Source organism: Coturnix japonica, chromosome 3 (assembly GCF_001577835.2).
Source record: "Coturnix japonica isolate 7356 chromosome 3, Coturnix japonica 2.1, whole genome shotgun sequence".
NCBI classification, from domain to species: Eukaryota; Metazoa; Chordata; class Aves; order Galliformes; family Phasianidae; genus Coturnix; species Coturnix japonica.
Genome location: NC_029518.1, coordinates 86,711,577 through 86,855,755, shown reverse-complemented (window position 1 = coordinate 86,855,755; position 144,179 = coordinate 86,711,577). Strand labels below are relative to the sequence as shown.

General features: G+C 39.2%; 3 protein-coding genes across 6 annotated transcripts; 1 reads left to right on the top strand and 2 right to left on the bottom strand.

Annotated features, from left to right (window-relative positions):
• Window positions 1-57,889: 57,889 nt before the first annotated feature.
• On the bottom strand, window positions 57,890-119,912 carry RNF144A (ring finger protein 144A). Of its 4 annotated transcripts, none has more exons than XM_015859385.2 (9): window positions 119,620-119,908; window positions 104,205-104,294; window positions 84,407-84,552; window positions 69,617-69,721; window positions 69,359-69,419; window positions 68,151-68,358; window positions 66,928-67,075; window positions 65,508-65,597; window positions 57,890-62,535 (listed from the first exon to the last, which is right to left on the bottom strand). In XM_015859385.2, exons 3-9 carry the CDS (start codon window positions 84,539-84,541, stop codon window positions 62,404-62,406), a joined length of 879 nt encoding a protein of 292 aa, XP_015714871.1. In that variant the 5' UTR covers window positions 84,542-84,552; window positions 104,205-104,294; window positions 119,620-119,908; the 3' UTR covers window positions 57,890-62,403. The 4 variants fall into 4 exon arrangements, with proteins under 4 accessions (XP_015714871.1, XP_015714872.1, XP_015714874.1 ...); XM_015859386.2 differs by lacking the exon at window positions 119,620-119,908 and adding an exon at window positions 119,282-119,409; XM_015859388.2 differs by lacking the exon at window positions 104,205-104,294 and having other exon boundaries at window positions 119,620-119,912.
• A 627-nt stretch (window positions 119,913-120,539) lies between these two features.
• RSAD2 (radical S-adenosyl methionine domain containing 2) lies at window positions 120,540-128,233 on the bottom strand. The gene is made up of 6 exons (XM_015859384.2): window positions 127,685-128,233; window positions 127,048-127,209; window positions 126,165-126,394; window positions 125,348-125,497; window positions 124,296-124,328; window positions 120,540-123,761 (listed from the first exon to the last, which is right to left on the bottom strand). The coding sequence occupies exons 1-6, from the start codon at window positions 128,013-128,015 to the stop codon at window positions 123,597-123,599; spliced, it is 1,071 nt and encodes a 356-aa protein (XP_015714870.1). The 5' UTR covers window positions 128,016-128,233; the 3' UTR covers window positions 120,540-123,596.
• A 4,951-nt stretch (window positions 128,234-133,184) lies between these two features.
• On the top strand, window positions 133,185-139,187 carry CMPK2 (cytidine/uridine monophosphate kinase 2). Its single transcript, XM_015859389.2, has 5 exons — window positions 133,185-133,384; window positions 133,464-133,578; window positions 134,404-134,605; window positions 135,636-135,869; window positions 137,822-139,187. Exons 1-5 carry the CDS (start codon window positions 133,295-133,297, stop codon window positions 137,940-137,942), a joined length of 762 nt encoding a protein of 253 aa, XP_015714875.1. The 5' UTR covers window positions 133,185-133,294; the 3' UTR covers window positions 137,943-139,187.
• The last annotated feature ends 4,992 nt before the right edge of the window (window positions 139,188-144,179 follow it).

Sequence of the window (144,179 nt, the reverse complement as noted above, 5' to 3'; positions counted from 1 at the left end):
TGGATATTTGGAAAAAAATCTTCTCTGAAAGAGTGGTCAGGTGCTGGAACAGACTGCTCAGGGATGTAGTTGAGTCACTCTCCTTGGAGGTGTTCAAAAAAAGTGTAGATGTTGTACTAAGGGTCATGGTTTAATGGGGAAATATTGATGATAGGTGGACACCTGGATTGGATGGTCTTGGAGATCTTTTCCAGCCTTGATGATTCTATGGTTCTACAATTGTATTACTAGCATTCATTTTCATTTTATTCAGATGTGTTCCACTGGTAAATCTTATTCATTATCAAAGACTTGTGAGTCTCTGGAAATCATAGCCTAATTTTTATCCTGATTTACACATCGCACAGCTTCTTTAATCTACTGAGGAGGGTAGCTTATGGATTAAATCCTTTTTTAAGTAAGTCCCCTGATACTTCAATTTTTACCTTGTAATAAATATGAAATACCTACTTGTCATGTTAGAGAGCCATATCATAATAAAATATAGCCTGTGAACATCTGACTCTGCTACTTATTGTCTTTTTTTTTTTTTTTTTAACCAGCATTTAGAAGTTCCCTATGTGAACAAATACACCCAAACTAAAGAAAAGCTGTCTGTGTCTTTAAGTTTACAGAACAATGACAATACAACTCTTTCCAGTAAGAGAGGATTTTGACATCAAATGTGCTGTCATACAATCACAAGGAGCAAACAGGAGTCCAAGCCATCTCACAAAGTTTCTTAGTTATGGTCAGGTCCCAAGTTGAATTTCAATTCAAAGCCTGCCCAATTATTAAACCATATTATTTCATTTTATATAATACAAACTTTGCCATCACTGTCAAAAACTCATCATGAAAAATGCATGCATCAGGCTCTTATTAAGTTAAATTATCAAATTTATCTGCTACTCCGTTTATATGTGAAACCTCATTGTTGTTTTTTGTTGTTGTTGTTGTTTTGTGTGTGTGTGTGTGAGAGAGAGAGAGAGAGAGTCACTTTCTATTTACCAAAATCAATCACGTACATAAAAGTAATTTTGTAAGAAGCAACAGAAATCTTTCAATTGAAAAGCCATGGTAAAGAGGGCTCAGTACACATAGAACTTGAAAATCCCCCGGTGAGGATTTTTGCTGACACTGGAGCCTGAGAAGGACACAGCTTGAGCAAATACTTCATTAGCCATGAATAACTGAATGAAGGGACTGGATAAAAGTGAGCATACTGTTAAAAAAAAAAAAAAGAAGAATCATCATAGAATTGTAGAATGTATTGGGTTGGAAAGGACCTTTAAGATCAGTTAGTTTAAAACCCCCTGCTATAGGCAGGGACACCTTCTACTAGACCAGGTTGCTCAAAGCCCCATTGAGCATGGAAAAAGCTGAACTGTCACTACTTTGTGGTGTTTACAAAGAGAAAAACAGTTAAACTTTTTGTGGAACAGCAGTAGGTACCTAGCACTAACCACATCGCCTGGAAGTCAGATACCGTTCTTGACCAACCTTATACGGAATCAAATTTTGCCTCTAAGGACCACTAAGATAGTATGGAATCAATGACAGGAGGATTTGTATTCCTATAGATACTAGATTTTAAAAATAATAACTCAAAAGGGTAAGTCTACGACTTTCACTACGATAAGTCTATAGCAAAATTCTCAGTGATTTAGAAGTACGAAACAGGCAAATCATTGTGCAGTTTTTTTACCACTGGCCATAGTGAGTTATCTCTCATTAGTTCTGCTTGAACGTTTTACAGAGACTTTGTCAGAAAGCTGCTCACAAGCTTACAGGATTACTGATGCATTCCAAGTATCAAAGAGGCACAGAAATTATTCTAAGAGTAATTAGTGGGAAAAATCAACAAAATATTTTATTTTTACTTTCTTAGTTCATTGCCTTGCCTATAAAATATTTTTTTCTCAACTGATGTGATTTATTAGAATGCATTTTTTTAATCATTATTGGGGTTACAATTTAGATTATATGGTTCAGTTGTAATGTAAACTCAAGTCTTTGCAAGATTATAGAAAGCAATATTTGTCTCGCTGACATTTCTTGTGGGACATAGGACATGACAGGAACTTATAGTGCATAATAAGAGATGTAATAAAATGAAACTCAGACCATTCTTTGAAATACTGTAGAGCAATCTTAATGCTACACCATTAGCCCTTTATCTTATGGTGATGCCTCAGCCATTACAGTAATATCATCTGAGTATCTTATATGCTCCATAAATAAAGGAAAAATAACTTCATCCATTGAAAATAAAAAGGCCATGGAGGTCAAATAATGCTTTGAAAGCCCTAATTCTTGTAAGTACATTTACTGTGGTATATACAGAAGCAGTGTGAATTATGTGCTGATGATGCAGGATGGCATGTCATTTCACACACCATCAGGCACAGAAAACACCACTAATTTAAAATAAAAATAAAAATAAAACAAAACAAAACAGGACTTTAATATGAAACAAGCAACAGACAATATGAAAGGTCCGAACTGAAATCTGCAAAGCACATTCAACCCAAAGGCTGGAAATCCACTTCTTTCACATGGCCTGTTATAAAGTATAAGGTAAAAATACATATGAATGGAGCTATGGAAATAGCAAACTGATGGTGAGGAATGTAGGACAGGGATCTGGGGACAGGATATTCATAAAGGCCTGCTTTAACCTAAGCAGGTGAGTCTTATTTGGTAGAGAGAGGTATGTTTCTCCTGGGGCAATTCAGAGCACCTGAAGTTGGTTGCCAGCTGCAAACCCGAGATCATCATCTGTAGGAACAAACTTTGCTTTCTCCCAAGAAGTGAGAGAACCTCATGTAACGTGCCTAGGCTTCGTAAATACCTGCAAGATGACCTAGTCGAGCCTGCAATAACTGTCTTACTCTGAAACCACGTTTGCATGACCTTAGTGAGCTAATTTAAAACCAAAGAATTTTAAACAAGGTCAGTAGACTGCATGCAGCTTATAGTGCAAAGAATGCAGTTGCACCAGACCCATATTCTCTCTTCTTCTTTTTTTTTTTTTTAACTTTCCCAGTAGACTGTTGTATTTCTTACATACTTGATAGCAATACCTTTTACCAGTATTTTCTCACATGCTTTACATCAAGAGCTCATTTCAAGTTAACTACTGAGGATAAGTTTTTCTATATTAGAAGTGTTCTGTTTTCTTTCAGAAAGAATTTTGGAGAGGAATTAAAGGAAAATCAGTTGAGTTTTGGTGAACTTTTGTAAAATATCTTACTTTTGGAAATTCTCACCTTGTTGACAGTGGTGTTTGGGCAACTTTGAGGGAAGCTTTTATAACATGCCAGAGAAAAACTGCTTCACTGGGCCACATCCTGGTACTGATGCTTTCAAAACTGCAGTTTACTCACTCTGGTGTGGAGAATGTTGATTGAGCATATGAATTCATGTTAGATTTCCCTGAACAATGTAAGTTACGTTACCCCTGATGTTACATTTCTGGACTGCTTCAGGTTGGGATTCATTAGGTCCATAGGTGACCTTCTGTTTATGAACAGAGAAGGATTGTGGGAGATGTGGTGGCTGGAAGTGATCTTGAACACAGAAACAAATAAACCAAAAAAAAAATGATGAGTTCTCTATTCTTGGTGAAGTCAGGGGGGGTGTCAACAAAACTGCTGGGTCTGTATAAGCTGAACTGATAGGCTGAAGAAAATTGTATAACGTTCAAAAAAATGACAAAGCGCTAGGTCTTTGATCACAACAACCCCATGCAACACTGCAAGCTTGGGGCAGAGTGGCTGGCAAGCTGCATGGAGGAAAAGGATCTGGAGGTGTTAGTTGACAGCTGTCTGAATATGAGCCAGCAGTGTGTCCAGATGGCCAAGAAGGCCAATGGCATCCTGGCTTGTATCAGAAAGACACTGAGTTAGTAGAGTGTGTACAGAGAAGGGCAATGAAGCTGGTGCACAAGCTGGTGCAGGTCTGGAGCACAAGTCTTAGGAAAAGTAGGTGAGTGAACTGGGATTGTTGGGAGCAGAGGGGGCTCAGGAGAGACCTTCTCTCTCTCTACAATTCCCTGAAAGATTAATGTTTCCAAAGTGATCTAATAACTTCACTAATTATGAAGTGATTTTTGTACTTTGTGGTTGTGTCTGAATACTTTATATGGAAATAGTTGTACCAATGTCACTAAGAATGTACATTTCCTCCTCATACAAAGATGCACTAACAGGAATTATTGGTCTGATTCTTGAATGAAACAGCATGACAGTCTGAAGATGTTGACTACATTTTTCTTGTCAGCTTGTCAGCGCAAGCACTTTTTAATGATGCTTTCTTCTCCTGGTGAGGAATTGCTCAGTGATGTGTTGCAATTTGGCAGTTCACATGATGTGATTTTTATTTATGCATCTTTTAAACAGTTGCTGTTTAAGTAAATACATGTGGGGAGGGGGACATCTATGTCTCCAAGTCTCAGAACTGTAGCACTAAGCAGGACACAAGGAACCTCTGGAGGTCTCTAATTTAATCACATGCTGAAGTCAGTTCCAACAGCTCAGAGTCTTATGCATTCAGGTTTTTAGCGTCTCCAACAACAATGATTCCTCATCCATTCCTAAAATCCAGTATTTGACTACCTTCAGACTTAAAAAAATATTTCCATGCAAATATGCTGCAACTTGTGTCTGTCAATTCTTGTTTTTCAGTAGCATTTAACATCTTTTACACAGATATATCTGCTCTCCCCACTCAGATTGTTTCCCAAGAAGAATTAAAATCTACAGTTTTTGGAAGAAAAAACAAACATCTTTTTAGGAACTTCCTGAGGATCCTTCCAACCAGAATTATCCTAAGATCCTGGGCTATATAAATTTCAGTGCTGCCATTCATAGATTCATACTTATTCTAGCTAGCAGGAATCATGATCTGGCAGAAGCAGTCCTCCCAGAATGAATGTTTGTGTCTCTTATGAAGTAAATCTCCTATGAGGCAGCAGATTGGATCCCAAACCAGACCTCAACTTGTAGCCAAATTTCTTTAGACATTTAGTCATGTTGTGATCTTTTCTGAACCATTCACAAGTTTTCAGACCTTTAGTGTTTTTTGATAATGAAATTTTACTTTCTTTACTTCAAATATCCTTTATTAAAACAGTCATTTGGTCAAAAAGCAGTTTGTTCACACACTGAAAGAGTCATATGTATTAGCTGGCTTTTAGAGGAATAAGTTATTCTTGGTGTTAACTTCCAAACACTGTGGTTATGAAAGGAAATACTTTTTAAAAGTGTCTTTAAAATTTTATTTTATAATCTCTGAGTGGGGAAAAAAAAAAACAAAAAAACAGCAAAGCAGATGAGTGGTCACATCTCTGGGCAGGAGGGTACCCGCTGAAGTAATCATGAGGCTTTGGCATTTTGAAGTTCCAAGTAAGTAATTAAACACATGCACTTACAGGACAGAACCCAGAGAGAAGACATAAAGAATCACGGAAACAAAAACATAGGGGCCAGATTATGCACCATATCAGTGTGGGTGGACAAACAATCACAGGCATGCCAGAAAGAATATGCTGACATTTCCTATTCTGTGAACTTAATACACAAATGATTTTTTCAAAAGCCTTTTGAGGCTGAGTTTCTCTGTCCTTGCCCTTACCAAGTAGTATGGTTGAAAGGGTATACTTTGTGGTTTCCCATTCCTGTAAAAAGAAAAGAGGAACGTAGTCCAGATACAGCTCACTGAACTCACAGCAGATGTTTCCCTTCAACATCAGCAGAATAAGTGGAAAAAGAAAATGCCAAGATGCAAGGTCCTGCTGAGTATTGGTAGTCTGGATTTTAAGGAGTAGTAGTATTCTTTCTTTTAAGTGACTAAGAATCCTAACATCTCCATGGTCAGCTCTCCTACTCTTATACATTAGCAACATCTTCTCAGTCTTTTTTGTCTATGTTGTCCCATCCCTCCTCCCCAGCTACCTCAATTGAAGCATGCACTTGACTGTATCTTTTCTGGTTTTTCCTCTACAGCTGGTTCATTTGCACAAGTGCACACATACATTCATAGATGCTTTTGACACCTGGCACAGCCCCTGTCCACACAGCACATCAGATCCTGGACTTCCTTACTCTCTTCAATCACACTACACCCCACACAAGTCTGGAAACACAGACACCTGTTTTTCCTTCCTGGAAATGACACCTGTAGCTCATTAGCCCATCAATTAGTGTGCCTGGGAGGTTTGTTTCTTGTGTTGTTTCCCAGTTTATCCCTTGTTGCCTTGGAAAAAGTCTTTGACCAGATACCCTTAAAGAAGCAGACACTCTCCTTCTACATACCTTTAGATCCTTGGGGTTCGAATAACAACTTGTGCCTTCAAGGTAAGGGAATAAGTGTTAATGAAGTTAACGTACTAGTTACAGGATGGTATTCTAACACAGTTGTTATAATTGGGATAAACACTGACAAACGTAACATTTATAATTCAAAACCCATATAAAACTTATCTAGTTAAGGTTTTTGGTTACAAAGTTATAAATCATCTAGTTTGAGACATATTTGAACATTTTAAAGCAACAACTGGTTAATTCATAAGTGAGTCTAGTAACCTACAGTGTTGCATGAGATCAATCTGACACTCACAGTCCTACTTCAAAAAAGCTGTTGCTTCCAGCAAACCTCACTTTTAGCTGTTGGACAGAAGATATACCAGGCAGGATGGTAAGCCAAGGCATGTCACTGAGCTGAACACATTTGTTAAAAGGCTTACCACGGGCTAAGAGCAGAATAGTCCAAGAAGGGCAACCATAGCAATCAAACCATGCATCAGGGATTTCACTGCCTCCAGCATTGCTCCACCCCTTGTAGGGGACCCAAAGGGTCTGCAGCTGCTCAGGGCTTTGTGCAGGGTCAGAAGTTGCTTGGCTGATTGAGCAGCATCAGCTGTCTCAACACCCGCTCCCCCTCCACTCCAGGGACTGCTGATTGGGCCAGATGGAAGTAATTTCTCTGCCAGATCTGACCCATGGGCCATGTTTTGATCTGTGCTGATTTAGTTTTACAATGTTAAGAGCCCAGTCCTTGGTAAAGACTAATGGAGATTTGACCAGAAATCTTAAATTTCTTGCCCCTTTGAAGTGTTTATGACATGTTTATTAACAGTAGTGTTTGGAAAGGAGAAGTCTTTATTTTTTTACATAATCTATATTGGAAATTTTCTGAATTTCATGTTTATGGAGGTTCTGAATATCCCATCACTAATTCTGGTATCTTTAGGGAATTCCTCAGCTTGGATGAATACAGACTCATCTCTGGAGCACATTCAGACTCATCTCTAATGGGGGACCCTGAATTTTTCCAGTAACCTTAGCCACAACACAAACCTGTTGGGGACTCCTGCCTTCAGGCTGGCTGCATCATATCTTAATGGGTTCCCAGGCCTTGGGTGGGCTTGCCAGAGATACAGTTTCTCTTGGTATCTCGTCTTGGATTTGGCAAAACCTTATCCAACCCAAGCTGTTTTGAATGAAATATTTCACAGACAACCAACTGGAATTTTTCAGCATAATGCTTTTGGCAGAAAATTTCTGACCAAATCTATGTACTAACAAACAAAACATCAGGTCCTTATTAAGTGCTGAATAGTACCATCTGAGTTATGGAATTGATAATTCCTGTGAAACATCAAGTACAAAAAATATAAGCGCCTATTTGGAATCTGTTTTTATTCAGTGCTTGCTGTATATATTGCTAGTGGATAGCCTCCTAAAGAAATTGCTATTCAGATCCATGGGCTATTGCTCCTCCTGGTTTTTCAAAATGAAATTCTTTTGTCCTGGTGGGTGGCAGCTGCATTTGAAGCCAAGGGAAAGAATGCACCTATGAGATACCAAGAAATGTGCATGATATGTAGGATGGGGATGCCAGAAAAGATGAATCCGGAGACCGAGCAACTCCCTCAGCCACTGCCTGAAGGCACTGAGCTCCCAGGTGCTTGCAAGCTCATCTGCCTGAACTTTCAAGACCATCTAGGAGCAGTTTTCAACACTTCTAGTGAAATGGACTGAAACCATGTGCTCAATATCTGTAAATTTTGATGACTGAAACCAACTGGTATGCAGATAACAAAAGGAATTACAGGAAGAATGAAGCAGTAGGGAGAGAACATATTATCCCCAGTTTTATGTACTTTTTAATCTCTGTTTTGTCAGTATTAGGAGTGACCTTGCAGTGTAAGTAATGGTAAAAGATGGTCTGTAGCTGAGCTTAAATGTATAATTCTTGCTAACATGATAGAGATTTGAAGAATATGAAACAAAAAGAAAAATAAACTGCAGACTCTATTCTACTTGCACTAAAATCAGGCTCTATTGTATGCTAAATAAATATTTTAAACAAGAAGCTTCTTTTATGGATGGTGTAATGTCTCTTGATATTTACAGCACTTATAAAAGGCTAAACAATATACATTAACCAGATCATTTGCCTCATCTTTCACCATTCCATTTGCTTTATTGCTCCTATAAAACATGATTCTCTGGGCAGTTTAGATGAGCGTGCAGTGTGAAATACTGCTGGCCACATATCACTTCCTTCCATATATGAGATATTTCTCTCTGGAATGGTAGGTCTCAATACTACCATACAGTATGTAAGCATTTATTATTATTATTTTGTGACCTGTTTATCTGTGCATTCTTGTGGTAATTCACACAACAACAAAAAAAGTTAAGAACATTTATCTGAACAAATCGAACAGAGCTCTAATATGTGTCATATTTGTTTGTTTCAGAGTAGAAAGAAAGCAATGTAATTAAGAAAAAAAAAAAAAATCTGCCTGAAGGATAAGTGGGTATATGGCCACTGCAGTGGCAAATAGAGATCATAGAGTCGTTCTATTCTGTGATTCCATGCAAAGGAAAAATAAAGAATACATAAGAAATGAGAAGGAGAATTAATTCAGAAATTCCTAGGATAGTTGGCAGAGGTTGTTGTGTGAAGTGATGCAACTTTTGGAGATATTGCTGACCCAGTTTTCCAGGACTGCACCCCAAGCTAAACAAGAATCAAGGTCTGAGTAGTTCATAGATTTCTGTCCTACATTACTGCCTACTTTTCTTAATGTTAAAATCAGGTAAGATGAGGAACAAAACCACTCGTATGTAAAAGAATGCTGACAAATGAACACATCAATATCACAGAAAAGTAGCACTATGATATAAAAAAATAGCTGTGGCAGTTCAGAGTGGATTAAAGAGTAGTATTGCGTTGCTTTAAATGCATCCTAAAAGGACTACATGTTACATACTTCTTTAAGCCACACATTGTGATTTCCAGAGATAACCCCTGTTCATTTTATCTTTGTAGGCTGGTGAACCTGAAATAGTGTGGAGTGGATAATAACAAGTGTGTTTTGGTTACTGTTGTTGTTTTTTCTTAAGCCAAATAATTTTTTCACAGTGCCAAGTAAAATGAATGGTTCATCCCTGGCAGAAACAGAACTGCAACTGAAAGGCTCTCATTACATGAAGAACTAAGGGTTTGCTCAAGAGGGCAAAATTCTGCATTACTGCACGTGCCCAGCTGAAGGACATAGGGCTTTATGGCTTCACCTATCCAGACTGGAGCCATCTCACCAGTCGCTGTGATACTGTTAAATTGCTAGAGTCCTCAAGGGCACAACTTCAATTTGAGCCAAATTACATTTGCTGAAGTGTAGATGGCAGGGGTCAGGCAATGGGAAGATTGTTCAGGGTTGTTTTGTTTTCAAAGGATAACAGAACTGAGCTTATATAAATGTAGGTAGTGCTTCAACTCGCAGTGCTAGGAGGTAGTATCTGGCCCTGTCTTTCCATCTATATAAACATCACTGTTCTCTGTCAGAGAACTGATCCAAAGGATTTATCTTGGTGACTCATGCCAGAGATCATTCTGCTTAAAAAAAGAAGAAGAAGAAGAAGAAGAAGAAGAAAGAGAAGGAGAACCCTGTATATCTATGTGCAGGTGCTTTTGCACCTTTGCATGGCAGCCATCAAGAGGCAAAAATTTAAGGCAAGTGTTTCAAAAATTGAAATTCATATTTTAGGGAGAAATGGATTTTGCTGCAAATATATGCATATATACCTGATCACCGTATCATTCACATTGCTAAGACTGTAGCTATATGCAGTGATTTTTGAAGTGGATATGCTTAAAATACCTTACAAATAATGTACTTCAAAAATACAACAGTCTAGTGCTTCTCTAGAAGTTCAGAAAGTCTGAAGCAATACTGCCCTATGAATGCAAAGGCTGTTACTACAGATAGTACCGGTGGCTCTTGTTATGATATCAAGCCAACTGATTCTGATAACTTCTAACTGAATTGTATTGCTTGTTTCTTATTTTCTTCTTTTCTGTACTACTTCCCTCAGAGATTAGATAATACTATACAACAGTCCCAGTCTTTGAAACAAGAAGACTTTCAGATTATTTCAAAACTGCATCTTATCATTGAGGTTTATTCCCAATTTCTGCCAGTATTCACAGACATCTCTCTTTTGCTCAAATTCTCCTCCAAGCCCATCATCTAGACAACCATGACTGCTTAATATTCAGGTATAAAGGCAAACTCTAAACAGCTTTAAACAAGAATGCTGACTTTACATTAAATGCCTTGATAAAATTACTTATCTGTCATGAAATCTTTACACGTGTTCTGTTACAGAAAAGCTTTTCTTCAGTGTATGTGGGTGTATGGTTGAGAATCAAATGTTTGTTGACCCATGCTCAAAGCCTTGATAGCTCTTGGTCTTTCAAATAGTTGTCAAGCTCCTTTCCCAGCAGAAACATTTGCCTGGAATGCAGCCTAATGGATCCTCCGTGTGTTCAAATTAATGCATCCACAAAGCCAATATTCCAACTGGGGTACACAACAATTTTCACAATTTGATTTGCTCTTAGCCTACTGCAGAGTTTAGCTTGGACTAGGAATTCAGTCAGACATTTCCCTGGCCATATTGCAGTAAATTGGGTCTAGACGTTGATGTAGAGTCCAGGTCTGCAAAACAAATTCTGGCTTGCCACAGCTAGTTAAGTATTGTGACAAAGCATGATTGTCATAACTGTGGCAATACAAACTGCTAGTGTAGACATGATTTTCTAGAAAAACTTCACATGTGCCCAAATAATGTCTTCAGTGTACCAAAAAGGACACAAACTAAGCCAGCAAAATCACTGTTTCCCCAGTCTAAAATATATGGACTCACATCCATTCTGAGCAGATGTGTCAGTTGGGGTACTAGGAAGAAGTCCAAAGTCAGACCTTTGCTTAGTTTGTAAACATTTTCATTAAAAAAATGTGAATGTCTCCAAGACTTGAGTAGTTTTTCCAAAGTCAGGAAAATTCATTAAGTCGATATTTCTATGAAAAGTTAACTTTCCACCTCCTTTCACCTTCATATATATTCTGTGAAGTGTGGATTATAGGATTTTCCTAGTTGACGGGAGCATTGCATATATATATATATATATATATATATATATATATATATACACACAAATGTTTCTTTAAATGTTGAACTTCTTGGGTACCTTAAGCTCACAGAGCTTTTTCTATGACTAGAAAGACTTATTTGTTTTCAAGTTCTATGGGAATATACACATTTTTTACAAGATTTTGTGTTGCTGTTTTTTTCCTCAGGAGTTTCCAAATGTCCAAATTTTTTCAAGTCATGGAAGGAAGTTGGCTTCAGGAATCTGAAATGTCAAGATGACATATTGATATATTGATATATTGATATATTGATCTTCACTTATTACATACAATGTAGAAAAATAAATATTAAATAAGAACACAATGTTAGCCACTATCTCTTCAAAATTCAGAAAATCCATTCCTTTCAATAACTTTATTGCACATAGAAGAGTTAGAAAAATGTCTGACTTTATAACAAAAAAACAAAAACAAAAACAAACAACAACAACAACAACAAAAACTTATTTTAAAATTAGAATCATTTGTAAGAAGCATACCATATTAAAAAATATTATATTTGGACCCTAAAATATTATCCCAGATACTGAGTCTTCTCCCTTAAGACCATATGAGTTTTTGATATCCCAGACCTGTTTCTCATTTGCTAGCCCTCTGGCAGGTCATGGCCTTCAGGTGACTGCCCAGAGAGCAGCATTCTTATGTTCTTGTCGTACTTGAGCTGTACAACAAGGAGATTAGGCATTCAGCATAAACCTCTGAGGATAGTTGTAGCACAGATCACTTACGTACTTCTCTGGTAATGCCCAAATTTTGCCATTATTTTGTTTTAACACAAAAACACCAAATAGATTAGGTCTTGATAGAGGTGTTCTACATCATCTAAACACCTTGCCAGCTATAGTACAGGTACTTTGTCATTCATGCTCAGCTTTAGACAGCTATGGCAGTTATTGCCCTTTAGCTAAACTGTTAAACTCTAGCAATGTGTATTCTTACAATGACCAATTTGTAAGACATAATGGGATTTTTAGGTTAAATAATCTGTGTGACCAACTTATGCAAATCATAACCAGTAAGATTTACAATGAACAGAAACTCAGTAAAGCACATTTGATCTTGGACTCACACTTTATTTCTGCCCCTATGATATCCACTTTCACAAAGTTTCCACCAGGCATCCTGTAGAGATGATATGAAGGAATGCTTCTGTTAACTGTGGATCAAGAGTTGATGACAGTAGAATATAAAGTAGTTTTGTTCCCATCAGGAGATGTTCATGGACATCTAGAGAGAATAAGACATAAAGTCATGAACTGAATTATGTTTTCTTTTGCATAATTTTCACAATACAAACTCCCAGATTAAGAACTTATGTTATAGACCATGACAAGATTTCTCCTCCATTAATTTACCTCGTTTCTTTAGGAATCCACCATACTTTTGGCCTCTTAACAGTCCATATCAGTTCCTTCATTACATATTCTGCAAAATAGTATTTATTTCTGTTCACAGTTTTTGCTGCACAGTAGCACTGGGCATCCTTTTTTCATGCAGAGAGATATTCAGCAATCACTGCGGTTATGAATGAAGAGTCAAGGAGGAATTCTACTTCACATTCTTTTTGTGAAAGTGTAAGAATGAAGATGGTGATTGAAGAGAATAGATATATTTAAGATCCTGGTATAAATTGTCACATTATATTTCCTGAACTATATCTTATTGGATGACTTTCAGGACAATTAGAAGAGCAACTCCAAAACTTTTCAGTCTGCTTAATGGATATGCCATTCAACTAAAGTTAACATTTTAATCTATTGTATTTATTTTGATGCAGATGCCCTAGACTGTTCCTCCCATGAGAAAACAGAGAACAGCTAATCAAGTTATGCCAGCATAATGCCAGACGCTTTCAGTGCCACAACCATCTTATGCTAACACGAGTACATGAAGGCAGGTCCTTTTACTGAAGACAGGTTTCTGGCTATAAATACAATTAAAAGTGTACTGAGGAAGGAAAGAACAAAGTGTTCTAACACTTCAGCAAAGGCAACAGAAGGAAATAGACTAGTAATCATAATACACCTTCAGACATTCAGTGGGTTAACCTTAGCAAGCCAAATGTCCACACAGCTGCTACTTTGCTTCTAGTCCTCAGTGGGATGGGAGATGAAAATGGGATGGAAAAGCTCATGAGCTGAGATAAAGGTAGAGATATAATGTACCAGCTACTGTAGCAACTGAAAAACTCTTCTGGGGAAAAATTACTTTTATTTATTGCCAGTTACAGTGGTTTTGGATAGCAAGAAAACAAAAGATAAAACCAGTATCTTTCTCCAGTCTTTCCCAGCCTCACCTTCCCACCTTCATTCTCTGCTCTGCTTCCTCTCTCCTTACTTGGAGTGACACAAAATGGAAGGAAATGGATGTTGTCTCAGTCCATAACAGTTCTGTGGTGCTCCTTACTCCTCACGCTTTTCAAAGCCCAAGTCCTTCCCATGGGCTGCACTTCCTTCAGGACAAACCTGCTGAACCATGGCAATTTCCACAGACTGCAGGGAAGTGCCTGCTCCACCATGGCCTACTTGACAGAGAGCATCTGACCATCATGTCTTTAGGGCTGTTTCTCACATATTTTCTCTTATTTGTCACTGACTGTGCAGCATTTTCTGAAGTATTTCTGAAGTATTTCTTGAATACTTCTTGCAGAGGCACCGCCTTCCTGGCTGCTGGGCCCAGCCATGCCATCCATTTAGTGCCATTGGAGCTGGCTGGACCTGGCTCAATCCAACACAGAGTCTCTTGTTACAGAGGCCATCTTTGCAGGCTTCTGATAACTTTAGCACTCAGTACAACAAAGGAAATTCTTCCTCAAGTGTTATGCACCTTACACATCAGCTACTAGTGAGGGAATAAATTAAGGAAAAGCATTAAGAGATGTGAAAAAATATTTTACCAATGTACTTCTAGGGTTTTATTTCCCTCCAATTGTTGTTTTTCTTAACTTTCATCTTTTACTTCAATTTTAATATTAAATTCATCTTTTTATTTCTTTCTTGCTACCTTGAAACACTATATATTGTTAAAGTTAGACAGCAGTGTCTGTTTACTTCAGCAAGAATTTTAGACAAAATGATATGATAACATCCTTATTTCACTGCAGCCACTAGAATTACCAGAATTGAGAAAACAGACAAGTGCTTCTTCTGTGACATTTTTGTTGTTATTTATAGAACTCATCTAAAAATAGACTTTTCCATGAGAAATATTGATAAGTATGATTTATGTCTTTAAAGATCCTAAACTATTTTCAAAATGTCTTGAAAATTATATAAATAGTAAATAAATGCAAAATATGGTAGATTAGTGTTGTTTAAATTCACCAAAATCTCTCTGACATGACAAAGTAATCTCTATAAACACTGCTGTGCAATATTGCCTCCAAAGCTATTCAGAATGAAGTTGGTATCTGCTGCTGATTTTTGTGTGTGTGTGTGTGTGTGCCCTGGAAAACAATACCAGGTTCAGTGGCACAGTTTTTATTTCACAACAAGTTCCTGTAGATTTAAATACTGACATTTTTAGTTTGATGAACTTATAAGCTTGCATCGCTTGGCAACTGATATTCTTTAAAAGTAGCTAGGTAATGCTCTGTACCAAACAGAGAAAGCATACCTGTCAATTTCATTTCAGAGTACTGTGGCAAAGATATATTACAGTCAAAACAATATTCTCTCCATCTTGCTTTCAACATTATATGCTTATGCTGGCTAACCAGTTTTATGGACTTCTACAAACTTCTTTTTGTTGTCATCTTAGTCCAGAATTATTTTGTTATATTTTGTTATATTTTGTTATATTTTGTCTTATTAGGAAAACTTGCTTTGTTGACGAATTTTACAAAATATTTTGAGATTTTCTGTCACTGTGGTGACACCTGCTGTTAAAAGCAAAGTGGTCGATAACTCAGAGATATACTAGAATTTTTTTCATAGCATGGAGTGCCTTAAGACCACCAGCATCTGGGACTGTTCGCCACTTCATAGTTTGGAGAGTAAAAAAGAGAAAGGATAGGAAAATTGAAAAAGGAAGAAAAGAACAAACAAACAAACAAAAAAAAAAATGTGAAAGTAAAAAAGGAAAAAAGAAAAAAAAAAGAAAGCTAGGGAAAAGGCTCGGGGGGGGGGGTTGGAGGGGGGGAATGCAAAGAAAGATAAAAAGGAGAAAATAAGAAAAAGAAAGAAAAGAGAGGAAGGGAGAGGGAGTGGAAGAGGACGAACAAGAAAGGGAGACAGAAGACAATGGAAGAAAAAGAGAAAGAAATAGAAGGAAAGAAAAATAAAGGAAAATTGTCACAAGTATTAACTGAATGAAAGCATTCCTTTGTATGCGTGTGTATGTCTGTAGGCAGAGATGTGTATGTTTCAGTTAAAGCTAAAAAAATCAACCCTGTAGCCGTGTGATTGTATTAAATAAATAAATAAATAAGAAAAGAAAAGAAAAGAAAAAGAAGCTTCAATAAAGCCCTTGTAAGTGGGATATACAGTCAGTGGATTTAAATCTATATATACAGCTTTGTCTGTAACAGAATTCCTGTGTGCTAGCATACGTAAAATATGAGCATCACTAATAAACAGCAGCTGGAGTATATAGCAAGCTGGATCTTTGTGTGGAATATCTTTAAGGTGTTTTTGGCACAACTTCCAGGACTGTCTTGACCAACACTTTCCCAGATGTGTAGGATTATGGGATATATCTGTTGGAATCTCTCAGGAAAGCACTTTAATTCACAGCCACACCTGGGCTGGATATTGCAATCAGCTCCCATTTTACATTTACAATTTTCCTACCTCGTTCATTTTAATTTCTCTGTTTTCTCCCTTATCACTTAATATATTTTCCTCATTATTGGCATCTGGGCCGTGTGTTCTAACACAAACACCAAAAGACCAAATCAAGATTTAAAAAAAAAGAGCAAAAATATTCCCATTTCAGATGGAAGACCAGATGGAGCTCTTGGCACTTCAGAGGATTCAAATTGACCCTCTGCACCAAGCTCAGGGAAGACAGACTGTCACTGCTGACTGGAAAACACTAAAGAGACCTGTTTTCCCATCGAATATACAGTAGCATTTTCTAATTCTTTAGCTCTGAGCTGTGTATGGCCATGAAAGAGCAGCTGATTTTATCAGATTAGACTCTTCCATTTCTCATGAATGCTCTTCTTTGGCTTTTATGTGGAAATGGCTAATTATTTGTCTTAATTTTAGGATATAATCTTGATACTACTATTTTCTTATCAGTGCCTGAGAGGGGCTGTGATTAAGGGGTGAATACATCCCATTTCTCCCCCACCCATACCATACCCCCCCCCCCCCCCACCCCCCCATCTTCCCGGTAATATCAGCAGCCTCAGTGCTGATATTAATTAGAGATTAAAATTTTAGAGATTAAAATGGAAAAAGTTAGAATTTCAGCTGGTGCAAAAAGATTCAGCTCTGCCACAATCTGGCCTGAATTCTCAAAGCCAACCTATGAAAATTCCCAGAATATCTCCCTGGATTGATGCACCTTATTGGTTGCCTGTATTTGTTATTAATGCCATGTGTCTTCAGTGAGATTTTCTGTATATCTTATGCTATTTAATCTGAAAGTCTAAGATAAAATAGAACCATGGTTGAGGCAAGTCAGATTCTGACCTCTGCAGAGAGTTCCAGAGACTTGTGCAAGTCTTCCTCTACTTTGGTACCTCCTTCTGATCTCTATTTGGTATCAACCTCTGCATCCATTACCTGCATACAATCATATGAGGAAAAATTCTGTCCATTATGTCAATAGTAGATTTTAATTTATTCACATATGAATGACATGTCATCTACCAGCCGTCCCAACGTGTCTTTGAGTCTCTAAGCCCAAGCAGAGGAGTGAGTGAGGGAATAAACACATTTACTTGGGGGGTTCAGAAATGTTGGTACACTATCAGTATTTTAGAAAGAATGAAGTGACATGTACTAAATCCAGTGTGGTAGGAGCACACTGCGACAATGTGCAGATTGTCAGAGCTGTGGGAATATGAATTCTCCATCAACAGAATACATAGTCAAGAAAGGACAGATCAGGGTTTGGCAATTATGTGACTATTGTTCATGTGCAAAGGATTATTCCTTTCTGAAAGACAAGCTGAACATAGAATGCTATGTATACAATATACCAAAGAACACCATGGACTGAAGAAATGTTTTTTTCCAGGTATTATTTTCTTGACAAATATAGCTTGAGAAGTGGGTGCAAGCTGCTGTATCCAAAATGCTTTTTAAAAATAAATAAATAAATAACATCATAAATAAATGAATAAATAAATTTTAAAATTTATTTTCCTAAGGAACTCTTTAGCATTTCTAAAGAGAGGGCAGACTCTGAAAGACAGAAAAATGCTCCTCCCCTTCTTCCATGTGAGAGAACTCTACCCAGGAAGTGAGAGAATCCTGTTCCCAGCCATCACTTGTAGGAGCACCAGCCCTAGATGCTTTCACTCCTTTGTCCACTCTCAGACTTCCACAAAAATATGTTTAAGTAATCACTGAACTGATTTTAAAAAGATCTCTGACCCCAAAAATAAAACAAAATAAAACAAAACAAAATAACACGTTGTCACCTTCCTGTCTTTCTCTGTCATGACTTAATAAGTATGAATGGAGGCATTACAAGGGAGACTTAAATATGAGGGCAATACTTCCCCTGCGAGGAGTTGCGGAGCCACAACATGCAGCTCCAGATACCACCTGAAGTGTGCTGAGATCCCTGATGATTATTTAAATCCACAGCTAAAAGCCAGGGCTGTGTAGAGACATTTATCCCTTAATTATGTTGAAACTAGGATAATAAAGAAAAAAAACCATTCTATTAAATGTATAGTCTGCCGAATTTCTCTCTTCAACTGGACTCCACATGATCTGAAGGTATAAATTCAGGATTCTATAAGGAGCCCTGCTCTATCTGGATTTTAAAAATAACTCTATTTGCTCATTTACCTTCAGAAGAGTGAGGAAAACAAACTAGTTTCAAGTTCCATTTCCTTTTCAAAGTTATTTTTCAATTTTAAGAGGACATAAAAGCATCTGAAATTACGAACATCATTTGCCACTCAAATATATTTTTGTGCCAAGTTTTTGTATAAAGCAAAATTTCAGCTGAGTGACAAACCAGTAAATATGTAAGCTCACTGCAGCTCTTCTGAGAAACTGAACTTCAAAGAGTAAGACAGAAATGTGCTAATTTTTATGCTTATTTTTCTTTCTTAGTTTGTTCCTGGTGGTTAGGACGTTGATCGTTCATTTTTCTACTGCCATTCACACCAGCTGCTATAAAACAGCTATAAAAATACTCCCAGTGCAGATCTTGACCGTAGATCACTGTACCTAGACCCAGCTGCAGATGGATGGAGCAGCTGGTCCAGAGAGGTGCTGTTCCTGACTCCCACACACACTTGGTCATGATGCATGAAGCAGCACAGTTGCTCCCCAGCCACAATTCCCATTCAGTCACAGATTTATGAAGTAATGAGCCACCTACCAGAAAAAAACAAAACCAGCAGCTCTCCAATACACTTTAAACAAGCACCCAAGAATATTCCATAATTATAAATAACTGCAGCTCAACCATTAGATGAATTGCTAAAACTTTTTTTATGTAACTTTTTAAATAGGAAGCAAATACAGTAGGGGAAAAAAAAAAAAGAAAAAAAAAAAAGGAAGAAAGAAAAAAGGAAGTAAGCCTATGTACAGAGATAGCAACATAAGAATCAGTAATTATTTTTGAAGACTTTTTAAAATCAATGTGATGGTCGATATGGATGTTCTGCAGTGCTTTATGAATATTTCATGTGACCTGGGTATTCAATAATTATTGTGTGTACTTGCAAGCTTATCCCAACTATAGCTGGAAAAGTAAAAAAACAGGAAGAATGAAGAATGGCATGAGATAAGATATGGAACCAGTACTAAATGTTAACGTGCTGTGTAGGGACAATAGATGGCCTCTGTTACCTGTTGAGATGCACACTCCTGACTCCAAGGCAATTAACATTATTTTTGCATAGCCTGACTATAGGAGACTACAAAGGATTCATGTCCAAATAGAAATACTTTGTCCAAATTGGAGGAATTTCTTGTGAGCTGTTCAAACATAGTCAGTTTTTGTGATGTGTCTGTAACAGACCACTGCAATCCACCATTCTGAGATGATAGGATTGTTGGCAGGGTATGCATGAAGGGGGCTTACTGTTCTAAAATCATTTTCATCTAAGAATTTTGCTTCTATATTTAAGCTATTTGTTTAAGCTAGTTACTGTGGCTACCAAAACACTGCAGTTTGCAAGTTCCTGTATAGTGTATCTCCCAGCTGTATTCTAATACTGTGTGAAGGTATCACGATAGTACAAACTTCTCCTTCTTTCAGCAAGGGTTTCTTTGTAAAAACAGTCCAAGGCAGAAAAAGAACAATGCTTAATTTGAGTGGTGGCTTGACCTGGACTCCACTTCCTATTTTCCTGCATCCAGAGATGCATCTTGTCTTTATCAACCACAGCCGAAGGGCAAGAAATACTGTTGTCTATCTGGTGGTTCAGTGCAAGAAATCTGTAGGAAACAGCTCATTACACTTTGGACAAAGACTACAAATAGGATCCCTGAATTAAAAAATGTAAAGCATGTCACTGCAAAAAGATGTATATAATATTTATCTGCCCTGCTGCATCTTTCAGAAACTTAATGCTATTTGACTTTTCTTAGTATTATTTAGTGCTGGTAAGATGCTCACATTTCTAAAGGGCTCAACCTCATTTATGTTGTTGCATATTTTTACTATAGGTGCAAAATTATTATTTATGCTCTTTATTACCAATTTCTATTGGAAAATTACCCACTCACTGATCTCCAATCTTCAATAAATTACAAGAATGGTGGCTGATTTTATTTGAGGTGAATTATCTTTGAAAGGACAAGTTCAATCCTTTAGGTCTCTCTTCTTCAATGAGCATAAGTAATTCAATGAATTCTTCTGCCTCAGCAGAATGGCTGCATTATCTAATAAGCTTCTTCCATATCTACCTTGTAATATCCTATTAATGCCAATAGGAGTTTGAACTTTGTAACAAGGCTAATGTATTTATAGAAAACCAAGATAATGGAAATAAAATCTGAGATGTCTCAGATTTTAATAAGATAATCTATTGATTATTTTTTTTCCCCAGACATTTTCTCTTCTTTACTCAGCAGCTTTCTCATCGACTTTGTCCTCTTTTCTTATGGAGAGTTCTTATATGAATATGGTCCCACAAGAAATTAAGCATGGCCATATATAAACTAATTAGTTAAACAAAGCTTGACAGCAGGGACTTTTGTGCACAAAGTTTGAAGGGCATCTGGGACAGAAGTCCAAACTGCGACCTTCCTAGGCACTAACACAGGAAGCACACACTCTACCCTAGAGGAGTCTGGAGTGAAGTACTTGCTTGATCTTTGCTTACTCCCACATAACTCATTGGCCCTTCTCATTCCATTAACACTTTACCACAGTGAGATCTTGTACAGTAACATGGGAAATATAAATTACTTAAATCTCTCCTTGCTTGGGCTACCCATGGTGCGGGTAGCTAGGCAGAGGACAACTACTTTTGTAAGGTCATTACATTCTCTAACCCATTCCCTTCACAAAACACTACAGCACAAGCAAGAAGAAAGTGTAGTAGGTTTTAGGTGAACTAAGAGTTCGAGGAATTTCTTTCAGGAAACTTTTAGTTATCATGTTGAACAGACAGGAGAAATTCATACTGAAGCCATTTTCAGTGTCTGTCCCCTGCCATGTAATTTTTCAAATCTGATGGAAATGCACTCCTGTAAAAGTGCTCTTTGATGTCAGTCAAGTACCACTGATCACTCAGTGTAGCCATATAGGTTTGTAAAATACACACAGTTGCATATAGCTTTCCCCCTGCTAGTTTGGACATTTAGTTTTATTTCCAACAAGAACAGTTGCTGGGCAAAAGTATATTTCTAACAGCTGCTTCTAACACTCTCAAGATATGAATGAAATATAAAACATAGGATAAATCTTCAGAATTTGCTCCTGAACATTTGGCATCTCCCTTTTCAAGCAGAGAGACACGCATCTGTCCACAAACACATCTTTTTTTGCTGTTCTTTTTCTTAAGTGCTATCAAAATCAGTGACTTTTGCCCTGAAACTTTGTTTGCTGCCAGATGGGATGCTCTGAGTGCCAAAATGTTGACTGTGAGCACCCCAGCATCACTTTCTGTAAAGCACTTTTGGACGTCAGTTTATTTTAGAGACAAGTGAACAGTGACTGCCTCCAGAGGAAAGCTTATTAAGATTGTAGCATTTCTGAACCTGCCCTCCAGCAGCTCCCAAGCACTGTGTGCACTGCAGTTTCTGTGGTACACAATCATTTTCCACTGGCTCCAAAGAACACCTTTCTGCACTGTAGAGGCTCACCTGCTTAATCACGGTAAATTGCTGTATAATCATTAACTGGCCAATATCTGTTAAAGCAAAACTGAAATAAGGAAAAACAGATGTTGTTTTCTGTGTTTAATGAAAAAGGCTTATGCATCCTCATACTGCATTGTCTGACCTTTCCCAGATTTAGACCTTTTGTACCAGATAAAGGCATTTTCCATATAATCTGTGTATTCGAATGCAGTTTACGGAATTACCCAGAATACATTTGCAAAAGCAAAACAACAGCCCTTGGCAAATGTGCCAGTGCACATAACCTCTGTGCAAAGGAAAGCAAGACACCTGAAAGCTGCAGATCCCAGAATGCAACTGCTTACATGCTTGGTTGTCCCCTGGAGGCATATAAAAAGTTTTACACTTAACAAGGAGCCTGAGCATTTCACAGCAAGGTGAGGAGGAATAAATATCACCCCAACAGCAGTGCATTTTAATTATTTCAGTCTACTGTCAGGGAAAAAAAAAAAAAAAAAAAGCCACCATTAAAACAGTTTTCCAGATAGAAATCGGTTGTGACACTTCCAGAGAAAATGTCAGCTCCTGGTACCTGTACGGAGCAAGTGCTCAACACATAAGGGCAGTAATGTATGTGAAACTGGTGTGACAGTCACTGCACAAATGGGGAGCAGAAACTAACAACTCTTCTGCACAAGATATTTTCTGGGGAGTAAGTCATGTTAGAGACAGCACTGACATTGCAGTGAAGTGAGCTGCAAGTCTTTCCCTGAAGGAATAGAGCTTGTTCTACTGGAAGAATTGGTGGTTAATTCAGAGAGGTTTCGTTGCTTGAGAGAAATGATTTCCTTATGCTAATCAAGTCTTCAGGAGGTCATCATTCTCTTTGACCCCATCACCACTTGAGAGGGGGCAAGAAGAGCAGTAAGACCAGCTGCCATAATCTTCCTCCAGCACTGAAGATGATAGGTTACACTAATGCAGAAGCACAGTATCTCATGAGAGACTCAATTCACAGCTGTCATTTTTAGTATGAAGTAGTGAAGTCATATAGAAATGCTAAAGTTAGTGCTGTAGCTCTCAAAACTGTAAATATATATATAAAACAACACACTTCCACCATTTCCTTTCTTGTCCCATAGGAAGCCAACACCTTTCCTCTCAAGGGACCTCTATCTCCATGATTTTGGCCCTCTTCATACTGAATCAGATGAAAGGTTCATCCAGTATGGTAACTTGTGTCTTACAGTGAGCAACAAAAGGCAGTCTGAACGAATAAAAGAGTAGGCCAACCTTAGTGCTCTTTCCATGTTATCTACTCCCAGTTTCTGATTATCTAGATGTTCTGTATTTTGTTTAATGAAATAAACTTCTTTCTCTTTTGATGCCATTGTTTATTTTCAAGTTTTTGTTTGCTTACCTGTTTTTAATCAGTTGCCAGCTAATTTTACTGATATGTGTAGTTCTATACTATCTTTATCACAGACAATAGATACAAACACAACAGTTTTTCCAACTATCCCAATTGTTTTGATCAAAGATACAGTTTCTCTTCCTGAAAAATTTGGTCTGCCATTGGCTGCTTTCTAATTCTTGCTTTCTGAAATATAATGATCAGTCTACCCTACAAGCTATATTCAGATAACCCATGGTTTCATACATCTTATCATACTTCCTTCCAATTCCCCTTTTTTTTTAGATGAAGTGAGACCTAGTCTTACTTGTAGCAGAGGTAAGAAAGGATTACCAGTATAGCATCTCAGAATCTTAGTAAAAATGGTCATGAATACTTCAACAAAGTATTTATTCTCGGAAATGTCCATTTGTCAAAATGGACTGTTTTTACAAGAAATTCCAGTCTTGATCTATCCTTAGTGATATATTTCTAATGTCAGGGTGGCTTTTCTTACCAAAATAAAAAAAAAGTACAAACAAGGGCACAACTGTGCATCCTTTACCTACTGGGATTAATGAACACAGACATGAAAACTTAATTAACAACCTATATTTGGAACTAAAACTTTTATATAAGTTAAAGAAATGCTGAATGGATATGAAGTTTGTAACTTAGCCAAGTCAGAGAATGAAGCCGTAAAAAGTAATATATTGAACTCACATATTTTCATGCCTGTGGTGTTGTCGTAATCTCCCTGGCATAATACACACAATTCTCCTGCACTCTAGAGCTCTTGTTCCAATTCTAGGAATATAAAGAGACTTCAAATTATGAATTAAGAATAAATTACTATCAGTTTCAAGAACCTCATATACTACCTGAGTGCAATTGTCTGAAAATCAAACAAATTGCTTTGAAGTTATAACATAAAGAAACATTTTGCATTTGCAGTTTGAGATTAACCAGAACTGAAAATCTGCCTTTGTTACCGAATCATATCTTCAGCTATATCAGGACACAACCCTTCACCTTTAGAGAGTTTGGCTTTATTGTTTACTTTTAGAGGAAAAGGAGGAGGGAACACTTATCATTCAGGATGGTGAAGACTGAGATACCTAAGAGACATTTTTGGTGAAAGGTAGATTTCATGCTGTATGCCACGGTACTTAGTTACTCAGCACATTGCTCCTTATTCCATAGAAAGTCAGCTGTAGTGCTAGCTAGCAGTGAGAATGTCATATTTAACATTTCATTTCTGCTACTTAGCTTAGTTAATCATTTCAGAGAAGTGCTGCTGACTGTGAAAAGTGGAAGATGGAGTACTTGTATGTGGAACTCTGCCCCAGGTGGATCTTTTGCTGAGCATAAAAAATTTTTAAGATTTTCCTGTTTTGCTAAGTTTAATTGTGCTATTATTTAAACAGAAACAACCAAGGATGAACCTTTCAAGAGCTCAATTTCCAGCTGCAGTCCGTGTTAAAAGTAGCTCTGGGTAGCTGGTGTACATAGTGCAAATACCAGGGTGATACTACCTATAGCCTTACAGTGGTATTAGTGGTACAACAAGACTGACTGCTGCTCCACTTACATCCCTGGATGTCCTGTGGGTCAAGTAAATGTTGTAGTGGGTAAGTCCTCTAACCTACCAATCCAAAGAGATAATTAAAAAGAAATACACTTCAAAAGAGCAGTTCATTTTTTTTTCCCTGACAGCATCCACCTTCATGGAGAGTTCCAGACACAGCATTGCTAGCTCACTGCTATGGAAGTATGTGAGCTTTCAGTGAAGCAAAACCAAAGTGGAAAAATTGGTGAAGAATCAATGTCCTTTACTCTTTAAGCACCAAGTATGAATATAGCTTGGAACAAGTTAACCTCTGCTGACAGGTGGAAGAGATAGTCTTCCTTGTGTTGATACAGCTATATGAGAAAAGAGCTAAATTGTCCCTTTTCTCTACCATACAGTATCCATCCTGGGCTGAGAGCTTATTATCACTATGACAATTACTCTCCTGTGCATTGCAATATGGAGAGTAGCTCAGCTAACACATGCTGGCTCTGCTGAACTAAAAATGACAAATATCACAAAATCATTTTCAATGTCAGTTTCTCCTTTGTTCTTGGATTTTTGTAATCCACAAGATTAATCTCTTGGTTAAACTAATAGCTACAACACATACAGCTTTATTGTTTTCCCATTATCTAGCACATCAAAGCCCAAGCCAAAGCATAGACACACAGGCCAGATTTTTGTCAGGGCGTGGTTAGGAATAAGTTTTTCTTTGTGAATAAGGAAGCATTTATAAAGGATTAGATTAGGACTAAATACTACAAAGCCAACAACAAGCACATAAGTTTCCTAGTGACAGTTACAGCAAAAAGTCTCCTGTTCTTTACAGTTAAAGCAAGGAATACAACTTGTACCCTTATTTTATTTATACCATATGTTGGTGTCTGTAGTTATCCATACTGCAGTGAGCTTACAAAAATGCAAGGTCAGGTAAGGAAAGCCCCGGGATGATGGATGTTACTTTCTATCATAGATTTACCTTGAAGAATTAGCAAAGATGAAGAAGAAATTATACACAGACATACGGAGTAAAAAATGAAAATGAACTTAAAGAAATATTTTTGTATCACTGAAAACTTTTTATTACTCTTAACCTGCTAAAAAGCACAAGGTCTTCTAGAGCCTTAGATTTCAGATCTTTCTAGGGAGGCAAAACAACTGATTTTCACTATTACATTTGTCATTTCTATGTAATTCCCATCTTCATCTTTTCAGTCTAAAGAAAAAAAAATAATGTCTATTATGGAATCAGGTGCTTCCATTGATTCAGGATGCTAGAAGGATTATATCTCACTAATTGTCTCAAAATTAGATATACTAAAAAACAAAAGTGATCAACATAATTCACCTTAAACTCATCCATCTTTTCTTACCTTTCTGTGCTCAACCTTTTCCAGGATGTTTTGGAGGTGAAAGCAGCAAGTCTTCATCAGGGAAGACTTGGCCCATGTCCCTTCCCTACCCCATACTTCTGCAGAGATTTTGCATTACCCTATCTGTCTGTGACTGCAGTGGTTATCTATGAAATGGACCTACCCTTCCTATTGACAAGGTAGGTAAGCAATTTACAGTGATCTATGATGCATAAATAGCTGCATACAGATATTTTATGCATACACACAGTTTTTGCAGTGACATCTTTACAGCTTTTGCAAAAACTTTGGAAAGCATGAGAGTGCTTGGCAGTGCTTCTTCTCAAGCAACATGCCTTTCCATGAGAGTGCATAAGGCCAATAGGTGTCCAGCTGAGCACCAGCCATTCTGGTAAAGGTTCTGGGTGCTGAATAGGGAAAGGAAACCTAACTTGCAAAACACTTCAGGAGATCACTCTTTTGCCTCTTGATGTACATGCTACCAGATATTGCCTTTACAAATAAGGAAAAACATGAAATTTATGTCACTTCATTAGAAGAAACACAAAAAGAAGCAGTGGAATAAAAGTTGCAAATGTAGCTGTAGGGGGTAGAGCTTTTTCTACTAAACATGTCTGCAGGAAAACACTTGAGATAAGCTTCATTATCTTTCTGTAGACACATTTCTTACACAGGTGGGAGTCACTTAGGTACCCAGCAGATGAGAAGTTTGCTAAAGGTCAAGCAGAGTCTGTGAAAGTCACTGCTAAACCTGGTGAAAAAGATCATACAGAAAGCCTCTCATGAAATGAGAGAAAAATGAAAAGATTCTTTTTCCCTTTTGAAAATATTGCATTTCCTCGGAGAGGGGTTTCATTTATTTCATTTAGTTTTTCAGTAAGAAGCATGAAGAAATGTTGATTTAAATTGTGATTCTTTTTAAGGCTCTGCATTTTTCAAGCCCTTCCAGTGTTTTGTGGGGACAATACTGCTTCCCTCTTAGCTGTAGTCAGTGCCAGGAGTGTAATCTGGAAGTACTGATTCCCAGACCCTTGCACTTAAGTATTACATTTTATGCTATAATATTCCAGAAACCATTTAAGAAAGAAAGAAAGAAAAAAAAAAAGAAAGAATGAGAAAGAAAAAAAAATCCCAGTACACAGCTCCAAATTATCTACATAAAGCAAACAGAAATGTAGATACTGGAGGCTTTCCAGGACTCCTGGTTTCCTGCGACACTTAGAAGACAAAAGTTGGGGCAGCATGCTGCAAACAGATACCGAGCCTTCCCAGCATTGATAGACTTTCCACGTCTGCAATGCCACAAGAATAGAATTAGCTGTCCGATCCAAATTATCTCCACTGCAGACTGTGCTGCCTGGGTTTGCAAGGCCATAAATCAAGGCTATTCCCTGGAGACAGGAAGGGGAAAGCTGGGAGCTTCTGGCTTTAGCCCCACATTTACTTCCATCCCAGCCTCTTCCTCCATGGTGACTTATATGGAGGGCTCCTCTGCACTTGTACTTCACCCACTTACTAACCGTCAGCTTGCTGAAGTCATTGGTGGGTATAAGGGGAAAGAGACCAAATCTAGAGCTTTAAAAATTGTTATTCCAATCAACTTTTTAATCTTTCTGCTGTTGACCTTTATTCCTCTTTTGCTTGCTGTCTGCATTAGGCAAACTTGAGTAAGCAATAGGCTGATTTCATGGGAACTGCTAGAACAGGTGCTTGTAGGAGAATAGCTTGCCTTCAGAGCTGACTCTTAATTTATAATTGAAGATGCCCTAGAAACATAGAAAAGTTAGAATTTATTTCAGATTTCTGCATTTAAATAGTGCTGAACTGTGACCAGCTCAGTCAAAACCATCATCTGCAGATGTGTACCTTCAGAAGGTAACTGTTATGAGCCATGTTCAAAATAAGCAGCTTGATCCTGTATCCCATTACTTGATACTTGTCTTTGTTGAACCTTACATTAACAGAGAGGCAGTAGCTGTGCTACTTTTTGATTCTGAATTTTTCTGACATTCAGAAGTTTCATGGAAGTGGAGAGAAATGTGTGAGGGAAGGAGTTACCCCGGCACTTCTGAAGAATAATAATGAAAAAGAGAAGTTCTGTCTGAGTTGGAAACCTGGACTGGCTAGAAGGCAGCAGGCAGCTGAAGTGCTACAGCACCATCTCCTGGAAGTTGGACAGTTGTGAATTTCCAAAGCCAATGTAATTCTCGGTCACACAATCAGATGAAACGTAATGGTAAAAAAATGCAGTGAATTAATTTTTTGTTAAAAAAATGAATTTAGAAAATAAAGACCTAGTAAAACCATTTCCATGACTTATAACATTTCCAAATAGATTTCGTTTTCAAATAAGGGATTATCACTGTTGAACAGTACTTACTTCTCAACATGAAGACTTCGATGTTAATTCACAGGAAAATGGAAAGACATAAAATTAAATGGTAAAGTTGGTCAGAAAGTGCCCTTAAATATAATAATTTGGTTATTTTTTCATTGTCTATGGTGAGATAAACAGTAATTTAAAAGTCTGAATAACTCTACAAAGAAAGCATTAAAAGCAACTTTTGAGGATATTTAAATTATTAATTTCCTTGCCCTGGAATCTTTCTTCTAACCTGAAAATATAGACCAGCTTTTAAAATAAAATAACTATCTTCTATCTTGTAAATAAAACTTTTACATATGAACTACAATGAATATATATTTATATATTTTTTTCATGATATTTCTTAGTGATTTCTTCCCAAACCCCTACTGAAATTCTTTCATAGTATCAGTCTGTGCAATTATTTTTGCCAAAAACAAAGGTTATTTTTGAATTAAGAGAGTAATTTCCCACCCTTGCTGTCACGACTCAGTGACTATATGCACCATATTCATCTCTCATTCTGGTTTAGACTGCTCCAATACAAATTGCTCATGGCTTTTCCCAGACTCTACCATTAGAATATGTCACTGCACAGGGCACCATAGAAAGGATGGTGCACAACATAAGCAATGGTCTAAAGAATTCCAAGTGATGCAATTTACTAGCAGGTATAGTACCTTAGCTCTGTTTCTGGTTCAGATATCTTGTGCAGGGACAACGAGATCATCTCTTGCTCTATTTCTTTTCATATTCTTTTTTTTTCTGCAAGTGGGTGGACTCTACTCTGAAAAAATAGTGGAAAATATTTGGTTCAGGAAGTAGAATGTAGGTACTGCCCTACCTGAAGTAATTCAAAGAGCCCTGCAAAGAGGTTTCTATTTCTAAACTTCATTCAGCTATATGAGAGTGCAGAAGAGTCTCTCAACAGATCTTGATAGGTTTTACAACAGCTTGTCCTTGTACTCCACTGATGTGGCATACTTGTTATTTTCGACTAAATCTTCCCTTTTTTCCGCCCTCTCTCCAATAAGCCATGTCCTGTTGAGATACATCCAGAAACAGCTTATGTCTTTGCTTTATTCAGATCTCTGTTTTAAATTTACAGTCTGCAAAGTGCCATCCAAGTTTCACAGTTGCAGGCAGATCACTCCATCCCGTGGCAGCACTGCTGCTTGCAGGCTCCCTCTGGCAGGCTGCAGAGAGAGGCAGACGCACTGCTGCAAAAACCCACCACGTCTGCAAAATCTGCGAATAATGCTGTGTATTCTTTAATGCCATTGGCACCCTCTCTATAAGCTTTCTACGCTTCCTTTGCACTTGTCTTTCTATTACAGCTCACTTCATTTTGCCAGCTTGGGATATTTTCCAGCTGCATCCAGTGGACAGTATCCTGAATTATGTAAGAGAGATACTGCAAGGGAGATAAAAGCCTCAAATTTTACTCCTCTGAGTATTTCTGATCCCAGATATTTTCACTAAGAGAGGAACTTAAACTCGGCATGCAGAAGCTTAATATAATAGAACATTCAACGTGGGGTACTGGTGAATGGGAAGCTGGACATGAGCCAGCAGTGAGCAGTCATAGCCCAGAAAGCCAACCATATTCTGGGCTGCATCAAAAGAAGTGTGGCCAGCAGGTTGAGGGAGGTAATCCTGCCCCTCTACTCTGCACTGGTGTGGCCTCACCTGAAGTACTGTATCCAGATGTGGAGTCCTCAGTACAGGAGAGACATAGATCTGTTGGAGCACATCCAGAAGAGGGCCACAAAAATGATCCAAGGGATGGAACATCTCTCCTACAAGGACAAGCTGAGAGATCTGGGGTCATACAACCTGGACTAGAGAATGCTCGAGGTAGCACTGTTAGTGGCCTTTCAATATCTAAAGAGAGACTGTGAGAAAGAAAGGGACAGATTCTTTATCAGGGTCTGCTGTGATGAGACAAGAGGAAATGGTTTGAAACTAAAAGAGAGGAGATTTAGATTGGAAAAGAATAAGAAAAGAATAATTTTAGAATAAGGATAGTGAAGCACTGGAGCATTGGTGGGTGACCAGTTCTGGGAGGTATTCAAGGTCAGGCTGGATGGGGATCTGAGAGCATGATCAAGCTGTAGGTGTCTCTGTTCATTGCAGGGGAGTTGGACTAGATGGCCCTCAATGGTCTCTTCCAACTCAAACAGTTCTAGTATTCTGAGATTCTAGGAAAGTAAATTCCTGTTTAGATTGAACATGAAAAAATACACACACACACACACACACAAAACACACACAAAAAAAACCCAAAAAAAAAAACAAAAAAAACCCCTGCATTTAACACAAGGCTTTTCCAAAAAGATTTAAATAATGAGTGATTAAGAACCAAATGTTGATGTTTAAATGAGGTTTCATTTAAAAAAATAATAAAACCATAGAAAAGGAAGGTTAAAAAGAACCTCAGAACTCATACTGCTGTTGGAGGAGATCAGTTATATTTCCTCATTATACATCCTAACTATAGATATATGCTATATGTCTACCTCCTAACTCGTGTTAGAAAAGATTCACAACATCTGAACTTAACGTTCCCTGATTTTCTTCAATATCATTGCTTTTCTGTATATTCCTATGGGATGTGAAGAAGTTTATTCCTTTCCTTTCACTGTACCATTTCTCTACATATTTGAAGCTCATTGTTTTATTGTCCTTCTTTAGGCTGCCATTCTGTCTTATGCTTTTATACCTATTACTCAGCTTCCAGATCCTCCAGCTGGCCCATTATTTTCTTGTTGTGTGATACTCTGAAATCAAGTACTCAAAACCAACTGAAGTGGTCCAGCCAAGCCCTTATAAGTAAATCAGAGTTTGTTATTGAGTCTTCCTTGTTTCAATTTATTGCATATATCTATATGTCTGCTTCTCTATTTGCTTTTCTAGTATTCTGTCATCAGAAGCACTATATATATCATTATTATTCCAAAATAAACAAAACCATACCCACCAGCCAGAAATCCATCATCCTCAGTCGTTCATGGAAGATTTTGAAAGTCAAACCATTCTTGTTTTAGAAACAGAGATCATCATAGTGTAAGAGATGATGATTTTGTCAGAAATGCTGAAATCAAAAGGGCTGAAAACTAGACTTCCTTCATGACAGTGGCAAAATACAGTTGGTGTGGGTTTCTACCCATCATATCAACTCAAAGGATTTCTAAGCTAAAGAATCATGCCTGCATCAGATTGCAGTTTTAATGATCTGGGAAATTCCAGGATAAATAATTTTGAAACACTGAAGATTTTACATATTAGGTCCACTTGAACAGGTGTTGGTTTGACTACTGACATTACATAAAGACAACTAAAATAACATTGCATAAATCTCTCTAATACTCTTCATGATGGTCATCAACTATTTTTAAAAATGAGTAACATTGAAGTGTAGATTCAGAAAGTACCTAGAGGAATCCTTCAGATTTATGGATGTATGGCACTGAGCCACAGCATTTCTAATAAATTTTTAGTAAAGAGCAAGTACTTAGTGGTATGGTGATGTCTCTGATACATAACTCTGTTAAATCTGACAATTTTGGTATTTTTTCTAAGCAAATTTGCTTGCTGTTTTTCTCACTCTCTGCTTCCTAATAGCTCTAAAATGAACTTAATATATGCACTGAAATCTCTTCCTGGTCAGAGATATATAGGAGACCTAAGGCCATTAGTTCGTGTTTTCACATCATGACAATTGGGATAACCCTGAATAAAAATTAAAGATTTTCCCTAAATAAATTGATTTATGAATTTATAGATAAAAGATACAGATATCTACTATTATGTTTAATTTCTTTTAGAGTCCACTTTTTACCTCACTGAGGAACAGAGAGGACTGCATACTATACTTGTTATGAGGAACTTAAAACATAAAACAGGTTGGTAAATAACTGAGATACGGGCTACTTAACAAATGGTACTAGAAAAAATGTCACCCTCTGGTTTGTTAAAAATACCAGCCATTAGTGTGCCAAGAAGCAGAAACACTCTGCCTTATGGAGCTGAGGAATAAGTAGGTGGGAAGAAATGAAAGGTATATGGATTCTGGGAAAGGGAAACTGTAGTTAATGAAGGAAAGGATTATAACAGTCAGTGCTGTCAAAACCAAAGTGAAGAGTTACACAAGATAAAACAGCAAACGTTGGGAAGGACCTGAAAATTTCAGCATCCAGCCAGGTAGTACAAAGGGACAAGAGATGTTAGGATACCCTACAAAACATACAGTCATGGAGGTGCCCCAGGCTGGTTTGTCTGTCCTTACTCACTCTTGATCAGGCAACTCACACCTCAACATCCTTCTGTGAGATGGGAAATGTATTAGATCTATCCCTGGGAAAATGGAATAGAAGATTTTGGTGGAGGAGGAAAATAAAGAGTACACGATGAGGACAGTGGTAAAGAGGGGAACTTACCATTTATATAAAAACTAAAGCCAGGATGAGTAAACAGGAAGGTTAGTTTTGAGTCATTGGCTCTGTAGATGTAGGCAAACAGATCTGACCTCTTGGGGAAATAAAGTAAAGCAAGGAAAAGTACAAGTGAGAAATCTTTATAAACAAATGACAGGAAAAAAAATGGAGAAGAAAAAGATTTGCTAAAGGAAATCAAAAATTAAGGGTCAAAGTGCCTGAAGGGAATCCAGGGAAGAAAAAAAAATGTGAAATTCAGAATATGGACAGTACATTCATACTAAAAAAAAAAAACAAAAAACCTGCCTTATTTTAGGACTGGTGAAAGATTCAGAAAGATTCAGCTTCTTGAAATCTTTTCTTGAAAAGAAAAAAAAGATACTGAAGCAAGATAAATGTCAGGTACGGGAACAGCTGCTTTTAAAACCTGAAATAATGCTGCATTTTACCAGATCCAAGACAACCTAAAAAAAAAACCAAAAAAACAACCCTCTTGTTCTCCTTCTCCTCTCAATTAGAAAACCAGGAATTGGATAGATCAGGAACAAGAAAAGTGAGGTTGCATATTTTATTTAGAGTACAAACAAACCCATTTGGAGAAGCAGCAATGGGGATGCAGCACCTCTGGGGATGCAGCAATGCTAAAGTTATAATTAACAAAACAAAATAGTAACTATTTTTCGGGAATTAAAGTATAATATATTTTCTTTTCTCTCTGTCTGCTACCTACGGACAATATTTAGAAACAGCTATTCTGGCCCTTCGCCTACCTGTATATTAGGATCACTGATAGCTCTGCAATAACAAAAGCATTTAAAAAACTCTGTAGGGCTGAAGTAGATGAAAATGTACTAATGTATATCAGAAGGAAGAATATGACAGCAGAAAAAAATACAAATAGGAGAACATGTGTTGCACCTTGTTCTGGAAAATCTATCATACTACTACAAAGAAAAAAATAAAACATGCTCAGTTTTCTCAGTTTTTATAATAGAAAAATAACTGCACAGCGAGATGGAAAAATAAGCTTTGCCACTCTCCTACTATTTTTTGCAATATCTCCAATTTCTCTTCAGTTCCGCTGTCATCACGTTTCCAGCATTTAAATGATAGATGAAAGACCCATGTGGATTTTTTAGAATTTGAGATTTTAGGAATCTCTCAAACTACTTTGCTGAGTTTTTTGACAGGAACAATAACCACTCTAGTTTTACACCATGTATTTCAGAGTAACTTTCAATTGAATCCCCATACCATTGACCTCAATGATTTCTTTTTGACCCAGATGAAGCTTTCCTTCAAACTTCTCTCCCTGTTCCCTGCTAAAAACTGTTCCTCTGGTTTTTCTCCGTTTGCCTCATAAAAGGTACCTGCTTAAGAGCTACCAGGGAACAGACATGAAGATAAGCTCAGATCTGAAGGCATTCAGAAAAGCTGCTGCTGAACTCAGTGGACAAAGGTGTCCTAGAAATGAATGAGGCCTTAAGCACAGTGGTTTAGCCCAGACTGTTCATCTGATTCTGACTCTGGTGGTTCAGAGACAGCTCCTCAAGAGGATTAGCCACCACCTGAGAAATGTGTGAATAAAAATCTTTTCAGGTCATCAGCTGAGGATGTATTATATTTTGATTTAAGACTCAGTTTCAGCTTTGAAGTATAAACTCAGGAACTTTGAAAACCCCTTTTCTATAGAAGGTTTGGGATCAGTTAACCAGCAACATATGGCAACAAAAGAGAATTTCATAAGGAAACTGGAATAAACCAGGCTTCAGAAAGTTTACGGGGCTGTGGAAAATAGGATATAAAGATTGAGAAATTTCTCCTTGGTAGAGCTGACTCAGCAATCAGCTTTTCCTCTACCTGCCCTCAGGGGAGCTATGTCCAGACCAAGATCACAACTGTAAATGCTTTTATTTGGATCAGTCTGGATTTTCAATGAACATGGTTTGTAGCAGAATCCAGAGAGCCAGGAAGTGTAATTTCCTAGAAATCAAATGGAAAAATTACAGGAAGGGAGGGTGTTCTGAGAAGCATAAGGGAACATAAAGACTTCATAAATGTAATGGACATGGAGTCTCCAAGAGCAAAGAAGCTGAGGTCTGCAGAAGCTTCAGTGAATGAAAAGGAACATATTTCTCCACAGAGAGAAAGCTGGCTGTGATCTACTGTTGCTGGCAGATGGAACTTCAGCCTCAGCTGGCAATCTATCAAGCCTAAAAAAAATTAAAAAAAATTGTAAACTCTTGGCAATGAGTGGGAAACCAACTGCAGTGCTGAGGGAAGAAAAACCACATGGTCTGACGGCTGAGTGGTTTGTGACCTCTGCTCACAAGAGAAAATGAAGGGTGATAGTGGCTGATGACTCACTTCTCTCAGTAACAGAAACATCCATTTGTTGGTATGACCCAACACTTATGGAGAGGTTCTGCACAGCTCAGAGCTATTGCAAGAGTTTACCAAGGCTCATTCAGTCATAAGAAACCTCCTTCAAGTGGCTCATTGACTTGGGAAATAGTGCAACCATTCTAAGAACTAGCTGGAGAAAGCCATAAGAAACAGCACACCTCCTGGATTGGTGATGAGAGAATAGAAGCCTCAGCTGGTGTTCTTATCAGTCCCATCAGAGAAGGGTAAAACTCAGAGCAGGGACAGACACATCCTGGGGATAAATATATGTCTATACAGATGGTGCAGTTTTAGAGGACAAGGGTTTCCTGAAGGGGAGAGGAGGTATTCATAATAGGGTCATAAGAGGGACACGAAGGAAATGACTGAATAGGTTGTAGATATGTGTAAAGTATTTTGCCTTATATGATGCAGGATGCACATGTTCACTCTGAGATCTGGAATCTGGTGGGAGACAGACCTGTTGAAATTCTCCAGGGTAATAACAGAAGGAGGAAAGGGCATCTTTGAGAAAGAAATACAACAGGGCACAGAGAATGCAAAGCTTTGTGTATTTTATTTAAATTTAGCCACTGCATACTTGGACATCTAATTTAAACTAGCCAGGTAAGCACATTACTATCAGTCCCTTCCACCTGTCTTTGACTGCTATTTCAGGGTAGGAAGAATTGCCTCTGAAAGTGTCTTTCTCCCTATACTGGCTGAAGAGGAAGCCTGTTTATAAACTGAGATGAGTCAGATCTCTTCTGGGTTTGATTCTGACCAGGAAGGAGAAAATGACTGAAAGTGGGAAAGGGGAGACAACTTCAGTAAGAATAATCTGTGAAGTGACGGAACTGATAAACCTTTGCAACGTTGATGGGTGCAGCAGTGGAAAAAAGGGAAAGTGGATTTCAGGAAAGGGGATTTCATAACTCAAAAGGACTGAAAAGTAAGAACTAAATAGGAAACACAACTACAAGAAAGAAGTTCCAAGGGTGTTAACAGTTTCTTAAATAAAGGGACAAGAAAGCTGAACAAGTTATAAGGAACAGCATCCATCTCTTAGACTGATGTAACATTCTAGTTTAAAAGGTTCTCTACTGTCTTACAAACCAGAACAGAAGGGACTTCTTTTAGTCCCTCAGAAGTTTTTTCCTCCATTATATCTTTATTTTTCCTGTTAGGCATAAAACTTAGTTATAATTTCTATTTCATATATTCTTTAATAACTAACATGCAATCTTGATAGTGAGAGGCTAAATTTAGGTTAGTTCTTTCAGTATATGTGCCCCGGTGGCGCAGTGGTTAAGGATGCCGCCTTGCAACACTGGGGCCCGGAGTTCGAATCCCCCTGTGGCGCAAGTGGTAGAAGTGCCGCTCTGCTACACAGAGGCTCGAATCCTGGGGGTTGGACTCGATGATCTCTAAGGTCCGTTCCAACCCGCACAAAACTATGAAACTATGATGATGATATTTCATTCTGAAGAAATAGATGAATATATAACATAAATGGTTCAAATTGCTAATGACAAGCATGAAAACCATTAGTGTTTCATAAACATAAATTGAAAATTTCAGAAAGACCATATTACAGGATGATATTGATACTGTTGTCATGGAAGAATGTATTTATATATATATATATATATAAGAATATATATATAAAGAGTAGCAAGAAAGCAATCAGTAATTCTTGTAGTTATAAGACATAGTCTACCTAATGAAGATGGAGGGCTAAAGACAGATGTTGCCAACGAATCTGAAGAGTTTGATGTTTTTCTGGCGTCAGTCTTCACCGATTGCAATTAGATAGCTAACACAATTAAAATCAATGTCAAAGAAGGATGAAGTCAGTTGGCATAGAAAAGTTTACTTTGAGGCAATCTAGGTAAGTTAAATGTTTTCACATAATTTGATACCTTGTTGAAATTCTCCTCAGGCTACCTAGGGCATTTTCTAGACCAACAGCAGAAAATCAAGTGATTGTGTTAGTTAGCTGGGTTCCAAAGGAGGGAAAAGAGAAAATGAAGTGTAATGTACAGGAAAGAATCCTCAGTAATTTATGGGACAGTGAAAACTCACTTCAGCTCTAGAATGACACTAGAATACATGAAAAGATTGTAAATATTCAAAAACAAAAAGGTTGTCAAGTCCATCAAAAGGCCTTTCACAATAGAATAACAACCTATTTGGAAAAGAAAAACTAAAGGAGTATGATACACCTGTGGTTTTTAAGCTTTTTACTTAGTTTTCTATTCTAATTTCATTAAAAGATTCAGAGTAAGTGGTTAAAATAATTCTTTGCATGTATTCAATTGGGAAATTAACTCCAAAAAAATAACTTTGATCTGGATAGAGAGTTACATAAACATGAAATCTACACAGGGTTCTGTGGCAGGTCTGGTACTCTCCAGTGGGCACATCAAATAACTTATGCAGTAGAAAAAGAAGTATGTTTTTGAAATCTGAAGTAATATCAACCTTGAATTGCAAGTTTATTATGGGACAGGATCAAAACTCAAATAACCTTGATAATTTGAAAACATTCTTCACATCAAGAATGACACTGAGAAATTTTATAAATGACATGCAATTAATGGGGCATTAAACATAAACAGGAAAACATAAACAGTATAAAATGTATAAACATAACATGAAAACAAATTTTGGGGGAAATACTACTGTAAAAACTTTCTAAGCTATGATGATTTACACACTAAACGTAAATTGATGGTGACATGCATTACAAAACAGCTAACATCAGACTGGCAATTGCAAATAGGTATATTACATGGAAGATGTTCAGGAACCCCTTCCACTTAGAAGAAAATGTGAATTCAGCCAGTGATGAGCACTGCATGTGCTCCTGAAAGGCCTGCACTTCTGGAGAGGGTCTAGTGGTCAGCAACAAGACTAATCAGAAAGCTGAATATAGCAAGGAAACGCAAATTGGTTTTATTTTTAAGTGAAAATAAAAGAAGTGGAGGAAAGACATAACAGCATCTTCTAACTACAGAAATTTTCTGAAAAATAAAAAGAAATATTTGGTGCCAGTTTTTATGAGTTTTCTTCTGGAGGTCAAAAAAGCCTCATGAGTTAAAGTTACAACAGTGGAAATTTACTTGAAATGTTCATACTGTTAGGAGAGAGAATTATCAAATTATCTTTCCAGTGACGATTGTAGAATCCTAAAACTTTGTAGACCAATTAAGGCAAAAAGCTGTTATACATAATAAATAGATATGTAGAAATACAGGTAGAGATTTTACATTAAGTAGTTAGCATGAGTTCCTTTCGACTCTTTCCTATGCATGTCCTCTGATCCCACAATCTTTACTGAATCCTGTTTTGTGGTTTGGTTTTTTTTCTTCTTAGGGAATAAAAATGTTACAGAGCAATCTTAACCACTTTTGTTGTTTCAATCACATTGTCAGTTGCTGGAAATTGTGCTCATTTTGAGAAAGATAAATGCAGAAAAGAGAGTATGAGAATAGCAATGACACTGGGATTACAGTCTCCTATGGAAATGTGTAAAATCCACACTGGATATAACTACTTCTCCTGGGAAAAACTTTCATCACACATAAAGGTGAGACTTCACTGTAAAGTGTGTGCTTATTCCAGAGGAACTCTGCTATCTCTGTGCCTAGAATTAAAGAGTTAATTTAGTTATCCTTGTTTCAGTTTACAGAATATCTCAGGGGCTTTGAAACCAGTATAGAGCTTGGAAGACAAGTTGTGTTGCTGGCATATACATATTCAGGAATACGGTATGAGTTTAGTATATTTCAGGATTGAATAAGACATAAATAACTATACCTTTTCCTTGTCTGTTAGGTTGAACAGTCTTTCATCTGGAGGGGAAGAGTGAAAGGTTGACCATGAGCACTTCTGCTAGAAATCTTTGCACATAAGTAGAAAACTTCTTTCATCTGGGTGAAGAATAGGTGAGATAATATTCAATTTCACACATATTAAAAAGAAAAAATACAATACAATATAATAAAAATTACAATTATAATAAAAAATACAATCAGTAAATCAATACAATGAGAAATAGAAACAACAGGAAAACATTTATTTTCCCCTCTGCTTAGCTGATTTTATCTCATAAACTGTAATGGAAAACATATGACGAGTTCTTTAAAATGAAGTGTTTACCAGCCATTTATATGCTATAGATAAAAATAATTATGTTGCATCCATTATTGAAATGAAGTTGATTTCTTGTTTCAGGTGAAAAGCAAATAACTGCAATTAGTATCCTTATTCTATGATAAAAAAATTTAATACAGATTAAGTTTCTGTTCTAATTACTGCTGAACTCTCTTACCTGTATTTTTAAAATACACATCTGGGATATTTTAGCTTTTTTCATGCATATTGGGCTTCGATGTTTTTTATTTATTTATGCCAAGAAAAAGAAATTAAATATATATATGTATCAAGAAAAATGCCAAGGATTCAGCTTTATGTCTGTGGAATCTATTATTACACTGGAATTATTTCTAACAGCTAACTGCTCATGTCTCCTTACATTTATATACTAGCTGAGGATGGAAACTGCAAATTTAAATAAGTCTTCAGCAAACCCCATAGGTAGCTGAACTTTTCTAATTTATTGTGAAAAACAGGAAAATTCTGTCATACTTTATGAGGCAGACCTGAACTACTATTCCTCCTGGCAAGGTTTTTCAGTGTAGATATCAATGGTGGTAAAGCCAAAATCTGAGTGATAATTAAGCTTAGAGCAGGCAGAATTTTTTTTATACTCCTAGAGTCATCACAATACTCTGTGGAGTAGTTTGAGTGGCTGAATGAAGTCATGTTACTTTGAAAAGTAAGAAGGTGTGAAATAAATACAGTCTATTTGTTGCATTTTGTTTTCTTCAGCGGCATTGCAAAACAGTGTGAGGATAATACAGTCTCCATAATAGAACTGCCTGATAAAAATCTCTATCGCAAAAACTGAGGATGAGTACTAGTGAAGAAGTTCAGAGAGTGTGGAGCAGCACAGAGGCTGATCTGTGAGTCTCTGGGATAGTGAATGGTCAAAATCAGTTCTAGAAGTCTGCTGAGTGCATTTAAGGCAAATGGCTGCTTCCCAATTTCTAGTATGATAGACCCATAATTTAACCAAAATACTGAGCAAATAAGAAATGATAGGAACATTTGTCCATAGAAACACACTCACAGAATGACAGGATTGTGTCCTGTCAGGTTTAAAATTTTCCAAAGATTGAGACACTGTAACTTCTCTGAGCAATCTCTTTCAGTGTTCAACTGCCCCCACAAAAATAAATAAATATATAATATAATATAATATAATATAATATAATATAATATAATATAATATAATATAATATAATATAATATAATATAATATAATAATATAATATAATATAATAATATAATATAATATAATATAATATAATATAATATAATTAATATAATAATAATAATTGTTCTGATTTTGAAGTAGAATTTCCTGTATTTCACTTTGTGCCCATCACCCCTAGTCCTGCCACAGAATACAACTGAGAAAAGGCTGTCTCCAAATCCTTGTTATATATTTATACATATTGACTTGATTCCCCTTAAGCCTTTTTTTTCCTTCTCCAGGGTGAATCAGCCTTTCGTCAGAGATCAGATGTGCCACTCTCTCATCATCTTTGTGCTCCTTTGCTGGACCTGCTCCAGTATGTTCATGTCTCTCTTGTACTGGGGAGCCCAGAAGCAGATCCAGCACTCCAAATGCACTTCACCAGAGCTGAATAGAGAGGAAGGATCCGCTTCCCTTGACCTGCTGGCATTGCAGCCCTGTCGCAAGCCAGGGCATTTTTGAACTTTGCTATGAAGGCCCTTTGCTGGCTTATGGTCAACTTGATGCCTGACAGAAGTCAGAGGGTTTTCTCTCCAAAGCTGCTTTCCAGCCAGCTGGTCTCCATTGTGCACTGCTGGATAGAGTCATTCCTCCCCAGGTGCAGGTCTTGGTATTTCCATTTGCTGAACTTTAGAAATTGGAGCATTTCTCCAGCTAGCCAGAGTCCCTCTGAACTGCAGCACAAGCATCTGGCAGATTAGCTACTCCTCCCAATTCTTCAGTCACATGGATACAAGCTGACAGTGCAGATTTATGTGCAGTATCAGAGGTTCTCTGATTCAGATTCTCTGAAAGCACACAGAACTGTGCATATTATTTGCTAGATTATATAGAACAAATGCATCTATATATATACACATACACAGATATATATACATACACAGATATATACATACACATGCATCGATATCCATATAGATGTATGTTAGGGGTAACAGACAAGTTCATGGGTTGTGGAAAGTGATTAAGTAGATGAAACTCATTTCAAGCACATTTTAGAAAGCGTCCAGCACATTCATATTACACAGACAATAGAGATGAATATGCTTACGAACATCAAGTCCCTCTGTTCAAAAATGATCATCAGCACCTTTCAAGCACAGCCACTGGGACAGCACATACCAACACTGCCTTCATTTTATCAGTTCTTCAGAAAGCCAAGATTGCTATACCTTGTGTCAAGGTTCAGTGAAGCAAGCACATACTGGTTGGCAGCCTGCCAAGCCCAATACACTGATCTTGGCAGTAAACTGTAGGAAAGATGGAATTAAGATTCTTCTTTGCCTATATTCAGTGCAATGTAAAGGTAAATCTCCCTTTTACAATTCTTTGCACTACAAATATTGTGCAAGGTATTAAAGTAAGATATTCAAAATTCAGAACTAATCCCCACTTTGATTAGCAGTTTAATTAAATGTTGCCTAAAGGTGACATGGCTTTCTTGAATATATTTCAGTGAACAACATACTTATTAAAAAAATATATGCATATTTAATATCCTAGGAAGAGTTTGAATGACATGGTCATAGCAGAATATGAAACCCAGCTTAATGTAGAATCAAGTGGACAATTAGACTGAAATAGATTTAGAGATGAGATTTAGAGGTATTGGACAGAAAATATGTAGATGGGTAGACACAGGGCAGAGATGGAGAGATAAAGAGATAGATACAGCACAAATAGTCTCATGAAATAGTCTTTCCGTGTTTGGTGTGCAGCTGCATAGCACCTGCCTGACATTTACAGCAGATAGCTTTTATTCATTTCATGGGATATTCATCAAAATGTGGTTGAGAGATGGAGAAAATTCCAAGTATGTGTCATCACTTTACTGGCTTGTGCAGCTGTTTCCTAAAGCGCACAATGATGTTGTGTTGTTAAGGAAATACACTGTCACCCTGCTGAACAAATAAAGCATTTAGTTTTATTGAGTACCATTACAATAATGATGGGAGATAATAGACTAAAAATACTGCTTATTCAGTCAGTATGGACAAGAACTTTACTGTCCATGAAAGAATCACTTCATGTATGGAAAATAAAAATTCTGTGATTTATTTAGTTAATATTGATTGTTAAACTACCTTTTGAATTATATTGGTGTAATATACTTACAGACATGAGATTCAGTCAAGGACAAGGATCTTAATTGCAGAACTCATCAGAAATACTGGAGTTTAAAATAAACAAACAAACAAACAAACAAACAAACAGAAGGTTGTATCAATAGGTTGTATGTATATATAAAATAATTGTGCTGGAGAAAGGATAAAACTGAGTTAGGGTGCTTTGTTGTTGCTGTCAGGATACTGAACTCATACACTTCTTATCATACGAAAGGCTCTTGCTGCCTTTTCCTATGAATATACGTGGGCTGATTTTACATCTCTTTTTATATGGTACTAATATTTGTGAAAACCTGACACTTTAGAAACTTTTGTTTAAGATATTTATGATGATGATGGTATTTCACCTAAATTGTCTAAGCCACAATCCTATGGAACTATACTGTTAATTTTATGGGACTGCTTTGCACAGGCAAATCCAGCCCAGTGCCACATCTTGTTCCTTTATTTTCTTTTGATTTTTCAACTGTTTCTGAAGGAAAAGAACCCTCTGCAGTATTTCCTCTCAGAGATTCAGATGGGAGCCATTTGTGAGAAGTGGTTTAATTCCAAATAATTCATCATATATTTTCTTATATTCTTATATTTTCTAAACATACAATTTCAGTTTCTTGAAGTAACCAAAACTTCAAATAAAGATGTAGGGAAAAAGTATAGGCTTTAAATAGTTCATGCATGAGTGTGGATTTGTACAGAGTGGGTCAAGATCAGTTAATTAGCTAGCAAGTCAAAGGAGGTGATTGTCCCCTTCTACTCTGCCCTTTTGAGGCCCCATCTGGAGTATGGCATTCAGACCCAGGGTCTCCAGCACAATAAAGACATAGAGTTGTTGGAGTGAGTCCAGAGGAGGCCACAAAGACAATCAGAGCTCTGGAACACCGCTCCTATAAAGAAAGGTTGAGCTAGGCATGTTCAGAAGAGAAAGTTCTGGGAGACCTTATAGAAGCCTTTCAGCACATGAAGAATGTCTACAGGAAAGATGGAGGACTCTTTACTGGGAGGATAAAGATATAACGGCTTGACAGTGAAAGGGCAAGGAAGAATGGTTTTAAACTAAAAGAAGGAAGAAAATAGTGTTGAGGCTCTGGCACAAGTTGCCAAGAGAAGCTGTGGATGTCCATTCCTGGAGGTATTCAAAGCCAGGTTGGATGTAATACTGGTCAGCCTGACCTGGTAGGTGGCAATCCAGCCCATATCAGCGAAATGGGACTGGATGATTATTAATGTCCCTTCCAGTCCAAGCCATGCCATGACTCTATGATTATATGAAGTATAGTGACAGAACAAGGGCAGTGGTTTTAAATTAAAAAAGGTTAAATTTAAATTAGATGTAAGGAAGAAATTATTCACTATGAGATTGGTGAGGCACCAGCACAGTTTGCCCAGAGAAGCTGTGGGTGCCCCAGTCCTGGAGGCGTTCAAAGCTTGATTAGATGGAGTCTAAGCAATATAGTTCATACTGATGGCAAGGGTTTGGAAATAGATGATCTTTAAGATTTATTAAGATTTCTTCCAACTCAAAGCATCCTATGTTTCTATGAATTTCTTTTCAGCTGAAGCCTCATTCATGCACTTCACCTGGCCTAAAACCTGACTACAGCCTTCCAAACATCAGGGCTACCCTACTACAAGAATCAACAGAGAGCACCTTGCACTCTGCATTGTGTCATGCAAGCTCAGTGGTATTTCTGTCTGGTCTAATGACAAATCCTGTCCTCCAGAAAAGCATTCCCATAAGAGAAATCTTGAAGCACATAAAGCCTACACTGTGGCTGTGGGAGGAAACTGAAGGCAACAGCTTACCAGCATAGGGTTACCCTACCAATAAGTTCCCCTTGCACAGCCAGTGTGTGACAGCAGGATGCCAGCAATAATTGATGTGCTGTTCCTGTCCAGCTGGAACAAAGGTCCATCACAGTGATGGGAGGCTTCTACAAATGTGGGATATGAAAAAAAAAAAAAAAAAAAAAAAAAAAATAGAATAAAATAACATTCAATAGATTTATGATGTTTACTTATTTATTGTAAATCGAAATAAATTTTAAATATCTACAAGCTATTGCAGAGAGATGAATGCTAAACTATTGATGTAAGCCCTAAGGACGATCTTTGCAATCACAGCTATGGTGACATGCAGTTACTGAATCCATCCAGGCCATCTGTGGTGGCAGCTGAAGAAGGGAGTTGAGATACTCTGTTGTAATTTATGGAGAAAGCTTCAGAGCTCCCTGAGAGACCTCACTGTTCTAAAGGCAGCCTTAACCTCTGCAACCACAAGCTTTTCTAACTTGAGCACTCGGTAGCATCCTCTCACTGAAAGGACAGTGGATTCAGTCCATAATGCAAACTGTCCATTGAAGCCTCCTGCAGCTAAGCGAGGAGCTCATAAGGGTTGGAACATTTTGGGCTTTGTCCTTTAGAACAAAGTTGTTAAACTATGACCTCATGGTGCCTCTGTCATTACCATGGCTTAGATCCAAAGGCAATTGAAGTCGACTCCTATTGACTTCAGCGAGCTTTGGAACAAGCCTTCTTCCACTTCAGCACAAGGCTATTTCTAATGAATGAAGACAGCCTCATCAGAATCCGTTTTGGCCTTTAAAAATGGAGTGTACTGTTGCACTGGAACTGAAAGCCTCATCGTGATGCTTGGCTATGATATCAGGATGGAAGGGGAGATAAAAGCCCTTTTCTTGCATCAAGCTGCTCCTGCTGGAGCTGCCTTTTTCTCATTTCTTTTTTGTTGAAACAGCAGTACTGTTTGCTTTTATTGGTCTCTTGGGATTTGAAAATCTCTTCCAAGGCAGGGGGAGTACAACCTGCACACACACACACGCCACACCTGTCTTGTGTGCTCATTGCCATCTATATCTCTGCAGAAATATTTTATCTTCATTGTCTACAAGTCAGTGGTTTCCTATTCAAAATAAAATTTCTATTCATTTATAACCCAAGACAGATCTCCCAGAAGAATCCACTATCATATTGCTCACAGTGTTTCCACTCTTAAAATATGTAGCAGTACAACTTCTAAGCTACTTCTTGGGCTCAAGGGAGATTTTTTTATGTTATTACTTCTATTTCTCATAGTGTGTAGTCCTGTCTTAAAGAATAAAGCCATTTCATTGTAACATAAACAAGAGATACTAACTGGAAAAAAAAAAAAGAAAAGAAAAGAAAAAAGAAGAAGAGAGGGAAAGAGAGAAAAAGAGAGATTTCAGAAATTAGATAACTGGATTTTTCAAGCATACTTGTGTGATATTATGTTTCTGAGGCAGTAATAGGTTGCATTTCAGGTCATTGTTAGTGACAGAAGATGACTGTAATAAATATAGCTAAAAGAAAAGTCATAAGTAAAATATGAAATTGAACAATGATCTCTTTAAAATGATGTTTCAAAACCTGAATAACTTCTTAGGCTGTTTGATTTTATAATATTCATTTCATAAGAAGCATGTTGCTCTGAAGCAGGAAGAGTACATATTTAAACATATTAATATTTCTTATTCAAAATTAATGACAAATTTCAGCTAATTCTAAACTGTGAGAGAAGAAAAAGTTAAGAAGACCTGTATGTCAAGAAGTGTCTTTAACTTTCTTGGTGTTAATAGAACTCATAAAAGGAAATATTCTTAACTTTCTGGGTGTTCTTTGGATGGAAGTCATTCTAGAAGTGGAAAGTGTTGTTAATGAAAAGAACAGAGTTTTAAGGTGCTGAGCCAAAATGAGCCAGGATATGGAAAGTGCACAATCCAAAGCCCAGTGGAGTAAAGAGAAGTCTTTCTATTCCTCGCTGTGGAACTTGATTCAAGTTGTGAATTTAGCATGGTGACATCTGTGCGTTCTTCACTGATGGATGTGGTGAAACAATGCTGGAGACAATCACAGATAGTTACCATTGCTGCAAAATAACAATTTCCTGGCTTTGTGTAGCGTTTCTTCAGTTTTTTGTGCCATTTTTTTAGTGTCATCTTTCAGCTGTTTCCCATGGCTCCGTTTTGTTTCCTATTTCTTTCTCTCTCTCTGTGTCTTTTTATTGTTTTTTTTTTTCTTTCATAAGATAAAGCAATAACATATACAATCAGATGTGAAACATCATTTTGGAATGTGCCCAGTCAGACTTTCTACCTTGTTTTACTCTGTAGTCTTTTGTCTCTTTGCAACAATTGAAGTTGCTTCTATTTTTTCCATTCTTCTCAATAAGATATACATAAGAAGGTTGCAAACGGTAATAGTGCATTTGTGGCAACCTGAAGAATAACATTTTACTTCCTTCCCCAGGAGAGATTAAATTATGAGTCACCTCTTTCTCTGCCACTCCTCCATATGTAAATTCTGCTGCTATCTTACATTAGGAATAGGCAGGAAAAAATGAAAGTGTGGCTGCATCCTTGCTTTTCACCTCATAGGAAAATACATTAATGTACCATTTCTGTGGGATTAGGGAAGAGTTCAGGTCCAGCTGGGGTTCACCACACACGTGCAAGAGATTGTGAGGTCAGTCTGTGTAAAGTTTTCATGAGTACTACTGAGCCTGACTACTGGTCCTCAGTGAAAGTATTGTTCTTCATTATAATTGTCCAGCTCATGGCTAGCCCAAAGGGACTAAGGAATAATACAGTACACATCTGGAAAACAGTAACTTGCCAATACTTCTCTAGGAATGTTATGTGCACTTTGATCTACACAAAGTGAGAGCAGGAATAATTTATTTTGAGGCAGTGTGAATGCAAAGGCTTAGGGAGTGTTCCTTGAATCTGGAAATATCGTGGTACGGTTGGCTTTTGAGAGATTATTTTATTCCACTAAAATGATAAGAAGACAAAGAGATTAGAGATGAAGAAGAGCCTATTGACTTCCCAGATAAGTGTCCTGGCAAACAGCATAGCCTGCTTTTCTTTCATAAAAATCATTCCTTCAGCATAGGAACCACTAAGTGCAAAGACAGCAAGCCTTGTCTCCAACCAGAATTTCATTCTGCCTCAAGTTTAGTCAACATGGCACAGTTGGAGTGCTAAACTGCCCCAGTTTGGTTATCTTCAGATTGCCCTTCTAGGCAATAAGGTTATTGAATGTGTCAGTATCAGATCTTACTGCTTGAACAAATAAACTTTCCTTTACTGAAGATTTGACATGAGCTTTGGAAATAAAGTCTTTCCTCATTAGCCTTCTTACCTCAACACCTTTTTTTAAACTTTTTTATTTTTATTTATTTATTTTTTGTTTGTTTGTTTGTTTGTTTGTTTCCTGAGTGCTCTTCCTTCCCAAGATTTTGCTGAGACTACTTGAAACCAGATGCCTCGTTCTCTCACTATCTTTTCTCAGAGCCTCCATGAAGCCCCTGGCAGAGCCCCTGGCAAAGGCAATGAAACAGGCCCTGCCAGCCTTTCTGAGTGAGCCTCTGCCATCCACCTTGCCTCTGCTGTTCCTTAGGGCTTCCATCTATCCAGGGTAGATGCAGAGGAGAGAGGTGTAGAAGAACTTTGTGTTCTTTAATTCTCACTGGCTTTCAAGTGGGACTTTAGAGGTTCAAGGAAAAGCCTATTCCACTTGTTAAGCAAGGCTATCTCTGTTCACAAATGGACACTTAATGATGTAAATACATACATCCCCGAAACTAAATGATTGCAGAGTACAGCTGAACAGCTTTTGAGATAATCTTTGGTTTAGCCATAAAACATACATGAGTTAGAAGCAATAAAAGTATAGACTACTTTTAAATATGCAAAGTGAAGTAATACAGCTCCTGACATCAACATTCTGTGGTTAAGCTGGAAGAGAAACACAGCAACTAGAAGAGAATGGAGAGAAGGAGTGTTAGCTAAAGTGATAAAGATTTAAGCTGCTAATGTCTTGAAACTGACCATTTATATGTGGCCTCCCTCTGAATAAAGGAAACAGTGGACTGGAAGGAAGCATGCCTGTATATCTGATGTTATAGGTAACAACAGATAGAATAGTTCAAATAGTTGAGTGAAGGAAAGAGAGCTCAGCCAAATGTTTCTAATCAGTGTTCAAAATACAAGATACAAAGACAGTTACCATTTTTACTCTTAATCAAATTAACTTTGTGTTTTCATGCATCAAGAGGGAGATAAAAATATTTTTTTTTAAGAAGTAAGGCTCCCTTGCAAATTTCTGTTAGTTTTAGACACCTTTTTAATGTTACTATGTGTGTCCCAGACTGATGTGGGTTGGGAACTTGCTGTATTACTGCAAGGTAACTAAGGTAACTAAGACATTGGTCTTAGTATTTATTCCTTGATATAATAAAATGCCCATAGAGAGAAAGTATGAGAAAATCCAAGATTTCAGAAAAGCAGTGTGCAGCCATACATTATTAAGAAGACATCAGGTCCCTACCAGCATCAGCAAGCATCAGCTGGAGCATCCCAGCCTCCTGCAAAGGCTGCAGTTCCCAGACCTGTCTCCTCAGAGCTTGGAACCTCTCACCAGCTGTGTGTAGCCTGGCTGAGTAGTGTCTCTGGCTCCCGTTGGCTTCCTACCAGCGTGCTTAACCTCTAATTTCAGGAGACAAAAATACTAACTGGCACAACACCCCTGTAAGGGTGCCAGTCCCTGTTTTCAGTCCACCTTCTGCCAAGGTCAAATTCCTCTCTATTTCCAGTTTCGTTTTGTTTTACACCTTGTTGTCAAAAGGAGTTTCCCATGGGCATCCTTGGAATTGCTTCATTAACCTTTACAATTACATAGCTCTGTTAAGTGAAGAGATGCTGTAGCTAGAAGCTCAGAGGTTCATGAACTTGTCTTGTATTCAAAAGAAAAGTGCCCTCTTTTCAGTGACAGTGGCTGGAGCACTGAGTGAAAGCAAATCCATTTGGGTTCAGCTGGTGGGAGCACTGTTGTCACTGAGGGAAAGTGTCATGATGGCAGCCTGGGCTTAAACAGATCTGCATTGCGGGTGTAAACTAACCTTGATATGAACTTTTCTACACAGATGTCTTGTCAAAAACAGTAAGAGTAGTATTTTACATAGGTGTTCTATGAAACACTGTATGCACCATTTTACACTTGTTTAATTTGCATTTGGTGCTTTTTCCTCCTTTCATTTGTATTTGCACATACATTTATTTTTTAATTACACCAGTTTATTTATTTTGTTTATCAAATAAATGCAGTGTCCTCATCTACTTTGCTTGATGCCTCTCCCCTACATATTTATCTCTTTTTTTTTTTTTGTCCCTTGCCCTGCTATGAATCATACCCTGCAAAGTTTTCAGCTGACATTGTTCATATTCAAGATGATTCTAGGTTCCAAATTCACTTCCACTTCTAGTTGACTACAGGCTAAACATATTCTTTTTGGCTGCTTGTGTAGTCTTTCTCTTTTGCTAACTGAGTGCAGTAGTGGCACTTTAGGTGTGTGGTCATGGGAGAGAAGGCTTATTGGTGCAAGTCAATGCTCTTGGTTACCGCAATGACTACTGCACTACTAATTGGGTCTCATTATCTTCATGCATTAAAAATAATGTTATTGGAAACAATAGGCTAAATTACAATAGAAAACTCTGGAACTATCTGAAAGCACTCTAGAGCAATTCAGATGCTATGAACCCTCCAATATCATCTGTGGCCAAAAATAAGTGACAGAGATACAAAACGCAGTTGCTTGTTCTTCTCTTGACTACTCTCCTTTTTTCCTTCCAGGTTTCTTCAGGAAGCAGATCCTAAAGATACATGTATCCAGTATGTGAAAGTAATGACAAACAAAAATGTATTTATTTTATCTTCATTCTTCCCATGCAGCATCCTTAGAATAACCACAGAAAATATTCTATCTATTCCCCTTTCACCATCATGGGGAAATGCATATACTCACTGAATATCTCTGTTGGTGAACTGAGCAATTATCTTTCCGTCTCCAAAACTTCATTTAATAGAGTCTCTTTCGATGCTCCACATGTGGAGACGAGGAATCAGGAAATGTGCTTGGACCTCTCTTATCCATCTGGTAAGTGGATGGATTCTCCAGTGCTCTGCCTGAAGAATATGTGCCAATGTGTTGTTCAGTGCTTACTGCTACTTTTCCCATATGTTCTTAGTCAATTGTTTCATTCTGAAGCTATTGTTCTGAGATAGGAATTACTCACAATATCCAGAAAGTCATTGTGCAATACCACTAATCCTTGACTCCAATTCTGTATATCACATCTTGCATGTCATTATCTCCTGGAACTTCCACTGCCACCAGCACATCTTACACAATAACTCCTAGAACTTCTTTTGAGACATCAGAGGCAAATAAAGATGGATAGACTTCCATCTAAAGTGCCCTCCAAGTAACACTGACCACTTGCCAAAGCTTGAATGATGGTGCTATTCACAAGTCTTCAGAACTGCCTAATGCCTGTCTTCTGAGGGATTATCACCTTAGATCAAAGACTTCTCTTACAGTCTTCATTTAATCAAGAATTACACGTGAAGTAGCACCAGAATACAGCTTTATTTCTCAGATGAGTATTCATCCTGATATGGTCATCTGATAATTTTAGTTATTTAATAACCCTTAGCTCGCAAATTATTAGAATGCTGCATTTTTACCATCCTGGTATAATGTCTTCTTAGTGTAGCCAAATCTACAGATGGCCCGAACCCATCATACAAGTCAGGTCCTAAAAGCAGATAATAAAGTAGGACTAGAAGATCAGAGCAGATATAGATATCTGAATTTAGACAATGTGAACAATGCAAATCCCATGCAAATTTGTCTGTGTAAGCTTTTACTTCATCAGAATGAGAACACCCTCATCAAGTTCTAGACCCAGTTCAAACCCAAAGCTAGAAATGATATTTGAGCCATAACATAAATCTACATTCAAAAAAAATACAAAGTGTGTGCAGAATTCAGGTTAAAAAGTGCCCTAATTTAACTGAAAAACAGACAAACAAAGTCAACACAGAAAATAATACAAATGCTATACCTCCATCTTAGGTGGAAGTGAGAGTGACACTATGTGTATTTGCTCTGCAATTCCTTGGTGAGCCTTTTGTGTACATTTTAAAGTCAACCAGCTTTAGAGACACAGTCTGAGGGGAACTGCAGAGCAAAGAACTGAATCAACATAATCTGAAGTTTTGGAACGTAAACCTAGTCCTTTGTATTGGAAAATGCATGCAGCATATGGCTTTAGCAATGCAGAGCAGAGGACAAAAAAATGAGGAAGTTGGAACTCTGTATATGAATGAGCAAGTGAAAGACCTGATAGACCTCATCATTTTATCACTGAGTTCTCTCTGCATACTACCGAAGTGTCATTCAGGCTAAAACATCACCATATCAAGGCAGGCACTGAACATGTCACAAATGAAATACATTCCCATACCTAAGTCTGTAAAAAAATAATTTTAGATAAACTGTTAACAGCAACACCCATTGAGCTATTCCTATTTAAAAATAACAGGTTTTGTTTTATCCACAGGTTTTACTAAGGAGTGTTAAGATCTGTTTCTCTTAATAATTTGTTCTGGGTTTTTTTCTGCTTCTTTCTCTGAATCATGTTTTGTATCTTAATTTCAATCCAGTCATAATGGTCATTGACAGCTTGCTACATGTTCAAATTAGTAATCACAAAATTTATTCACTGGAGAAAGAAAAGTCTTCCACAGCAAAGAGTGTCATTGATCTTATTTGGAAAAAATTAAATCACAAGGCCGGGGTAAAACCAACATCAAATAAATGTAGAGGCCGTCTTGCCTGTATTATAATTAATTTTGAATTCTTCCTGTTGCCATGACACCAGGCATGAAAAAGAACAAGCCAGGCATTGAAAAGAACTCAAGAGCTAGTTGGAGATTTGTTACTTCTTATGCTAAAAATTGCAAGAAAATCCCATATTAGTGAAACAAAAGCAAGTAGAACAGCAGACGGGATTTTCCTCTTTGTGGAGTGGATGGTTGAAGGATGGATATCTTTTGAAATCTTGCTTATTTAAGGAAATAATGATTCAGCGATGTTTGCTTAGCTTGCCTGATTCTCCTCCTGGCAAATCAAGTGATTAGCACCTTCTCTAATTCTTGAGGGCTACCTTTACTTAATATTCCCTTGCATCCACCCACTCCCTGCCGCCAGGAGCAGCTCTCAACCAGAGTGCAGCATGCAGCCCACACAGCCAGGATACAAATCTTAACTGTCTGCAGCAGCACTTCAGAGATGCTAAGAGAAGTTGAGTTTCCCAGGGTGCAAATGTCTGTTTTATATGAAGGATATAAAAGGCTCTCCAGAGAGCCATGAAAATTTTTTGGAACTTCATGTTCTGACCATTTTAATGGACTTCTAAGAGATTACGCTATTTTCTTTTAAAGAAAAAAATGTTTTTTATTCCCCTACCGAGAAGCTGAACACCCCTACTATCCAGGAGCTTTTATAGTTCCCGTGCTTCACACATGTGGTTGATGAACTCAGAACTGTCTGTCTCAGCTCTGTAAAATCCTTCTACTGAATCATCATTAGTGTTCTTATTGTAAAATCCCACATGACACAAGCTCCCAGTAACCAATAACTGTTTCTTAAAGTAAGACACCAAGAACACCAAAGAACAGGTTGCACAAGGAGGTTGTGGATGCCCCATCCCTGGAGGCATTCAAGGCCAGGCTGGATGTGGCTCTGGGCAGCCTGGGCTGCTGGTTGGCGCCCCTGCAGGGGGGCTGAAACTGGATGTTCATTGTGGTCCTTTTTAACCCAGGCCATTCTATGATTCTGTGATTAGATATTTGTGGAGTCTTTCAAAGGACAATTGGAGCCAGCTGAAAACCATGCTCCAAACACATCCCAAACAGGCTGGAACTGGCATGACCCAGAAGATTCCCAGGAGTCCCTGGAAGTTTGGCAGGAAGATGGCAGCAGTTGGGACACCACATTTATATAATCATCTGCAGTCATGGCTTGTGTTAGTGCCAGCAGGATCCTGAAACACATCTCCATGTTACAACAGATACTAGAAACTAACTTTACACAGATGTGGGGTGGGGGGAGGAGACACAAACATTTGGCTGTGTATAAATAGTGCAATATAGAAGCAGAAGGGCTCACAGCAAACACTCATTGTAGTGTGGCTCCTTAGCCAAACATGTTGACTTCTAAACGGATGGTTGGAGTTATTGTTTGGACAGTTGCATTGTTTCTGCTGAACATCTGTATTGACGAACGCAGATACGACAGCAGGCGTGGGTAGGAAGGGAGAAGAGAATAATCTGGCTCAGCAACAACATCCGTCAATTATAAAATACAGGGAAGATGCAATCTTATTAGCCAATACATTATCTGTTTGGAACTAACTGATTTTTAGTGTTCCCCCTCCTTTTCTTGGTGTGTCTAATCAGTGCTCTCTGAACGTGGCATTTTGAAACAAACCTTTCTCTCATTTTAGATTTATGGACTGAAACATGTCTGCGCTTAAATCCGTTTCCTGAAAGTTCAAACACGGAGACTTTTTGACTTTCAGAAAAGGTTTATGTATGCTGAGAGAAGAGGAGCAGTAACATATGTTAATATCCACAGACTCAGCATAGTGTTCAGTCTCATCATAACATCATTATTTTTAGCCAAGATATCATTACAATTGATTCTGTGCAAGTTTTGAAACATAGACTTTAAAAGCTTGAGATGAAAATCTTGTTCATATGGATTTCTGTGCAACACTCACAAAAGCATCTATTCCTTTTTGCTTGTAATGGTGTTCAGAGACTGCACCCTGCTGGCTCATGGCAGCATAAGGGCTTAAAGTATCTTTCTGGAGTGCTTTTTAAAATGCAGTAAAGAAAAACCTATCCATACTCCAGCTCAAGTGTCACTCATTAGACCTAAATCCATCATAGAATCCTCATGACAGACAAGCATAATAAGTACGCCTGAAAATGAAGAAATAAATGCTGCATCATTCCCTTTAGCCAAGGCAATTTTCAGATTAAGATTTGCATAGTACATGTGCATTTCTTCTGCAGGTAATCCCACAAAATATCAGTGCTACTGTCAAAACATGAGACTCCGGGCCTTTGAGGCAGCATTTGTGCCACCATCAAAACACCATTTCAAGGGGCCAAAGAGGAAAAACAATGTGTGTACTTGATTTAAATCATTCTCAATGAACATAGCAGTGCAGATCTCAGGAATGCCCAAGCCTGCAAACAAGTTATGACAATTGAAACAAGTAGCTGGCAGAGAAAATTCCATTCCACAAACACAGCTCCCTTTTGCATGTGCACACTCACACAGTAAGGTGAACAGGACTAAGAGGAGCCTGTCGCTCGCCTAAAATTAAAACACAAACTTACTTTATTTTTCCAGCTACTGGTGGGGGGGGAAGGCAATGTTTTGAAAGAAGAAATAATTAAATTCTATTCCCAACACACTTTTTTTTTTTTCATGTTAAGCTGCCGAAAATATTCCAGAGTCTTTATCACTCTATTCAGTATGGGCAACTTGCATTGCTCCAGGATCAGATTTCTTATTCTACAAATTTATGCAGTAGAATTTCTACTTCCTGAAGACACAGATATGCTACACTAACTAGAAGACACATTTGACATTTAAGAATATGCTGTGCATAAAAATAAAGTACCACACATTGGCTAGACACGCACATTTACAATCAGAGTCTAAAACGCAACACTGAGTTAGGATACCTACAGCTTACTCCCAGCGGCTCTCTTCCTTGGGTTTGAGGTATAAATTTAGCATTTATGTACTTACTGTAGTATTCATTTCATTTTCAGCTCAGAAAAAAATCTAAAAATAGAGGGGAAAAAAGCTGAATTTCTGTTGTTGGTATGTGTGAGTTGGTTTGCATCATCTACACCAATGAAACATTTTGTCTACGTGAATCACAGCTATTATCAGACACATTCATCTGGAAATTCCATATGGGAGCAGAGTGACCTGGTTCTCATGTTTACCTGGTATCTGAAAGCAGCACTTGTGCTAAGGACTCTGTGAGTAGGAGATGCTTTGCTCAGTAGAAATTTTATGTGCTTGGACAAAGCCTGTGGCCCAGGCTTCTGTGGTCAAAGTGGGTGGGAAAAAAATAAGTATCTTAAGTAAGTGGCTAAAAAAGGAGCTGACTAGGCTGCACAGACAACTACCTTAGCAAACAGCATAGGATGGCAAGGGACATATCACCTTCCAGGAAATGGCTGAGCCTTCACACTGACTGACAGCACTTAAGGGAAGGCTGAAAGCTAAGACAAACCTCATACTTAGGTGGTGTCAGATTCAAGGCTCAGTCTTCATTCCCCAAAAAAGCAGAGTGTGGGTAGAAAAGGCTCGCTAGTACAAGACAGTCTTTTTTTTCCTCTTCTTAATTTCAAAATCAACAAATCAGCTTCTACACACCCCGCATAAAATCAGACTTTAAGTCTGGGTGTACTGCAGTTGGGTAAGCACAAAATCTCCTATAAGAAACATTATCTATGGTCTCAGAATGAAACTAAAACTGAAAGCCAAAATAATGTATTGTGGAAACTGTACTTCTGTGTTGGCAGTGGCAACATTTAGCACTACTCCATAATGTAATTCAACCCCTACAGTTATATGTCTATACGTACCATTTAACAATGCTACATTTTTGTGCTGTAGCATTTGGTTGTCTAAATCACTCAGAACCTAGAGGACAGTTACTGGACTGATTTTGAGCCAGTCTCCTTCCCAATGCTCAGGTACAACTTTGGAGTTACTGTGGGACTGGGGCCACTACTAGTTTGTTTAAATGCTCTGATTTTAGACAGGTGAGACTTTGAAATCTGTGACTTCACATCCTCTTTCTACAATTTCTTGATTCCCTGATTATGCACCTTTTGTATAGAAACCCAATCACATACTTGAAGGCATTAGTAAGAAAATCCTTGTGTGGCAAGGTAAGCTGAATTTAGAATAAAGGCTGAGGAAATGCCCAAGAGATCAAATGTTACCAAACTGCAGGAAAATTGAAAATGATTGAAAACTAACTCTCCTCTTTAAAAGAAAACTGCAAGACAAAACGAAGCCTAATTGGAAGCTAAAGACCTTGGGAGCAGAGGAAGAAAGACTGCTTTGTTAATAAGACCTGCTCGTATAATTGTTCAATCCCCCCCCCCCCCCCCCCCCCCCGACATTTATACACTGCTTTCTGTCAAATTAACTGAACAAAATACCTCAAGTGCTCTTCCCCTTATGGAGAAAAATCATTATGTTCAATTAAAGGTGTAAGCGAGTAGCAGCTAATAACTGCTTTTTCTTAGATCATAAAGGGTGAAGTACATGCATGTATATTACCTATGAACACCTTATTCTTTTTGAATAAATTGTGCCTTTTTTTTTTTTTTTTTTAATAGGATAAACTATTTGCTATGAAACAAGTGAGAAAGAAGCTATGGGGACCAACGAAATGACTGCATCCAAAACTGCAGATCACGCAAAATGTAAATTGCTTGTTAATGGAATCAAGAACATGAGAGCTAATTCCCACTGTTACACAGCTAAGGACATCCTGTTGTTTGAGAGGTTGGATTTTGCCTTCAAAATCTCAGCCTCAGTACCACCAAGCTGATGTGAATACCAGCTACCCAGTCTGGAGAGATCTGCAGCAGTCACCTCCATCAGACCCAAGCCTGTGGTGCAAGCACATAATCATGGCTGAGAGTGATCCATGAAGGAGCAAAATTTACCCAGGGATCACCTACAAGACATGCCTGCAATAGGATTTGGCTGTCGGTTGTATCTGTCTCCAGAGATGCCCAGATTCACTCTCTTGGTTCATGTGGGAGACCAGGAGGCAGAAACCTCAGCTGTGCCCAGAAGCGAGGTAGGAAGTCATCAAGACTTTGTGTGCTCTGAAGGGAGAAGAGGCAGATAAGCATAAGCAGTCCTACCATAACAGAAGTACTTTTTTTTAGTGGACACATAACCCTGAAAAATGGCTTGGAAGAATCACAGGAGACACATTCGTTTAAAATATCTATTGAAATTACAAATTAAACTCTTCAGTATGATTCAAAGTACAAAACACAACATTAAAAGGCATTCAACAGCTCTTTTATACATCACAGTGTTAGTGGCACAAAATGTACTTACATTTCAAATACATCAACAGAACTGTTTTTACACTTGGTCAAATACATTATTTTTACATATGCATGACTCCTTCATGCTTATCCCTATGCAAGTTTAAAATACATCCATGATAAAATGATCAAGAAAGGTTCCGTTATGTACCACGTTCCTGTACCTAATGCTTCTGGAATTCTGATGAGAGATACACAAATCAAAGCAGTAATGAAGACCATAGGGCTCTAAACACAAACAGCATGCCTTACTTAGTATAAGTGCACTAGCAATTAAGCACTGACGCAGGTTTGTTTTTTTATGTCCTTAATATCACTGTCATCAACAACCGCCATTCTACCTGTTTTCCTCTGGATTGTAGATAATATGTGTGAAACATACAAGCTTTGGTTTTAAAAGCTAACCTGCACAAAGCTTTATGCATGCTGCACCATACTGGGATGAAAACTGTCTATATTAAGCATATTTATTCCTATGCAGTAAAAGAACTACAGATGAAATGCGTGAAACTTCATTTTTATTTTCCTGCCCATTCCAATTTTAAATGAAAAGCACTTCATCGTTTTCTGATCCACAAATCTTTCATTGTCAGCTCTATAAACAAGAGAGCTTTTCTCTAACTTTGATTGTGTTTCCTGCATGTCAGGACATCAACTGTAAGCTAAGAGTTTCACTATTCAGCTCTTATTTGGGATTTTGCCTGAATATTTGAGGGAAGATCATGTTTCTTGGTACATAGGAGAAAGCACCCCAAATTCTTGGCATACTAAGATCAATAGTAGGAGGTTTTAGATTGAAAGACAATCTGAATTAAATTGAAGGATTAGCGTAAATCCACTGCAAGTATTTATATATCCTTTCATCAGAGAATCTTGAAAGGCCTTAAAACAAAAGGATTTGTCCTCACAACCCTCTTGTGAGGTAGGCGAACGTTGGTCCATCCCTGTAAAGGATGGTTAAATTGAGAGAAAAGTAGATAAGTGACTTGTCCAATGTCACATAGGAAAGACCCAGTGCTACTGCCACTGAAGTCGGTGAGAGCTGTGCTGATGATCTCACTCAGGGCTGACTTCAGCTCAATGGTAAGTCTGGGGAGATTCAAAGTCTCTGTAGCCTGCACTCCACACTCAGTCCCATGCTCACAGGACAAGACACTATTTCACCCCAACAGAACGTGCAAATAATGTATTGCTACAAACAACGCTAAAAACAGCATGTAAGACAATGTTAACAAACATATATAATAACAATAACAATAACAAACAAAATAATAGCATAGCTATAAAAATGCAACAGAAATCATGCAGTAAATCTTATTTTTCAGGTGAAAATCTAAAAAGCTGTTTTAACAGAGTTTCAGCAGAAAAGCAGCAGAGACATTCACCTCTCCATGTCACGGGGCTTAAGTGTCAGATTTTATAATAAGGTATTTACAATTCCATGTAAGGGAATCAAATCTCACACTATCAACAGAAGCCATAACATAAGAATGTCCCAAATTCATTGTATCACTGACAGAATTATGCTATGTTGGAAAAGTAACACCACCAACATCTAAAAAAATATTAAAACAAACAACAAGAAACAGAATAAAACCAAATCCCCGAGAACATACCCGGAATGATATTTAGCATACCTGAAAGGATTGGGTATTTGGGAAATATATGCAGGCATTTGGTCTACCCTAACATGACATAAATCAGAAGATATGTAATAAAAGTCTCCCATAGCAATTCAAGTATGTTGAGATCAGATATGCTGACAGAAGTACAAAGTTTTCTGATCATATCTAATGTTATCTGCAAGTAAGGATTATATACACTTCAAATGTCCGTATTTTTGAAGGAATTATTTATCTTTCCCTTTTTAAAATTTGGAAACACGTTAATTTTGACACTGACTATTAACTGGCCACAGTTCTGTGGGAATCTTCAGCCTTACCATATTGCCACAGAAAGGCTGTCTCTAAGAAAGGCACAGTAGAAATCAAATCGCAGACAAGGACACTCCAGGTGTTGTAAGCAAGCGGCCACAACTTGGCTATTTCTTATCATCAGCCACTGCCACATACAGAGAAAACCCTTATCACTTCTAATTAGGGGAAATCAATGACCCAGGAAATCTTTATGTCCTTTCATCCATTTCTTTTTCTGCAGTTAAACAGAATTGCAGGGCCAAGGATGAAAGGCTGCAGTTGAGATTCACCACCATGTCTTATGAGCTTACCTGCAGGAAGCCATCCTTTGCAGAAGGGTTTCCATTGCTTCTGCACCTGGAAGCTGTGACTCGGGGTATACGGGCTTACACAGTGCTCTTCCACCAGGGATGGGATACACACTATTCAGTCTTCTCTACAGATATTTTGGAATGGCTAAACAACTTTTAATAATGAAGATATATGAAAAACTATGATAACAAAAATCAGATAAAGATCTGAGCTGTACCTTGCCACAAACAAGCTGAACACACCAAAAAGAGTTCAGACAGGTTGGGAAGCTGCTGTCCTTTTTCTTCACATTATGATGAATGAAGTCATTAAAATCAAGTAGAATAAGTAAATTGCAGATAACTTCTATTTCCCAGAACTGACACCATTATTTAGACACATTTTGAATTTGGATACCATTAAACTCAGAAGGAGAGGGAGGGAAAAAAATCCAAGAGATGTTTTACCAAAGAACAGTGGCCCACTTCAAAACTGTACACTGCAGTCTTTTTGTCTAGCGGATGAACATTACAAAATAAAAGGTAATAAAAAGTAGGAGTAATTTCCTTATGTTTGAGCTACGAAACCATATTCCCAGCCTGTGAGAGCAGCCAGAAGCTGTTGCATTTAAGAGGCTTAATACATTTTCAGTGCAAAGTTATCCTGGCTTCAATGTATTCATCAATCTCAGCACACTGACAAAGCGCAGAAATAAACGATGAAAGAAATGTAGTCAAACTTCAGTCTACACATCATTCAGAAGGTTTTCCTCTGGTATTACACACAGATATGCACATCAATTCAGGTGCTTCATATTTAATGGAGACAAGTTATCAATCAAATTTCTGCCGGCTTTCAAATGAAAGCAAAATGGTTTCCAACCAAAATATTCCTGAAGAGAAACTACAGTGATTAACAGTAGGTTGACTAGCACACTTTATTACCCTGGAAACACACAGCACTGAATTCTGCAAAATTATTACATTGAGTTAGTGATTATTTGTCAAATGAAAGCTTGTTTCATCGCAGTATTGTTATTAAATAGCACAAACCATAGATATTAACTATGACAATGGGCTAAGTAGTTTAAATGTTAACTTCCACAAATATCCCAGGCATACTTCATTATTAACTACAGGGGTGATCTTGATGTATTTTTATACTTAGAAGGAAAGATCTGCTGATAATCCAAGAGTCTGCTAAATAATAAAACTAGTCCTGTATTTTTAATACCTGCCCTAAAGACAGAAGCAAGCTATTCTGAACTCCCAAAATATTTCAATAGCACAGCTATTTACACATTTGGTTTAAATAAGATTATCTATGTATCTATATAAAAAGATTAAGATACCTGGATTAGAAGTTACATAGCCCTGTAACTGTAGCAGAACTCCAAACAGCAACAATTCAGAAAAACACTAGTGGTCCAGAGGTAACAATACCATCAATGCATCTTTAAAAGAACCTTGATTAGATCGCAGGTTTGTGTCAACACTCAACCATACAGCTCCATCAATTTATTTTAAAAATGTAGCTTTCAGTCAAACAAACTTCTAATAAGACTTCAAAATATTCCAGGAAGGCAACAGGACCAACTTTGTCCCTCTGTCCCTCCCTATACTTCAAGAAAGGCATAGGATGGCCTATATGCACCTTTTTGACTTTGTTATACTTGAAAAAAATATGCATTAAAAAAGATGTTGTGATAACATTAACAAAAACACATAATAAAGATGGTAAAGTCACAAAAAAGTTGACTACCCAGTTCAAATGATAGACAACTTACATATATACAGGAATAAAACATCAAATTTTGAAGCAAACAAATATGCAGAGAGTTTTGATTTATACGCATCGTTAGCTTGTGTTGCTGAAGTCATTCAGCACTGTTCCCAGTCCTCCAGCAGGGCCAGAGAAACCTTTTGCATTATGGTTTAGCAATATCACCTCTTCCTTTCAGATAGCTACCTGGGTCCGTAGTCTCCCTTAAGCACCAAACTTGCCTTTCATTACTGTCCTTGTCTATTACCACTTGATCTATGCAACAGTTCCTGGAACCAAGACTGTGAGTCAATGAAAAGCAGAACAGGGCAAGTAAGGCTACAGCAATGTAAGTGCAAGAGAGAAACATCAACAGCAATAATAAAACCAAAACACATGTTGTGATGAGTCCAATCTTCCCTTGGTCTAGGTAGGTAGAGGGTCATCATCTCCTTTATTACATTTGCACTTGCAGCACAGAACAAATGGAGTAGCAAGTAAAAGGAAAGGGGAGGCCACCAAAAGTAGAAGACCAAATCCTGCAAAGATTCCGACAACCTGCAAAACAAAGGAATAGCACTGTTAGGGATGATACCTGTCTAGACTCTGATGACATCATCACATCATCAGTATGCTTTGGAAGGATCTTAGCAACTGCCACTGGCCTCACCAGAGCTGCAGCTTTTTCCTGTGTGTATGCTATAGTCAACTCACCACATCAGCAAACATGAAAGAGCAAATGTTTTTTTGCTACAAAATGTTTTGTTGCTACAGTCAGAACCATGCTGCATGATTCAGCTCCATCATGCAATGTGAGTCAAACAGCTATTTGCCTGTTTTATTTTTGCTGCATTTGGAGACTACAAAACAGGTTCCCATTTGAGAAGCTCCCCTCTTTTGTTGGACAAAGTTCTGAAAAGAAGCAGTCAAGGTTCTGGTATTGCTAATGAAGAATCTTCTTACCAGTAGAAACACAAACCTGGAAATCCCAGTCACAGACTACAAACACTATGGGTTGAAGGCTAACTATTACATGCCTAATGGTTTTTTTGTAGTCAGAATCTAGCTAATTCTGCTGTTTCAGGGGACGTGACCTAACTACCTAAAAGCACTTGTTTTTTTTCATCGACATTACTGATCACTCCCTTCACAGAAGGGGCAGAGGACATCAAATCATCCATCCTCTCAGTGTGCCCAACTATCAGTTTCTACAGAGTTTAATTTGGATTTTATTTATTTATTTATTTTAATTCAAGCAGAGGGTCACTGCTTGAGGAAGTTTCCCATTTGTCATAGACAGCTGCAACCGTATGCCTGCAAATTATTGAAGCAAATCACTTAGATTTATTCACACAAGCATGTCTGCAAATAATTTTGAATAATGGAGGCAGGAGGGGAATGCTAATCTGCCAGCAACTCCTTGAAACAGAAGGCAAAATGAAATTACAGTGCAGTACTCATTAAGAATTTTCCTAGCCAGGGCTATATATGCCGCTTCAACTAGCTGACAAATATTTAATTTGCCTTGGAAGAGAAGGGATGATTTACGAGTGCTTTTGCCCGCCATGGACCATTTCTCTTTCTGATTGCTAGGTACTTCTCTCTTGCAGTTCGGAGCGGCAGCGACAGGAGATGGCGCTGTGGGATAAACAGCACAAAGATGAGCAGCTCCCGGTCAGTCTCCTCAACTTGCACCTGGTTCTTCCTTCCGTCTTTGGCCGTCTAGGGATCAAGTCTCCTTGTTCTAATAGTTCTATCTCTTGCCAAGAGGAATTTCTTTTTCAGCTCAGGTGGTGTGCACATTTCATTACTCATTCTTTTTTGGAAGTGCTGACAATCTGATGCAACTTCCATTTACTAATCATTTGCTTTTACATTCATTTGCTACTGACATAAAATAAAGCTAACTTCTCATCTTCACAAACCACAAGCTGTAACTGGCTTTGCCTACCTCTGCAGTTCATGCAATAAAGTACACTAGAGGTGAGACAGAGCCAAGCTGGTAGGTACCAAGTCATTTGACTGGACTGTAAAGTGCCTATATTTATGAGATCCTATTTACAACTTACTTTCAGCCTCATCATGGCATTATTAAAGACATAACTAGGTTTCACTTTAATTTTCTGTTTGTTTTGTGGTGTTTTCATTTGTTTGGGCTTTATTTCTTTTTAACTTTAGGTTGCTGACTGAGGGTTATTTATTTTCCACTGGGTTCAGTTGCTTCTGAAGAAGTCACTGCCCTATGCAGCATCAAACCATTCCTTCTAGCCAAAAGAAATATATCATTTTTTTAAATCCAGAAACAATAAAACAAAGTCTCACTTCAATTTTCCTTGGATAAATACTCAAATAAACTTAACATATGAAAATGAATTCAACACTGAATTGTCATTAGTAGGTTTGCAGAACTATATCCTCATTGGAAGATTTTTCTCGACAATGACCAGAACGTCAAACATGCTGTCAATCAATAACACTTGTACTAACTACTGTTGTGAAGGACAGATTCCAAACATCAAGTGAGTTCCCTCTATTATAGATATACAAAGAAAGCTTATGTTCATAAACTTCAGTGCTATGGAGGGAGAAGGCTGCAATCCTTCTCATTTCATTTGTTTGTCCAGAATTCATGTTTATTCTCAAACAAAAAGAAACCTGTACTTCAGGAAACTTAATTCATCCCAAGCTAAGGTAGGTATTAACTGGCAGACAGTTAATTTAGGAAGAGATGAATTAGATATGCAGGTATTTTGTTATCTCTGAAATGACCATCTAATCTACAGCAGCAGATCAGACTAAGCCACACTGGCATTTATATTATATGAATGGAAGTAGTGCAGACAGTGCCTTTATTACAAGCATTCACACTGGGTCCTGCCAGACTGATTCTAGAGTACAAGAGGTATCCTCAGACTCTTTGTAACTGTCAATTTGAATCCATGTTTGGAACTACTAATAAGATCACTGGGTTACAAGCTAGACTACCAAGCTCTATCTAACCTCCATGAGTGAGTCAACTTGAAGCCATAGCAAGATAGTGAGCATAGAATGGTCTGGGTTAAAAAAGACCACAATAATCACCTAGTTTCAAACTCCCTGCCATGTACAGGGTCACCAGCCACCAGACCAGGCTGCCATGAGCCACATTCAGCATATTCAGGCTTATTCCTTTCTATTTCTATACTGGAAGCAAAAAAATCTCTTGGAGGATAAGTTTCCCATTTGACTATAGGGGTGCTTGCTAAGCAGGTTTCCATCACATTTACTGAGAACAGATTTGGACTAGGACTTATTTCAGCAAACATAATCTTTTATAGCTTTCTGTGGCTTTCTGCCACAGGGTGTTCTTTTTGGGAGAGCAAACTGTTTTTCTCCAAGCTGCTGCCCTCTTTAAATCTGCTATGGACATTAGCTACCACTCAGAACAGAATTTTACTCTGAGATGTTAAAATGAGTAAGGCAAAGGAAAGTACTGTTATAGTATTGTTTCTCCATAGACCATTCAGTGCTTTTAAAGATCTGAGTTTTACCTGTGTTCTGTGCCAGATAACAGATGCCCTGGAGTGTCCCAGCTTATTTCGACAAGGTCCTTTGTCATAATGTATAAGGAGAAAGTCATCCTACAAAATATTAAATAGAAAAGTAGGCAATAAACCTGACAAAATATTTAACAGAAAGGTAGGCAATATACAGAAGTACAAACTGTTCTTCAAATTATAGAATACTACTTCCTGAGAACTCAAAACCAGGAATTGTACAAGAAGGTAAAAGTTTGGTAAAGTGGACATGACCAGGTTCAACCTTTGTGAAGTGCCTTTGTTTACTATTAAGTGTCTTCACAAATGGGTTTGTATAGGAATTCTTAAGTGTACATAAGAAATCTGTTCTCTCAAAGGCTCTCAAATATTTAGTGCTAATATAAAGTTTAGAAAGAGGATCCAAGAAGAAAAGCTGCCCAAGACACATATTATATACACACACATAAGGAACAAAGGAGAATAAATACTTATACCAGAGGCTTACCAAGCTTGGCTTATTTTATTAATTGAAAAATAAAAGTAAAGCCGATGCAGATTTTTGAGAAACAGTTCTGCCATCTATCCTACCATCCTTTTACAACCAAGACAGCAGTCCAAGTACCCAGGGAACACTCCTTTTTAACTGACCATGTAACACACTTGCAATTGTAGGTCTGTTAGTAAAACATTAGAATGGGACAACCATAGGATCTCCTTACTCTGAATAGCTTTTGGGAGCCTAAAACATTTCCTTTGCTATTGTTAACAATGCTATAAAATAAAACGGATGACATGGAAACAGATGTTGTATACTGCATATACTCTGATCTTTGAGCACAATAACAGGCTGATTTAAAAAACGTAAACACAGCAACAGTTTATAGACTGACAAATTACGGGTATTACAATGACATTGCATTCTTTTTTATATACGAGATCTACTTCTTGTCCCATTGTAACAATAAGCAGTAAACAAACCCAAGTGCTAGCCCCCTGCATGGTGATGCACCAAATCTAGTGTTTGTCTGTTACATTTCCATGAACTGAGAACATTGCTATACTTATCCTGTAACCTCTTCAAGAAAGGGAACATTGAAAAGTCAGTGCTAAATAAAGCAGTATTAAAAAAGAGGCCCCAAACTCCCATGATAAATGCCTTGTAAAGATTGAAAACAGAATATTTTCACAAAATTGTACTTCATGATAATTTTTGCCTAGCTCACATGGACAAAATGCTAAGATCACACAGGTCAGACAAATAAAATGGAATATTCAAGTTCCACTACATTACCAGCATCAGCTCTGGTGGGCCCCAGTGCACCAAGTTATGCAGAAGACAATGATCTAGTATTAAGTAATAAACGAGACAGCTGGATAGCAAAACAATGAACTTCTAATCTCTCGAGAATCAAAGCGTACCGCATCTACTCACATCGAGAGATTCCAGACAGTACCAGCAAAATGTGTGTTTGCAGTTCTTGCACATCATCTGAGCACAGCCCTCATCTCGTTCAATGTAAACTTTACACTTTGGACAGCGCTTGATTGGAGCATCGTCTTCTTCCATTTTAAAAACAGAACTGTCAGAGACAGTAAGGAACTTATAAGATATGCAGAGTTCAGAGAAGAATTTTTAAGAATTTTTAAGTGATGTTTAAAAACTCTTGAGACTGCATATAACTGCTTTCCATAAGGATCTTCTCTAAAAATTGCCCTCCAGAATAAGAACCATTTTTGAGAAATGCTGTTATTTCAAACTTGATCTCTTAATTTCTAACAGTGTCCTAATGAAACATGGTTCATAAGGTACAATCAGCACCTCTTTTTCTTGTCTTATACCACTATGGAAAACTGTAGGACACTGTCTCATGCAGTGAGAACAACAAGGAGGAAACAGTGGAAGAACATTTAATTCCATTGAGTAGCTTTATACCCTGCAGAGCCTTTCTGCATGCCAAACACTGAAATGTGCCTTGAAAAATGTAACTTCCTGTAGCCACTGCCAGTGGGAGATACAAGAAAACTGATGGGGAATCAATTGATTGCCCTTTAATCAGTGGCTGGATAAAAGAACATAAAATCTTCAGTCATACTATAGGCAACCATGTCACAGAAAAATACTTTGAATACATAGTGTATATGAAACTCCAGATGCAAGTAGCACAAACTGCTACTGGCACATAAAGCTCAAAAACACTAAGGAAAACTCACCTTTGTTTTTACCTGGGCTAAAGAATGAAGTAAAAAGTAAAAGCAATGGAAAAAACTAAGGAAAATAGATCAAGCACTCTAGCTTTCTATGAAGTTAACTGAGATTCTACTTTGATCACGCACACACAAAGAACACATGTGAAAATTACAATTGATGAACAGGAACTCATTATGATAGCCATATTTTTCCCACTGGGGCAATAGGGCTTCTAATAGAGGCCGAATGAGCTCCTTTGTGCTTTGCTGGGAATGGTGACAAGGAGTGAGTCAGCTGAGAGCTCTATCCAGTTTTGGAATACATGTTTAGAAAAACCTAAATGACTAGGTGAAGGCAAACACCTTTAAACTAAATATCTGGAAATTGCTTCTTTACTATTCATACTTATATTTGTTCAAAGATTCAGTGTTTTGTTTTTAAACACTTGATCCTTCATAGTACTTTACCTTGTTTCTCCTGGAAGAAAAGAGATTGGCATGTTCTCCTGACAGCCTTGACCTGGATGCCAATTAGATTTGCAAACAGAGCAGAACTCAATGTCGCAGGCTTTGCACTGGACCAGCTGTGGGTTCTGTGGGCTTGAGTCCTGGAGCTGACAAACTGCCTGGCAAGTAGAGGATGGACACCAAGTCCGACATGGATCCAATAGCACTTCTGGACAGGGACATAAAAGAACAAATTTCAAAGGACTAGCCGTCCACAACAATATATTCCAGCTGAGGTTGACGGGCAGAGCATTCAATGCCACACGTTTTCAAAGGAAGCTTTTTAATTTATTCTACTCACTCAGATATAAACTTGGCCTGCTTTGCAAATAGCCTCCGAAGTGGGTTTCCAGCATCAGAATTAATTATTCATTTTCATTCACTGAACTATATTTGTTCTGAGAATGAAATATGGTATTTTTCTTCAACTGTACTTAACAAACAGCTATAGTTATATACCTGTATAACCATACAGCTATACAGGTATTATATATACCAAAAAGTGCTTTTACAAAGCCTTGCACAGTAGGATAGTACTTTCAGTTGGTCTCTGCACTAACATGACCACAAGAATAACAAGAGTTATCCAGTTTCATCCCTCTCTTGGAGGCTGTTTACTGGTAAGTTATTTCATATTTCAAAGCCCACTAGAGTCAATAAAAAATCACTACTGTCTTTAGTGGTCTCTAGGCTGGGTTCTCCCTTTAGCAAATGCCTTACTCTTAAGTTCTCTGTGGTCAGATACTCATTACAAGATTTCACCCAGTTCCACATCACTGAAAGGAGCTGGTCAGCTTATATCTTCATAAAAACTAACAAGAGTCATATTATCATTATATACCTAACTGCCCAATATTTCTGTACCAGATTTTAGCATAAGGGATATCGGTGGCTCCTTAAAAAGAATCAGGCTACCTCTACAGCATCACTCTAAATAGAAGTCACTCCTCCCACAGTTATACAACAACACAATACATAGTAATTTTCTTAGTTTATTCCTAGAACATTGCAATGGGCATCACGCCAACAAAAGCAGAAACTATGTATGTTTTTTCTTTCTGATGATCACACAATTAAAAAACACGATCTTGTGCAGAACCAGATTCTGGGACTGCTGAGAGGTGATACCATTCCCAAAACTTTACAATGAATAGTGTTACATGCATTACCTCTTTCAAACTGCAGTTGCTTATACCTCTGCATGATTTCTGATGCAACCATGCACTCAATCTGTCGAAGGAAGAAAAAGATAAATTCCCAGTTGAGAACAGTAAGGACATTTTCACCAAATGGAGAGAATATGCTTGACCTTTAGAGAATTATTAAAAATGTATGCCAGCAACAACAACAGCTGTAACATAAAGAGCAAGATAGATTCAGACATTATGGAAAGAAAAAAAAGCACACAATTTGCAGTAAAAACATACCTCATTTTCTTGCAAATGACCTCGCTTTGGGCAGGCAGCATCAGGGCAGCTGATTGCTGTTTCTAGACCTTCTTTGATCAAAAGTTCCACGTACTGTTTTAGGCACTGTAAGAGAGCCAAAGACTGAGTTAACTATTCTGCCAAGAAGAAGCCACTCAATATTTTAACACTTTTCCTCTGGAACTCTAAAGAACATAAACTTCTTTGAAAAAAAATATTGATGTGTCCATTTTACTACCATGGTCTGTACTCACAGCATGTACTATGGCTACACTCTCAGGTAGAAAAAAGCAAGTTCACTTCCTCATCAAATAATCCTTCCTCAATTTAAAATCTGCAGAGAAACTAAAAGAAAGGAAAACAAACAGGAAAAGGAAAGGAAGGGACATCAGTAATGGGGAAGGGACAAATCAAGCAGGGAACTAGAGGGGAAAAAAAAAAAAAAGTAAAAACCTGACTCCAAAAATCTTTGTGTGATTAGAGATCACAACACAGCTTAGCAGGCAGTAACTACCATGAGATAGATGTCTGTCAAGCACACCAGAGAACAAGGAATGTATCTTGCCTTCTGTTTCTAGAAAATAACTAAGAAAACTTCATGCTTAAAGATGTATCTCCTTCATAGGAAGCAAGATTGTGAGAATTAGGACTTGCAGCAGAAATACAGTTTCCATGGGTACCGAATAATAAATATTAGTAGTACTAATACTTTTTCTCTCCTAGCAACCGTAGCACCTTACCTAAGTCATAACTGAAAATGTTGCATCTGACACACTGGCACACAACATGACTGTCAAGAAGAGAGACGGCAGGGGATTACTTTAGAAAAAGGGCAAGTCAAGCCCAACCCTCATTAAGTCTTGAAGAATAACCATCCCTCCACCTCCATACTTCTCCTGTCAAAGTGAACACACAGATGCCTGTTAGGGAGGTGAGGGGAAAGACTAAGGGAGATAAACCCTTTTCTCTGCAGATTCCTCAGCTTCATACAGCGTGATGCTACAACAAGAGCAAATGAGGGTGTATTTGTCAGTGGGTGGGTCACACCATGGTGGTCACGTCATGGGCTCAGCTAGTACCAGTATACAGCCACAAACATGGAAAACCTGGAAAGGCCATGGGCTTAGTCAGCCCTGCTGAGCCCAGCATTCCCCACTGGAATTCACTGCACAAAGCAGCCTCTGCCCTGCAGCCAGGTCACAAAGAATGTGTTTGGCCCAGCCCTGCACATGTGGCTTGTGGCTGCTGTGGTCCAGGCTTTGAGTCTACTCACTCAGCCAACCCATCTTCAGTTCTCTCTCATAATATGACTTTGCTGCTTCTTCCAGTGAACCTATCATTTACCTTAGTGGTTTGTTTTGGATTCTACCTCTCACAGCCTGATTACAGCAAAAACTTCACTTTCTACCCACATAATTTCTGCTGCTATGGTACACAGAACTGCTGATGACAGCCTGCCACTGCTTTGATAGCTTCCAAATAATTTCTGTCTGATTCCCCTTTCCTGCCTCTCCTACTCAATAGAGAAAACAGGCCTACTATTTATTTATTTATTTATTTATTTTTGGAATAGAAAAACAGACTAGATAATTGATATCTCTAAAAGTTTTATATCCATTAGAAAAACCCTTTGTGATGAATCAGGGCCTTCATCTTCTTTATAAGTAAGGATTTATTGGAGATAAGAGTTCATTTAGCAGATGTTTGGCTTTCAGAAGGTCTCCAACTTTTCACTTTTATCCCTTCAGAGAGGTGTAGTGGTTTGAGAGGACTGCTAGCAGCAATGACAGCAGAGTGAGCTCTACAAAAACCAGGACCTAGGTTGCGTGCCTTGGCAGGCTGTGATTTCAGCTGGAACGAGGTATTAGCATGCCAAAATGACACTGTTGGCTCTTCCCCTTCCCCTCCATTTGCAGATGCCAAGTGTAGATTAAAGTAAAACCGCATACATTTTTAATGCCAGCACTTAGCACTTATAGAAAGTACTTTTCGAGCTGAATGAGCTTTGCTATCATTAATCATTTATGTGGTTAATTCCCTCAGCCTGTTTGGGAGCATCGCCAAAACCCATTTGATTTGTTTCTCTTTCTTCACATCTTCCAAGTAAGGATATAGCTCATCCCTGCCACAGACAGTGTCCAAGGCTTTCCCTTTCCACTGATGTGGCACTGGCACTACATACTCAAAACGAACCCAGCTAAGGTGCACTTCTGATGCTGTGCTTTCTGGTAATAGAGATGCTATCTTGAGGCCATGAAGTATCACTGGTCAATTAGGTAGAAGATTAAACATTTTATTCAGTAAGTCAAGAATTCTCCACTCTAGAGATTTCTCAGGTAGAAAAGGGGTAACCCAGAGGGGTTGCAATGCAGTTTGAAGCAAAGGCTACCTGTGGCATGAAAGCAGACACAAAATGTGCTACATACAGCAAAAAAAAAAAAAATTAAAAAAAAAAATGGTGCAGCACTGGAAATGCACAATTAAAGCAATACGTGTAACTGGGCACCGAATTATAATGTAAAGTTCATTAAAATACAAATTACTTTTATAAAAAGTCAACAAATGGCTGCTCATTTTCTGTGATGGTTTTAGGGGTCTCATATTGACAGAAAATATCCTAACAGCCTTCCCACTAAGGCAGTAAGTTACCATATAGGATGATCAAAAAAAATGTATAAATTACCCAAAATAACATTCAAAATGAACTGCATTACATAAAATTCTTCAGAGAAAATGGGAGCTGGATTAAGTAACGTAACGACAGAAGCAGGGAAAAGGAGCTAGATGTCCTTCCTTTTGTACAGTGGCTCTTATAAAACAAATGTGTCTTTATTTTTCATTTAATTGACACCTGTCAAGGGAGAGTTATTCATATTTGAAACGATACTTTTACTGGATTCTAATTGTTTCCTTCTTTAAAAATACTTTGTTGGTAATTAAGTATCTAAGTAATTAATTGAGTCATACTCAAGGATATTCTAAACCTCCATGGATGGGGCATCCACAACCTCCTTGGGCAACCTGTCCCAGTGTGTCACCACCCTCTGAATGAAAAACTTTCTCCTAATATCTAACACAAATATCCCCTATCTCAGTTTGCAACCATTCCCCCTTGTCCCATCATTACCCATCCCTATAAAAAGCCATTCCACTTCCTGTTTTTATACTCCCTTCAAGTATTGGAAGGCCACAATGAGATCTCCCCGGAGCCTTTCTCAAAGCTAAACAAGCCCCGTTCCTCCAACCTTTCTCCACCAGAAAGGTGCTTCAGCTCTCTGATCATCTTACTGGTCCTCCAGACCCGTTCCAAGAGCTCTGCATCTTTCTTGTGCTGGGGCCCCCACACCTGGATACAGTACTCCAGTAGGGGCCTCACAAGAGCTTAGTGGAGGCAGACAATCACCTCCCTCTCCCTGCTGGCCACCCAGAACACAGTTGGCCTTCCAGGCTACAAGCACACACTGCTGGCTCATGTCCAGCTTCTCATCTACCAGGACTCCCACGTCCTTCTCCACAGGGTTGCTCTTAAGGGGTTCTTTGCCCAGTCTGTATAAATACCCAGGACTGCCACAGCCCAAGTGCAACACCTTGCACTGAGCCTTGTTGAACCTCATTAGGTTCGCATGGGCCCACTTCTCCAGTCCTCTGGATGGGCTTTTTAAATTAAAACAAGCTTGTAATATACTATCATATATAAATGTTAGACAAGGAACCCAATGAAAACACTACCATATAACTATTAAAACTTCCCTCAGACACAAGAAAGCAAACCATTGCACAATATGTTTCAGACAGCAGGTCAAGACTCATCACATGCCCCAGTTGCTGTCAAACAGCATAAGATCAGTCAGAGCAGACTGATTAGTTCCCCTGAGCAATACACTTGTGCTTTTCCCTATGACTGCATACTCTTTGTGTGTTCCTGCTTGTCCTTTTTCTGTACATCAGTGTTGTCCTTTCCTACCAGCTGTTGTCTCGATGTCTGTCTTCCACCTGGTAATCTAAGAATCCTCCTGTCATTGCTGCTCCCCTGACAAAGGGCAGGAATGCATCCATTGGAGGAGTTTAGGCTTAAATCCATTTTCCCACAAGGACCTACTGAGAGCCCAACTCAGGTTTACTATGAGCATGGTATACGTCTTCATTTTAGTTTTTTTCTTTGCTTCAGCAATAGAGGACTCAATAAAGGAACAACTTCCCTTCTGAAGCTGCCAAGCACAGACAGATATTTAAGGTTCTGCACAAAGAATTGCATTTCTAACCTTTGTACATCAAGGACCATGATGTTCAGAAAGGTACCATCACCATGACCTCCGAGGTGCTGTTGCCTTAAAGCTGAACATCTTTATGTCTAATGCTATAAAGACCAAAACATCCTATAAGGATCTAAACTGTTTCTTTTTTCCTAACTTCCAGACTTGAACATATAATTTCACTGTGCCACACTTAACTCTAACTAACCTGCGAAAACACAGCAAAATCTCAACGTAAACAATTCAAATGTCTGGATTTTTTTTGCTTTTAGGATTCCAAAACCAAGACATAACTATCAAAACACATAATAAGAAAACTACCATTTTTTCCCATATGTGGCAACATCTACCATCTACTTTGAGGGGGAAAAAAAAGTGTTCACTCAGTCTCTAAGGTAAGTTTGCAATACAAATGCACAAAATTAAAAACATTTGGAAATACCTTTGGTGAATTACTTCATTTTTTGAAACAGAAGAGCACACCTTTTCAAGAAATTACTGCAAGATTACTATTAAGAACACTCTATTCAAGTATCACGGGAGATAAGAAATGACTTTTTGAGACGTTGTTTTTCATTTGAAAGTCGGGCAGGCATGAAGATTATCCTGTATTAATTCCTTAACTGTTGCTACATGGATATTCTCATAATGCAGACTTCTAATGAGACTAATGCTGCACATATAAGTATCAAGTCATCTGGGAAATTTCATAAATAAGTCAATGAATTTAGGAAGGCTGAAAAGAGTGACGGGACTGCAGAGCCAAGTACATCACCACCATAACATTTGATTTATTTCTTGAAGCTTTAAATTTACTTTAGTGCTGGCATTAAGCCACAGCCCATCCCAAAATAAAATGTGCACTCAAAAATCACTGCATGATGGCATTGGTGAAACAGCCAGGAGAACAACCCTTCACCTTGGGCAGACAATCGCTCTGTTCTGCATTCCACTTCAGGGACACAAGTAAGGGTTGATGTGCTTTCCTCAACACGGAATATTCTTGTTTTACTTTTTGAACAGAAATTCTGATTCTAAAATCAGCACTCCTGACTTCCAATGCAAAGAGAGGAAAAGGAAAAAAAAAAAAAAAATTGAAAATAAAGTTCATACTGAGCAGTAAAACATTTCCAAGCAAGACAATTATTAGCTAGTCAAAATTAATAAGAATCCAGCAAATTCTCTATCATCTGTAAAATAGGATTAGATTAATTTCTGTAAATATGCATACATAAAACAAATGTATGCACTCATCCATATATTTGAACTTGCATTTAACAACAGGAAGAGATAGAAAATGCTGATTGGTATTTTAAGCTTTGCATTACAAATGACACCAGTCTAGGTGAACATAATCATTCCTTTTGGCCTAACAATCTGTGAAGAAAATAAATATGAAAGGACAAGAAGTGCCAAGTATTTAGCACTGTTTTGTAACTACACATCTTTTTGTGCTAAAAATATTTTGAACTGAAATTTAAATCCACATGATAAACATACAATGATAAGTAAGAAATACAAAAAATACACTTCAACAACTACTTTCAATTGTTCTGTAACATTTTTATGTTCTGCAGCCCAGGATTTTTATTTTTTTTTATGTTGCTCAGAAGTGAATACTGGGAAGGTGGTACCTTTTCTTGTCAGAAGAGATCATGACACCAAGGTTATTCCACTGCTCTGTGCTAATTCCATAAGCCAATTCCCCAATCTGTCTGTTACATAGGTATTTATACTGGTAGACACTGTGTAAGTCTTCGGGGTAAGGTGATGTAATGCTAGCTTTTAGCTTTGGATTAGAATAGTAAATAGGAAGCAGAAGGGAACTGGGAAAGAGAGCTAGTGTATGAGAGAATGAATGACTGCCCATTGCTACAAGTAAAAAGCAGAAAGATTACCTTGGGTGCCCACTGCTCAGATAGTGGCTATTACCTTTGGAATAATGCTTTCCTTCCCTTTAATCAAAACAGAAAATTCGCTCTGAACTGGAGAGATTTTCCTTGAAGAAATCATTGTCTAAAGGAAAGTAAAGCTGAACAGTTCCAAAAGGAAAAGCTCCTCTAAAATAAACAAAAATAAACAACAGCCTACAGCTGGGTATTGTATGGAGAGGACTGAATCATGATTGCATTTGGTTTGAGCCCGAGGCTTCCTTAATTCTTGAAGAGTAGGAATTCCTATAGCCATATATTACAGCTATACATTTCTCAGTATTTCTGTAGATCTTCTAAAGGCAACAAGACTGGCAATCTGATGCCGGAAAAAAAAAAAAAAAAAGTGTTTTTAATGATAGCACTTTGTGGAAAGAGAAAAATACTTTGCCAGATTCAGTGGTATCTTTAGAAACATAAACACGTGAGAAGAAAAACATGGTAGTTTTCTTGGAGAGCTTTTAAGCTTCTTCCAAACTTACTGGGTTTTTCTGTGGATATCTTTTTTCTTCTGTGTGTGTGTGTTAAGCAATAGTTATAATCCTGCTCAAACCTATTCATTTTTAATCACAGGCTCAGCTTTAAAATGCTCTTGCACTCCTGCTCCCTTGTGCACAATTCTCAATTGCAGATCTACAGTCTGGCGTTTTAGTATCACCTTAATCCTATTCAAATGACAACTGATTTACTGGGAAATATTTATGTACACTAAATCACAAATATCCCTAAGGCATAACACAAGCACAGCAGTGATTTTTTTCTCTTTATTAGATATACTGTCACCTATTATGGACCAAATCTAAGAACTCAATCTATATGCAACATCAGAAACCTCCTAGATCTGAGATAGATGTATGTTAGACAGATGTTCAACGTTTGTGATCCTACTTCAAACTTTAACAAATCATTTCCACTTACCTAGACTTTGTGTCAGAGATAAGAATTCAATTCTCAAAGAAATCCAGACTACCAAAATTGCATTAAACTTCTAACTTATTGCATTAAACTTCTAACTTATTCATCATCCTTAATAAATCACATGAGAAAACAGCCACTCGATACATAGTATTTCAAATCGAATATCTGAAAGCAATAATGGAATATTCTTACCCAGTTATCCTTTTCTGTATCCAAGTCATGCTACACAAGCACGCAAAATTTCACTGTAATACAAGAATCTACATGGTTCTGCAGCAGAGAAATATTTAGTGCCAAATTTGGTTGCTTTTCCAGTAGAAAGGCAAGCGCTGAGAAATGGACCTTGGCCAAGAGGTGAGAAACATGATGGGTGATAACTTTAGTACCAAAGTATATCATCCTGCTATAGCCTATATCCCCAGCTTAAATCCAGACACATCTTCTTGCCCATGGATAATGGCCAAATGATAGCTTGGCTGGAGAGCATACCTGCAACCTGTTCTTCTATGCCTCAGGACAAACTCCCTGGGCATCCTTCCCTCAGATATAAAATAAGGTATTGTCCAAAGGTCTTCATGCTCTCGTGAGCTGAGAGAACCTCAGGCTAGGAAACAAGACAGCTGCCAGTCCAGAGAAGAGATTCAACTGGTACAAGCATCACCGTGCTTAGTGTGAAGGCACAGCTCTTGATTCACCCTGAGGACATCAGGGTAGGCTTGGCTGCCTTAGCTCTGCTTCTTTCCAAATGCTTTCTGACAGTACACCCAAATATCACAGCACTCACTGGCAAACACTGCTTAGTTGATGCAAGCAACTTGCAAAGATTATACTTGCTAAAAAGGGGTGAAGCATTTCTCTGCATCAGTGTTCAGCTGTGTCAGTATAAAGACAGGGAAGTTTCTCTATACTGTGATCAGTCAACAAATGACTAGGTGAAGCAAGAAGGAATGTAGTGTCATCAAGATGCAGCTATTTTCAGGGAGAAAAGTCTCTTAAAGAGAAATCCTGTTGACTTCTTCTGCAGAACAAATGTCATTAGAATAAGGCTAATATTCTTTGAGGCACAGCAAGTGATGCCTGGGGAAGAACATTAGCAGGACCAAGAAGCAGAAACTACATAAAACTGAAAAACAAGTGTGTGTTTCCAGCTGAACATCTCAGTTGAGAAAGAGAAAGCAAGGAAGACTTACAGCTGCCTACACTTTTAACTATTTTTTTTACATGGCCATATATATGTATCACAAAACAGTCTTCTCTTACACAGTTGTACGAGAGAAGTTGCTTTTTATTTTTAATTTTTTATATTTCAGAACAGAATGAGTACTTTTGAGTTGGAGACCAATAAACCTGCAGCAAAGAACCTTTCACTTTCACATGCAATTTTCACCAGGCAATAAGGAACTAGTTTTCAGAACATCTTGATAAAAACAACTAATGTTCATCTTGCCCAGTAAAATCACACCAGAGAGGGGAGAGATGAAGGCTCTTAATCAAGCCCAGCTTTCATGTAGGGTTCTGCAGTTCCCAGCTGCACCTTACTCTGCAAACAGGACAGTTCATTATTAATGCAGGGAGCTTTGTCATCATAGCACCTGGGAGCCAGAACCTGAACTGCCATGTGAACTGCTGTGTAAACACAGTGACCTGTGATCACAAAGCCTCTACTGACCGCATGTCAAGATTGGTATCAGTTCTCTGTTAAGTTTTTGGGGCAGTGAGAACAAGCAACAAGCTCTAAGTACGGCCAGAAGCTGGTGGGAAACAGGAAAACATTACAGCTGCCAGAAAACTACCCAGAGCTCTATAAAAATGGCACAAACCATTTGGTTTTCCCCTCTCTCCTGTTACAAAGCAAGTAGGACAGCTTCCTTTGGCTGTACAGGGGAGGCAGATAGGCTCACATGCACTCTGCTCCTGGTATCCTCATGGCCCGGGGAAAGTGGAAGCTGCCTATTTTGAAGTGAGAGAGAGTACTAAGTAACCTTTGTATTTTACTGTAATGCAGTAATGCTCTATGTGCTTCCAGTCAATTGCAATTAAAAAATAATGCTTGCTGCCACTTACAGGCAGGTTAATAATGTTTGCCTTTCTGCTCATAGGTCTTCCATTCAGGTCTTCATCCTACCAAGGAGCTCAGTTAGGGAAATGACTGGAATTAAACAGGTGTGTACAGACAGCCATGATTAGGCAGACAGAGTAATCCTGCTTAAAGAGAAGTACTGATAGCAGGATAGTCTATCACTATACCTACTGTCATGCTACTTAAGATAGAATATGCTTATTTATATTCAAATCAGTTAAGCCAAACTCAGAGGGATGACTAAAGCACCAGAGAAGATGAACCAGTGCAGAGTACAAGTATCTACTAGCAGAGAAACTAACATTGCTATACCAGTTTTACGATACAGTCACAGGTAGTTATGGCAGCAGAAGGTAAGGCTTATCATAGCTGTTGTTTTCTAATTCAGAACTTGTATTTTACATCTGAGTAGCCCTCCTCCTTTCTGCTGGTAGTAAGATAGATTGCAGATGAGTGATTAAAAGAGTTCTCTCTCAACAAAGACAAGTTCTCTCTCAGGCTTTGTATTTCTTCTAGATATTTGCTCCCCTAAACTTTCCACTTAGTTTTTATTTACTTTTTTAATTGAGAAAAGAAAGTAATGAGTCTATTGGTACCAGAATGATCAGTATTACATAAAAGCTTGCATAGAATTAAATGGACTTGTATCTAGTCAAGAGGATCTTAGCCTGGCTTGAGAAGGACTGCTGTCATCACTGTGCTTTCAGCACACTATTCAGATTTATTACAGATTATCTATATGCTTTATATAGTATTTAAAAAATGCACACAATCTGTGTTAGCTCAGCAGCTAACTTATCAACTGGAACAAAACCAGCTGTAACTTAAGTACATATACAATTGATAAGGCACCAAGGGAACATCCTGTCCCTTAAAACTTAAGAGAATTTCAACATAGTTCATGAAGTGGTGGGAACTGAAAGCAGCAAATGGGCTAAATTTGCTCCCCTTCTACCTCCCATACAAGAAAGTAGGCAAAGTCTAGATAAAAACTACAGGATTTTGGAGCAGTATCTACATACTTTGGACAGACTCTATGTATAAAAGATTCAGTAGGCTGCACTAAGACAAGCTGAAATATACCTGAAGAAGTATTTGGCCTGAAAGGTTTTGATCTTGATATACCCCTATATAGAAATATATAAACAGAGAGATTTTACATATATATCTGTGTATGTATTACATACATACATTTGTGTACACATATACACAATTTTGTTCTGGCTTCTTGCTTTTATGTCAGAGACTGGAGATAAACAGTGACCTCTGCATAGACATAAAGGGGGAGAGAAAGAAAAATAGGTATCAAATAGAAGTATGAAAACTGTTTTTGCCACATCTCTTCCTCCTGGCTCTGACCCTTCAGTCCAAATCTCGCAAGCTGAGACAGAATATTACAAAGAGACCTTTCAAGTGCAGCGTTACTGGCACGTAGGCAGAATTCATATCACCATGCAAATTCTTCAGTCCTAATATTTCTGCCTGCAAGCCTTTACTCCCTTATAACTACAGAAGTGCTACCGTTAAGATCTCATGAAGGATTGTCTCTTGCCAACACTTATACAATAACGCAAAATTGCTATTCAGAAAGATAGAATGGGGACACCCTCCCTCTCTGGTGGAGCTGTGCATGGGTTGAATAGAACAGACTGCCATTCCTGAGCTGATGAGATAGAGAAGCTACAATTTCCCATCATACTATTTTGCTAGTTGTGGCTACTAATACAATATGTCATCATATTTTTTATTATTATTATGATTGTTAATGCAATGCACACACAATGCTACTGAGCTCTCTCAGGTTTTTGTACATTTGTATCCATTAGGAATATACCTGCTTGATGTACTAGAGAGACAAAAGCCTAGAGAGAAGAAAGGAAAATAAGCTGCCAGCTGTTAGCTTTTTGTTTCTTCATTTTCTGAGTACTGTCAACATCTTTGTCCTCTTGGAATCAGTTCAACAGGGGAAATCTTAAGCATGCCTTTTAAATCTGAATCAAAAAAGTTAAGACATTAAAGTATTTTAAGGTCACTTTTTCCCACTATAAATTAGCACAGAGGAGGTAGCCTTAAATTTCAAGATAGGGTGTCTTGTAGCAGTTGCTTTTCCCAGGAGAAGTAATTAATTTTGCATGTTTTGCTCAGAAAGATTTCATTATAACATTCATCTCCTTATAGATAGAAACTGAGAATAATGCAAACAGAATCACTTCATTTTTGTTGAATTTATTTTGTATTATGTAGGTTGCACTGAAAGTAGTGCCTCCTATTTTATTTCCATGGAAGCTACAACAGCTACAAAGAGAACAGTAACACTATTTGATAGAGCAAATTGTCTGCACCAGCAAAAGTAACCCACTGTTTCACAGCTGCTATGACAGTGCCATTGCTGAAACACACCACCTACTGCCTCACTGTGCTCACATCTACTATTTGCTCTCCAGAACTGTTCAGCAAGCACCAATTGATGTTAGTAAGAGCACTTTCTTTTTCTTGCATGGATTTAATTACACACCTTTGTTTCATTCACACTTCCATGTTGGATGCCATCTTGTTACACTGTTCCTCTGCTGCCATTTGTTACATGGCAACAAAATGCGAAAGAATACTGGTGGGAAGGTTCAGTCTCTACTGGCATACAACCAACATATGCCTCTGATATGAGGGGCCAGTGTCATAAAACAGAAGGCATTACTTTCATAGCAGCCCCTGTAAAGTAGTAGACACTAACATTAGTGCCGCTCTGAAAGTAAGTCAAAAGGATTTATTCTGTGTTCTTATTTTTTTTTTCTTTTTTAATAACTTTTATCTGACTTGATTACAAAACACCATTCATATTGAGGACTACCCTGATGATTTCCAGAAATATCAAGTGTCCAGAAACATGAAAGAACACCACAACTGTCAAATTCTTCCTTCACCATGAGTTATACAGACTTTAACCTGACTAATTATGGAATTATTTTCATAGGAAATTTATTAACCTTTAAGCTGTCCACAAGGTAGAGATGAAGGCCTTGGGCTCCTATCACTCTGAATTCCTGTGCTGCCACATATCAGTGATCTGCCCCTTCAAACAGATGAGACTGATTCTCATTACCTTCCCTGCCCTCAGCCAATGAAAGTAGGGTTAATTTTTCAGGTCACTCAAACATCAGCTTGTACAAATCCTGAGGTAGACAAGATAGGTTTGTTCTCCTGAAAAGGTCAAAACTGAATTAACTACTCAAGACAATCAAATAAGAATGGTAAAAATGATTATTACAGCTGAGTAGAGATGAATACAGGAATCTAAGTTTTACATGGTAAGTTTACTTAGCCTGCTCTCAGAACCTGATCTATCAGTGAAGGTTACTTTTTTATCATGGCAGTATCTGTAACAGGTTATACCTTCCAAAATGACACCAAGAGCAAGTAAACAGAAGCAATAGAAGATAAGGGATGGCAGTGAACATTGGAAGGAGCAAGATGGAGTGGAAGAGGCATTTGGTAATGAAGCTGTTCAGCGACATCATAAGAGTTACTGAAAAATTATTGAAAATAAAATATTCTCTACATCCAGGAAACAAAGACCCAGAAAACTCAGCTGTAAATGCCAGAACTGTCCATTGTACAATAAAGTTTTTGTGAAGTTCAACAGTCTATTTTTTTGGTTTTGGTTTGTTTTTTGGTGTTTTTTTTTTTTTGAGAAACCTGTTATTTTATATGCTTCTTTCAGAAGCGCATAATGAAGCAATGCTTATTTTTTAATTGGACAGAAATATTGTTTACAGCAGACTTTATCTGTTTACCTGTCTGTGTATTCATCTCTTTTCCCAAGAAACATCAAAGGGAAAGCTCTTTGTGACAACTTGGATTTTTTGGAATATTACATGCATTAGAATCTGAGCTGTTCACACGGCTTCTTTTTCAAACAGCAACAAAAAGGAGCTGTCTGTTTTGTTGGTAACCATCTATATTCTTGATAATCATCAGAAAAAAATTATATCATTATGAAAAAAATAGGTAATACTTCTAGATGAAAAAAGTTACAGAAAAGATCACTTAAAAATTCTGATGCCAAAACCAGAAAAAGTCTGTTGAAAAGAGAACCTATAGTTTCTCAAGAGTTTATGATGCTCAACATCTTTGACTATGACATATCTTAGAAATTATATTCTTATAGGTGTTACTGTAATATTTCCACTGCTGAACAATTAGAAGATTTTTTGGTGTACTTGCAGTCATCTCAAAATTGCTAATAGTTTAGTCCAAATCACCATAAGCTACTATTACTTTTATTTCTCTGTTTATAAATTAGCAATACTCATATATTGTGAGGATGATCCTTGCTAATCATTACATTTGTGTTCCTCTGTGTTTTCTACTTTAAAGCCATTCCAGGAATGTATTTGTGCAATACAGCAATTAAAAGAACCCAACAAACTGTGAAGTGATTCTAGTATTATAGAATAAAATTAACATCAATAATATATGAGATACTTTTCTACTTCTCTCAAGTTCATAGCAAAACAAAATGACAACAACAACAAAAAAAATCCAAGCCACAGATAGAAGAGAGAGCAAAGTAAAAGTGAATAATCTGGCTAAGGATGTAGCTGTGTACAACAATATATTAAAGCACTAAGTTAATTTTAGTTACTTTTTTAATAGGAAAACTGAGATGTTTATTTGCTGGTTTCTGTGTCAAGTGTGCAGCACCAGCATCCATTAATGAGATGATGTTCAACAAGACCAAGTGCCAGGTCCTGAATTTTGGTCACAAGAACACCTGATAATGCTACAGCTTGGGGCAAAGTGGCTGGAAGAGAGTGTGTGGAAGAAATGGACCTGGGGGTGCTGGCTGACAGTCAGCTGAACACAAGCCAGCAGTGTGCCCAGACAGCCAAGAAGGCCAATGGCAACCTGGCTTGTATCAGAAATACCATTCTCAGCAGGAGCAGGGAAGTGATCATCCCTCTGTACTCAGCACTGGTGAAACCACACCATGAGTACTGTGTTCAGTCTTGGGCCCCTTGCTACAAGAAAGATGCCATGGAGCATGTCCAGATGTGCAATGAAGCCGTGAGGGGTCTGGAGCACAAGTCTTATGAGGAGAGGCTGAGTGAACTGGGATTGTTTAGTCTGGAGAAGAGGAGGCTCAGGCAAAACCTTAGCGCTCTCTGCAACTACCTGACAGGAAGTTATAGTGAGGCGGAGCTTGGCCTCTTCTCCCTCCAACTAGCATTAGCACTAGAGGGAATGGCCTCACGTTGTGCCAGGAGGGACTCAGGTTGGACATTAAGAAAAATTTCTTCACCAAAAGAGTGGTCAGGTGCTGGAACAGGCTGCCCAGGGAGGTGGTTGAGTCACCATTCCTGGAGGTGTTGAAGAAATGTTTAGATGTTGTACTAAGGGACATAGTTTAGTGAGGAAATATTGGTGGTAGGTGGACAGTTGGACTGGATGATCTTGGAGGTCTTTTCCAATCTTGTTGGTTCTATGATTCTATTTTTAGCATAACATCAACACTTCAAGGTGAAGGACACTCAGTAAAAATACATATAATTGCTTCTGGTAAGAATTGTGGATTGTTTTCTATACCTAATAAAAAAGCAGGTAAACTCACCAGAGTACAGAAGATGCATTGGCATTGTGCTATTGTTGTCATCTGCTCCACAGGATATTCACCAAGGCAGAGCTTGCAGGACACTAATGGGTCAAGTACCAAGTCCCAGGTAGGCCTATATCTTGCTGTAGTCATTGCAGAGCAGTCTGAAAAACAGAGCAAAAAATCGAGATACTCCTTCACTTTCTTACACTGATACTCTGCAGTCTTCTGCTATTGCAAATCCCACTGTCAGCTTCTGCCTGCTACATATTTGGAAACAATATAAATAGCAATGGTTAGTTGGGCAGTGTCAGCACTTGGTGTAAATATACATCCACTGACTGACAAGGCACGCAAGCAAAAGGAAAAAGCCATGGGATGAGCTGACAAAACGCAAGAGCAAGCACAACGCATCCTTAGGACATGGGCTTGCATCTGACATTAAACATAATCTCATTCCTAATTCTTGTCATTTTCCGCAGGAGTTATTAGCTTACATTGACCTATATTGACTATCCATTACTTATAACACATTTCTTAACATCTCCCTGCTCAAGCTACCCAAGCAGTATTTGCAGTATCTCTTCGATGAGTCAAATATCCATTACGTCCCTTTTCCAACCTGATGGTATTGCAGCTCACAGCACCAGATATTTTTGTTCCTAAGAGCATGACAGATTGATCAGTTTGCTAAGCTAATTTTAGAAAAAAACAATGGATATTCCGAGCATCCTCAGCATTTCTAAGCCTGTTTTTTTCTATAAACCCTTGCTCTATGCTAAAAGCATAGCTTTGCTGCAGCAGCAAACAACTGGGACAAGTAAGATGACAAAAAATGTGCTAAAATAGGATTCTATAATACTTATATATCATCCTTATGACAGCAAAAGGATAGGACTATGTAGAGCATCTTTGTCCTAGGTTTCAGAGTCCAGATGGAGAGCTGTCAAATGACTAAGGAGAAAGAAAACAATCTCACACATACCAAATGCATTATCACATAGTGGAAAGATAATTTACAAGTTACACATATGGGGAAGAAAAAGCAAACAAAAACCACACTCCTTCAAATCAGCTAGGGTAACTTATGCAACATATCCAATCTTAATGTCATATTTACTACTATTATTTTGTCACGGTGATACTGACCTTCCAGAAGTGGGAAATTCACATCTCAGGACTGCTGAGAAGTCCACTTTATCTCACCACCCCATTTCCCCAAATCAGCTGTTTCCTTACTTTTTCCCATATAGGAGTATACAGTTCCCCAACTGTGCTCACAGCCTTTTTTTTCTTTTTCCCCTATTGACACTTGCATGAATTTCAGTATCTAAAATCTAACATCTACAGACTTCCTAAGACCAACAGGACCACGATAAATAAAATCTTCGTGCCTTTTGCTGAGATTTAGGTATTAAAGCAAAAGATGGTATTTTGCCCCCAGTCAAATCACATGGAGAGTTCAAAGCAGTGTTTGTTAAGTCTGAGCCTTTGATACTTAGTTCATTGTGGAAATGACTCCACCAAGGGCTCTAAAATCTTTGAAGCAAAGTGAAGACTATACATTAGTTTGCCATTCAGTCTAACCCACTGGAAGAAGCCCTTTAAAAGGTACATCAAGGAGAGAAAAACAAAACAAACAAACAAGCAAACAAACAAACCCAAAAAAACAAACAAAAAAAAGACCCTTGTCCCTTGTCATATTTCATTCTTATACAGCCATCAGGGAGGAAAGATTAAACAAACCCAATTACAGGGATGCTCAGGATCACTTGCTCTGAAAACCCTCACACAAACCCCACAGTTGCAAAGGAAACAGGTAAAAAAGCCCTGCAGAAGAGCACATGGATAATAGCTCCAAGACACAAAATAAGAATAGCTTGGCTGTCTTTTCTGAGACTTTCATGTTAAAGTCCAAGACTGTCATAAAAATCAGAGCCTAAGATTTTAGAAGCTATTAGACTACTGTCAGCTCCCACTACTTTTTCCATTTAGCACAAAATAGCAGCAAAAATTTTCTTCCCAATTCTGGTGTATCTGACATTTACAGCTAGAATTATGAAATATTTGAGAAGCAACGATCAAACACTATCCAATCTGCTTTCTATCAGATTCAGTGTTCTTTGCTCATCCTGCCCAGTTTATTGCACATCTGCTGCTTATGACAACAAGGAGATTAAAAGCGAAGAAAGAAATATGTTATGGGCGTACTTGCATATGTCAAGTAGACAAAAGTTCTAGAAAGCTTTCTTTAGGGCAAAGATGAAAAATTTGACCGAGTTCAGACTAAAAGATCACCAAATACACCAATATGATGAAATCCAGACTAAAATAAGTCTTAAGAATATTCAGTGCCCATCAGTAAGTATAGGAGAAATTGGTTGCCCGATAAGAGCTGACATCTAATCCGTGACTTGAACTCAACCACAATGATAACAGAAAGCAAAATCTGACCATAGTGTCAAATAAGACCACAGTCTGCTTCTTGCTCATCATTACTGCCAAGCAGCTGCTGCTGAAACAGGAATACATGCAGCAGAGGCCAATTACCTCCCTTTGATCATAGGGGCAAAAAAAAAGTGCTTATCTCATTCTCAAGCCACTTACAAGAACAACTGCTCTATGCTGTCATAAAAAACAAACAAACAAAACAGTTTCAAGCTACCAAATTAGTCTAATTAGTTTTTTGTATGTCACTTTTATAATAGCATGCAAAAGGCAAAAGATGGCATCATAATAATATTCACCTTTGACATAAGCCTACTGCAGCCTAATATGCATGTACATTCATCACAACCTCAGTTATTTGCTAAATCCATGTAAAAGTAGTCTTTTAATTATGACTTAGAATCATTTGCAACAGAGAAAAAAAAAAAAGAAAAAAAAAAACAACAACAAAGAACTATTGCCACTGGTGTCACTAAAGCAAGGAACATGGAGTCTGATACTTGACACTGGAAACCATACGTGGAAGGCTACCACGTTCAAGTGGAGTACTTCTGCTGGTCATCCCTGTAAAGAAACACATGAGAAATGAGGCTTTTCAAAGCAAGAGACTGAGTCTTGCTTCACCATCATCTGGCACCAATAATGCTCCCAACAGCACTACAAATTCACAGAGGAGATGACAACTTTCAGACAAAATCTAAGAATGTTCCATAGTCAGGACTTTTATCTCTTCAGATTGTATTCTCACGTGTTTTTTAGTGATGTGCTTCAAGAAGAATGTAAAGCAACAGCAAGAAGAAAAGCAACTAAAAGAAAATGTAGAGGAACAAACCAGTGATAAATAAATACAGGAGCATTGAAGTGAAGAACATCAGTTACAGCTCCAGACAGTAGAAATTTTTGAGTATCTGCTAGTAGGCTCTTGAAAATATAGATAGTAAAGGTATAGCTACAGTTCAATCCAACTCCTAAACAAATTTTACCCCAACTAATGCTTAGGTCACTACAGATCAAGACTGGATTACCAAACTCAACACACGCATTTCACAGATGCTAGTAACAAATGAACTAAGTCAGACTTATTAGACCTAGAAAAACAGCAGAGAGCCTTCAGTTCAGACTCTAAACTCCAGCGTGATCATATTCGCTCTCATCTACATATTTCTGCAGAATACAACCATATACAGTAAAACTGAATCTGTAAAGATATGGTAATGCAGCACATTTTCTAGGACAGAATCCTAAAAAGATGTAAATAGAAACCACGAGAAATAACTGATGTAATTTTTTTGTTTAGAGCTTTCTTTTTCATAAAGAATCAGCAACCTGATTAATGACTATTTAATTCTGTAGCCACATGCAGGCTCACAGAAAAGGGGAACTACTGCAGAAAGACAAGGAAATGACAGAAATCTTGCTGCTGGAACAATACTGTTAATACATTTCAAATGTGATTGTCATTCATTCTGTTAGATAAGCACAGAGGGGAAACGAGCAGTTTGTTATTTCTGCACAAAAACGAATTATGATAAATGGAATTCCTGATCTCAGATTTTGGCCTACCTACACAGACTACATTGTTAAGTATGAACAAAAGGAAGATTTGATCTCTGATAAGGCAAGAGTTGAACAATTCCTTCTCTCTGAACTTCTGAACAGTAAAATAGAAATAATGTAAAAACATCTGTGAAAGCAAAGATCATATAACTTTTACTCTGATGCAAGTCATTTGAGAACTTATAAAGTGATATGAATGTTTATTGCACTTTTAAGCCAGTTTTTCATGACGCTGTAGAGTTAAGCTGCAACTGCATCAAGTTAATGCTTCATGAGTACATAACCAGCTAGGTGAGAAAAAAGTGAAAATACAGTTGAATAAGTGGTCATATGCTGTATGCTTTAATTAGTGGGTCACTTGCACCCAGTAAGACTCAAAATAGAGCTTCCAACAGGATCTCAATTTCAGCTCTAGATTGGGGAGAGGTTTAATTTCTAAACTAAAACAGTTAGTCATGTACTTTTAAAGTCACATGCCTCAAAGTTTCATCTTAATGTCTAACTGTATTTACTGGTAGGATGAAAACCAGCTCTTTTACAAGTCAAAGGAAAGGATTTAAAGATTTAAAATTGGTTCTCATTTCTGTTGCCCTTCTTAGTCAAAGTAATTTCAGTTAGCATAACCCAGGCTATATTTTCTCCTAGATGGAATCAAACACACCTGCTATAGTACAGTTTCTCCAAGTATTTTACTTCGTTGGAGGAAAAAAAAAAAAAAAAAAAAAAAAAAACAAAAAACAAACCCACATGTTTCTGAAGTGAAGTCATATGCAGAAAGGCTATTACATGGCACACTGGTTGCTATACCTGTTAGGTGAATATTTTGGCTCTGAGAACTAAACTACTCTGAGATTCCCTAAGCAGCCATAGTTGTAGCTCACTGCACTTGAAGGTCTTCAAATTCTCTCCAAGGGAACAGTGACTTTTTCGACATTGATTGTTGATGGCTAAGTGTATTCTATAGGGCCTCACAACTTGCCTTGTTTTTCCTCTGACAGAGTTTGAACCTGATGTAATTTTCTCTGTTCCTAGGCTCTTTGATGGATCATCAGTAGGACTACACAACTTGAGAAACATGGAGAAAGCATACATGGCAGAATTGACCAATTAGTAAATATTCTTGTTAATGCTATCAGTTTTGGTTATGTAACACACCATGGCTTTCTGACAAGGCCATTTAAAAGTCCCTACACTAAACAAACTAATGAATAAATTTACAATAAAAAAAAATCCACCTAGTGGGTAAGAGCTGTCATACAGACTTAATGGCTCTCCCTTATCAATCCCAGTTAGTTACAGGCATCTACAACTGCATTAACTAACTGCTTCTGCACCTTCACCTTCGTGAACTACTTGGGATGTGCACAAGAATCATTCTTACTTCTAGCTGTCAGTCAAACTAACACACAAAAGACCAGACTTACATAGATGTTTGGAGATGACTGCCTTCCAGAGGTTTGTAGCCTACCTTCCCTCTTAAATCATGCCCAATATTTACTTAATTCTTAATGTTCACTCTTAAATATGATCCACAGTCAACTAAGCAAGTCCAGTGGATATCAGTTGTCCTTCAAATGATATACTATGACAACTTTTCATCACATAAGGGCAAAGCAAATCTTGCCAGTGCACAATATGCTGTGAAATCTTGACCTGACCTCCACTCTTCTATTGAAGAGTTGACCCTCAACATCAAGCTTAAAACCTCTGTTCTCATCTTCAAGTGATGCTACGGCTTGGGCCTGGAATAGATAAAGACCATATAAAAGTTGGAAGCAATGTCAGCAGCTTCAATCTTCTGGCTAGTAAAGCATATGAGAAATGGGCTCCCTCCTGAGTGGAGATAGAATTGAACTTTTCAGTGATCCAGATTCACCCCATGAATAGCCAGTGTCTGTTCGCTTTATCTTCTTGGCAAAGACAGACAAATAGGCTTGTACATAACTATGTTTTTTGTACATGCATACTATGATATATACATGAAATACAAAATACAAGTTTCATACAGGGCAATGGCCAAGAAAAACCATTGAACAATAGCATCGAGAGTCCAAAAAATGTACTAGACTGCTTCAAAGGCACATGATTGAGTTAGGGGAAGTTCAAAAAAAATCTATTGAACAAGTTGGCTGATAGGATTTCTTCCCTCACACACACTTTTCTTACTAATTAGATATCATGTTAGAAGGCATAAAAACTTCAACAGCTTGTCTTGATTACAACACAGACCATGAAAAATCTTAAAGTATTAGAAACATAATGGACAATTTGTAGATCTGTTCATGCATATAAGGTGTTGCCTATCAAATGAATGGATAGGTGTAGAGGAAGAGACATTACAGAAATAAAGAAAACAATTTTTAAAAAGCTTTAACTGCTAATGACACACCAGAAACTCTGCTTCTATCTAAAGGATAACCTGTAAGCTGAGACGCAGAAGTGCCTCAGAGTGCAAGATCCTATCATCTGTACTGAAAAAATGCAGCCTCTGTGCAACATGACAGAGCCAACGAAATTTCTGACCTTCCTGTGTTTGTTGCCCGCTCTAGTGCCACTGTGGCTTTCAGGAACACAGCCAAGAAGCAGCAACCTGAAATAAACTGGGAGTGGCTGTTATTCAAGCCATGTAGGCCTGTATAAAACAATTTAAAGGACGAATAAAAATCATTTTATTATGTATGAAAGAAGTTGTGGTGAGTGAAAAGAAGGAGCAGGAAGATTCAAAGGTATGGAGAAAGATCTACTGTTCCACCCTGAGCAGGAAAATCTGTCTCTCCTACTAAAGGAAAAGCCTGGATACTGTAAGCAAAGGTACATTACCTGGACCTTAAGTGGGCAGAAATACAGCACATTCTGCTCTGGAGAAGATGGGCCTGCCCATCTCATCTGTTTGCTGTAAGAGTCATGAACCCATTCAGCCCTCATTAAGAAAGCCCATGAATTCTCTGCTGTCTCCTAATGCCTCTCTACTGCATTGAGCCACTGCCTTTGAATAACAGAAGCAAGAACAAGTTAAAAATCTATAACTGTTGTGGCAACAACTAAGTTCATGTCAAAGTGGGGAAGACCAGGGGTTAAATCATTAACAGTTGAAATGTTTAAGATCTCTGATTATTTGAGAGGCAGGAAAATCAGCTGCACACAGAAAAAAGGAAACAAAGGTTTTCCCCATATGAAGAACAACACTTCACATTGTTGTTCGTCCCAAATTTATACAAACCAGAACTAAGATTACACAGATGAGACAGTAGCCTGTCTGAGATCAAACAGACTGAAACAATTCATCAGCATCCTGACCAAAAGAACAATAGTTCAGGGAAAAAAAAATAAAACAACAACAAAAAATAAAACCGGCTTGCTTCTCCGCTTACAATTTGCTAAAACAAAAGCAGTATAATTGTTCTTAAAAGGAACTGTGATATGAATAAGCATTTCAGCAGATGCTGGCAACAGCCAGGAGACATTTAGAGTGAAAGAGCTACATCCTGTTGACTTGGCTTTGTTTATCAGAAGATGAAATCAGAAACAATTAGACTAGTTTCCTGACTGAATGTCTTCAGATTTTGTTTCTACTGAAAGAAAGCAGATGGCTACATAGTATTTAGATTTCCAGAGCATTGTCTAACTTGTAGCTGCCACCTTTGTTAAAATAATTCAAGCTCGGAACTGTAAATACACCACAGGCTACACAGCCAGCACTCATCAGCCAAGGAAAGCAGCAAAGTACACAGTTAAGACCTGTTCAGTATTAACATAGTAAAGTGAAAATATTCAATGCTTTCTGGCTATCTAAGCTCCCATTACAGTTAAGGGCTGAAGGTGCCTACTTCTGGCCATGCTGGCTGAGTTTGGCTGCTGCTGGCTACACTGACTACAGCTCCACTACTAGCTGTCAGTAGCCCATAGACACCTGCATTTCAAATACCTTAAACCTTATACCACGTATCACTAACTGGCAGTGAATAGTCACTCATGCCTGAATTATTTCCTAGCTTGTGAAGTTATAACAAGTTTCAGACAGTTCCACTGCTCTCTAGGGTAACATATCATTTTATTATTTTCCAGAAACTCATAAACCACCCCAGTCAAAAAACAACTGCTTCTCTTTGTCTTCCCACCCAACCCTAATATTTTCCCATTTTGATTTTTCCTCCTCCCTCAGCTCTTTTCCTCTCCACCCTTTTTCTCACTTCCTCCTATTCTTTCCACCTCTCTGCTTACAAGGAACTGATGAATTAGTGCTCCCTTTGAGCTGTCTCCACAATAACAATAAATCAGCAAGGAGCAGTTTGAAACTTTAACATACCACAAGGATTTTCTTCTCCACAGTTGATTCCCTTAGAAAAGTAACAGCTATGTTTACACAAAGCCCAAATAATACCAAGCTCAAGCTCTGTGGCTTTTTCCTCTGTTGGTGGGGGGATGGAAGGGAAAGGAAAAGTCTGTGAAGCTTAAAGCTAGAAACCACATTTAAAGTTGTGTGAAATTATTGAGAATATGAGTGTGAGCACGGGGAGTGGAGTGCTAGCTCTGACTGAGACATTCAGAGACTGGATGAGCAACTCCCTTATTTCTACCAGAAAAAATGAAAATGCCCACTGCAAAAGAGCTCTTATTGTCTGTCACTTCTATTTTAACAGTGAAATGGGTTTTATCAACAGCTCATACCCTAGCTGTAAGATATACAGAAGGATATCCTCATAAACGCTGCAACTGTCTCATAAAGCAGGTAAGCCTATAGCTGAAAATTGCCTTCAGAGCGGGATGAGGTCAGGTTAGCTTACTACAACTATCTTTGTTCTTCTGACTTAATAACCAAGTTCCAAACATATATTTATAAGACAGCATTTTAACAGTTCCCAGTGCTGACAGCAAGTTCCCAGTCTCGTCATTCAGCTCTGACCCTCAGAGACTAGTGCAAAATTTCCCTAGGTTCTGAAGAATTCAGAAGACCCAGTAGAGCACAGAGAGACAATGGGATGATTAGGAAAAATCAGTCTAAGACACCCACTCAGTTGTTATCGGAGGAGGTAGGACTTCTAAAATGGATTGTCTACATAATTTACTTTTCAGTGACTAAACAGGAAATTTTAGAGGTCTTTAAAGGAAGATTATGTTTGTTTAATATCAGACACCTCAGCCAATAATAAACAACAGGGAAAAACACCAAATGTTCTGGAGGAATTCCACCTCCTGACACCTAACAGTACGAGCTGTGCAAATGAACTGAATTATAGACCAGTAAGAAGAGAATTCATTCTCAAATAGCATCTGATGCCTCCAGCGATAAAAATAATCCACCTTGTAAAAGTATGTCTTCTTACACCTACCTGCTGAGCATGGTGGTTTCACCCTGGCAGGCAGCTAAATTTCACCAAGCCATTCTCTCACATCCCCCCAGTCCCCTAAAGGAACAGTGGGAGAAAATATGATGAAAAGGGGCTCAAGGGTTGAGATAAGGACAGGGAGATCACTCATCAGTTACCATCATGGGCAAAACAGACTCATCATAGGAAGATTAATGTAATTTATTTCTTATTACTTGCAGATTAGAGCAGTCAAAACTAAAAGTAAACTAAAAAATCTTGAGATCATTAAAGATTTTCTATTTTTTCTGTTTCTATTGTCTGCCTTTAAGCACAGTGTTTCAAAATTTAGTACTATAATTGTCTATGGTAGAATCTCAGTGAACAAATTGTTGTGTGAATAAATTGTTTGTTCCCAAGCTTCATTTTGCATATTACAGAATTACATCTTTCAATTACATTTCCCCAAATCAGATCCCAAAGTGACATTCAAACAGAACATGTCTGGACACAGATCTCTCACCCACACTGGGCAGCATAGCTAGGGAATCTATAACATAATAAGGATCTGTTTATAACACTGATTCAGGGCAGATCTTTAAAATTGGTCTAAGCTCCTACTTTCTAAATGAATGTCAAGTCACACAGCACAGGTTGTGAAAGACCTTCAAAAAAAAGAAAGTGTGCAGGTTCACCACAGCAGAAATTGCAGAACTGTAGGGGTTGGAAGGGACCTCCAGAGATCATCGAGTCCAACCCCCCTGCCAAAGCAGGTTCCCTACACCAAGTCGCACAGGTAGGTGTCCAGGCAGGTCTTGAATATCTACAGAGAAGGAGACTCCACAGCCCCCCAGACAGCCTGTTCCAGTGCTCTGTCAACCTCACCATAAAGAAGTTCTTGCATGCATTTGTGCGGAACTTCCTATGCTCCAGTTTCTGGCTGTTTCCCCTTGTCCTGTCCCACACACTGCTGAAAAGAATCTGGTCTCTCCACTTTGCCCCGCACACCTTAGATATTTATAGACCTGGATCAGATCCCTGGAAATGCTGTACTCAAGGCTCCTCAAGTTAAAGTTTTCTAAACAAAAAACACTGACAAGCTACAAATCTTTGATTTAGAGAGTGAGTGCAGAGGAATACTATTACTCTTTTCTCCATGCATCTCTGTAAATCTGAGCACAGCTCTTAAAAATCAATAGGTGTTGGGCTTTAATCGTTTCTAGTTCCCATGTAGTTTTCTCTTCTTACTCAGTGGTTAATCATAGTACATTAAGGTGCCTTTGGAGCTTGAAGTGTAGTATTTGTTTCCTCGTTTATAAAAAAAATTTTAACAACAAAAGCTACAGGGTGATCTACATTTATAAATGGGTCTCACTACCAACTAGGTAATTTAGTAAGGATGTTAAGAAACTGATAGGACTTTGCTCTCTTAACCTTGTGCAAGAGACCTGAATATATTAGACCTTTCCCCAAATTAACATACACATTGTAGAAGGTACTTCCAACCTAAATCATTCCGTCACGTGTAGTTCAGATGTGTTAAATGTTGTCACATTCTGTACATTCATGAGAGCAGCAGTGGGCAGTGGCTCTGAGCATGGCACACGCATTCTGCTTTATCTCTGATTCCTCTGGGTTCCCTAGTTCTGGAAAGACAGTGAACTGGAAAGAGTCCAGCAGAGGGCCACAACAGTGACTGGGCCTTGGAGTATCTCCCATGTGAAGAAAGACTGAGAGCCCTGGGACTGTTCAGCCTGAAGAAGAAATGACTGAGGGGGGAATCTTATCAGTGTGTCAATGGTTTACAGGCTGGTTCGGCCCGGTTCTGTGACAAGTGGGGCAGAGGGATTTCACAAAATCCGCACCTCCAGAAAAGGGAAACAGGGAATCCCAAAATAATTAAAAATAGCAGCAGTGATCTGAGGAGAAACAAACTAATTTACTAAATATGGTATTGGAATGCAAGATAACGCACTATAATACAATATAATTAGAATTGAAGCTAATAAATCGAATATAATGAGAGCGTATCTGAAAGCTGTAGGCCTTACAGTAATACTGAAATTATACGCACAGTCTGGACAGGCAGCAGTGAGGAGAGGTGAAGAGCGATGAAGAGAATAACCTGATGAGGTGACATTGCCAGGAGTTCTATCTCCTCTATGACCGCAAAGACCCCCTGGGGAATGTAGTTCTACTCTTCTGGACAGGTACCCGGAACTGGAGTATTAACACTTTAACTCCCAGTGCACTACATGATGTTATGATGTGGAATGCCAGTAACCAAAAATCATCAAACCATGACACAGTGCTTATAAATACTTAATGGACAGAAGTCAAGTGGATGGGCCAGGTTATTTTTGGTTGTGCCCATTGACAGGACAAGGGACAATGGGCACAAACTGGGACTCAGGAAGTTCCATCTGAAACTGAGAAACAACTTATTTGTGTGTGACAGAACAGCCCAGAGAGGTTGCAGACTCTCCTTCTCATCTGGATGCTTTCCTGTGTGACTGGCCTGCTGTGGGAATCTGCTTTAGGAGGGTGTCTCCTCTATTCCAGATCTCTATCTCCAGAGATGCCTGGAGATCCATAGGGATCCAACCCCTATGATTCTCTGACTGTGCAGCAAGAGTACCAAAATGCTACTCTCACTAGACTTTCTTATAGGCTGCTGTACTTGTTCACTTGTAGAGTGCACGCAGAGAACAAGGATAGAAAATGTATTTATTCTTAGCAGAGCGACATAGCATGCAGCATAAAGCAGGGGAAATTTGATAGGATTTACTCTGGCAAGGAGGGGAAAACATTTCTAGTGCACCTTACATTTGTGTTCATCATTCTAGGGGCTTATAAAGAAAAGCTTTAAGAACAATCAATCAGATGAATAGCTTTCATATATGAGTTTTGATGGCTTTTAAAGAAACTTAATATTAACAGCATTTTCATTTTACTTCCTAAAGAAAGAAACAAAACGTAGAAACAACATTTATATTTAAAGCACTGATATCCATAAAAATGTATTCCTTAAGCTATTTTAGAAAGTGAGCTCCTCTTATATATCCAAGCAAGCAATTAATGATCAAAAAGGTCACGAGAGTTTGTCATGTGTAACAAACATCCATAAAACAGCTCCTTAGAGGCATTCCCCTCCCTGCATGAAACACCTCAAGTCTCACACCTTGAACCTAAGTCATATCTGGAAAAATCTGATTTAGAAGCTCTGCAGATAGTCAGATAGTAGCTCTGCGTGGTACGTGCTGGAGTGGATCACAGGTTTCAGAAGCTAAGTCATAATAATAAAGTTATGAAGCTCAACTAATAAATATCCTTGATACAAAATTTACTGCTTCAAAAAACATGAGTATCTGAATTTAGTGTTAAACCATTTTCTCTAGACCCATTTGAGTGTCAGAAAAGATGTCAGAAGCAGAATGTGAGCAGTTTTGACAGCTCTGGCACCTTTCCTTTTGTATGCAGCACTAAAAAAAAAAAAAAAACAACCATTTTTTGGTTGAGTAAATGGTACTCAACCATTTACTCAACCAAAAGTAACTCAAAATCTCAACCATTTAATATTTTAATGATAAAAATAAAGTAAAAAAAACCAAAACAACAACAACAACAACAAAAAACTTAGGAAAACAAAATTTCACTGGAAAGAAAAATTATTATTAAGAAGACTGAATTAAAAAATGGTAGTTAAAGATATTCTACACTTTCCAGATGCCACATGTTGAACTTGGAAAGAGTCCTACTATCTAAAATGCTCAGTTCATACTTTCCCAAACCAAACAAGAAAAAAAACCCACAGAAGCCTGCTTTTTAATTTTTTTTTATTTTTTAAAAGCTTCTGGGAAGATCACAGATGAGGTCGTTTACCACAGTTCAAACCAAGTTACATGGTACTTGCACAGACATGTGCCACCCACCCAGCTCAAGACATAATGTCCTATTTTAAGAAAACCCACTGCACTAAAAAATGAATCTTTTTTGTAAGTTCCGTAATTGTTGCTTTTCCCTATTTTCCCTATTTTACTTTAATGGTGTTTTATGTTAAGGAGATGGCGAAAGAGCAGCTACATTGGTCTGACATACCAGTTTTAAAATAGAAACGGAGAGGAATTGGTCCAGAGGTTCTAAACCAAACAACATGAGTGGCAACCCACTGTTTAAAATTAGCTCTTGTGGTTTTTTTTTAGATATTCCTAGTAGCAAATTCAATCTGACTACTCTCTCCCTTAGTTGACTTTATTGTACCTAGCAATCTAGGAGACCAGTAATAGAAATTTCACTTAAAATATAGCTATTAATGTTCCTAAAGATAGCCTATTGTATGAGTAAGCTTTGTCACAGTCTCTAGATTTCCCCCCCACACACATCACCGTCGCCCTTGTAGAGGACAATAAGTGCTTGGCTAGGAGTTAAAATCTCTACATGCTTTTAGGATTAAATAGTTGGTCAATATTAAAACTAGACAGGAAGGAAAAAAAAACCAAACAAAAAAAAAACAAAAAACAAAAAAAAAACCCCACAAAACTGCTACAGGGAGGGAACGGAACACTGAAATGTCTTTGAATTTCTATTTTAAGATTAATGAGGAATAACCACCACACCAGATCTGTACCACCTTTATTTCCTAAAATCCCTGGTTAACCTTCACTGACGACTAATACAGTATTTTGCCCCAATCAATTGGGGTACTCTGCCCTTTTGTTTCTTTCCATCAGAAAACTGATTAAACAGATTCATTAGCAGAGTAGTGCTACTTCAAAAGTACATAGGAGATAGAAAAAGAGCAGAGGGCTGTTGCTTCTCCAAAAGAAGCAGAACAAGCCTTTCTCTAAGTAGAGGGGGAACATAAGGACAGCACGTCTTACAGCAATGAGCACAAACAGGAATAAGAGAATCACAGCTCAAAGAAAGGTACTTGAAGGGCTTCATAATTCATTTAGGCCAGAGGCAGACCATTGTAGGAAGATACCACAGTGCAAGAAAAGATGGGAAATCCAGTGATTCTTTCATCCATACTAAACACTACTACAAAAAGGGAACAGGTAGCTGTTACTACAACGGCCATAAGCCAAGGCAGTGCTACATAGGCTTTAAACACCTGAAGCCTAATAGGTGAAGTCATGTACTCACATTAACAGTGTGTTTGAGAACATGACCGACAAAGCAACTAGGTCAGTAACTGATTAATCCCAGGCACGTTTGTAATCTAATCTGTGCTTTAAAATAACAACAGAAAACCCAAGCCCTGCTAGCAAAGGCCTACAGAAGACAGTAATGATTAGAGGACGTGCAGACCAGGAAGAGGCATCAAAATACAAGATATTAAGACACTTAAATCGTAAGCTGACCACATGTGGCTTCTGAATGGTAGTTACCAAATGAATGAAAATAACTAGCCATTTATAAAGTGTTTCATAAAAACAGGAGTGTAAACAATGGCATTAGAGTTGGAATGCAAGCTATGGGGAAGAGAATTCTTCCCCCACTCATTGGTCACAGCACTTTGTCACTAAGTGGCCAACTGGACATGATTCAAACCTATGAACAGAAGTTACCTGAGCTTGGTTGATGAAGACTGCTTTAATACCTGCGTGCAACCTGAAGTAACCTGGAGGCCTGGGATACTGGGACACCAGCAGTGGTTAGCAGATGGAAAAAGCAGGCAAAGTTGTATGTAGCACATAAAAGAATATAATTATCCTTTGTCACAGACAGTTTGTACTCTCTCCCGCATTCTCCACTAACTCTCAAAATTAAATGTTTTTATTCTGGAGAGACTGACTTTGTGTTTTGGTTCAAGAAAGCGTGGTCGAAAAGTGGGTGTTGTGCTTGGAACAGCAAGTGGTGAGGTTTGAGAGGGCTCCAAGTTCCTGGAGAAGTTCATTCCACAGCTCCTGAGACAGCTTCTGCTATTGCACCACTCAGCTTGTTCCTGCAACAGACTCAGCCACCAATCTGCCTCTTCCTCAGATCTGAGCTCCAGCCTTTATGGTAGCAGCACTTCAAAATTATGACAGACGCAAGAAGAGCTACTGAATAACAGGAAAGTTATTTGGCAAGCTGTAAATCAGCCTTCTACCTTAGTAGCAAAGGAAAGGACAGTATGAAACTCACATCATTTCCCTGTGATGTGGAGCTCTTCAGCAGCTTTGTTCCCACTGGCAGTTCTTATCTGTACAGCTGTTTCAACTGAACGTAATAATTTCATAGGGAAACGAAACTGAAAAGGAGACATGCAAAAAGCAAACCAGAGCTGAACACAGAAAAAGGAAGAGCTCAGAATCAAGCTACTCAAGATGGGATGAAGATTCAGTAACACCAATTTGAGAATTTACATGGAGAGAGCTTTTGAACTGATTTTACTTGGAAGGACACTGGAAAAATACAGGAGAATGAAAAACTGGTAACATAAAATTAGAGGATCCAGAGCAATCCCTGAATCTAGGAAGGTGCAAGAAAGTTTCTCAAGCACACCTGCAGAGAATCTTGTTCAAGAGAAGGAGAAAAGTGGAAGCTTTGTTTGGGAAAGCTCAGGTACCAACTTTGACATGCAATAACAAGACCTTTCTGCATGAAACAAGTCAATTTCTACAAGGACTGGTCTGCAGTGATTGCTTAATGTTTTTCTTTGAAGGTCAAAAATATACAACAGCAGACAAATGCCTTAAATTATGCCTATTTGTCCACTTTACAGATTGCCAGTACATTCCAGCACATTTAAGTACTGGAATCTTACTGCATTCTCTATTTTGTGTGTGCAAGGTCAACTTCCCCTACTTCCTTTTCACTCACTGCACAGGGGAAAAAACTGGGCTATGCCCCAGTCGGCCAACTCTTCAAATCCATTCTTAACAGAGAAGCAGCCAGTTTCACATAGCCTGGAACAATCTATTCAGAGAGCTCATTTCACATACACACAACATCTGTTCAAAAAGCAAACGTTTGCAGCCAGATTTCAGTTCTAGAAAACAAAAGGGGAGAAAAAAAAAAAACCCTCCCATTTAGTTCTCAGCATATGGTACTACCTCCAAAACAGCTTATTCAATCTGCACCTTCTATAAATCTAGACTACGATCTCAAAAGATCACAACAACAGAGAGGGGAAAAATCTTCCAATATTTGAAATAAAAGCCCAGAGATGTAACCTACAGCTAAGGATTTCAATCAAATGCCAGGTTTGTCTGGAATAATTGCAACACACTAAGAACTTATTTTATTTTTAATTCAAGACTGAGAATTCCTGGCCTGGTTAGGACCATTCTTTGTCACTTTGCACAAACCACAGCAGTGCACATATAAACAACAGAGCAAACAAGGAACACAGATGGCTCTAAAATGAGCTGATATAAGATACTTTATAAAATTTTATCTTCCAAAAAGAAGAAAGAAAAAAAAAAAAAGAAGAAGAAGAAGAAAAAGAAAAAAGAAGAAAAAGAAAAAGAAAAAAAAAATCATTGTCCACTTTTACCACTTCCAAAGCTTTCTTTGCTATCAGAGAGGAGATTTCCTGTGGACTAAAGCCAATAGGTTTACTTTCACATCTTATTTCAGGAACTATAATTAAACGAACTTTACCTAGTGGCTGTTGCCACAAACTGTTTGTCACCTCTGCAGCACAGTTCTTTCTTCCTTTCACAGACTGATAAAAACAAACTCAACACCTCTAAGCGTTTTATATTCACATCTTCACTAACTTTCATTTCCCCTCTCAAAATTTCCAAGCTGAACTCAGCAGCAGTCTGACACAACCAACACAGCTTGGCTACAAAATATAACAGAATAATAATAATAATGAAATGATGTATGTGTCACCGGAGCTGGATCATCCACACTGCACACTCATCCCTGATCTGTGGCACACCAAACTCAGTTACAGGGATCTCAGCTGCCACCGGGCTTATAGACAGCAAATTAGAATACATTAACTTTGCTATGACATCTGATGCAAAGCCAAGGCACTGTGATCTGATGCAAGGCCAAGACACTTTCACAACAAAATGGAACATAAGAAATATTTAGAAGTTATTAACAAGAAGACAAACAACTCCATAAGAAACCTCCACAATCTCAAACCAATGCTAGATTATTAGAGAAGTTTGCCTTTTCCTGGCAAACTCTGATTTTTCACTCTGATTTTCACAATTAGTTCCTTCTCTCTCAGCTAATGAGCAGGAGTAAGCTATAGAGCTACATCTATGAAAGCATCTCTAAAGAAGAGATGCACAAGCTTTTCCCAAGATACTTAGAGAAGAAAAATCAATACTTAGAGCAGCTCAGCAAGTTCTGTCAATGTGTTTACTATCATACTAAGGAAACGGCAGGCTTTTGCCTGCTAGACAAGGATAATCACAGTGCAGCACTCTTCTGCTTTGTATTAATAGCCTGAATTATGTATGGTATGTTCTTGTTCGTCACACAAATACCTCATGATCATCCGTATGCCACAAATATTTTCCAATACAGACTTCTGCCAGAATATGCACCATTCCAGTAATCCTCCAGAGCCATTCCAGGGTATGCAGGAAGCAGAAAGATTCAAAATCAAGTCTCACTTCAGCTATAGAAGAGCACAGTGAGGCTGAACTGTTCAAGCTCATCACAGAAGCCCGGAAGAGACTGATAAGAGTCCAGGGTTGCTTCACATTGGCGGACCACTATGCATGAAGAGATAGGACTCTCCTGGGAGAAGGATGGAGAGCTGATCTTGGTAATGACCTGGAGATGCCTGGCTTATTTGTTTAACACATGGGGATCAAGAGGAGAAATAGTCACTACCTGTATGCAAATGACACAAGGTAACACATCACAAAGTACAAAATGAGTTATCTAAGCTAGAGAGATGTCATTGACTGCCAGGACAAACGGGCATAAACTTGTTATTATATATTTATTATAGAAACTTGAAGAAATGTTCTAGAGTAACAGACGTGAACCAAAAGTTTCTACTACATCTTCCCAAAATAAGTATGAGGAGCATAAATAATGATTACTTGTGAGATGAAAGTTTATGAAAGGAGAAGTTACACAATCCACAGCTCAAACTGCAAGGGACACAAGAAATCATTTCCAGTTCTTCATGTTACAGTTTTAAACCAACTGCTTAAAATAATAATAAGCAATGAATTTAATATCATTTTTTAAAGGAAGGGGTATTGAAGATGCTGAAATGCTCTGGTTTAAAATCAATTGTTACTATTTCTTTCCATTTCTGTTTTTCTGTAAGTAAAAAAAGAGCGTGACAAAATATTTTTTTCTAGTTGGTATGAAAAGAGTGAGCAGGAAAGAAAATGCTATGTGAAAAATATTTCAACAAACTTTACAGTTAAGCAGTACTTCCTCACACTAAGACATGTCACTCAAGTTAAGCATGCAGCTTTTTGTATAAAAATTCAATACGTAAACTCAAGCCAATGAGGAAATGGTTATGCTTTTTTTCACACTGGGCTCTTCTTGTGCTTAGAAAAAGTCACGCAAGAACATTGTTAAAGTTTGAACGCTAAGCCAAGAATATCAGTTTGAAAGGAAAGAAGAAAAAAATCTGCTAGTCTGTATATATACGAGTTTACAATACTACTTCCAAAAGATGCATGAAAGCAAAAGTAGCATTGCTCACAAAAATGGAAAACACTGAATAGCTAATTACAAGCTCAATCAAATGAAAAATCTGAAATTTACATTAATTTCCACATATGGCAACATATGATGGTAAACATAATGCAGCACTTACAGCACTAGTGATGTTTACATGATCTTTTCTAAACCACAAGCAGAATAAGAATGGGGACAGTTTCATTACTTAAAGAGAATTTTTACTGCCTTCTAGAAGGCAAGATTAGCACTTATGCTACATTTTTTTTTCCTTTGTTGGAAATGCATTTGCTATGACATGAGTACATATAGATCTATAGCCAACTCAAGAAAGAAATCACTTCTTTTGTTACTGCATTTCCTTATTTGGATTATTACTGCTGGTTAAAAATGAAAGCATAGTATTGTGGAACACCAAGCTACTAAATCAAGGAATGTATCTGAAAGCAAAGCAGGCTCTCGCATAAAGTTTGATGAAAATAAAAACCTAATTAGCCTATTTAAGATAATACAATAAGACTATGCTTTGAAGACAGTTATAGAACTGCACCAAAACAACTCCCCCGTGCCCTGGGCTTCTCTAGGAAGTTAACTGGAATGCAGATTTTTGCTTTTTTCCTACATTTAATTGGTAAATAAGCCAGCTTTTTTCATCATAGCGCTCCATAATTAAAAACAAACTTTAACAAATTCCCTCCTCTGTAGCAGTTCAGGCTATGTGGTTTTGATTTTTATGGGAGAACACAGCAACAGTTCCAGAGCCTCCATAAAGCCCTTCTCTCAGGGGCTTTTTTTCCAGCTCCTGTTGGCATAAGAGTCCTATGAAAGAGTGTCTGCATTGGAAACTGCATCTGCGTGTGCCCAGGCCAAATGCTGCCAAGACAGTCAATGCAAGCGCCTACCACAACAAGCTCTCCTTTGTCAGTCACAGGGATCCCATGAGACAGCACCAACCAGTCTAGGAATTTGGCTCGATGCAGAGGTAGACAAGCCTGAAAAACAAAAATAAGGGTCAGACTTTATTTAGATTGACTGTATAAAACCGGAACTCACCGCTCTGTTCCATCAATGAGCTTTGAAAAGTGTGTGGTGGCACAAGTGGTCTTACTGAAGACAAAAAATTCACCTCTCAACTCTTTTTGGCTCAAGGAGCATGTGGGATGGGATAAGTCTTCCAAAAGTGACACGATAGAGATTTTGTAATGCAATGTATTTTTACACCTGAAGGGGAAAAATATATTTTATAATGTCTCACATAGATTCAGTCCTCATGGTCAGAGCTTCACAAAAAGTATACTCTGAAGGATCACAGGCTGAATACAGCAGTAGATTCAGGGACTTCTTATGTGCAAGAACTACACTGAATTAAGGCAGCATTCCACACACTTAACAAAGCATTCCTAGAAACTGTACCAGGACAACATACACACAAAATCACATGCAAAGCCCACCACTTTGAGCAAAGCTAGTCTGTAGGCAGAGCATTTTAATAAATATGATAAAATGCCAGGGAAGAGGAGGAATTCAGAATACAGCAGTTGGCAGGAGTGCTGCTTTCATTCCAAGCCATTTCCCATTTTCCAGTTTATCCAAGTGTTACTTCTGAGAAAGAAACCATTGCTCCTTTACAGTGAATACTCAGAAAAGCTGTGTCCTCAAATGGAGCAAGTAGATTTTAAACATGAAAGCAATCTTTTATTACTTTGTTCGTTTTCTTTAAAGCAGTTTTGGAATTAGCTTATAGCCACACACACAAGATTCTGGTCTTCCTTAATTTCATAATCATGAGTTTTATCAAAGTAACATTTTAAAACAGCTGCACATTTCAAGGCACAGTTTAACCTTTGGAAGTTTTGAAAAAGACCATTTTCATTTCTGCAACATTCTCAGCTTCCACACTGATTTCCACTTAGAGAGATGTGATATAGAAAAGAAAAAAACAAAAAACCAACTCTCATACTTAAAAAGCAAAAGAAAGAAAAAAGAAAAAAAGAAAAAAAGAAGAAAAAAAAAGAAAAAGAAGAAGAAAGAAAGAAAGGAATAAAAGAAAGAACAGCAAGCATCAGTAGCTAAAAGAGTGACCAGACAGCTCAGGGAACTTTTATTTGCACAAACTTTTATCCACAGACATTTATGCACATGCACTGTAACATCTTTGAGCTATCCAACATGCTGTTCATCCAACTGTTGTCACCAAAAGGAGGTTCTCTCCTCCTTTCTTGCACATTCCCCTCACTTTTTAACCTTTTCCTCCTACTTGCTTCATTGCCTCAAATTCTGCTTGAAAATTAGGAAATAGGACCAACTGTGGTTATTGCCCTCTTCCCACATTCTTTTGATGCTTTAGGGAAGAAATGACAATCAAAATCTATTTTCATTATGGTACATCTGCTAATTAAAAAAAGTAGCTTCCTTGAGCTGAAGGTCAGAGGGAGCATCGCATGTATTAGCTAGTTGGCCTGAATTCCAGAGATTACCTACGTCCCATCTAGTCTGAATGCTAGACAGGCTACAAACACTGCCCAAACACATGGTCTGCCTTGATCTGGACAACTCAAGAGATGCACTGTTTTCTCCAGTGGTGGAGAAAGCAATTTACTGGTTTGAAGAACAGCATCCTGTCAGCTTTGCTTGTGGGGCTACTTAGCTTTAGTCAGTGACTGTAGTTGCATGGCTCTCCTAAATGGGAATGGAGACTGGGGGCACAGGGAGCAGGGTGGGCTGGAGAGGAATAAAACAAAGGAAACTGCCTTCCTGCAGCTTCCTCCCTTTTCTGTCTTTCAAAGCCTGGAGTAATCTAAGGAAACAATTCCCTTTTTGTCAGTGTTTTCTCCTGCACCATCTCTTCTAACCCCCAGAATTCAGGGGGATCTCAGGGATTTACCTCCTGTTGCAGGCCTTTCCTTCCTTAACCAAAGTGGAAATTTCAGTCCTCCTCTCCAGCATTTTCTTGAAGACACACAGCTACTAGGTTAAGCTCTGCATGGAGACAAAACTCTTACATCCCCTCCCACACAAGGCTTTCCCAGGAGGCTCTCCCTTCATTAGACAGCATCCTGACAGCCACCCAGCCTGCAGGGTGACCCAGCCTGACAGCACCCAGCACCTTGCCTCATTAGAGGCAAGGTGAACCTGGCCATCTAGATCATGCAGAAAGATCATGCAAAAGCCACACGAAATGCAGTTTTTCCCCATCAGACAACCAAACTGTTTACTCAGGTACTCAAGATCTTCCACCTCTCCTTGGGTTTCAACCAAAAACTTAGATAAGTATACTGAGAGGACCTACAGAATTATCATCTCTGCATGACACCTTGCCCTTTTGAATTACATGACAAAAATGTGTTCCATCAGAAACAACAAATCCCTCTGTAATTTAAATAATCTTCTCGATCTGTTTTCTCTTGATTATTTTCCCCCAGTGTTTCAAGAGCCAGAAGCCTGCTTCTGACCTGCCTATGACATTGCTCTGCTGGCAATGGAGGACAGTGCATCACATGGAGGTGGACATGACACAGCAACCAATCTGACATGTTTTAAACATTTGTCTTTGGACGACTGTAGGTCTGCCCTAAAACTACCTGAACAAGGGCACAATAAAACCAATGCATGGGCAAGTAAATAAATAAAAGCTGCTCGTAACTCATCCTTTCCACATTAAATCACTACCAGGAATTGTTTCAGCACTAATAATTCTCGTGGCTCTTTTTTTTGATACCTCCTACAGGTTTTCAAAAGACCTTTTAAAGATGGGAAAAATAAAACCAGATGCAGAATGTACATATTAAACTGTCATTAATGTGTTGCAAGAAGAATCTTTCTTTTACAAATCCCAGCCAAGGATAATTTAATCCTTGTCCCTCTCCAATCCTTCCAGCTATGCACTGGTATGCTAAATGAAGTTCTATATGCAGTATGCTTGCAGAGCTCCTGCATTCCAGGATGCTGTCTCCCATGCTACAGATGTCCAGAAAATCACTACATACTTATACCTGGTTTCCCTCGTTAAAAACAAGTCATTGTTGTGACTGTTTAGTTATCTATAAAATATGAGAAAGACAGAGTAGTAATCAGTGTAATTGGCTTTTTAACAAACAAACAAATAAATAAATAGAGATGGCGTCTGGTCTATGCCCGGTCCTTCTGGAGCATTTTCATTGCCGCTTTATTTCCCACAGACCTCCACTTGTTAATATTTCTGCTGCTCCATTCACCCAGTGTGTTTTTGCTGACATGCTGTAATGCCTCTCCTAACAAGTAAGCTCCATTGTACAAAGCCACAAGCTGACAGGCAGAATTAGGAAACCTGCATCAGGCTCAGCACAGGACCAGTGACAGATGAGGAAAGAAAGGCTATGGGATCTGCTCTGTATTTATGTGACAGCCCACAGTTCATCTGCTTTTGTGTCAGCCAGGAGGCACAAATGGCCGTGAAACTCATCTCCCTCAGCTCCATTCTGTCAGAGCTGATGATGCAGCTCATGGCCCAGCAGCCACAGGGTCCAAGGACAAACGCCTCAGGACAGAAAGGAAAAAAAAGGATGAAATTTGACAGCTTATGTGCACAATTTCAGCTTCGGATTCTCACTTTTGCTTACTGTAGGGACAACGTGTGATTATGCAAAAAAATAAAACCCTCACTGGCATCCTTCAACACTGTCAGGGGATGGCATTTGTGCAGTCCTACACTGTCACCATGACAGAGAAAGGCAAGAATCACAGGGTGATGGTGAGATTCCCTCAGCAGCAATCACTCCCCAGGGCAGTAAAGGAGCCAGGGACAAAGAGAAATTCTGCTGTGCATGATGTTCACATGCCACACCAACGCCAAGTCCTGTGATCCCTGAGCTAACGAGGTTACATCTTGAAAGATTTAAACTGAATGCAACCACACTATTTAGCAGAGAAAAAATGCAGACCTCTTTGGGTAAAGCTCTGGGCTGTTTGGTGTCAGCTAACTCTGCTGTTCTTCAAGTCAAGAGGTGAAATCCCCATGGACCTCTAAGACCAGCCACCCATGTGCTCCAGTTCTTCCATTTGGTTTTACCAGATATATAGCTCACGTCATTCTCTCTTGGCAATGACAGTACAGACTACCACAGCTGAACACTTATTCACCTAGCTGATTTGTGACATTAAGATGATTTCTTAGCAGATCCCACGTGGGAAGCTCTATGGAAGCAATGTGATTTCACGAAGGCAGAAAGGCTCAAAATAAAGTGAGAGAAGATTCTTTAATAAAATCCACTCACACCAATACATCACATACAGAGTGTTGAAAATTGGGCAATGTATTTCTAACACGGCAAGCCAGACAATTTAATTATGAGGTCTACTTTGAAGCTGACAGCTATTACTGCTCAACTAACTCCAGGATGCACTTGAAAAAAAAATCTTCATCATTTCAGATTTGTAACAAGGGGTGGTCTTCTCTTGGATTTAACTACCGGGTTTATTATAGTAGTGCAACAGAAATCCACACACAATTAAGTCTTTGTGAGAAGATGACTCCCCCTGCACACCTGCTCATTAAAAAGCTGGAATGGAAAATGTCTTCTCTATATTTATTTTTCCCTCCAGTGAAGAACAAACACGCAAAAGCTACTGTTAACATAATGAAATCGGCATTGCATATTTATTTTACTGCAGGAGGTTTTGTAATGACTGCATTTCAAGAGCGGTTGGAGGGAAGCTGAAGAAATAAGGTATGGATTCCTGTGAAAAGGCAGATGCAGGCATATCACACCACTTTGAACAATTTCTGCACAATGCGGAAAAAATTGCTTTTTCCACATGGCTTGCTAGTCTAGTTTCTTAAGGAGAAATATTAAAATATTGTGGCTATGATTTGCATAGAATTGCCAAGCGGAGTAATAAAAGACTGAATTTTGGATAATTTCTAACTATCCCTCAGACATGTATGAGAATGTAAGGCAGGTTATTTTTTCTTCCTCCATTTGCAAGAGCTGCTTGAAGTGATTATTCACTTAAAGCACTAAACAAAAATTAAGCTATCGTTTAAGGGCAGCTTCAAGCTGACCTACAATTCTGCGCAGATTTAACCTAACCTCATTTTGACAGTCAGTCACAGAGGGAGCAGAGAAGTCAATGCTTATCTCTGACACTCTGAAATGCAGAAAGTATTCTTCTGGAAAAAGAGTGGTCTTTTGTTCTAAAGTACATGTTTATTTTTAAGTTTATTTTTAAGCCATGGGTTTGTATTTTTGCAGCCGAGAAGTATTTAAATTGCCTCTTGAAACTCAGGCACACAGGGATTGACTAGGTGAGAAGAAATATGTGGGGTAATTCCTTTTGGACTACAAACTGTCCACAGTTCATGAGGTGTTAACAGGTACAACTGCACACCATGCAGCCTACAGCCAGAGGGATGGAACTGGAGTGGTTTGGTGGTTTGGAGTGGCTGGCAGCATTCTCCATGGCAAACAGAGGTGCTAAAAAGGAAGCAGGGAGAAGCTGGTAGCACAGGGTTACCTTGAAACATAGGCTCCCTAAGGTCTCAGTGTTTTGTGGGAGTACTCTCCCTACAGCTGTAGAATGTGTGTCATTGCTCTTCCCCCTGTATCTTGTGTTGTACCAGTATACTCACTAGAGTCACTGTATCAGCTGGGAGGATTGTGGTCTTTTCTCACTAGAGTCACTGTATCAGCTGGGAGGATTGTGGTCTTTTGATGGGAAAGTGAGTTAGATAAGGAATAGGCCATTAATTTTCTGCTTCACATTTACCATCTAGCCTCAAAAACCAACAGATAAAAACAAAAAACACCAATCCCTTAACCCAGATAGAAGCACAGGAGACTACAGGGAATGGAAGAGAATGTTAAAGGAGATGGCAATGATCTGAACAAGAACTGTCAGTAAGGAAAATACAGCTCTGTAAGAGAGCACACAACCCATCTCTGTGTGTGCCATTACTCATGTAGAACATGGTATGCAGCGCTGTAATTCATAACGCCACAGCAATAAAGGCCCCATTCAGTCCAACTGCCTCTACCACTAACACCAGACGATCCTCTAAGAAGCCTCCAAAATAACTCCAGTCCTCCCAGTCATGCAGTACTGCTCATTCAGTTATGTTACACATAAGCTTTCACATCTTGGAGAAGATGAACTTTTAATGTGTACCACCAGATGCCCAATACTCTTGTTCATTTTGTGACAGACTGCCCTGAAGCCACTCTTTGTGTTTATGCGATTTGCATATGTGGGTACATACCCAGAATAGATTACATCTGCCAAAGCGTACTGCCTTCAGATGAAAATCACTTTATTTAACTGTATTTGCTTTATTTCTTTTTGAGAAGCTCACATCTTGTTTTCTTTGACATTTTCATTATTATTAACCATTAGAATCCAGAGGAAATGCCAATATTAAAAACCAGCGAGTACTTTTTGGAAATACTTTTTTCAAACCATCTTAATTAAAAATAAAAAAATAAAAATTAAAAAAAAATCCTCATTTTACTGTTTCAATGTAGTGAACAAGTAGTAAGAAAATTGAAGGGTCAAGGGTCTTTATTATTATTACTGCTAATATTAAAAGTTGCTCTTCTTTTTAGAGAAATTTGAGAATGTTGGATTTAAAGTTCTCAGGCAAATCAGAAGCATTTTCTGATCACTGCAGAGCTCCCAACACTGTAGGTCTATATTAACTGTAAATGGCAGAGGCCCCCTAATCAAAGGAAAAGTCAGTCTGACACTTACTATCTGTAACACATGATAAAGCAACCACTGAAGACATAGCTATCAAGAAGCCTTCTTGAGCATTTGCATGTGCATCAAAATACAATGCACAATCAAGATGCAAGGCAGGAACACGTGTCTTTTGAATTATTTCTTACTGTCATGTTACAGCATTCACCATTTCAAGCACTCAGGTTCTTTGTATCCTCACAAAATAGAAATGAAACAATCAGGGCTATGTTGATGAACGTTTCAAGAGAACTCTCAAAGGAACTTCTGATACACTCCCACTCAAGTACTGAAACATTTGGGCAGCAGAGACTTTGGCACCTCAGAGCAGCTAACACAAAACACTTAGACTCATGCATACGACATCTATAAAGTAGATTTCCCACACATACTGTGGAAGACCTACTTGCCAACACCAAGACAAAACTCCTGCAACCTCACAACAACCCTCAAGTGCAAAGAGACCTCCTGTCACCCCAATCACCGCCTCCAAATATTTGTTTAGAGGCAAGTCACTCTCTTTTAATTTTATGCAGTTGCCAGCATATCCTGAGCTGTTCTCTTTACCATCAAAGAAACGCTGACCCAACAGTGCCATTCCCTTCATATTGGTTTTCCCCCTCCCTTCTCAACAGGGAGATAAGCAGCCCACTGCAAGAATGAATGGACCATTTTGAATTGCAAGAAGGTCAGTATGTTTTTCAGTAAAGTGAGGGGGGGGGGGGGGGGGGGGGGGGGGGGGGGGGGGGAGGGGGGAAGGGTTACTTTACTGCTTTCCTTTATAAGGCTACAACCCCAGATTTTTGCCAACTTCTCAGCACAACTGACAAACATTTTAAAAAGTCTAAAACACATTTATCATAAATCTTTAAACTAGGAAGGATCTAGACCTTATTGTAACCTGGCAGATTTCTTTTGTAACTTTGGCAGGTCTTTCATATCAGCCTACTTGCCCAAAGTCACTCAGACTACAAACAAATTCTGAGATAGAACAAAACTTTCCTTTCTTTGATATCATATTCTGAGTTCTCCAGATTCTTAAGAAATTTAACAAAATAGGACTGGATAATTCTCATTTCACAGATATTAACATAGTCTTATATGAAAGTTCCTTTCATAGTTAGAAGACATGGATTTCTATGTTAGTCGAGGTGACTTTGGTAGGACATCCAGATACAATAGTCTGTTTTTCATTTTATCCTGGCCCTTTCCAAGTTAAATTTTTAGTTAACATTCTGCCTACAACAACACAAAAGCTGTAATTCAAAAAGAAAGGAAAAAAAAAAAAAAAGGAGAAAAAAAAAAAGCACAATCCTTGCTCTTCTTTCACACCTCAAGAATGAATTGGTATCACAGTGTAAAATATCCAGTTATTTCAATGAAAAGAACAGGACAGTCTGAAAGTGTGATAATTGAAGCTATATGAAGAAAGATCCCAAGGTGAGAAGAAGCAGCAGAAATCCTGTGTGATCCTGCTGCCCTTCCAGTGATCCCTCCTGAAGACATTTCACACAACAGAAAACAAATCCGTGATCCTCCTAACAACAAGCAACAAGCCTCCTTTAAACACTCATACCTTTCAGTACAGAAAAAGCTTCAAAGCAATAGTCTAAATTGAAAGGCAGGGAACACAGCTATAAACACAAGATTTCATTCAAATCTGTGAACTTCAGCTGTTTAAGGAGCTAATGGAAATGTGAAATGACTGGTGAAAATATTTAGCGCTAACTGACAGTTTGCTAAAAAGACTATCACACTCTTTGGATTTAGATGTCATCTAAGGATTTGTCATAACTTGATTTTAAGCTAAATATCCAACATGAACTGCAGCTAGAACTAGATTGCTGCTCCCTCTGAAGTTAGATTTTTTCCAAACTGTGTCAATTTGAAACAAAAGATGAAAGAAAAGTGGGTTATCAGCCTACTAATGTGCCTCTTTGCAGATGCAAAAGGGTCAGGAAAACAAGCAAGAATTATATACTTCATCCTAAATAACAGTCACTGGCAAAGTATTACAGAATGAATTTTAACACATAAATCCACACAGAGTCAAAGTCTGAGACTGCTTCTCCAGCAGGATATTACATTGCAGAAGAAAGGAGATAAATATGGGACATGACACATCTTGAATACTACCAAATCAGATGCCCAGAGATGGCAGCCATTTGATGCCAGGTGGCTTTTGCAGCATAAGAAACTGCAGCAAAGCAAAGGATGGTTCAGACAGTCTCCTTTAGAGTCACACAGCTCCAAAGCACAGGGCAGGACCAACCAGCTGCACTGGAGCCAACAACAGCATGGACAGCTGCCAGGTTCAGCAGCACTGCTTGGTGCAAGACACAGCACAAACATGCTCACCGGAACAGTTCCCAAGACCAGAGATTGGCACTAAACTCAGAAGATAAAAAAGAAAAACAAGCTATGAGATAAACTGGCACCCTGCAGGTGAGCACGAGAAGAGGAAGTGCCATGACCTTCTGGGGCCTCTGACTGTTTACCATCAGAGCTTCAGACGAGATAGCATATGAAGTGGCTGGTGTCAACACATCTAATAACCTCAAAGGTCACCGTGACATTGTGCTTAAGGACCTTCCTTTGTGTTTCACCTCCCCGAACCAGCCTGAACTGCTGCGTGCTCTGCCTGCAGGTTACCCAAGGCATGAAGGCCCTGACCCAGAAGCAGCCTCAGGAGTCCCGCAAGCTGCTGATCTGGCACATGGCTAAGCTGCTCAGCATCACCTCAATCCATCGGGATCCATCAGGACAGCCCTGCAACCCTTTGGCCTACACAGCCAGCAAGTCAGGCCTTGAGGGTCAGCTGAGGCCAGGCTCTGGGATGCTTTGAGTACAAACAACATACTTGAGCTGGCTCACTGCTCCCAGGCACAGGGAATAAACCCAGTGCATTTTCCCACTATAGCTTTGCTAGAAAGCTACACAAACAGTGACTTATACAAACATAACCTACTAATTCACTGTAGAGAGAAACATCATCTGCAAACCTCTCTAGATCTAAGGCGTCAACAACTATATATAGTTGAAAGAGCACAAGAAATGCTAAAATGAAAAACTTTTAATAAGAGACGAGCTGTATATATATATATATATATATATATATAGCATGTGTGCATATACTTTCTTCCCTCTCTCCAAAAACGTAATATGAATTGCCTCTTCACAAATCAAACCTCTCCAACACATATTTCTGGTCAGTACTTTTCCCCACAAAGGCTAGAAAGTCAATGTGCAAAGGTAAAAGTAACATAGAGATAATGGGAGGAAGTAGATGTAGGTGTTTCTACTCCAGGTTCTAAACATAAGAAATACTTTACACGTGAGGGGAAAATGATGATACAACATTAATGAAACCACCATGAAGAAGAAAACAGTCAAGAAGGTATGTTTAATAGTGAGCAAAAGGGACCAGGAGAAGCAGACTGTTTACATAAAACCAATACAGAGAAGAAATAAAATTGAACTGTTTCAGTTTGTGTCCTGTCATACAACATGCTCCATTCAGGGAGTGATCCCTATAAACAAAAGCTGCCAGAAACTTAAAGCTGCTGGGTCTCCAAAGAATTGATGCTGCATGACGAAGCTAGCAAATGGAGGAAGTAAGCTGAAATAACCATTTTAACATCATGAAAGCACCATATATTATGTTCTTTATAACAATACATCTAACAGAAGTTTTTGGATTCCATTTTTTTTTCCTATCCACATGCTCTTGCAGCTGTATTATAAAGTAATTTGTGGTTAAAGAATAAAATCAAATATTTGTTCTTTTTCCATATTCAAAATACTCATAAAGGAAGTCATAGTTTGAGATAAAGTAAAAATAAATAAATAAATAAATAAAATAGCACCACAACGTAAGCTGTTTCGTAAGCAACTGAGCCAGCAAAATCCAGTTTCCTAGGAATGTGTGTGTCAAAGTGGTAGGAAGAGTTCAGGCTGCAGCCGCTCCTTCTGTGAGGATCTCTCCATCTGCTCAGGCTGCCTGCTGTCAGCCCACTGCTGGGCTTATTGGAGATAAGCTTCAACCCCTCTTGTAAATGCAACTGGAATTAGTCAAGAGGTTTAAAAGTTATTAAGAGCTAGAGTGAAAGACAGACATTCACAGAGGGAGTCGCACGTAATCTCTATTTTCTTAGAAAGCCAGGCTAATATACACACTGACTGCAAATAGCTCAGCCTTGAATTTTCACTTGCTGCTACAAGATCACACTAGAGATGTAAGCCTGGCCACCCAGATCGCAGGGCACTGCTGTAATTCCATCTGGATGCATGATTTCTCAATGCAGGCATAGAGAAATGAAGGAAACCTCCTTTGTTAAGCAGCAATAGAAGAACAAATCAGATTTTAAAAACCTGTATTTTCCTTTCATGAAATGCAAACATTGTTGGAGGCCCATAAAAACACAACTGCCTTAAGCAATACGGATATGAACAAACTTCACAGCAGTGTAACCAAGCTCAGAGAGTACTGTCTTTGTTTCATTGCTTCCTAGAAGCTATATACACAAACAAGCTCAAAGGTAGGTTGGGCTCAGGTAGGGTTCAGTTTTCTGCCCTCTACATGCAGCAGAGTAGTTATGAAGGCTTAACATTTGGCACGTCCCAACAGCCTGCAATGGGCAGAGACTGCTCCCAGTCAGCAGACTCATAGCTTGGTGATCAGCACATCCAAATCAGGAGAGGATGCACCTCAAGGGCAAGGCGCTGAGAAAGAGAAAGGCACCAGAAATCAGGGCAAGGACTGCTTCAGGAAAGCTATTGTGGATGAGACACACATTCAGCTCCATCAGCAGTTCTGCCAGATCAGCCCCCCTAGAGATAATTCTTGGAGAAATTAGAGGGTAAAAATACTTCATATAAAGCAAAGCAATATATAACAGCTATATGTATACTGATAGAAAAATACATTAGTATCTGGAAGAATAAGAAACATACATGTTTCTGTGTTGATCTTCACCAGTAATGAGACATGAAGCAGACTATCTGGTAAACAGCAACAACAGAAATAAGAAGCAAAAGAAGTTGTTGATCATGCAACAGATGGCAGGGCAGAAGGGCAATAATGGACTCTTGTTTTAATACAGTCTTCCAAATTCCTACTTCTGTTCCACACTAGCTGAACTCAGGAGTCCTTCACAAAGGCTGACATTTCCAACAGTTGTCAGGTAGCATTTCATTCTACTTACAGGGCTGGAGCTATGATGAAGGCAGGTTGAGCTGAAGATGCGATCGATTTCAGACTGCATGAGCTCATGGTAGAGTTTTATGATAACGGAGAAAAACTACAGCACTCTGGAAACTGGATCAGTAAAATTTCCAAATTAAATTCTGAAGTAAATGCAAACAAAGATTTGCAAACTAGCTGCTCAGAAGAAAAGTTCTGATCAGTGCAAGCAAAACTGAGCACTTGTACACAGCACACAAAGTCAGAATCTTGTATTTCAAAAGACCTTCAAGGCCTCTATCTTCACTCCTAAGTATTTCAGATGATCCTTTGGATGTTCTGTGGTGGAAAAAAAGAGCCATAAAATTATTTGATTTGGAAAAGACTTCCCCCCTGCAATGAACAGGGACATCTACAGCTCAGTCAGATGCTCAGAGCCCCATCCAGCCTGACCTTGAGCATCTCCAGACACAGGGCTTTCACCACATTGAAGGCCACATTACATAAGCATTAGTCTACCTATTCCATCCTAAGTTGTTTCTGCTTGTTACAAACAGGGTGCAGTTTCAATAAACTGGCACAGCAGTACCTGGAAGATAACACAGTCATATTGTCCACGTAACAAGCCACTGCCCACTTGCCATTCCCTGGATGTAAAGACAGAAGTAACCCTACAGAAAGAAAATGCCATTGAAATGCCATTGTCTTGCCAAAACTAGAACCATCTGAAGGTTTTATTTCTCACATAAGTAACAAGCACCAGGCATTAATTCACTTTTTCTGTTCCTCTTTTTTTTCCCCCTCCCACAGCTATTTGAGGAAGGTCACTTACACGTCATCACTGTAAATATCACCACCAGCATGCAGTCAAGGTATGTGAAAATCAGCTTTGTACAAGCACTCTCAGCTCCAGTATTCAATGACTTCAAAAGCAGGAAACCTGTATTTCCAATTTGATTTGAAGCACACAGATAATGAAATAGAAAGTTATTCCCACTGCTTTGCAACACGCAGCCAGAGAAGCGCGTGTGTTTTCAACGGCTTATCTCAGCCATCAGAACTGGGAAATAAAAATTATCATTAGGATCTTTTTGCCTGATCTCCTTCAAAAGGTCAGTGAAATACGAACATTACGAGCTCCTTTCTGCAGAGGAAAACAACTGCCTTGTAAAAAGAACAGCTGACCACATCCTAAGCCGGGCATAGCAGAATTACCAAACCCAACTGAGTGGTGTGTTGGTGTGCAACTGCTTTCCTTTTCCTTTTTTTGCAACTCAAGAGATAAGAAAAGGCATCCAGTTAAAAGCAGATCTCCCAGTCAAGCCACAGCCTATTGACACAGCTGCCTATCAGTTCTACTCCACAGGAAATACAAGAAGAAATGCAACACGTTCTGATTTCCTGGTACTCCCATTCTCTAGGAGAGAAAGAGAGGGGCTACACAAACAGACCAAACTGCAGGATGATCCAAGCTGTTGTTTTCCCCTACGTCAGCACTGGGAGGGCAAACAACAGCTCTTTGCCAGCCTATGAGAGCCCTCTTGTAAATACAGCAGATACACTAAGGCCATTCATGCCACCCCCCCACCCCCCTTATGGCACCACAGCCAAAACTCATGGTTAGGATAGCAGCCTTGTCCTTTGGCTTAACTGAAAGAAAAGTTGTCACAAGTTATTTGAGAGGGGAAAAATACACTCAAAACGGAACAAAAACATGGAATGCAGCACTGGAAAAAGCACTAGGAACAAAAACAGTTCATTATGATATCCTTTTCCGCAAATTATTGCCTTAAAATACCAAACTATGCAGAATCCAGATTGTAAGTGAAGATAACTCAATAGTGTTTGAAGATAACTTGCAATGCTAAGCTTCAAGGACAAAACTCCACAATAACAGCTTGTAGATGATAAACACATGATTTGGTCTAGCAGTTCCTAGAACAGGAACAAAGAACATCTGGAAAGGACAAAAATTAACCCTTGGTTTTACCCAAAGAATGTCTCAATCAAAGGAGTTGCATCACATTGATACATTGTGCTTTTATTTCAAGCACAGATGGCTTCTCCCTGTCACGAGCAATATTCCAGTTGCACAAGAGGATAATGAAACCTGAAGTCCAGTGAAAGAAGGGGAGAAGGAATAAAACTTCATCCCAAGGAAAAAGGAAATAAATACTACCATTTACAAGCAACTCAAAACAAAGCAAAAACTAAAGTAAAGATTCCACCCCATCCAGCCTCCTAATTCTCCTTATTTAATCTTATTTTAGGTAAGTAACAAACTTCAATTGGGTTCATTTTGCCTTACCACAAGTCAGTGGGCCAACATCTCCTACAGTCATACAAGTTCTCCTCCTTCACCACAAGGATCCCTTGAGGTATGAACACTTTAAGGCACCAATCTGCCCCAGACATCCTCATGCAGCCTCCTTCCTCCACCTCCCCCCACCCCACCCTGCTGGATCTCAGGTTCACAAGCAAAACACAGAGGCAATGAGAAAGGCCAGCAACTATGAGCTGTAGCACCAAGCAACTGGAACCGATGTCATTTCCAATAGCATTCTGCCCAAGAACGTTGCCTCTCCAACTGCAGCCTCTCCTAGGTCAGCACTGATAAGCTGATGTGAAATGAAGCAATCCCATTTCACAACATAAACAGTTGTTTGACCGCACTGTGAACGATATAAACATACGGATCCATTTATAAACCATTCTTCCTACTTATTGCAGAACACAGCATGACTTGTTCCAGGGTAGAAATAACAGTATTTCCAAGAACAGAAAGAAACTTGGGCAGCTTACATCTTTCTCCAGCAGCCTGCCCCATCGATGCTCCTGGCTTAGAAGCCATAGAAACAAAGTAACAGAGCTGCTACTTCAAGAGGATACCCTTGGTTTCAAGGGGAGAGCAACCTTCTTATCACGCACGTGGCTTTTGATACTTCAAAAGGAAGAAAGAAAGAAAAGCAACCATGGCAGCATCTCTTAATCGCAGCGAACGAAGCTAAAATCAGGGAGAAAACACCTCCAACTCCTAGTCCTCCACCCTGTGACCCGAACAAAACCATTTCTCTCCCGAAAACACACCGTGTGTTGCTGAGAACGGGCTGTTAGATGGAGGGCGAGCTCCCCGGTGTAGACTGAAGGACAGCGGGCACACAACTCCCAGGAACCGCTCTCCTCCCCGAGGCTGCACCGGGGGCAACGGCTCCACCGATGCGCTCCCATCCGTTCGATGCACAATCCCCCCCCGCCACCGAGAGGCACACGGCAACGGGACCGCAGCACCGCGCACCCGGGGAGGCCGAAACCGGCAGCTGTCAACGGGCACCGGAGAACCGGCCCTTATGTAAAGGATTCCGGGCCACCCGCTGCGAAGACACACCGCCACCCCCCTGAGATCCTCAGCAGAGCCACCGCCTTACCGCTGCTCTCCAGCCCCGCCGGGAAGGTTGCGAAGGTGCGCAGCTCTACCCGGTGGAGCCGCAGCCGGGCGCCGCCGCCCTGCGCATGGTCTCCCCCCGCCGGCAGCCACCGAGCGAAGTACGCGCGGCCGGCGCCGCTCGTGGGCTTTTCCCCGGGGCCGACGGCGGCGGCGGAGGGTGGGGTGAGGGCGAACGGGGGCGGGCGCGCCCACAGCTACGCGAGCGCCATTAACCTCCGCGGTGCCGCCGCCGCCGCTCGCTTTGAAGCGGCCGCGCAGCGCTGCGCCGCGCCAGGCGTTGTGGCTCCCCCTTGTGGATGCACACAGTGCGGGGATGCCGGGCTTTCCCGCTTGGCTCTCCTTCCTTTTGTCCTGCGTTGGCAGTGGCTGCGGGCCCGGCGGCAAAACAGGTCGTTCGGCGGTAGGAAAAGAAACAATGGGGGTTTTACAAAGCAAGGCAGAAGGATTCCAGCCTTGTTGCCAGGATAGGAAGAGGAGAAACATAAGGAAACCAGGAGGCTGTTTTGCAGGTGCTCTTTCGCAAGCATTGTTTAGTAAAAAAGAGAAAACCATCACCACGAAACAAAAAACCACCACCAACAAAAAATCCCGCAGCAACAACAAATCCCAACAGCTGCTTTCCTGTTGTTGGCTTACAACGCCAGCACGAAAGACACCGAGCTACTGAGGTGGGCGGGAGAGTCACCACCATTGTTCTCCATCCAACACTGCCATTGATATAGTGCAGGCAGAACGTCTGGGTTATATTTATTAAATGAAAGAGAAAGAGAGAAAGAGAGAAAGAGAGAAAGAGAGAAAGAGAGAGAGAGAGAGAGAGAGAGAGAGAAAAGAAAGGAAAGAAAGGAAAGAAAGGAAGAAAGAAAGGAAGAAAGAAAGGACACAAAGAAATGACAGGCAAACTTAGGAAAGTAGAAACTTTTATTACAATTTGTAACATGCTCATGTAGAATATTCAGCACAAATCATGTGGTCATATAATTCACAAATTCTTCTCGGCGTTCAAACACATTGAGTTTCTTTCACATTAAAAAAGAGTGCACCTTAAAATGCATCTTGCATGACAGTTTTAGCCATTACTCAAGTTATAATCCTGCTAATTTAAAATGAACCAATTCCCTCCAGCTTTCATCTCAACAAATTTTAAGGATAGGGAGAGCTGCACAATGCCAACAAGCTGCAGTGCAAGGTGCTGCCTGACCCAGCATTGCAGTGGCTACGCTGCTATGGGATTACACCTGAAAATGCAATTAGGCCTATCTGTTTTTGCAGGACACAAATTTACACCCTGACTCTCAGATGTGCATGTGCAATCCTGCAGCCTGGGAGAGGCCCTGTTGACCTCAGTATTACTCCTCTGGACCTGAACTCAGAATTAAAGTCACAAATCTACCTGTGATCCAACATGAATCATCATCATCATCTAGGTTAATCAAGAAGCAGCCAACTTCTTTGTTTTATTATTATTTTTTTAAATTTCATACCAAAACCAAATTTGCATCTAAAAATCCCAATAGCTATTTATTAACTTTCAGGTTTGCCTGTCAAACTGTTTTAGGCAAATCCCTCATTTACAACATACGCAACAACGTGGCATTTTCTTTAGAGGAGAGTGTTGCACAGAGCAGAACCATTTTCTCAGCTATGTATGGCAGCAAGAGGCAATGCAGAATCCTGAACATTTTAAGAAATAACTTAGAACCTTGTGATTAAAACCATCCTCCATGCCTTAGAGTTCAGACTATCCACAGCATTTTCACATTCTCAGCTCCTTTTGTTTATCTTGCAGCTTCCTCCTGCAGCGCAGTGATCTCTTGCAGCACAACAATGGCCATTTACAGGGCAGAACACTCAGGGAAGCATGGCAGGATTCCTGGCTCTGAATGGGGTTTTGTGCACCACACATCTGCGCGCCGCGATACAGCTGGCGTTTTCTGCAGCAGCAGCAAGCGGGTGGATTTAGCAGCACAGTGATGCACTAAATCTTTCCTCGGGCTGGGGCTGAGCCAGCAGCTAAAGAAAAAATGCTCCTTTTCTATCATGCAGCATCGGTGCTGAGGAAGAAGCCAGACTTCACGCCTGAGCAATGGGAGCACAGGGGAAGTCAAGCACTGCAGTCTCACGGATTTGCGCTGCCTGTAGTTGGCATTCGGGCAAAACTCCAACAGAGGTCAGCGGAACAGCTGCCAAAAGACTGTGGGGTTAATGCGTGTGGGCCACATTTAAAATGTCACTGAGTATTAATAACGAGGGAAAAAAAATACAGAAATGCATCGGAAGTGAGGGCAAGATGTGAAAAGACAAAAGAGCACCATCGAGACAGTGCATTGGCAGTTAGGGCAGGAAAAACAGAAACAGAAAGATCTGTAAACTGAAACAATTTTATAGTTTTCAGAGGTGCACCTTTCTGTTCCTCTGGAGAAGCAGCTTCAATTCTGAAGGTGCAGTGGGTGAATGCAAGACATTTAATTTTGAGAAGTCTTTAAAAATATGGGCAAAACCAGAAAGGGGAAAGAAGGTGTACTCTACATAATACATTTAATGCATGCTGGGTGTATGAAAGTATTTAGACATTTGAGGCAGCCTGGGCAGCAAGTGAAATGGGCAGTGAGAGCAAGCAGTACCTGCTCACTGCTGTTTGTGCAAAGGTTACCTCAGGCCCTCATGTAGAGCTCTGGGGAGGATGGGACCATTAGCTTTGAAAAACTATAATAAGAAAACTATAAAATTATCAGAAAACCAAGCAAGCAGGCAGCTTATTTAATTATTTCAGGGTATTTTTGTTTGTCTGTTTTCTGTTATATATTGATGCTGCCAGCTCTTCAAATCACAAACAGCCTTCACAAAACCCCATGAGTTTCACTCAATATCTACCAGTTAGCAACCAGCAGGTAAGAACCAGCAACCTTTAAAAGAAGGGTACATGATATGCGAGCCTTCTTGTTCGCACATCCACGCCTTAGCAATACAAAATGCATGGGAAGAAGCACTGCCTGTAATTCAAGAGAAGACACGTGTGAAATGCCTTACATATTATTCACTCATTTCTCAGAAAGGATCTTCAACAAATCTATGTGCAGGTGGCTATTAAAAATAATAAATCAATTTTTGCAAATAAAAGGAGAATAGGCAAAGTTATGAGTAAAATGCAAGGACTGTTTCCACTGCAAATTTTTTTTTGTTGGAGCTGAAGTCATTGCCAACGTGAAAAAAAAAGTTCCTTGCCATTGGGCAAAATTCATTTTCATGTTTTAGGAGAAATGCACTACTCTCACATGACTAAAAATAATGTTTTCAGAGAAAATTACATCTCCCAACATTTTTGCAAAAGCCATATGTGAATACGGAGGGGAGGGAGAAAAACAACAGATGCTTTTAACATTTGAAAAATGAAAATTGCTAATTTTCTTTTTAATTCCAATCTCCTCTTGAGTATATTACATGATAACAACATTCTGACCTTCCATTAGTCCTGACAAAGACGCGGGCTGTTTCCATAGGATTGCCCGTGGGCCCTCTTGTGAGCTGGTAAGGAATTGCAAAAACCTTTCCATAAGAATATTTCCTTGTATGAGTTTGCATTTATCAACGACTGCAACTCTATATAATGAGTTTGTTTGTTTTCCTGCAAGCACATTTATCTGTTATCTTAACACTGTGTAAAATACTGTTTAACGGCATCCTAATGGTTTGCCATTGAGTCCTTTATATTTCTATGAAAGTTCTGTAGCTGCTCAGTAACATTCAACCAGTGAATAAGTAAGAACACAATCTGCATCCTAAAAACATTTAACATGTTCATAGAATCGTAGAATTACTCATGTACCAAGTCATACATCAATCTCTACAGTATACCATATTGTAACTAACAACTTTCAATCTATATATACACCAACATAAATGTACACATATACACACAATTTTCTTTACAAAATGCACATCACAACTCAGTGTACTGAGTTACCAGTCCAGAATCATGTCTGCTTTACTCCACACATACTTTCCTCCTCGCTTTAGGAACATCTTTTCATCAAATCCACTGAATTTTATTGCTGCTTCTACACCAATGTCCAGGATAGACTTGGAAGGCTCTTTCCGTCCATTTCTGCAGTTTAGAAAACGCATCTAGAAAATCAGTATGAAATGAGTTAGAAAGCTAATTTGTAAAAGCTTAATTTTTCTACAGAATTAAGCAGAATGAACTTGCAGTGCAATCCCACAAACCCTGCATAAGCATATGAAGAGTATCACTGTAGCCCTTGGATGGCTCAGGGGCTCACAGTTAGACACAATGACATTCATTAGCAGGAACACAGCCATACACCAAATTCTGAAGATTTATTTTTTTCCTTCAACTATACATAAAATAAGTGTATTCTATGAAATTTAGTTTTCAGGACATGCTCTATATATTTAAATTACAGGAAAGCAGCAATTACATATGCATATACTTAAAGATTTGAAAGATTATGCATGCAAGCCAATGGCAGTTCCTCCTTAGGTCACACTTATATTAAGTTCTCGACATGTTTGAGAGGAAGAAATTACACTTGTACTATACAGTAAAAATTATTTTATGGAATGCATAGAAAAGAAATTGGCATCACTGTTATAGGCATATATTAGCATGCAAATATTAAGAATAAAACAAAGACTTACGTATTCATCCAAAATGAGGTATGAATCCCTCATCTATAATAGATCAAAATAAAATATTAGCACACAAATGAAAATTCTACTCTCATGAAAGTCAAGGACAAGACAAATAAATTATTCCTTCAAAGCCTGATCCAAGACTTTAAATGAGAGTAATGTCTTCCCATGGACTTCAGTGAATCTGGATCAAATTTACAGTAAGTAACAGGATTACTATGATGACTTATCACATGAACAAACTAGAAATCATTTGACTATATCTTAAAAGTCAAATTTAAATGTGGGTTTCCAGCTGTATTCAGGTGCTCTAAATAATGTTCAGGGTTGCTGATAACTTCAACATCAGCAAAAATAACAGTTTTGCATTCTAGAATGATTAAGTCATTTGCCAAACAAATGACATGACTATTAAAGCAGGGCTGTTTAATTATCACCTCAGCAGACAGAGATGTCAGTGGTAATTTCCTAGATCAAAAACCTCTCAGGTCCGCATAAGGAAATAAGCCAAGAGTAGAAATAAGGCACACTTGATGATCTAAAAGGGCATTTTCTGGGTACCTCCTATTTGTCCACTGTCCCCCCCCCCAGAGAAAAATTACCTTCATAAGTGAAAGGAGAACCAAGAGTACAAATTGTCTTTACTTTGATATTGAACCATATCAGACTCCTAGGGAAGGCATATCCAGTTCCACAGTTATTTAGTATTAACAACTCAGCTATGGAAATTTCAATTTTTACCCTTTTTGTTCTGATACTTTTTATATCCACATAATTCAGAGGACAATGCAACACCGTCTTAGGAATCCCACCAGCTTCCATAGGACTGAGATCAATGAGTTTTTACTCTTTAATTAATTACTTTGTGCTCATTAAGAAGCCTTAAAGAAAATAAATACTTTGGTTTCCATCATAACAAATCCAGGTGCTGACTAAGTTTCACTGTAGCTCTTCTAACCCAATACTAATAGAGAAAGTGCTGATTACTATGACACCTACTAGTTATCAAATACCTTTCCAGATAGCCACAAAATAAAGTTATGAAAATACAGTTTTACCTTCTGATTAGATTCAGGTACCAAACATGGGACATCTTTGTGTCGTTCCAGAAATTGCTCAAAGTCTTCATCGCTGATAACAAATTTACTTGCTTCTCTCAGAGCATCTTCCCCACTGTTCTCCCCTTCAATGAGGAGGCACTGGAACACCTGAAAACAAATGATTGTAAGTGCTATGTGGCATTCAGACTATCAAGTCAATCTGTATTCCTTACGATTTTAACTTGTTTGGGAACAGCAAATTTAGCTAGCTTCAGGTGACCACAAAAGGAAATAGAATTACAGTATCACAGAATAAAGAGAAACTATTAGACAAGTTGTCTCCTATTTTTAAGTTGCATTGTCTCTACCCATATTTAAACTGATAATGTAATGTATCAATTGATACAGTGCTAGTAGACTATGTTATATCATATACACACTGTTGACTAATACTCTGTAACAGAACATTAATGTATAAAGTTCTATGCTGCTAATTATATATCATTGTACACTACCTTCTCCTCATTTTCTCTACTGTGACGCATTTTCAAATATTAAAAACCTTCTGTCTTATTTTTAAAATCATGAAAAAATAGATCTACATATGGTGAAATAGTAATTTCCTGCAAATAACACAAGAGAGAAGACTGACATATTGAGCTTCATTAGGAATCAGAGACAATCCATTTCAACAATGTGTAGCACTCCCCTACTATCATCCCAAGCCGGAGCTGGAGCTCTGACTGAGGCCATTAGACTTTTAGAGAATTATAGAACTTTATTTCACCACCAGTTTTCTCTGAAAGTTGCCCCATAATGCACACTACTTTCTTACCTTCCAGCGCACAGGGTTCAGTGCCTTGATCTGCTCATTCATATCTTCCTCAACATTAAATCTGTTGATCACGGAGTTTATTTTGAAAGCAACAGCGTAATCTCGGCACCACTGCCTCAGTTTATGCAGATTTTCCACATGGTTCTTCTTTCCTTGACCGCGGCCAATTAAAACATTAACTTCCTCATTGAAACTATCACACGAAATTGCCAGAATATCTAAATATTCACCTGAAAACAAGTTTCAAAAATCAATAGGCAGAATGTTTTTATTTGTTTGTTGTTTGTTGCATTTGGAAATTGTTGTAGCTTAGTTTCACTTCCTCATGATCTATCGCCAAGGGTCATCCAGCTACAGTTCTGTGAAGTCATTGCATCAACCACAAAAACCACAGCAGTGCCATCTTCAAAAGGCACACCACCCTTCTAGCACTATGGAGACATGCTGAGTTATTTTTTTATCATGCTGATGTACAGGAGAGGCGATAGAACTGACTGCATATGTTCAGAATGTATAATTAACAGTATTTCACTGTAAGTTACTCTTGGTTCACAGATACTGTAATCATAGAATCATTAGGGTTAGAAATGACCACTAAGATCACTTGGTCCAACCATCAACCCATTCCCACCATACCCGCTAACCATGTCCCTCAGTGCCACATCTCTGCACTTCTTGAGCACCTCCAGGAACAGTGATTTCATCACCTCCCTGGGCAACCTGTTCCAGTACTTCACCTCTCTGTCTGAAAATAAATCTTTCCTACTATCCAACCTGAAAATGAACTACTAAGAAGTCATTTCCTAGCATCCTCCTACAAGCCTATCCCAATATGTCTCTGAAACCCCACCAGCCCTTGTTTTGTACAGTGAGCTTTTCTTACCATACTTCTTGAACCACCGTTCTCTGATCAGGCTGCCATTGCTCACAATGCTGACACTTGGCAGCTTCAGCTCCTCTTTGCAGAACCGGACCAGCTGGCCTACAAATTCACCTCTGTCCTGAAGAAATGGTTCTCCTCCTGAGAAATTTATTTTCTCCATCCCTAGAAAAGGACCAAAGAATGATGTTATGAGCCTGTCTGCCTACTGACCACCACTTTCCAACACCCCACTCCAATGATATTATGAGGGAACTTGACCATGGTAATTACAGAATGACTTAGAATCATAGTCATGTGAGTTGGAAAGGACCTTCAAAGGCCACCTAGACCAACACCCCTGCAACAAATGAGGATACCTGCAGCTCAGTCAGGTTGCTTAGATCCCCATTCAACCTGACCTTGAACATCTAGAGTCACAGGCATCCACTGTGTCTCTGGCCAACCCATCCCAGTGCACACACTACTTATAGTAAACAACTTTTTCCTTATAGCCAGTTTAAATCTCCCCTCTTTTATTTTGAGACCATTTCTCCTTGTCTTATCAGAACAGTTCCTGCTAATGAGTCTGACTTCTTCAATGCCATTTGGTTCTGCTTTTGGCTCCCGTGCATCCCTCACCCTGCCTCTCCAGACTCACCTGCCTCCTTGAGCATCACCAGCCCCCGCTTGGCTTCCTCCAGGGGCAGCACGAAGGAGGTCTTGGCAGTGTGAAAGCAGAAACCGCACTTGTAGTTGCACTGCCTGGTGAAGTGGTAATTAACGCTGGTGGGCGTCGGGACCGTCTCGTCCTTGTCTTTCCGGGGTGCCGCGGGGGTGTCGGGGCTGCAGCCCGACCGCCGCCTCCAGGAGAGCAGGGGCAGAACGAGGGGTGTCAGCCCCCAGCACAGCGCACTCAGCCGCCCGCGCAGCGCTGCCAGCACCGCCCGTGCCAGAGCCAGCGGCCGGTGACCCAGCACACCAAGAAGCATGGCTCTCCTCGGTCCGACCCGACGAGGCGCACTGAGGTTCAGCTGGACCGGTTCGATTTGGATCGACTTGTCTCTGCTGGGTTCGAATTGGCACGGCTCAACTCAGCTTGATCAGTTTAGTTTAGTCTAGTCTAGCCCAGGCTCGGCTCGGCTCGGCTCGGCTCGGCTTTATGATGCTCGGCTCCGTCCGGCTCGGATCACACACCGCAGCGAGGAGCCCGGCGCTCCGCTTTTAAAAGAGCGGCGGCGCAGCCTGCCCCTCCCGCCGCGGCACGGCACGGCACGGGGAAGCGCCGAGTTTCGCTTTCCCTTCTCGATGAGAAGAAATCTGGCTCCGAGCCCGCACCTCTCGAGGCCGCGGTGTGGCTCTTGTCACCTCCGCAGAGCGGCTCTTGTCACTACCGCAGGGCAGGGCGCTTCCAGCACCTGAGGATTCCTGCTGAGTGTGGGTTCTGTGACTTCTGCTCTTGCAGTGGAAAAGGGTGAGGCAAGGTGACAGCTGAGCTTGTGTTCTACCGAGCTTGGTGAGGCCATGGCACAGAGCAGCTATGGATGCCCCATCCCTGGAGGTGTGCAAGGCCAGGTTGGATGGGGTCATCCGTTTTGTGTCAGGCAACTCTGCAGGGGACTGGAAAACTAGACGATCTTAAGGCGCCTTCTGACTCAAACCATTCTATGATTCTATAGAATCTATAGAAACAGAATGGCCAAGGTTGGAAGAAACCTCAAGGATCATGTAGCTCCAGCCCCCCTGCCACAGGCAGGTCCAACATTCTCCACATTTAATATTAGACCAGGCTGCCCAGGGCCTCATTCAACCTAGCCTTGATGCCCCTCCAGGGACAAGGCATCCACAACCTCTCTAGGCAGCCTGTTCCAACACCTCACCACTCTCATAGTAAAGAACTTCCTCCTGATATCCAAACTAAATCTTCCCTCTTTCAACTTAGAATCATTTCCCATTGTCCTACGATTATCTATGCTTGTAAAGAGTTGACTCCCCTCCTGTTTATAGGCTCCCTTTAGTTACTGGAAGGCTGCAATGAGGTCACCCCACAACCTTCTTTACTTCAGGCTGAACAAGCCCAGTTCCCTCAGCCTGTCTTCATAGAAGAGGTGCTCCAGCCCTCTGATCATCTTTGTCACCCTCCTCTGGACCCTCCCGAACAGCTCTCTCTCATACTGGGGCCCCAGGCCTGGACACAGTGCTTCAGATGGGGCCTCACAAGGACAGAGTAGAGAGGGATAGTCACCTCCCTGTTCCTGCTGGCCACCCCTCTTCTGATGGAGCCCAAAATTGTTTCAGAGTTTATCAACAGAGACCATTTCAATGAGTTGCCCACATGAGATGTAATCCATGTGCCCTTCCAGCTCCTTCAGGTTTGTGTAAGAGACACAAGCTTAAGGATGAAAGCAGGATTTTCTGGTATCCTCAGTCCCATCATCACTTCCATAATCCCCTCTGCTTCATGTTAGAAACTTTATCACATATTGTATCTTCTCTACCCCAATTCATATTACTTTCTCACCTAATTTCTAACTTATATTCACACCAAGTTCAGCCAATGCAATTACAGGGAGCACAACTTTCTCTCTTCCTTGAGTTGAACATCAATTGTGAATAAAAATCATGGACCAGGTAAAGAACATCTGTGGGCTGGGATCTATTTCAGAACTCCTTATAATGGAGAGCCAGTTGATGAGGCCATCTTGTTTCTGCTACAAGAAGCATAGTGCTTGCAGGCTCTCATGTCATTTCTAATTTAGATTAGATGTTGAGAGGAAATTTTTCACTCAGAGGGCAGTGAGGCCCTGGAACAGCCCCAGAGAGCTGTGGGTGCCCCATCCCTGGACACACTCAAGGCTGGACTGGGTGGGCCTCCATGGTGGAGGGTAACCAGTCCACAGCAGGGGGATTGGAACTGAATGATCTTTGAGGTTCTTTCCAACCCAGGCCATTCTATGATTCCATGATCTTTTACTGAGAATGCTTGTGGGAGGTAGGCACAAGATCTCAAAGACTTCCAACAGTGTGTCTCATATGGCAAAATATGTTTCAAAATATGTTGTCTCCAAAATCAATTGAAATTTTTAATGAATACCAATTTATCTCAACACAAGATTTACATCTGATGCAAAAAGACTCTGAGCATATCGGAAGAGTATCAGTAAAACATTTTTAACTGTGTTCCTTTTTGAAAGAAGGGATCTATATGTCCAGAAAATAAAACATATGTACAGAGAACTTAAAACTGAAGTTCACTCAAGACTTCCTGTTCTTCATAATTTTCTCTGAGCTTTCTTAGGAAATGGCAGTTATGAAATCTCTCTCTAGTTTTTGCCTCAACTGAGTGTGTTTTCAAATGATGCTCTTGCCTTACATGCAAAGCCTGTATTTGATAGTTACTGCAATGTAAAAACAGACCTGGATGTTTCCTCTGAGGACGTACAAGTACTAGCAGTCTACAGTAAATGTTGCAAACAATGACTGATTTTCTGGCCTATAGTCTTTAAGAAGAGGTTCAGAAAAGCACGGTGGTCTCTGTAAGTTGCAGGAGATCTGGCTCCCTCCCTCTGTTCCTGATAGCACTCTTGCAGTGAGAGAATGGCAACACAGAGCACAGTGTGTTTCAGTTCATCAGATACACATCAAAAACATTTTCAACATACACATATTTTTTTCCAGAAATGCTTGAATGCTGCTATTAATGTAAAACTGGATGTCACACAGACTCATGACTTGCATAGAAGAACCCAGCAGCATGTACGTGGCTCATACTGCTGTGCTAATACTTTTTGCTAGAAAAGCAGAACTTGAAAATAATGTCCCAGACGAACAGTGTTTTTCACATAGTTAGCACATTTGCTCTTCAACATCATTTCCTGTTGTACAAAAGACAAAATGATAAATGTACAGTTGAAGAAAGTGAAAAATATTTAGTGTAGGTTAATTTCAAAACAGATTTATACTCTCTGAGTTGATTCTAGACACAAAGATCTACCTTGGAGAAAAATAGGTAGCTCCACTCTCCTCTGTTTTTACCTGGCTATTTCTGTATAATTTGTTGTGAAGCACCTGAAATGTAGCACAAAGATAGTTTTAAGTAGTTAGCCAGGAGAATAGAAAGTCACATACAAAAGTGATCTCTTAAACATACTATTAAATGGAAAAGAAGTGCTGACTGCTTGGCTCTGGAATTCTTGTAAACATGTGCAGATCAGTGTGGTAGGAAGGGAAAATGGAAAATGAAAGTAACCATTCAGTCATCAGGGAAAGGCAGCCGTGCCATCGGAAAACAAGGAAAACAAACAAGCAAAGAACCAGAGAAGTCAATGAGGAACCAGGTCAGGTTTTCAAGCAAAACTTGGCTGTGAGTCAAAGAGCTGAACAAACAAAAAATGTAGCAGATAAGCTTCAGTGTAGTGAAATGTAACATAGTGCACATATGAAAAAATAATCGAAACCTTATCTACATAATGGTGAGCTCAGTAGTTGCACTTCCATCTCAGGAAAGACACTTCAGAGTACAGTTACCCTCCTGAAACCATTGTCCCTGCAGGATGCAGCAGCCAAAAATAAATAAGTAAATAAATAAATAAATAAATAAATAAATAAATAAAAGACATAAAAAACTTAGTACCAAGCATTGAGAATAAGAGAGATGGCATTAATTCGCTGTTCTGTGCAAATTGGGCACATAGAGCTATACCTTGAGAAGTGGTACAGTTCTTAGCTGTACCTCATGGTTAGCTTAGCAGGACCTCATGGTATTAAAGTTGTCCTTGGAACCAAATAAGGAAGGGGACTGAGCAAGAGTCAGGGCTCATTTCTATATGACAGGCCTGAGGAGGAAATCTGAGTCAGCTTTACAGAATCATGAAGGCGGTAAATAAGCTGAGTGTTGAATGCTTATTTACCAAAGCCAGCTATTTTATAAGTAGAGGACACTTACTGAAAGAAGTAGGAAATGAGTTTGATTTAAAGTTCAGGCTCCAGAGGAACCTCTTTATATTCAAGCCACTGAGGCCCTGGAGCATGTCCAGAGAAGGGCAGCAAAGCTGTGAGGAGTCTGGAGCACAAGTCTTATGGAGAGTGGCTGAAGTGGCTGTTCAGTATGGAGAAGAGGAGGCTCAGAGGAGGCCTTATCAATCTCACAGCTGCCTGAAAGGAGGCTGTGGTCAGGTGGGGGTCAGACTCTTCTCCCGCATGTTAGTGATCGGATGAGAGAGAATGGCCTCGAGTTGTGTCAGAGAAGGTCCAGTTTAGAAACTAGGAAACATTTCTTCTCAGAGTGGTAAAGCGCTGGCACAGGCTGCCCAGGGAAGTAGTGGAGTTATTACCGTCCCCGTAGGTGCTCAAGAAATGTGAAGAAGTGGCACTGAGAGACATGGATAGTGGGCATGATGGAGCTGAGTTGACAGTGGAATTAGTTAATCTTAGACATCTTTTCCAATTTACTCATTCTATTCTAGGATTCTAGCATTCAGAAGTCAACTAGGGTAACTCCAAGTTGCAGTTTTCCAGCTATTTAAAGGGCAATTACTGACTGCTGCCAGGTTCTCCTATTTTTTTGTATGCTTGTGTATGTTTGGTGGCCCTGCTAGGCAGGGGGGTTGGAACTACATGATCCTTGAGGTCCCTGCCAACCCGGGTCAGTCTGTGATTCTGTGATTCTGTGATTTTACAAGATAAATATTTCAAAAAACACAAAATCCATGTTTAGGCAGCTGTTAAGAATCATATAATCATACAATGTCCTGAGTTGGAAGGGACCCACAAGGATCATTAAGTCCAACTCCTGGCTCCACAGCGGAGCACCCAAAATCCAACTATATGCCTGAGGGCAGAGTCCAAACCCTCTTTGAACTCTGGCACTCCTTGGGGCCGTGCCCGCTGCCCTGGACAGCCTGTTCCATGCCCACCGCCCTCTGGTGTAGTGCCTGTCCCTAAACCCTACCCTGACCCTCCCCTGACACAGCTCCATACTATCCCTCGGGTGCTATCGTTGATCATCAGAAAGATCAGAAACGTAAACAAAAAATCATCTGTCTATAGTTTCTTTTCGCTTTCACTTCCACCCCAGCCACTCCCAGCCTGCACCGAAGCGTTTTCCCTCTATGATCCACCAAACGAGAAGAGGCGGAGCAGAAAACCCTTCCCCCAGAGACTCATCCCTGCCTTTTCCTCACAGACACGAATTAGTTTCGTTTCTCGCCGGCTCCGCCACCGCCCTCCCTTTTCTTCTTCCACTCCGGTGCGGCAGCGGTAGCGGGCGGCGATGCTACGGAGCTGCACAGCGGGGCCGCCGGGCTCCCTCCGCCTCGCCTTGCCCGCCGCCGCTCCAGCCGTCCGCCGCCGCCTGCGGGAGGTGAGCGGCCGGGGAACCGCAGGGAGCTCCGTTCCGTGGGGTTGGCAGGTAGTTACGAAGGTTTAACTCTCTCCCGCAGTGCGCGGCGCGGATCCCAGAGGCCGGAGCGGTGTTGGACATCCTAGAGAAGTGCCCCGAGCGTCAGAAGAAGGGAGAGTTTCCCGTCGTGGTGTTTGAGGGTCTGGATGCCACAGGTAGGAGAGTGGTGTAGGTGAAGAGCAGTAGGGGTTGTTGGGAAAAATCACAGCTATGGCTTAGAGACACACCTAAGGCTTAAAAAGTCACGAAAAAATAATGTGTATATACACAAAAACTCAAAAGCTCAAAAATTCATAAAGTCCTGTAGATTTATAACGTGAATAGTTAGCCATCATAAATACTAGTCTACCTTCTCTCATCTGCTGATTTTCATTCTGTGGTTGAATTCTTCATCTGTGTAGATGAAGAAACACAAAGTGTGTCGTGCTGGAAATTGCACTTCTTGTGCAGATTATGGAGCATATTTTTGTTGACGAGTGAACTACTGGAGCTAAAGTAGTGGTGGGCTGGGAAACTGGCAACAGTTTGTCACAGGGAGAAGTATGGGTTGCTTCTGAATAACTTCGTTTTCTGTATTATTTTGTCAGATAGAACTGAAAATTGCTTCTAAAAAGCAAGTATTGGTTGATGGTATCCACAGTGATTGCCACATAGAAAAATACTGTAAATAGATATAAAGAGAAATTGGTATTCGTAATGCATTTAAAGGGGAGAATGTTGAGAACTGGTGGAAGGGCAGAGGAGGTCCAGAGAGCTGAAAGTGGAGTAATTAATAATCTTTAAGTTAAGCTTGAAAGCACTTTCCACCAAAAGCCTTATCACAAGGTACTGGACTAAAGCCTTATCACAAGGTACTCAGGCTGCACCAGTGTCAGAATGTGTAAAGTAAAATAATAAAAACACTTTCCAGTTTTTAAAGTTCAGCTTTATCTGAAGTGATATATATATAACAAATGTTTCCTTTTGTAAATGAAATGCAGGCAAAACCACAGTAACACAGTCAGTTAAAGATGCCCTGGGTGCTGTTCTGTTAAGGTCTCCACCAGCCTGCATCAGCCAGTGGAGGACAATATTTGATGAAGAGCCAACACCCATTAGAAGAGCCTTTTATGCTGCAGGCAACTATATCCTTGCATCAGAAATAGCGAAAGCATCCACTCAGGCACCTGTGATTGTAGACAGGTTTGTATATTTCAAAAGTCCTCTTACATCAGTACCATCACCCAGCTGCTCAGTGGAAAGAAAGAAAAGAATAGAAAGAGTGAGGGGAAGGGGAGGGAGGGAGGGAGGGAGGGAGGGAGAGAAAGGGAAGGGAAGGAAAGGAAAAAGAGAAAAGTTGCAAGGGGCCTTAAGGGGTCATTGAGTCCAGCTGCCACTTATAGTCAGTGCCTACTAATTGTTAAAGCACATTACTGAGGGCATTGTCCAAATGCCTTTTGAACACTGGCAGGCATGGAGCATCAACCACCTCTCTTACTCTTAATAAAGGAAGTCTGTATGTACTTTGAAACCCCACACATGTTTCAATAGATGTACTATGACCTCCTCCCCTCCCATTGCCCAGAATTTGTTTGTGTATCTGTGAGCGATATTATTAACAAGCCTTAAAAACACGGAAATGTGTACGGTGTAGTTCTTAACATGTGGTTGAAGACTGTGTTTGCTAACAAATTTGCTGCATATAGGGGTATAGAAATCACACACACCCAAAAAAAAACAACTGGTTATTGGGTTTGAAAATATTACGTAACACTCTCCTTTTGGTACCTCTCATCATATGAGAAGATTTTATTTTGACAGCATCTGGAAAATTTTACCTAAGGTGTAGCTTCTGCCATACCTTTTAACTCATAATTCACAATGATTCTGACTATTATGGATGGATGGCCCAGAATTGTTCTTTACAGTTGCCTTCAAACTCCCAGTGTCAACTACCTAGACATTCTTTTACCTGTGGTTGTCACAGAATCATCAGCATAAAATCACTTGAGTTGGATGGAACTCTTAAAGATCATCTCATCCAACTCCCTTGCAATGAACAGGGACACCTATAGCTAGATCAGATTGCTCAGAGTCCTGTCCGTCCTGACCCGAATGAGGCATCTACCACCTCTCATGGCAACCTGTTATGTTGACACTTGCCTCCTATGCTACTGAAGAATTTGTATCTAATCTAAAATGTCTTTCTGTCTATTCTGTATTTTCCTGACAGGTATTGGCATAGCACAGCTGCTTATACAATAGCCACTGAAACAGATGGGAACATCCAGAATCTTCCACCAGATGATGATGCTGTGTATAAGTGGCCTGAAGACCTGCTCAAACCTGATCTTGTTCTTCTCCTAACTGTCAGCCCAGAGGAGAGAACCCGAAGGCTTGAGGGTCGAGGGCTGGAGAGAACAAAGGAAGAGGCTGAGCTGGAAGCTAACAGCTTGTTTCGCCGAAGGTATGTATTAATGAAGGGTAAAAGGGTGGCGGCAATCTTGGTTCCTGTGGAATCAGAAACAAAATGTCCTGCTTATCTTACTGGGACAAGGACTCTCATATCTCTACATTTTGTGGAGGTTTTTTTGTTGCTGTTTGTTTTTGGAAAAGACTCATGAGAATAGTAAATTCTGTCATTTCTAGTTAAACATGTTTGAAAGCCTACAGGTGAATAATTTCAGGCTCCCATATAGTCAACAGAGTCAGTGCGGCCTTCAGTGTGATTCAGCAGAGCAGGTGCTAGGAGATCAGTGATCTGAGCATAAATATCTAGAGTCATCTGAGGTATTCTAGGGCATCTTCAAGAGGCTGACAGATATGACATACAACTTATGGACCCTTTCTGGGTCAGCAGCTGGAAGCTAAATAAGATTAGACTATGTCATCTCAAGAAGCACTTGATATACACGTTTAGGCATCTGAATTTTACCCTAGATATCATACTTCAGTTTGAGCTGGATTGTTGTCTAGACACTACCAAATGTATTGATGACGACATCATTTTCTGCAGTGGGAGCTTGAGTAACTAGTGCTCTTGTAAATACCTCCACATCAACACCTGGATGTAGGTGTCCGTATACACAAATATCAAAACTGAAACTTACCTCTAGAGTTTTAGCATCTGTATCAATGGCACATTTTAAAAAATGAATTGCTTAATTTTGACAGAAGCTCTGTGCAGACACAGCTCACACAGTGGGGCCTGTGCAAGGATGGGTGTACCGAGAGAAAATTATGCCATTTAAAGGTCACAGACTCATAGAATCATGGAATTGCTCAGGTTGAAAAACACCTCCCAAATCACCAAGTCCAACCATGACCTAACCATACTACCCTAACTAACAACTCTCCACTAAATCACGTCCCTGAGCACTACATCCAAATGGTTTTTAAATGCATTCAGGGATGGTTACTCAGACACCACCCTGGGGAGCCTATTCCAGTGCCTAACTACCCTTTCAGTGAATAAGTTTTTCCTGATAACCAACCTAAAATTCCCCTGGCTCAACTTGAGGCCATTTCACCTTGTCCTGTCACCTGTCACCAGTGAGAAGAGACCAGCACCACTCTCACTGCAATCACCTTTCAGGTATTTGAAGAGAGCAATAAGGTCTCCCCTCAGCCTCCTCTTCCCCAGACTAAACAGCCCCAGTTCCTTCAGTCACTCAATCTTCCATGTTTTAATCCTGCTGCTTCTTTGAAAGCATTTGGTTATTTTGCTTGCTAATTATTTCAGCCTGGATCTGAGAACATTTGGAATAATCTGATTTGTCTTGTGATTTGTGGCCTAAATGTTAGACATTATTAATTCTTGTGGGAACCAAGAAAATGATAGTTACATCCTCAGAGACTAAACAAGGAAGAGTTCCAAGTTATGAGAAGGCTTCTATTCTGCCTGAGTATGGAGGTTTTCACCCTGTGTTTCGTACCAGTATTCATCTAGTTAGCAAAGTTAATCAGAGGAAAGAGTTAAATGATGTGTGAACTCTGTAATCTTTCTCCAGTTCTCCAGTGACTCTTAGCTGAGATCTATCAGTAAGCACTCCATTACCCTGCCATACAGTTCATAGGCACATTGATGGGCTCCAGATAAATTAACTCAGGTGTTAGAAGCAGGATGCCCACTGTATGGCTGTTCTGGATAGTTTCTAGAGCTAAACCGTAAATACAGAAATACATCATTGTCATGCTATGTGAATATTGATATAGGTCTGGCAATCACTGTCAAGGAAACTGCATTCTGAAGTTTTCCTAAAGGTTCGTTGCCCTTTGCAGTATATTTCGTACCCGGCTTCATATAACATTTTTTTTCCATTGTCTCTGCGGTGCCAGCACTTTCTTCTGAGACCGATGACTAATACCATATCACATCCCTGCAATTTGTTTTATTTCTCCTGTTTTGTTTTACAATAGAATCGAAGAGTCGTACAGAAGGATGGTGAATCCCGCGTGCCAAGAGGTTGATGCCAGTCCCTCCAAGGAAGAGGTTTTCAAGACAGTCCTGCAACTAATTAAAAACCACTGTGCCTTGTGAAAGAAACTTCTTTTTATCAACACCTAACATATACTTTTTATTGTCCCTTTATTTCTGCTAGCTCAAAATGCTCTGTGAGGTGCTTTGTTCCCTAAAAGAACCTTTTATTACTTCTGCCAACAGCAATCTGGCCAGGTGATCAGTTTCACTGATGTCTACTGCACTTTTATGTATGAAGCAAAATAGCACTCATTGTTCAGCATTCCTGGTAAAGCCACAAGCCTACCACAGTCTCACACAAAGTACATGAGAGTACTCTCTCTGACACTGTGACATTTCAAGATGCTGTCAGGTTGCATCATCATCGTGATGAGAACTTGTTCCTGCCTTCAATATGTACAAGAATTTACTGATTGCAGTGGGAGCATGAGATGTACAAGGAGAGGATAAAATGTAATCCCACAGTAAAGCAATGAGATGATCATAATGTTTAGGAACAGCCCAGTGTTTCTTTCTGGAATAGAGGATGAGCTACTGGGATGAGCATCCTGTAAGAACTGTCTCATAAATATGGGCTAGTAAGTACCTGGGACTCTAAGGAATACAGTCCATGTCTGTTAACCTATGCAAGTGAAATGTCAATTCATTTCAGAGGGAAAAAAAGAGAACACTGACATGTTGGAAGCAGAGACTTGAGAAGAACATGAGATTAAAAACACTGGTTAAATGATTGCTAAAATATCTTTCTACAAAGTATTTTTTCTATCCTATAGCTTCACCAGTGTAAGTTTTTTGTTCTTTGTGAGAGAATGTGAAATGACAAAATGCAGAGAATTAGAGCAATGAGGATGATGGTACTCCAATTTTACTTGTATGTTTGTTTGTTTTTTCCTACATGTTGAATACAAAAGCAGGCTACCAGCAAGACTTCAGCTTTGCAAAGTCTTATTGTTATGTATGTTTGTTTCACTGTTACTCATAACTCTAAAATGCAATTTGATTTAAAACACTATGCTTACTTTCCTCTGTTACACGAGTATAATTATGAACAAATCTGTCTTGTAAGTTAAAATGAGTAATATTGCTTGGTTATATCCAAACTTATATAGAAGATGGAACTTACAAACTTGGAAGAATAACTTTCAAACCCAATGATTTTAATGTAAATAAGTTTTATTCATGCACTCTTTTATCTTTGTGAGTATATGCAGTTAATGTAGTATATTTATACATACTGATAATGTATCCTGCTGTTTGTTGTGTTATTCTGAATAAAAGAATCTTCGGAATGGCCTTGGGATCTGCCATGCATGTAGTCTGGAAATACATCCTTGCGGTTGATACACTTATAAAGCATCCAGGTATTCAATTATCCTCAGATAGAGGAATTTCACGTATGGAAGACATCACTGCTCATGGATCGCTAGGCTACCAATAAATAATACACCAGCCCTAAGTAGCTTTTCCAGGTGAGAGAACACCTGTCCTGAATAACACTGAACATTTCATGCCAAGCAAGAGTTTTGTCTACTTGCTGAGTTGTGAACTATTTTGCTGGGAAGTTTAATGGCCACAAGAGGTCAAGATTTTGGTTTCAGTGCTTGATGTGAAGCACCAAACAATATTATGCAGGTTGAAGAATTTAGGCTAAATGTCAGTGGATCAGATTGGCTTTTTGCATCTTTGGAACATGCTCCAAGGAAGACTGGGGATGGGTCCATGTCATAGTGCTGGCCCATGACCATGAGCCCTTGCCAGGCAGTCCCAAGCATGGTCATCCTTCAGCATCTTCCTTTATTTACTGCTGGCCAAACTCATTCTTGAGGCCAGACCTTTCTGTGCACAGATGAAGGTTGTCAGCCCGAGGGCAAAAGCTACACTGAAGAATGTTTGCTTTATTAGTACCCCAGTAAATATAGCAATTTGTTATTTTACTGATTTACTAATGTAGAACTGGCTTTAGGATGTGGTATTGCAGAGATCCTGCTGCTACAGTCCTCAGAGCATCTGGTGTGTTGGACCAGGAAAGTACACACACTGAAACTTATCTTTGAGATCCTTAGTACTGCCTTAAAGTCAGTGAATCCAGCTGTAACTGAAAATAATAAAGTAAACTGTGTTTATTTATTTACTTTATGGTTAAGAGAGGATCAAAAGTTTACATAGGTGGTGTTCAGTTTCTTTAACACAGACACTGAGGTCCTGTTCATCTCCCTGAGGTAGCTGAGATGTCTGTGCAGAGCTGCCAGCCATGACGCAAGACATTTGGGTGAGCTGTTCATCTGCAGAGTGGCAGCTGGAGGCCTGCAGGGATACCATATGGTGCCTAAAATGGCACTGCTCACACTTTTAAGCAGTGAGAGGTTAGAAAACAGTGACATAGCCTGTTTGTCTGTGCTTGTATTAGCAGGTGGCATGGAATGAGGAGAGGAGCTAGTGCAGCTCCCAGTGTGTGCCTTACAAGTATTTTGAAGATTCATTTCAGATGAGATCATCTAATCTTGTCACTTGGGCTGGTCTTGCATTAGCAACTGCTATATGTTCCTGCACCAGATCTGCTGCTTGGAGCTTTGGATGGAACTCAGTTCATCAGGACTTGTACACAGTGCAAAGCAAAGCCTGGTAAGAAGTGGTGGCCAGGAATATACTTTGAACGATGTTCTTGATTCAAGCTAGGTTGCTAACATAGATGCATTATGTAGATGCAATGTGCATTTGTTGCATGTTGCAAGTGGAGCAGAAAGGTTTCCTAGGAACCTAAATAGAGTTTGAGTCCTGTAACCTCAGCCTCCAGACTCAGGGCTAACCCCGAACATGCTACAGCATGATCCATGCTCTTCTGTTTCTTGTAGTGGTACCCATTAGATGGGAGCAGGGGAGAATGGGTTATAGTTTTTTTTGTTCTGTATTTTGTGTGCTCTCTCCATATCATTATCAGCTTCTAGAAATCTGCCCCCAAATGTGCAGTCTGCCTCTGCTATCAGTTCCTGACAGTTGTGGAGGAAGGAAAGTCAGGACCTACTCCATGGGACTTTGATGGAAGGAAAAATGTCTTTCCAAGGCCAGGATGAACAAAGGCTTCAAATACCCTTTTATAAATATATAAACAAACAAACAAATAAAGAGAGAAAGAAAGAAATGAACAATGAGTCATTGCCAGCTGTCTGTTAGAATTCATTAGCTTTTTCAGTCTCAGTTCCCCCATTTTCTTAATTTGAATATTTGAAGAAGTTCGTAAGATGGAATTGTTGCTGCAGGGAGCTGCACCAACTTTGATGTTTTAAATGGAAAACTGTGTTCAATAAAATTAAATCAACTCCTTTGTAAAGACAAAAATCATCACCCTCTGGCTTAATGTAGCCAAAAAAAAAAAAACCCAAAAACCTATAGGATTTATGTAAATACACAGTCACTGTAATATGAAACAAAACTTGAAAGCCCTGTCATTAGTGTAAGGCTGCATTCTGTGTTGCCAGCTGGTCAGTCGTGACCTTTCATTCAGCCTTAGAAACAGTGCACGTCATGTACACCCAAACAGGAGAAATATGAAGCAAAATTATCTATGTCTGCAAATTCACTGCTTATGCAAGGAGGCAGACACATAAAGCCCTTATTTAAGTCCACAGCAAGCACAGGAGGAGTTCCAGCAGGGTCATTTACTGCTCCTGCTGCCCACCCCTGCCAATGCTAGATGCACAGTGCAGGAATAGTGTGGTCTATACAGCTGCTTCATCTTGGAGGTGGGTTTTTTCATGAAAGATAATGTGAGCAAGCAGGCATATCTCAAGAAGACTAAAGGAAGAAGTTTTCAGAGATTCTAGACCATCTGCCACAGCTAGAAGTCTTCTGGGCCAGCGATTCTAAACCTTTTGTCATTGATGTGAATACTCTCCTAGATGAGCAGTTCCAAATACAAGTCTTGCTTGGTTTTAGTGATATTGGTTAGGCTTTCATTAGGTTGGAGTGGTGAGTAATTAATGATGTACTGTGCTACTTAATCTCAGCTATCTTAAGGATGTTTTTTATTTTCATTTTAAAATCTTAGAATCATAGAATCACAGAACCACAGAACCACATAATCGGAACCACATGATTGTTGGGTTGGATGGAACCTCACAGCCCATCCAACCAACCCCTGCCATGGGCTGTCTGCCTCCCACCAGCTCAGACTGACCAGGGCCCACCCAACTCGGCCCTGAGTACCTCTGGGGATGGGGCACCCACAGCTCTCTAAGCAGCCGATGTGAGCACATCACCACCCTCATAACAAAGAAATAGAGTACAATGCTTTTGTTACAAGTTGCTGAAAAATACTCTCATCTGAGCTTTCTCACTCTACAACAATATTTTACTAGAGTTTTTCTCTTAAGAGTAATATAGACGTCCCTAAATAATGCAGTTCATGTATTTCTATTTATTTATTTATTTATTTATTTTCCAAATAATCGAGGTTTTGTTCTACTTTTACATTATCTACAGTTAATTTATTTGGTAAATGACTTACAGTTTATTTTAGTGAAGGGAAAGCCCTTGCAGTTGGCTTTAACTTGCAGTTTTCAGCGTTGGAAATGGCATTGGATTTAACTATCATGTTTGGGATCAGAAGCCTGTAGCTGAGTGTGACTCAGCTTCCCCACAGCAGTGCAGCTCTGCAGCTACCACCAGCACTGCCATATGATGCTTTTAATACAGTGAGGAGTGCAGCTCCAGAATTCATCTGCTTTACAACCACAGCTACCTCCCTCAGAGGATGCATCATCTGGGCAACAAACTGCTCTCAAGGTGCTGTAAATAGCCTCTCCTTTACACGTGTGGGAGTTCCACTGAGCAGGCAGATAGGAAATGATCAGAGTGTGGGCTCTGCATAGGAAATTGATACTCGTTTATTTGCAGCTGCAACACAGAGGAAGCACCTCTATATTGCGTTTCCAGTGACCACCTAAAATAGATTCACTTTCTCAAAGTGTTTGATCTTAATGAGAAATTACTTGACATTTCACAAAGGTTTTCCTAAAAATGTGAACCTGTTGGGTCAAAACTTGTTTCTTGCACAACCCTGCAGAGAAACTGGATTTGATCAAAAGAGCAGCTGAAGCACTGTCCTGGAGAATGGGAGCAGAACACAACCTCTCATATCTGCAGATTCACCAGCAGTCCTGCATGTTTGCCCCAACTCAGTCCCTGGGATGTTGCACATAACTCAGAAACTTGATGCCAGGAGCTGCAGGAAGACCCCCAGAGAGGGCAGAGGAGAACAGTAGAAGTCTTTCAATTCAATCGGACAAACCTGGGAGCTGCTACAGATTTGCAGCCCACTGGGCAGCAGGGAGATTTGAGCCAGAGAGGGACTGGTGAAGGCTGTGCTCAGCAGGAGCCACAACAGAGAATAAGACAGAAAACAACCAGGGGATATTCTTACAAATGGCAGACTCAGAGGAACATGCATTTCCCTCCTGAAGGTCATACCATCAAGGACACAAAAAGCACTGTAAATAATGCATTTAATTAAATATATATATATATATATATATATATATATATATATATATTCAAAAAGTAGAGATATTCCTGTTTCAAATACTGATTACCTGTTATGGAGTCACACAGATGTAGGATTACAATGGTGCAGTGCTGCAAGGAAGTAGACTGGATGCACAGCATCCTGAGAGATAGATGTGTGTGTCTGTGCCTGTATGTGTGTGTGTACTTGCTGGGAGATGATGTAGGGATTTAAATCTGTCTCTGAATCCTTAGCTTAGATGAATGACAGGAATGTTTTTCAAATGCCTCCTGTATGGGAATTTCATATGCATCCCTAAGGGATGGCAACTGCGGGTCAGCAGATCCCAGAAGCTCCCCAAGATGCCTGTGTGACTCCCTGATGAGTAAAAATGGATGAACACACCTAACCTGATCTGTGCAAGGAAAATTCCATTGGGTGTAATACTCCGCATGTATGTTCCTTCCCAGATCTGAATGCCATTTAGCACACTTCTAAAACAACTGCATATGTCTTCACTGTGATTCTTTAGTAGAGCATGACTTCATTCACACAGGAGAGAGAAATGTGCTGATTTCTTAATCTTTCCCCCACAGGGCTACAAGAGCAGGAACACTCTTATTCCCAAAGCAATTTTAGCCTGACTCTTACCTGGAGAAAAGAGAAAGAGATTCAATTTTTTAAGGTAGAGTAAAGCTCTGAACCATGGTTATGTCTTCCCAGATTGCATTCTGTCAATCTCCTGTACAGAGGAAGAACATTTCCATCCCTGTACTTTCAAGGTCAGTGTGTGAGCC

What these genes read in the sequence shown, in the direction of transcription:
- RNF144A (XM_015859388.2), bottom strand. Translation starts at nt 84,541, where the DNA reads ATGACTACAGCAAGATATAGGCCTACCTGGGACTTGGTACTTGACCCA. An exon ending in TTTCTTCCAGGAGAAACAAG is followed by an intron (nt 67,076 to 68,150) that starts GTAAAGTACTAT and finishes TGTCTCTGACAG; the next exon opens with TTCTGTTTTTAAAATGGAAG. An exon ending in TTATCTGGCACAGAACACAG is followed by an intron (nt 62,536 to 65,507) that starts GTAAAACTCAGA and finishes TTTGTTTTGCAG; the next exon opens with GTTGTCGGAATCTTTGCAGG.
- CMPK2 (XM_015859389.2), top strand. Translation starts at nt 133,295, where the DNA reads ATGCTACGGAGCTGCACAGCGGGGCCGCCGGGCTCCCTCCGCCTCGCC. An exon ending in GCACCTGTGATTGTAGACAG is followed by an intron (nt 134,606 to 135,635) that starts GTTTGTATATTT and finishes TTTTCCTGACAG; the next exon opens with GTATTGGCATAGCACAGCTG. An exon ending in AACAGCTTGTTTCGCCGAAG is followed by an intron (nt 135,870 to 137,821) that starts GTATGTATTAAT and finishes GTTTTACAATAG; the next exon opens with AATCGAAGAGTCGTACAGAA.
- RSAD2 (XM_015859384.2), bottom strand. Translation starts at nt 128,015, where the DNA reads ATGCTTCTTGGTGTGCTGGGTCACCGGCCGCTGGCTCTGGCACGGGCG. An exon ending in TGAACCCTGTGCGCTGGAAG is followed by an intron (nt 125,498 to 126,164) that starts GTAAGAAAGTAG and finishes ATTTGTTTTCAG; the next exon opens with GTGTTCCAGTGCCTCCTCAT. An exon ending in TACCTGAATCTAATCAGAAG is followed by an intron (nt 124,329 to 125,347) that starts GTAAAACTGTAT and finishes GATCTATTATAG; the next exon opens with ATGAGGGATTCATACCTCAT.